The 144,179-nt window shown below is 43.8% G+C and overlaps 7 protein-coding genes across 7 annotated transcripts; 5 read left to right on the forward strand and 2 right to left on the reverse strand.

The window, feature by feature from the left end:
* Positions 1-9,448: 9,448 nt before the first annotated feature.
* LOC136652553 (olfactory receptor 6N1-like) lies at positions 9,449-10,408 on the reverse strand. The gene has a single exon (XM_066629491.1). The coding sequence runs from the start codon at positions 10,406-10,408 to the stop codon at positions 9,449-9,451; it is 960 nt and encodes a 319-aa protein (XP_066485588.1).
* Positions 10,409-11,384: 976 nt separating this feature from the next.
* On the reverse strand, positions 11,385-12,368 carry LOC136652554 (olfactory receptor 6F1-like). The gene has a single exon (XM_066629492.1). It carries the CDS (start codon positions 12,366-12,368, stop codon positions 11,385-11,387), a length of 984 nt encoding a protein of 327 aa, XP_066485589.1.
* Positions 12,369-14,049: 1,681 nt separating this feature from the next.
* LOC136652555 (olfactory receptor 11A1-like) lies at positions 14,050-18,453 on the forward strand. The gene is made up of 3 exons (XM_066629493.1): positions 14,050-14,092; positions 15,936-16,015; positions 17,464-18,453. Exons 1-3 carry the CDS (start codon positions 14,050-14,052, stop codon positions 18,451-18,453), a joined length of 1,113 nt encoding a protein of 370 aa, XP_066485590.1.
* Positions 18,454-38,976: 20,523 nt separating this feature from the next.
* Positions 38,977-51,876, forward strand: LOC136652556 (vomeronasal type-2 receptor 26-like). The gene is made up of 7 exons (XM_066629494.1): positions 38,977-38,987; positions 41,928-42,219; positions 43,516-44,346; positions 45,079-45,291; positions 46,081-46,131; positions 47,622-47,748; positions 50,972-51,876. The coding sequence occupies exons 1-7, from the start codon at positions 38,977-38,979 to the stop codon at positions 51,874-51,876; spliced, it is 2,430 nt and encodes an 809-aa protein (XP_066485591.1).
* A 5,005-nt stretch (positions 51,877-56,881) lies between these two features.
* LOC136652557 (vomeronasal type-2 receptor 26-like) lies at positions 56,882-67,118 on the forward strand. The gene is made up of 3 exons (XM_066629495.1): positions 56,882-57,067; positions 63,746-63,872; positions 66,214-67,118. The coding sequence occupies exons 1-3, from the start codon at positions 56,882-56,884 to the stop codon at positions 67,116-67,118; spliced, it is 1,218 nt and encodes a 405-aa protein (XP_066485592.1).
* A 4,653-nt stretch (positions 67,119-71,771) lies between these two features.
* On the forward strand, positions 71,772-80,393 carry LOC136652558 (vomeronasal type-2 receptor 26-like). The gene is made up of 3 exons (XM_066629496.1): positions 71,772-71,807; positions 78,997-79,123; positions 79,489-80,393. Exons 1-3 carry the CDS (start codon positions 71,772-71,774, stop codon positions 80,391-80,393), a joined length of 1,068 nt encoding a protein of 355 aa, XP_066485593.1.
* Positions 80,394-95,165: 14,772 nt separating this feature from the next.
* On the forward strand, positions 95,166-102,897 carry LOC136652560 (vomeronasal type-2 receptor 26-like). The gene is made up of 6 exons (XM_066629497.1): positions 95,166-95,369; positions 97,246-97,268; positions 98,649-98,874; positions 99,617-99,829; positions 101,506-101,632; positions 101,993-102,897. Exons 1-6 carry the CDS (start codon positions 95,166-95,168, stop codon positions 102,895-102,897), a joined length of 1,698 nt encoding a protein of 565 aa, XP_066485594.1.
* Positions 102,898-144,179: the final 41,282 nt, after the last annotated feature.

Here is a 144,179-nt window from a genome sequence, read left to right on the forward strand (position 1 = left end):
AATGTGCAACGGCAGTGAAGAAGGCCAATTCTATGCTTGGGATCATTAGGAAGGGTATTGAGAACAAAACGGCTAATATTATAATGCCGTTGTACAAATCGATGGTAAGGTCACACCTGGAGTAATGTGTCCAGTTCTGGTCGCCACATCTCAAAAAAGACATAGCGGAAATGGAAAAGGTGCAAAAGAGAGTGACTAAGATGATTACGGGGCTGGGGCACATTCCTTATGAGGAAAGGCTACGGCGTTTGGGCCTCTTCAGCCTAGAAAAGAGACGCCTGAGGGGGGACATGATTGAGACATACAAAATTATGCAGGGGATGGACAGAGTGGGTAGGGAGATGCTCTTTACACTCTCACATAATACCAGAACCAGGGGACATCCACTAAAATTGAGTGTTGGGCGGGTTAGGACAGACAAAAGAAAATATTTCTTTACTCAGCGTGTGGTCAGTCTGTGGAACTCCTTGCCACAGGATGTGGTGCTGGCGTCTAGCCTAGATGCCTTTAAAAGGGGATTGGACAAGTTTCTGGAGGAAAAATCCATTACGGGGTACAAGCCATGATGTGTATGCACAACCTCCTGATTTTAGAAATGGGTTATGTCAGAATGCCAGATGCAAGGGAGGGCACCAGGATGAGGTCTCTTGTTATCTGGTGTGCTCCCTGGGACATTTGGTGGGCTGCTGTGAGATACAGGAAGCTGGACTAGATGGACCTATGGCCTGATCCAGTGGGGCTGTTCTTATGTTCTGGGATTTTGGGAGACAGCGATTAAAGACATTGGTATCTGGACCCAATTAGACATGACTTGGATCATTTTATTGGTCTTTATATATTGGTATCTTGCTCATCTATAAATACCACATGGTCTGAAGATGACTGAGATAAGGGTTGCAGTGAAAGTGAAGGAAGGTTTGAAGCCTAAATTCTATTGCAGTTTCAATCAGGGCCTCCCTGTGCATGTTCCATGTCCGGGGCGGGAAGTTTCTGTTGACTTCACTGGGTAAATGGCATGCATAGAGCCCCCTGGTTTGGATCTGGATAACAGTGGGAAGTAAAGGCTAAAGGTGGTCGGCCCCCTCTGCAATCCCAGACAGGAGCAGAAGACTAGAAGTGGAGGGTGAATCTTTCTGTTTGATAATCTTAATAACCTGTGTGCAGAGTCTTGCAATCTTCAGCTGTCTTTCTCTGTTCAAGCAGTTCTTCATGGACCTGGAGATTGAGATTACAGTCACTCAACAGTAGAAGGCAAGAGATGTGGCATGATGGTGTTCCTGCATCTTTAATTTACCTGCCAAGACAAAGTATATGATTCTGCTGATGACATGCAGAAAGGCAGTGTTCCCTGGGGAAGCTTTCTGCATCACTGCTAGAAAGGGGAGGCACATTGGCCACAGGTTCTCCTCTATGAGCTTACCTTGTCAGTTCCCAGGAGGTGTTCTGTCATGGGGTCCTGTTCCAACCAGCCCTGCAGCAGGATGCTGAATGTTCCAAAGAGGAGGCCATCCTACGGCTGCTTTCCGTAGCCTCTTCCTTCTCTGTCTGGGGCGCAAATGCCACATGGCCAGCAGGAGTATTTGTTGTAGTGCCGATGACAATTGTCCTGACTAACGTCAACCTCATGCCTTGAGGGGACAGGAAGGAGCATCTTTAGAGTGGGTCAGAGGATTGCAAGCTCTGTTTCCATTCAAGGGAAGTCTGGGTGGAAAGAAAAAGAGGACATTGTGTGAAGAGGGACTGCAATCCAGGCACTTGTGCATCTGGCAGTGAGCAGGGGATTGTGAAACCTCACCTGCTGGAAGGCTGCTCCTTGGCTGAGAACTTTGGGCTCCAACACCAACAAGTGGTTAGATCAGCAGTGGAGCTTCTTCCACAGCTGAGGATTCCCTGGTGCAGATGAAAAGGGAGGAAAGTTAAATGCTCAGGGGTGGGGGAATTAAATGGTCCTCTCTTGCCCCTCACAAAATCAACATTTCCAAACTCTTTTCACTATTGCTACTGCTATTTGTTGAACTGCCTGTGTAGAAACCAGGGCAATGAGACATCCCTTCCTTTCATACAGAATACCAACTTCCTCTGTGTCTTTTCCCATGGCTTGAACTGTTCTGTTTCCTTGCCTGCAGAACAAAGAATTCCTACCCTGGTTCATCATTCACTCCATTAGGAGAATGTCTATTTGCTGTGAAGAGATGTTCACTAGGGACTAAGGGCCCCTGAGAAGCTGCACTTGGTCTCCCCAGGATGAATATCATGGTACAAGCCAGGTCAGCTGCCCCACAACCATTGCCTGAGAATGTTGCAACTGCAGGCAACTCACACACACCCCACCGCCTGAAAAGAACTCTGCCCTAACTTCCAGTTGCCCAGTGACTGGTAAGGGGGATGCAACAGAGCAACAAGCTCTGGCCTCTGTCATTGGTCAGAGGACTCAAAGTTCTTGGCTTGCTTTGTTCTATTATAAGCTGCCAGGGGGATCATTTTGGTTGAAAGGCCAGGTATAAAGCTGAAAATAATGAGGTACTCCCCAGTCTCTATAGAAGAGATATTTCACCTTCGTTCATATGTGATGATCCTCTCAGCCAGGAGGGTGAGTACAGACTCGGATTCGAGCAGGGCACCTTTCATCACTGCCTGAGAGACACCAAGGGGCAAGACAGAGAAGATAGAGGTGGCACCCAGTGGAGTCCAATAGGGTCGCTCAGCCTCCCCACCCCCTGCACTTTTCTTTCCTCCAAATGTCACCATTCCCTGGCTTTTTGTCAGTCACATCTCCTCCAAATTGAATTACTGCTCCACAGTTAATGTTCCTGAAATCGCATTCAGCAGTTTTGTTACAAATGGAGCATGAGACCAAAAAAGGAGTGTGAAAGGCACTTGGTGAGGCTTTGTCCAATCTTGACCTCATGGTTAGTGTACGATTCCTTGTGGTCCTGGCAGTGGCAGGCCCAGCAGCTGCCAACCTATCATTGGGGCCTCTCTTCCTGGACTGAAAGAACTGGAAGCACTTGCAAATTTGAGACAGCCCCCCTCCCAATTTTGATGGTAAACTACTGGGGGGAAAAACCCTCATCTTCCTTGCAGATACTTACAGGATTTGTGACTTTTGTGCCACAAAATCTCCTGCGCTCTCTCCTCCAAAATAAACTGAGTGAGCGCAGATTTGCCATCAAATCTTCTCACTACTCAAGAAAATGGGGAGCCCATCATAGCAAAGAAGTCTCTTTTGCCTCTGCCCTGCCTCATCTGGTGGGATTCTGAAGACGCACACAAAGTAAAAGATTGGCTGCCTTTAAGCATTCAATCTGGTCCTGAGTATCAGGTAACTCCTCAGGTAACTCTCCCCTGGCTGGCCAGAGACAACTTCCTAGGATTGCCTGAAGTAGCAGAGACTCTCAGGACACAGAAACCATTAATAAATCCTTCTTAGATCTTTCAATATGTTATCACCTTTCAATCAGTATAGATAGGAGGAAGAGAATAATAAAAATGCACCCTCTCCTGATCATCAGAACCAACATTATTACTAATACCTTTACACAATAACCAATAAGATCACTAATTCGTCATCCCTCCCTCTTCCTCTCACTAACTCTCTTTAGAATAGTAAAGATGAAAAATGTAAAAATTCAGGTAACTAAAAAGCACTTACTAATCTGGTCTGGTCTGATCTGGTTTTTCTGGTCTGGTGAGGGCAATGTTCTGACAGTTGAAACAAGAGACTATGAAGTCATAGTGTGATGACCCTCTTGTGACATCACACTGCCAGGAAACCCCTGCATAATCAGAGTGCATAATCATTAGTCTAGCACATTGGTTCCCAAACTGGTGGGTTAAGACCCTTCAGGGAAACCAGAATGGCTCAGAAATCAGCAGCAGCACAGTAGGGGAGTGGAGGGTTTTTCAAGTTACTTGGGGATCGCTATGGCTCTCTGGAGGGTCCGGGGAACCTGTGACCCTCTCTGCAGCCCCCCCTAAGGCTTCAGACTCCTGAAAAAACAGGAAAAATGCACCTGGTTTCGCAATCAAAACAGGAAGTGGTGTTTTTTCTTTTCCTTTTTACAGATCTTTGAAGCCCCAGGGAGGTTGCAGAGGGGGTCGCTGGCTCTCCAGACCCTTCAGAGAGCCATAGCAACCCCCAGGTAAGTTGGAAATCCTTCCCTCATCCTGATTGTGCTGCTGCCTCCTGCCTCTCCCCCTCTCTTCTCCAGCAAATACTTACAGGGTTCCCAAAGTCCCGGCAGGACTTTGGGAACCACTGATCCTGCACTCCATTTTGCACAGTGACCAGTCAAAGGCATCTGGGAATCCCGGAAACAAGGTGTCAAGGCAACAGCAAGTGTATTCAGTGGCCTCGGAACTGAGACGTTCTACTTGGCTGTCATGATTAGTGGCCATTGCTAGGCCTTCTCCATGAAATTGTCCCCTTTTAAAGCCATCAAACTGGTACCCATCACCATTTTCTGTAGCAGCAAATGCCAGAAGATAATTTTATTCCTTGTCTGTTGTATTGGCAACCTTCAGTCTTGAAAGACTATGGTATCGCGCTCTGAAAGGTGGTTCTGGCACAGCGTCTAGTGTGGCTGAAAAGGCCAATCCGGGAGTGACAATCCCTTCCACACCGGGAGCAAGTGCAGTCTGTCCCTGGTTTGTCTCCCTGGTTATGGGCCTTCCTTCTTTGCCACTTTGCCTCAGACTGTTGGCAAAGTGTCTCTTCAAACTGGGAAAGGCCATGCTGCACAGCCTGCCTCCAAGCGGGCCGCTCAGAGGTCAGGGTTTCCCACTTGTTGAGGTCCATCCCTAAGGCCTTCAGATCCCTCTTGCAGATGTCCTTGTATCGCAGCTGTGGTCTACCTGTAGGGCGCTTTCCTTGCACGAGTTCTCCATAGAGGAGATCCTTTGGGATTCGGCCATCATCCATTCTCACGACATGACCGAGCCAACACAGGCGTCTCTGTTTCAGCAGTGAATACGTGCTAGGGATTCCAGCACGTTCCAGGACTGTGTTGTTTGGAACTTTGTCCTGCCAGGTGTCTGTCTGTTATTAATTTTATAACCTCTCTGAATTCCCTGTTTACAACTAACTACAGTTAGTTTGTTGCCTGTAACCTATCTTGTTAGTTGATTATATCTTCTTGGTTGCTTCTCTTCTATCTAATTAACCTCCTTGTTAGTTTTAGTTTCCAATACTGTAGTACAGGCTGTATAACAAAGTCTGAAACTTTCTTGTATTAAAGTCCTCACCAACTCAACTTAGCTTTGTGTGGAACTGATCAATTGAGTCAGCTCTAACAGTTTCATCATCCTGAATAGCTTGCAATAATCTCTCTGAATTCCCTGTTAACAACTAACATTCTCTAGTATTCTCTAGGAGGGGGTATTGGCCAGAAAGTCCCCCTCTTCCTTGTCTGATAGTCTGGGCTGGTGACATCAGGCATATTCTACCAAGGCTTTTCCCCATTTAGCTGTGAGTCCAAAAAGGGAAAAGGTAGGAAGTGAGCATGCTAACCACTAGGCACAGCGTCCCTGGGTCAGCCTGCAGTACCTTGGGGAGCCCCTTCTTCTCCTGAAGCCCCTTGGGGAGTCCCCTTTTCTTCCCTGACAGTCAGCGTAATTAAAAAACCCCAGGCATGTTCCCTGTCCATGCAGGTTCTCTTTTTTTCCCCTAAATTAAGAGACTTTAGTTTAGTCCTTAGTTTCCTCAAAGGCAGGGTGCTGCAGCCCCTTGATGATTTTATTTGCCTTTTTCTGCATCATCTCCAAGTCTACAATTTTCCTTTCTGAGATGTGGAGACCAGAACAGTACACAGCATTCTGAGTATGGTTGTACCATATCTAAGGGTATTGTAATAGTGGCAGTTTAATTTTTGAATATTTTCCTAATAAATCTCTAGCATGGAACATGCCTTCTTCACAGCAACCCTTGCACATGATCAATTTGCTCATTGAGATATCCACTTTGACCCCCAATTATTTTTCTACCATCGTCAGCACCAGTTTGGACCCCATCAGTGCACTTAAAGAATATGAATTTTTTACCCCAATGTGAATCACTATATTTACTCACAATGAATCTCCTTTGCCATTTTGTTGACCAGTCACCCAGATTGGAGAGATTCGTTTGAGCTCTTTGCAGTCATCTTGAGATTTCTATGGGAGAAGTAACAGCAGGTGAGTAGAGATACACCAGAGTATAGTTGCAAAGGGTAGAGTTTGTTCCCTGTAACCTTTCTTGTTATTTGCTTACAGTTTGTTGGTTGCTTCTCTTCTTATATCTAATTAACCTCCTTATTAGCTTTTGGTTTCCTGTACTGTAGAACAAGCTGTGTTACAAAGCCTGAAGCTTTCTTGTTTTATTAAAATAATCACCAACTCAACTTTGCTTTGTGTGGAACTGATCAACTGAGTCAGCTGTAACAATGTCATCATCCTGAATAATCTGAAGGGTCACTTGCAGTAACCTTCTGAATTCCCTGTTAACAACTAACATAACGTTCACTCACATTCTTAGCAGTAAATCACAAGGTCTGGTCTTTGTGGTCTGGTGAAGGCAATGTTTTGACCAACTGACAGTTGGTCTGTGTCAGTTAGAAACTGACATAGGAACAATGGGATTATGATGTCAGAGTGTGATGTCACAAGCGGGCCATCGCACTACCAAGGAAACCCCTGCATAATCAGAGTGTCCATTAGTCTAGAATTAGTCCATTAGTCTAGCATCCTGTATTGCACCAGTCAAAGGCTTCTGGAGATCCCAGAAGCAAGATGTCAAGGCAACAGCAAGTGGTATTCAGTGGCCTCTGAACTGAGAGGTTCCACTTGACAATCATGATAGGTAGCCATTGCTAGGCCTTCTCCATGAAATTGTCGCCTCCCCCTTTAAAGCCATCAAACTGGTAGCCATCACCATTCTCTGTAGCAGTAAACGCCAGAAGATAATTTTATTTCTTGCCTTTTATTTATTTTATCTGTTTCTCTCATTACCTTGCATACTGACCATTGGCACAAATCGTTAGGACAGTTGGCAACACTGATACTGTACATTAAACACTTTTCCAAACAATAATTCTGGGAGCATTATGAAGTCTTTAGCTGGTGCCAAAAAAAAAAAAAAATGACATGTTGTGTGATTGTCTCCTCTCTTCTGAATCAATGTCCATCAAATTCATTGTGTCACTCAGAATTACAGGAGATGGAGGAAAACTTGAGCCACTTTCTCCACAGCATGTGAGACGAATCCCTGTTTTTCCTGGGGTCCCCACTTCTTTTCTGTGCCTTTTTGTCATTTCCCCATATTTGGGGCAAATTTAACTCACCAGCAGCTTCTGTGCATTCAGCGGCTGGAAGCATCATGGGTAGCTTTTGCTCCTTTGTTTTGCAAGCACCAGGAATGTCTTCTCTTCTGTTTGGGTCGAAGTTCTTACCAGGGACAGGGAAGTGCCTGCTCACTGGCTCACATTCCCATTGTCCTACTCTGAGGGGGGGCACCCAGGTGGGCTGCATGTTTTCCTCTATCCAGATAATCCCTTTCCACTAATCAGGTAAATTGGTGATGTCATGATAGCCAAATCTTAAATCTTGCAAGCCCACCAGGAAGTGAGTGATTTTCATTTCAGTTGCCTGAGCGCCCACTATGTGGGTCTCAGAGAGAAGCACCGACTCACAGGGCAGCAAGAGAAAGTGGGCTGGGAGTTCCATCATTAAGGTAATTAGGACAGGGACAGAGTCTAGCAGAGATCCCTCAGGCTCCAATTCATTTCAGTTCAGTTTTCCACTGGTTTACAAAATGTTCCTGAATTAGGCAAGCAGATTAGTAGCTGGAGCGCCTTCTGCTGGCCAGTAGCAGTAACTTGTATTCTCTAGTATTCTCTAGGAGGGGGGTATTGGCCAGAAAGTCCCCTTCTTCTTTATCTGATAGTCTGGGCTGTGGCATCAGATATATTCTACCAAGGCTTCTCCCCATATAGCTTTGAGTCCAAAAAGGAAAGAAGGGAACAGGTCGGGAGTGAGCATGCTAACCACTAGGCACAGCTTCCCTGGGTCAGCCTGCAGTACCTTGAGGAGCCCCTTCTTCTCCTGCAGCCCCTTGGGGAGTCCCCTCTTCTTCCTTGACAGTCAGCATAATTTAAAAACCCCAGGCATGTTCCCCTCCATGCAGGGTCTCTTTTCTTCTAAATCAAGAGACTTTAGTTTAGTCTTTAGTTTCCTCAGAGGCGGGGTGCTCCAGCCCCTTGATGATTTTATTTGCCTTTTTCTGCATCCTCTCCAAGTCTACAATTATCCTTTCTGAGATGTGGAGACCAGAACAGTATACAGCATTCTGAGTATGGCTATACCATACCTAAGGGTATTGCAATACTGGCAGTATAGTTTTGAAACCTTTTCCTAATGAATCTCTAGCATGGAATGTGCTTTCTTCACAGCATCCCTTGCACACGATCAATTTTGTCATTGAGATATCCACTTTGACCCCCAATTATTTTTCTTCCATAGTCAGCGCCTGTTTGGACCCCATCAGTGTACATATAGAATTTTGATTTCCCCCCCCCCCCAATGTGAATGACTTACCCAGTTTGGAGAGGTTCGTTTGAGCTCTTTGCAGTCATCTTGAGATTTCTTGGGAGAAGTAACAGCAGGTGAATAGAGACACACCAGGGTATAGCTGCAAAGGGTACAGTTTGCTGCCTGTAACTATCTTGTTAGTTGGTGATAACTTGTTGGTAGCTTCTCTTCTTCTATCTAACTCACCTCCTTATTAGCTTTTGGTTTCCTGAACTGTAGTACAAGCTGTGTTACAAAGCCTGAAGCTTTCTTGTTGTATTAAAGTCCTCACCAACTCAACATTGCTTTGTGTGGGACTGATTGATTGAGTCAGCTCTAACAATGTCATTATCCTGAATGATCTTGAAGGATCACTTGCAATACTTGTTGGCATCCTTCAGTCTCGGAAGACTATGGTGTCACGCTCTGCATGGTGGTTCTGGAACAGAGTGGCCTCTCCAGTGTGCGAAGCCTGGGTAAAGTAGGTATGGAGGATAGGCTGTTATCCATGCAGCAAATCCCCCCTCTCCACATCACTGAAATGATCCAATGGAAAGGCAGAAGCCAATACGGTTGGTTCCAGCGGCGTCGCAGGAGTTGCCAGAACGTGACTGTGTTCAGCCATGAACTGCCTGAGGGACTCCGGCTCTGGATTTTGCCTTGAGGTTGACTCCTGAAGCCTTTTCCATAACTGGATGTAGCCACAAGGCAGTGGAGGTTTGGGATCAGAGTTTTCCTTCTCTCAGATGAGCTGCCTTCCCAGGCTGACTAGTCCCATCTACCCGGTGGCTGTTTAGTCGCCTCTTATGACAAGTACAGCCAATCTGAGGGCCTATTCTTATCCCCAGCCCCCAGGGGAAAAGCTGATAAAGCATGCTCATGTAAATATGAGTTATTTTTATCCTTATCACCAAGAAATTTTTGAGACCCAATTGTGCTTGCTAAGACATTTCCGAAGGGCTTCTTTCACTTCTCTGTTTCTCAGACTGTATATGAGGGGATTGACTAATGGCGTCAGGACAGTGTAAAAGAGAGAAAAGACTTTGTTTAATTCTTTCATTGTCTCACTCCATGGCATGACATAAACAGTTATCAAACTCCCATAAAATATTGTGACCACAATAAGATGAGATGAACAGGTGGAGAAGGCCTTTTGCCTCTGGGTGGCAGATGGAATTCTTAGGATAGTGGAAATGATAAAAATATACGATGTCACAGTTAATAAAAAGGGGATCAGCGTGAACATGGATGAAAAAATTGTCTCTAGAAGTTCTAGAGTGTGATTTTCACTACAGGCAAGCTCAATGACTGGGGTAAAATCACAGAAGAAATGGTCAATTTCATTGGAACCACAAAATGTTAATCTTGACATTAAATGCAACAGAACTGCCATTGCCACAAATCCATTAACCCAAGATCCACCCACCAAAGAGATACAAACTCTACTGTTCATAAGGGTTGAATAGTGTAGTGGTTTGCATATTGCTAAGTACCGATCATAAGACATCATGGCTAAGAGACCACATTCTGTGACTACGAGGGAAGCAAAGAAATAAAATTGAACTATGCAACCTGAAATCGAAATGGATCTGTTTCCAGTCAAGATACTGGACAATATCTTGGACAGGATGGTGGTAGTGTAGCAGGTCTCTAAATAGGACAGATTCCCAAGGAAAAAGTACATAGGTGTATGAAGGCGATGATCTGAAACAACCAATCCTAAAATGATTAGGTTTCCTACCATGGTGAATGTATAGAACAATAAAAATAAGGGGAAGAGGAAAATGTTCAAGCCTTGGAGATCTCTAAAGCCGAGAAGGATGAATTCTGCCATCTCTGTTTGACTTTTCCATTCTGTGATGTCCATCACTTGCATCTAGACAAAGAAAATAAATGTGTGAAGTGATACATTGTGTGATAAACCATCTTTTTTAATGTTAAGACTTCACTTACGGCCTTCACTTAATCAACTCAAGTCAAGCTGCACTGGATTTACTGATCTCTGTCTTGAACTTCCTAACAAGGCGGATGTCCTCATCCTCATTCAATTTCGTGTCCTCTCTGCTTGTGTGTACTTAACTTGAGTACAGGTTTAAACATCTTCCCCCTTTGGGGGAAAGAGAGTTCAAAAAGGGAGCAGAATTTTCATTGCAATAAACCTAGTCCTTCCCTTCTTTCCTATAAATAAATATAAGAATAAATATAAGGATATAAGAATAAATATAAGGTATAAATAAGAAGCCTATAAATACTAGACATCAACTCTTACTACCAGCAGCAGCAAACGCAGCACAACAACAACAACAACAACTTGAGAATAGAACATGGGTATCTCTAGGAGAAGAAGGTCAATATTGAGCCAATTGTCATTGGAGCTTTTGAAGCAGTGCCCAAAAGTCTGAAGAAACACCTCAACATTCTTGGCCTGGAGCAAATCACACCAGCTCAACTCCAGAAAACTTCATTGCTTGGAAATGCATGAATCCTACAACAATATGAGATCTCCGTGATTCCCAGAATTTTGGCTAGATCCTGAATTGCAGACTATAATCAGTCTAGCAGAGGCTGTGATGAATAAATTCTTCCAACCCACAATCTACTATATAGGAGAGGCACAGGCATATATTTACATATTTAAAATACTTTTTAATTTTTGCATTTCAACAAAGAAATTCATCATGTGGTTTACATAGCAAAATAAATTGTGGGACGAAATAGGTTCCTGTCTCAAAGGGGCTCACACTGAAAAATATATACAGATGCAAAAAAAAAAAAAAAAAAAGAATGCTTCGCTGGGATAAACAGCATAAATAAGTTTAAGTAGGTTTAGGACTCAGCTCACACTACCTTATTCTTGAAACAATAACTCGGTTTTCCTTTGGTCTTATAACCTGAATCACTTTGCCAATGGATGTTCTAATGGCCTCTTTCACTTCTCGGTTCCTCAGACTGTAAACCAGGGGGTTGACCAGGGGTGTCAGGATAGTGTAAAAGACAGAGAACACTTTGTTCAGCTTTCTCATTTTTTCTGGATTTGGGAGAACATAGACAATGATTAGGGTACTGTAATAGACGGTAACGACAATGAGATGCGATGAACATGTGGAAAAGGCCTTCTGCCTTCCAGTGGCAGACGGGATTCGTAGGATGGTGGTGATGATAAACATGTATGACGTCAGAGTCAATAAAAAAGGAGGCAGGGTGAAAATAGTCGAGAACACAAATCCCATCAATTCAAATCTGTGGTCTTCACTGCAGGCAATTTGTGCTACAGGAGCCAGATCACAGAAGAAATGGTTGATTTCATTGGGACCACAGAATGTCAATCTGGTCATCAGATACATCATTACTGACATGGCCAGGAACCCATTCATCCAAGATCCAACAGCCATGATAAGGCAGAGTCTGTCACTCATAACAGAGGCATAATGTAGGGGCCTACATATTGCTATGTACCTGTCATAAGACATTATAGCTAGGAGGCCCAATTCGGTGAGCACCAAAGCAGCAAAGAAATAAAACTGGACAATGCAGCCAGGAATGGAAATAGCTTTCTCCCCAGTCAAACCAGCAAGGACCTTGGGCAGGATGGTTGAAGAGTAGAAGGTCTCCAGGCAAGAGAGATTTGCAAGGAAAAAGTACATGGGAGTGTGAAGGTTATTTTTTGCCACAACTAATACAACAATGAGGATGTTCCCAGGCATGGTGAGGATGTAAATCACTAGAAATAAGAGGAAGAGGACAACATTGAGATCCTGAAAATCTCCAAAACCCTGAAGAATTAATTCTGTGTTGATGGTTTGATTTCCCTCTTCTCTGATTGCCATCATCTGCAACTAGGGGGAGAAAAACAATACCGCAGTTCAGTGCAGTTTTAACCAAGAGCACCTATTACCTTCACTAAAATTTCTATTGAGAATGATTCTGAGCAGGCATCCATGACTGCCTCTCCCATTGCAGGATATGGTGCACATCCCACTGTCACAACTGTATCAGCAGTGGAAAGTTGGAAAGGATTGTGCCCTTAATTAAACTGAGTATATATGAACATTTTTGACAGTTAAACCTTGCACCAGTTCCCACCCACTGCATTTCTACCATCTTACATTTTTTCAGTGAATGTCTGTTGGACGTATATTCATTCAGAAATAACATCTCTCTCTCGCTTTCTCTTTGTGGAAACTAAACAGTGCATTCATTTCAATCTCATGTTAATGGATTTTTTAAAATTGTTAAACAATGTTTGCATCCCTTTCTCTCCTTTTAATTCACACTGATTCAAAAAGACCTGGTAACTAACACCAAAACAAGAGAAACTAGTTATCTGAATGGTGTGATGACAATTTCAAATACTGGAAATCCACTCCAATGGGACCATTAAAAGCTGCACCAGAGGGGAAGCAGGTCAAGCGATAAAGCCAAATAAACAGCATGGAACAGTCAGTTTAGAAATCATAGCAACTCTGAACTGTAATTATTATCTCTTGAGTGCTATCAGTATGATAATGCATAGAGAAGGAAAATTTATTTGCCACGTACTAGTTAAAACTTTGTTTACCTGTACTGCTGGAGTGAGGCTCTGCTCTTATTTATTTTTCAGTGAAAAATTAGCAAAAAACCTATGATAGAACATAAAAAGCTACCTCTTTAACACATTTGAACAAAAATAAAATTAAAATAAACATAAGAATACCAGCAAACATTGTATATGATTGGGTAAAATTGGACAAAAGTGGAAAAGCATGTGGACCAATTTTGAAATGTGGTTATAATCAAAAATGCTGAAAGAACAATGAGCTGAAGGTCAAGTGGATGAAAGTCAGGGCACTGCTGTAAAAATCTCTCTGGGGTAATCGGTTAACCCCCAGTCTTGGAAGATGTTCTTCCCTTCACTTCCAGAGAAAGGTTATATGACCAAATTAAAAGACAACCAATATGACCGCAGATACATTAGGCTGCAATCTTATACACACTTCCCTGGAAGTAAGCCCTATTGAACACAATAGGGCTTATATCTGAGTAGACATGCAAACAATTGTGTTATAAGTTTTATGTAGCAACTACCAGCCCCATGGGAAAAATATATATATACAATCAGTTTACAGTTCTATTCTCCTTCCATTCCTCCCTTCCATCTTTCTACTGGCTTTACAAGAACATTACATAGTTGCCCAGAGATTCTCAAACTAGTGCATTGCAATGCTGCAGCCAGAGAAGCTCTGTCTGTGTCCCTTTAAGGGGTGGGGAGGGGGAATGCAGCAACACAATCGGGGCAATCACACCGCAGTCAGGGCTTTTAGGGGCATTGTTACACTTAACTGAGCTCGCACTGGCCTCTGGGGTGGGTGTGGGGAACCCTGTGAATACCCCTGCAGAGCTCCCCAAGCCTCGTAAAATCTAAAAATAGAGCTTGTGACCCTCTTCTGGTTTCGTGATCGAAAACTGGAAGTGGGTCGCAATTTTTACTTTTAGATTTTATGAGACTTGGAGAGCCCTGTGGGGGTTTCCATGGGGCTCCCCACACCCACCCCAGAGGCCAGTGCGAGCTCAGGTAAGTGTAAAAATGCCCTGAAAGCCCTGGCAGTGGCGCAATCATCCCAATCACGCTTCTGCATCTCTCCTTCCCCCACAAAGACTGACAGATGCTTCCAAACTCCTGGAGAGTGTCCTGGAGAGTTTGGGAATTGATGCAGTAGCCTATAGAAACATCCAGAGGGTACCTTGGGTCCATCTTATAGTAAGGCAAGAGTGTCGTTACTTTCCAGAGAGCAGCATGTTCTAACTCCTTGGTGGCCTTTCTTCAGAAAACCAACATGAGCTTGATGAGAAAGAAGAAGGCCATCAATTCACATCTTTTTGCTGATAGAACATCTTTAGAATTCATGACTGGGAATGGAAACCACAGGCATGGCCTATGCATCAGATCTTCCTGTAATGACTATCTTTTGTTCTGTGGAGCTTTTATTTACGTAATTCCCTCTCCCTGTTTCTGTCTTGGGAGTTGGTTGTCTCTTTTGATTCATTCAAATGTGTTGAATCTTAAACTCTCCCTTAGGACTTTTGCTAATATGAACTTACAGTTATTGAAATAATATTTATGTCTATGCCCCTGATAATCTTGTTAACTTTAACAACAAACATTAATTAAGCCTTAAAGAGGCAGTGTACTATTCTCACATTTATTGAAAACAGTGACATCTTCAGGTTGTGTCCAGTATTGCAGCCTTAAAAGACTGTTTCTTTTGGATTAATGGTTAACTATATGATTCCTTTTCTTTTCCATCTCAATCAATCCCTGAATGAGTTTTACATTTTTTATTCTCTTTTTGTGTGACCTCTTTCAAATATTTGTTTCAATTTTTGGTGGGTGTGCACCTGGTTTTTGATGGTTTCCATTGGTTTCATGTTCCAGGAAAAACAAGTTTTAGCGCACGTATGAAGTGCACCAAACATGTCCTAAGGCATCCCTTGCAACCTTTGCCTAAAGAGTTTTCCTTGGTAAATCATAAAGTAAGAATGTATGTCTATGCAGACTATCTCTCCTGCTTAGCAAAGGACCCCTGTGTGTGTATGGGGGGATATGTGTCTAGTAACACCCACCAAGACAGGCTCTCCCCAGCCTTCAGAAATTGCAAACTGGGCTCCCCCACCTCAGTGACTCAACAGGGCTGCCCAATACACCTGCAGAACATTGGCTGCCTGCATATATGTTCCATGTAGGTACAGACCACATCTCAGCAATCTGATTATGCAGGGGTTTCCTATAATGTAATGGCCCTTTTGTGACATCACACGCTGACATCATAGTCCCTTAGGTCAACTGTCAGTTGATCAGAACATTGCCCTCACCAGACCAGAAAGACCAGACCAGATCAGGCTAGTAAGTCCTTCTTGGTTACCCTCATTTCACATTTTTCATCTTTAATATGACAAAGAGATTAAATTGGTGAGAGGAAGAGGGAGGGATGAAGAGACTATTAGTGATCTTGTTAGTTATTGTAGCATATTAGTAATGATGTTGGATCTGATGATCAGGAGAGAGATCAGGGGTGCATTTTGGCAGGAATTTCATTCTTTCCTGTCTATACTGATTGAGAAACGAAAGATCTAAGAAGGATTTCTTAATGGCTTTTGAATTCTGAATGTCCCTGATTCTTCCAGCAATCTTAGGAAGTTGTCTCTTGCCAGCCAGGGGAGAGTTATCTGAAAAGTGATGCTTAAAGATTAAAATGCTTCAAGGCATCTGACCTTCTCCTTCATGGGCATCTTCAGAATCGTACCAGGTTAGGCATGGGGGTGGTGAAAGATTTCTCTTCTGCACTCTGATGGACTCCACACTTCCTTGAGCAGCAAGAAGATTTGATGGCAAATCTGCTCTCACTCATTTTGCTTAGGAGGAGAGGGCACAGGAGATTTTGTGGCATTACAGTTCTATGTGCTTTATCCACAAATCCTGTATGTACCTGAAAAGAAGGTGAGGGTTCTTTCCCCCCTAGTTTACCATCAAAATATGAGGGGTGTGTGCAGTCTCAAACTTGCAAGTGCTACAAGTTTTGCAGCCGTCTCCAGGAAGACAGGCCCTAATGATAGGATGGTAGCTGCTGGGCCTGCCACGGCCAGGAACACAGGAATAATTTCATTTATTTATTAAAACTTAATTGGCACATATATACAATAATGCTACAGTTTCAAATATAGATCATAATTATAATAATAAGCCACCCCCCTAAAAACTCAAAACTAAAAGTTTTGAGTGGGCCTTCGAATGAGATGGGCAATGTAAAATCGTGTGAGCCAGTGATTTAACATCTCCCAGGTCACATGCACAACGCCTATTGTTATAAGGAGTTGTACATGTCCGTCTTCCATCTGTCACAGCTGAGGGCAGGACATTTCATCTTGCCAAAAACAAGGCCCTTTGTTTCTGCAGAGATTCTAGCAGGTATAGATACCTTGTGGGCTGACTGACCATGTAATGTAGGTGTTACTGAATCTTTGTATCACATGTTATTCCAGTATGATTGGTATCAAGATCTTCATTTACAATATCTTGATCTGATCCTTTCTAATTCTTTGGGCTGAACGGAGAAGGCTACAATCTATTATTTGCTGAGGGGACTGAGTAAGGAGTTAACCAAAAAAGTTGCTAAATGTATTAATTTAATGATTCAGAGATGATGTAGATTGAGCATATCTAACTCAGATGCTCCCAGCATGTACTGCCCAGTAAGGATTTGATCCTTGATGCTCCTTTATTTGTCTTATATTTTTCATTATTTATGCCAATAAAAATTTTGAATTTCAGTTTTGAATTGGGCGGGAATTTCAGTTTTGAATTGGCTCTTTGGGCGGGAGCTGCTCCTGCACCCTCCTCTTTGTCCCGCCCGCGCCCCCGACCCACCGGGAGAGCTGAGCCCAAGGAACCTCCAGGCGCAGGAACAGTCTACTCGCCAGTTGGCCAGCTTGGCCGGGGAGGGGAGGCGTGGGGCGGGCAGCTGGGCTGCTTCTCTCGCCCTTGTCAGCAGGCTGCATCTGTGGGCCATTCGCGCCCTTTCACAGGAGCTGCGAAAGCGAACTCGCAAGGGCTGGTGAGCGGCAGCCGCATCGCGGGAGACTCCAGTTGGCCGCGTCCGGCTCGCCCCTTCAGCCCTAGCAGCCTCGGCACCCGCTGGGAGCAACCCCCTTTCCTCCCGGGACAGGATGGCCCCACACGGCTGCTGCCCCCAGGAGGGTTAGCCCTGACATTTCAAGGCGCAAGCTCCCTGGCCAGCAAACGGTTCTTAAAACCAACAGCTGGATTAGGTAGGGGTTCTATAGAATAGGTGAGAACCTGCTGAATCCCACCACTGATTATAAGACCTAAAATGCAGTGGCGGACATGTCATAAGTTCCTAGGATGTTATATGTTAAACTTGCCTCTAGGAGGAAGAAAAGAACCATCAGGGAAATCAAACACTCCTCACAGAATTCATTCTCCTGGGGTTCGGAGATCTTCAAGAACTCAAGAGCCTGCTGTTTCTGCTGTTTTTCCTGATCTACGTATTAACAATGGCAGGGAACATCCTCATCATAGCCCTCGTTGTGACTGATGGTCATCTTCACACCCCCATGTACTTCTTATTGGGAAACTTGTCATTCTTGGAGATCTGCTACGCCTCCAACATCCTGCCCAAAGTCCTTGCTAGATTTGCAAGTGGAGACAGAACCATTTCTGTTTGGGGATGTTTGGTTCAGTTTTATGTATTTGCTTCCTTGGTGGTTACAGAATGTTGTCTCCTAGCAGTGATGTCCTTAGATCGGTATCTAGCCATCTGCAGACCGCTACACTATGCGATGATCATGAAAGACAAGGTATGCCTTAGCCTGGCAGCTGGATCATGGGTTAGCAGGTTCTCATCCATGTACATCATGTTGTACCTCGTGTCAACATTAACCTTTTGTGGCCCCAATGAAATTGACCACTTCTTCTGTGATCTTTCACCTCTCCTGGAAATTACCTGCAGTGAGACGTACATAATAGAAAGGACAACTTTAGTATTCTCCTCATTGTCCACTTTCCCACCATTCTTGTTAACACGGACCTCTTATGTTTTTGTGATATCCACCATCCTGCGTATTCCATCCACTGCTGGGAGGAAGAAAGCATTCTCGACCTGCTCTTCCCACCTCATTGTTGTTACCATGTTCTATGGGACCCTAATCATAGTGTATGTGTTGCCAAAACACAAGATGCCACGTGCTTTACACAAAATCCTCTCCGTCCTATATACTGCATGTACTCCTCTTGCCAATCCCTTGATCTACAGCCTGAGAAACAAGGAGGTCAAAGAAGCTCTGAAGAAATCTGTTCAAAGGGTTCTTTATTTCATAAGACTTCAGCGAGCCCAGTGTCGTGCCTCCCGAGTAGAATAAATTGGTGTGCATTAAAACCTCTGCTTTCATTTCAGAATTTGTGGCTATTTTTGGCCAACTCATATTTAAGTTACCAAGTGTCCCCGTCCCGTCCCCCCATAATGAGGTCTCCTCTCAGATTTCTGGTACCAGTGCTGTGTATTGTGGCTTTTACATGTTGAAGGAGTTTTGCATGTGCGGAGGGGGCACAATCACCCTGTTTCTGCCAAACCTTCACTCTTCTGATGAAGAAATGACCAGAGGTTCTCGCATCACTCATGAATGTTTGTGGGGTACCTTTTCTGCTGCCTGGCTGCCCCTGCAATGGTGCTATCCAGCTGTGATTGCAAGAAGTGAAAAGAAAACCTTTTCGCCATCCTTTTGGGTTTTAGAAAGGAAAATCTGCCTCAAGGTATTGGTGTCTAAGCAGGGGGATGTTGCTGCCAGGTAATAATGAATGAGGGAAAGATCATCTGCATGTGTTCAGAAGCAAATGTCCTCTACAAAGTGTGGTGCATGGAGAATTCTGAATTTGGAAAGGTCTGTAAAAATGGATAAACCTAATTTTAAATACTTGCATTGCAATTCTATGCATATTTATTCAGAACTTAGCCTTTATAAGCTCAAGGACATTTGCTGTCTGGTAACCTGGTATAGAATTGCATTTGTTCTTTGTTGGTTTTTGTTCAGATTTGAGAGTATGACAACATAATCCTATACATCAGTGTTTCCCAAAGTTTTGGGTTGAGACCCACCAGGAGAACTAGAAGCAGGGCATTTTCCCTCAAGGGGAGTGGCCCTGCTCTGGTGGCAGTGACAGTGCTGCAGAAATTGCAGTGCTGCTGCCAAGCAGTGGTGTAGCTAAGAAGGTGCAGGGGGTAGCAGTTGCACCAGGCATCAAGCTTTAGGGGGGCAACAAGCTGAGCTTGAGTGACCAAAATCATGAAAATTTTGATATGTATGAATAATACCATCATGTTATATATCATTGGAAAGGTAATTTAATGTAGAATGAAATACAACAGACTGCACTGGAATATCTATATTCTATCAAAAGTTATGGGCAATTAACCAGAAAATGAAAACACAACTGCCTTGTGGAACAAAAAGTGAATTTGCTTAACTTCAAACTGACCTATGAGACTGATTGTTCTGAGTGCCAATGAGATGTTATTATGATACAGCATGGAACCAATAGCTTTTTATTTATTTAATTAAATTTGATTTTTGTCATGCAGAAGGGGGGGGGGGGCTACAAAATCTTCTTTGACTCCAGGTAGCAGATATATGCTTTAGCTATGCCACTGACTGGGGGGAGACAGCAGAGCAAGTGGGTGGTGAGCTGCTGTGGGGAGGAGGTGGGTTCCTCCCAATTTTCACTTTTTTAAAAGCCCGGGTGTGATGTCACTTCCGGTTGTGACATCACTTCCGGGGCAAGACTTTGAACTTGGCCGTGGGCTACATGATCATTAGCTACGCCACTGCTGCCAAGGGGCTTTTTTACTTACCTGGGGGGGCAGAGCTGGCCTCCTGCAGGGGCTCGGAGGCTTGCAGCTCCCTCTGATCTCCTCTGCAGCTTGTTTACAAAGTCCTTATCTTCAATCTAAAGCAGTGTTTCTCAATGTTTGTCCTCTGCCATACCACTTCACATGGTCCACCTATTCAAAGTACCACTGGAAATAACTGACAATGATGTCGTCAGTTCTGGGTTGGAAGGCCAGATGGGACACGAGAAACAGCTGTAAGAGGCTCAGGGTGGATGGACAGGAGGGCTTTTTTGAGCACAGAAAGCAACCTTTGGAGCTCTGCCCACTGAGCTGAGCCTCCCACCACTGTTTGTTTTGTCCTGTTCTTGGTCTCTCCAGCAGCAGGCGTCCTGAGGTCCTGTGAATACCACCAGACACCAACTCAAGTACCGCTGGTGTTACCTGTACCACTGGTTGAGAAACTCTGATCTAAAGTTACTTCTAGTTTGGGGGGAATAGGGGCTTTGAAAACAAGCTTCAGAGGAGATCAGAGGGGGCTGCGAGCCTCCAATCCCCTGCAGGATGCCAGCGCTGCCCCTCAGGTTTGCAAAAAGTCCCTTGGTAGTGGCAGTGCTGCAATTTCTGCAGAACTGTCGCTCTCCACCTCCCTCCCCACTCACACAAGCCCCTGGTTCCCAACTCCCCTGTAGTTGGGAGTTTGGGAACCACTGCTATATATATTAACTAAGAAGTGATGACTAAACTGTTTTGTTTACAATGAGTACATAAGATTGCACCCACATTTTCCATTTTCTAAGACAGAACTAAGACTATCGGTTCCCCTTTGTAAGGAAGGAGAACTGTCTTGCGTATGAGAAAGTGTTGCCATTGGACAACAGCTGTCCATAGAATTGGCCTTCTTCAGCTGTCCCTGAAGCTGTCCCTCTCCAGTTGTCATCCTGGAGAGGAGGGAAACAATTCCCTGGGGGGGACCCCTTCTCCAGGGGACGGGCCCGTATTCGAACGCACTCAGGATACTCCTCGGCGGGAGAGGGGTCGGGGGCTTCTTGTAGTGGGGGATTCGATTATTAGAGAGGGGGGTTTGCGACGGATGTGAGGACCGCATGGCGACTTGCTTGTCTGGTGTGAAGGTTGCGGACATCACCTCTCGTCTAGACAGGCTGGTAGACAGTGCTGGGGGAGAGGTAGCAGTTGTGGTGCATGTCAGCACCAATGACATGGGCAAGTGTAGCTGGGAGGTCCTGGAGGCCAAATTTAGGCTTTTAGGCAGGAAGCTGAAAGCCAGGACTTCAAAGGTAGCGTTCTCTGAAGTGCTACCTGTTCCACGCGCAGGGCCAGCTAGGCAGGCAGAGATCAGGGGTCTCAATGCGTGGATGAGACAGTGGTGTAGGGAGGAGGGGTTTAGATTTGTTAGGCACTGGGGAACATTTTGGGACAAGCGGGGCCTATACAAGAGGGACAGGCTCCACTTGAACCAGAATGGAACCAGACTGCTGGCGCATAACATTAAAAAGGTGGCAGAGCAGCTTTTAAACTGATCCCTGGGGGAAGGCCGACAGGAGCCGAGGGGCATCCGGTTCGGGACTCCTCATCCCTATGGGATGAGGATGGGAAGGTTAGAGAACAACAAGACAAAGGCAGAGCAGGAGAAGAAATTGGGAAAGGTAGCGTGATGGGATGTGATAGACGGTTTGGCACAATGAGAGGATGCGGGGACAAAGGAGCAAATAAGCAGCCCATCCTGGGGCATTCTGTGTACAAATGCTTTTATGCGAATGCCCAAAGTCTACGAGCAAAGGTGGGAGAACTGGAATGTCTGGTGACAAGGGAAAATATTGACATAGTGGGCATAACGGAAACCTGGTGGAATGCGGAGAATCAGTGGGATAACACAATCCCAGGCTATAAACTCTACAGGAGGGACAGGCAGGGGCGTGTTGGAGGTGGGGTGGCCGTTTATGTTAAGGAAGGGATAGAATCCAGCAAAGTAGAGATTGAAGGTGGGTCCGACTCCACCGTAGAATCTCTGTGGGTTAAATTACCAGGCTTGTGCAGCAATGTAATACTGGGGGCGTGCTATTGTCCTCCAGACCAGAAATTGGATGGGGACCTTGAAATGAGGAAACAGATCAGGGAGGTGACAAGGAGGGACAGGGTTGCAATCATGGGGGACTTCAACTATCCTCATATAGACTGGGTCAATTTGTGTTCTGGTCAGGATAAGGAGACCAGATTTCTTGACGTGCTAAATGACTGTGCCTTAGAGCAGCTAGTCACAGAGCCCACCAGAGTACAGGTGACTCTGGATTTAATATTGTGTGGTACGCAGGACCTGGTTAGAGATGTAAACATTACTGAGCCATTGGGGAACAGTGATCATGCTGCGATCCGTTTTGACTTGCATGTTGGGGAAAGAATACCAGGCAAATCTCTAACAAAAACCCTTGACTTCCGACGGGCGGACTTCCCTCAAATGAGGAGGCTGGTTAGAAGGAGGTTAAAAGGGAGGGTAAATAGAGTCCAATCTTTCCAGAGTGCATGGAGGCTGCTTAAAACAACAGTAATAGAGGCCCAGCAGAGGTGTATACCGCAAAGAAAGAAGGGTTCCACTAAATCCAGGAGGGTGCCCGCATGGCTAACCAACCAAGTTAGAGAAGCTGTGAAGGGCAAGGAAGCTTCCTTCCATAAATGGAAGTCTTGCCCTAATGAGGAGAATAAAAAGGAACATAAATTGTGGCAAAAGAAATGTAAGAAGGTGATATGGGAGGCCAAGCGAGACTATGAGGAACGCATGGCCGGCAACATTAAGGGGAATAATAAAAGCTTCTTCAAATATGTTAGAAGCAGGAGACCCACCAGAGAAGCGGTTGGCCCTCTGCATGGTGAGGGAGGGAAAGGGGAGATAAAAGGAGACTTAGAGATGGCAGAGAAATTAAATGAGTTCTTTGCATCTGTCTTCACGGCAGAAGACCTCGGGCAGATACCGCTGCCCGAACGGCCCCTCTTAACCGAGGAGTTAAGTCAGATAGAGATTAAAAGAGAAGATGTTTCAGACCTCATTGATAAATTAAAGATCAATAAGTCACCGGGCCCTGATGGCATCCACCCAAGAGTTATTAAGGAATTGAAGAATGAAGTTGCAGACCTCTTGACTAAGGTATGCAACTTGCCCCTCAAAACGGCCATGGTGCCAGAAGATTGGAGGATAGCAAATGTCATGCCTATCTTTAAAAAGGGAAAGAGGGGGGACCCGGGAAAATTTAGGCCGGTCAGCCTAACATCCATACCGGGTAAGATGGTGGAATGCCTCATCAAAGATAGGATCTCAAAACACATAGACAAACAGGTCTTGCTGAGAGAGAATCAGCATGGCTTCTGTAAGGGTAAGTCTTGCCTCACAAACCTTATAGAATTCTTTGAAAAGGTCAACAGGCATGTGGATGCGGGAGAACCCATGGACATTATATATCTGGACTTTCAGAAGGCGTTTGACACGGTCCCTCACCAAAGGCTACTGAAAAAACTCCACAGTCAGGGAATTAGAGGACAGGTCCTCTCATGGATTGAGAACTGGTTGGAGGCCAGGAAGCAGAGAGTGGGTGTCAATGGGCAATTTTCACAATGGAGAGAGGTGAAAAGCGTTGTGCCCCAAGGATCTGTCCTGGGACCGGTGCTTTTCAACCTCTTCATAAATGACCTGGAGACAGGGTTGAGCAGTGAGGTGGCTAAGTTTGCAGACGACACCAAACTTTTCTGAATGGTGAAGACCAGAAGTGGTTGTGAGGAGCTCCAGAAGGATCTCTCCAGACTGGCAGAATGGGCAGCAAAATGGCAGATGTGCTTCAGTGTCAGTAAGTGTAAAGTCATGCACATTGGGGCAAAAAATCAAAACTTTAGATATAGGCTGATGGGTTCTGAGCTGTGTGTGACAGATCAGGAGAGAGATCTGGGGGTGGTGGTGGACAGGTCGTTGAAAGTGTTGACCCAATGTGCGGCGGCAGTGAAGAAGGCCAATTCTATGCTTGGGATCATTAGGAAGGGTATTGAGAACAAAACGGCTAGTATTATAATGCCGTTGTACAAATCTATGGTAAGGCCACACCTGGAGTATTGTGTCCAGTTCTGGTCGCTGCATCTCAAAAAAGACATAGTGGAAATGGAAAAGGTGCAAAAGAGAGCGACTAAGATGATTACGGGGCTGGGGCACCTTCCTTATGAGGAAAGGCTACGGCGTTTGGGCCTCTTCAGCCTAGAAAAGAGATGCCTGAGGGGGGACATGATTGAGACATACAAAATTATGTAGGGGATGGACAGAGTGGATAGGGAGATGCTCTTTACACTCTCACATAACACCAGAACCAGGGAACATCCACTAAAATTGAGTGTTGGGAGAGTTAGAACAGACAAAAGAAAATATTTCTTTACTCAGCGTGTGGTCGGTCTGTGGAACTCCTTGCCACAGGATGTGGTGATGGCGTCTAGCCTGGATGCCTTTAAAAGGGGATTGGACAAGTTTCTGGAGGAAAAATCCATTACGGGGTACAAGCCATGATGTGTATGCGCAACCTCCTGATTTTTGAAATGGGTTATGTCAGAATGCCAGATGCAAGGGAGGGCACCAGGATGAGGTCCCTTGTTATCTGGTGTGCTCCCTGGGGCATTTGGTGGGCCGCTGTGAGATACAGGAAGCTGGACTAGATGGGCCTATGGCCTGATCCAGTGGGGCTGTTCTTATGTACTTCATGTGGATTAAGAAGATGAATTGTTCCTTAGAACAAATCCAATCTGTTTTACTGAGGAAAGTCTTGGATCTACCCAAATGTGTTAGCTTTGTTTCGAGATGGGACAATAATCGGGTTTGGTTGAGGACTTTTAAATTTTGGCTAAGAATTTATTACAAGTCTAGTCAGAATAGCCTTTTATTTGAGCTCTTAAAGGATTTGCTTACGCCGCTGGGATCTACGGGGTTTCTTCATAAGATCTGGACAATTGGCATTGATGTAGAGGTGCTGTATGCACTGCCCTTTACGTTGGCAAATCACTTAATTAAAAGGAGATTTTAGGACATCCATGCCCAACTTCTTTATAGCGCAGTGAGTCAAGTTTGTTCCCCTCAGAATTTTAAGATTTTAACAAAAGCAGGTATTATGCCATCATATTTAACTTTGTTACTGTGTCCTTATGAGCATAGAGCGTTCACATTGGTTAGATGCAATTCATTTCCATCAGCTGTGCTGTATGGAAGATACAACAGTATTCCCTATAGTGAACATATCTGTAATTGTGGGTTGGGCGCAGTTGAGTCTCTTACGCATATGGTCCTACATTGTCCGTTATATCAGACCTTGCATAACCAATATCTCTTCTTCTTTGGGAACAAATGGGCTGTATACTCTGATATCATCCAGTTGAGAAACTTATCATCTGTAGACCCCACTATAACAGAGGTCATGGGGGTCTTCTTAAAGCTTATAATGAGATGCTATAGTTTTACTTGTAGTAATGGGGAGTGTAACCCCTCCTGATTAATTGCCTGATCTGTTTCTGGATTGTACATTGTATATGGTTGTATTTTATTTTATTTTAATATGCCAATAAAGGTTTCTGTACTCTATTGGAAATTTCCGTGCTATATTTTCTTTTTTCTTTTTTCCCATTCAGAGATATTTCTGGTTGTGCTCGAATAACACAGCTTCTTCTGAGCATTATGAAGCACTGCTTCTCAGTCATGTTACTTATAACTGGCCCTTTTCTTTCAATGTTCATCATCTAGGTCTCAGCCACATAGTCACAATGAGCTCTGGGCTGATGCATCAGATCAGAATATGCCCCCAACTCTGCTGCACTGGTGGGGTTGCTGGGTCAGAAAGAGAAAGATCTCGATATACCTTCAGTAGCATCACCGGGGGGGGGGCATGGAAAGTGTGTACTGGACCAGATGACACCCTCAGGGGGATGGCACTACTTGTGGCTGCGATTTTGGAAAGCGTTGCGTGGGAAAATCTGTATTTATGAATAATAGCATAATGTTGTATATCATTGGAATAGTAATTTCATGCAGAACATAATGAAACAAACCATGTTGAATTATCTGCATTCTATCATACGTTAAGGCCAATTAACCTGAAAAAAGAAAACACAACAACCTTATGTAACAAAAAGTGGATTTTCTAAACTCAGAACTGACCAATGAGACTGATAGATCCAGGAACCAATAAGGTTAGTGTGACACAGCAGGCAACCAATAAGGTGTTCATATGCAGAGATGGGCAAATCCAACGCATCTTGACTTGAGTCAAGTCATGAGTCTCTGCCCCCTTTAACTTGATTTTGAAAACAAGCCGTATCAAGCGGACTTTCCGAGTTGTCCAGAGCATTGTGGGGACTCTAAAAGACTCAAGTGCTGAGTTTTTAGGTAAAGAAGGCAACTGCAGCTCTGTGCACAAAACTGGAGGTGCTGCCAGGGTGTGTGTTTATGTGTATGTTGGAGTTCTCATTTAATACTCCCTGATGTCCCCATCATATCTGTAAAGAAAGTGGGAGGAGGTGGAACAAACTGTGAGTGCGCAGACAGAAGTGGCATGAGGGAGGAGGGTCACATGCAGCAGCGGGCAGGCTTACCAGTATGACCCACTCCTCTGCAGCTCTACTCATATGTAGTTTCATTGTGACCAGTCATTCACTGAGCCTGCTGAAACCATGCCATTACTCCTGGATGGCTGTGAATTACCACAACTGTTGCAAGGTATTGCAAAGTTCAAAAGCAAGACTCAGTAGTCAGGGTGATCATCTGCAAGTTTTTATTATGTTGCCAGCAACAGGCGTCTCAAGGTACTCCTGTCCAAAGCATTAAGAGCCTGTGTCAATCTTAACCAGACCCCTTTATAACATTTTGGGTCCTTTGTTTGAAGATTTTGAACTTCCCATTGGCTGAAATTTGACATCATAGATGGGGCTAACTCTTCATAGGCTGTAGATAGCCTTAGAGACATTTGATTGGTGAGCTTCAAGTTACAGGTTCCAAATAAGGCAAAATTATACATTTAAACATATGGAATACAGAGTTTTCAAGAACCAGTAGAGTGCACTGTAACCTTATTTTTATTCAGAACTGGCCTTTTGGCAAGTCCTCAGACCTTATTTCTTGGCATACATCTCTTTCCTGATTAAGATGACCTTGTTTTGAGCCACCTGCTTTATCTCTTCCCACATTCCTTCTCCTCAGCAAAACTCTGTGGGGCTCTCTGCCAACCTTTGTTAAGCAAGGTCCTTTGAACTTGCTTTTACTCTATGCCTTAATTCTATTTGTGACCTGTTACTTTGAGTACATTTAAGGGATCTGTAGTGATATACCTTTCATATATTTTAACATAAACAAGCCAAAGAATTAATTTACCATTTAAAATTTGAATACATTTACATAAATGAATATATTAGAGATGGAACTTATATGAATGAATGATGGTCTTGCAGTAGCTCAAGGCCTATAAAAAGCCTTGCACAAAGCAAGGCCAGCCTTTCCTTCACTGCCACTGCTGCATCACAGATGTGAAACAGCAAGTAGTGGAGGGAGCCCTCGTCCCACAGCTGAGGTTAGAGGTCAAACAGTCGTCCTCTTGCTGAGAACAGTTGCGTCGGACCAGCGTGGGCTCCAGCAAGTCTCTGGAGGGCCAGAGGCTCATTGGAGACTGGGGGCTCCCTGAGGGCCTGATTGGAAGCCTCCGAGGGCCGCAAGTGGCCCCCAGGCTGGGGTTTGGGCACCCCTGGTGTAAAGGATTTCTGTTAAATGAGAAATCCATTTCTCATTTACTTTTAAACACATTACATGTTCTTCATATCAATTGCAGCTCAATAGAAGCTTTCTCATGAAGGTTTCGCTTATCTAGTATAATTGTATTTTTTTCCGAACCATTTCTGCAGGTGTCTAGCTATAAAAACCCTGTTTCAGCCTGCCAACGGATAATACCAAAACCTTTCTGTACGACAATGTTGCAAATATGTGTGTTTTCGCAGCATTGTGTCATCTTGGCTTGCCCGCATATTGCTGCCAAGAAAGAACTCTATCTTTGAGATGCAACTTTCGTTGCCCAAATTCCCATGTCTGTGAACCCAGCAACACTGCTTACTAAGCTGCTTCTCTGTGAGGCTAACTATGATTTTAGCTTGAAATGGCTTTTACTTTCCTATGTGTTTCTATGTTTTAATCAAACCTTTAATGAAACCAGGCGATTAAAATTTACTCTGAGAGCTAACGTATTTCCAGATATGTGTTGGTTACACTTTAAGGGCAGAGACTAATTCAAAGGCTTGGAAGGATAACTAACAGGCAAACATGGTGATTTCTTTGGCACTTCTGTGTTCTGAAATAATTCTTCCAGTATTTTAATGTAAGGCATGTGACACTGTCCTTTGCTCTAAAAAGCATGAAAGAATAATAATTTTAAAACTGCAACCTGTTTTGCTAAGATGGGCATTCTTCTGCTCATTGTTATCTGTTTTGCCATTCAAACAGGGAACCAAAAAGGCAGAAGCCTCCCTAGCATTCTGTTTCTTCCTCTTATCTACTTGCCTCCTCCACACTTTCAAAGGGAATAGGTTTGTCTTTGTCTAAGTCTAAAATTCATTTCTTGCCAAGAAGCAACCTTGACATTTAGCAGAGCTGCCAATGTTAGCAGAGCTTCCCAGTTCAGCAGAACAGCCAGTTTGCAATTTCTAAGCCTTTTCCCTAAAGAACAGGGGTGCCCAAACCCTGGCCCTGGGGCCGCATGCGGCCCTCGAGGCCTCTCAATGCGGCCCTCAGGGAGCCCCCCGTCTCCAATGAGCCCCTGGCCCTCCAGAGATTTGTTGGAGCCCGCACTGGTCCGACACAACTGCTCTCAGCGTGAGGGCGACTGTTTGACCACTTGCGTGAGCTGTGGACTGAGGGCTTCCTCCTCTGCTTGCTGTTTCACCTCTGTGATGCTTTGTGCAAGGCCTCTTGACCTATTGCAAGACCTTCATTCATTCATATAAGTTCCATCTCCAATATATTCATTTATATAAATGTATTCAAATTTTAAATGTAAATTAATTCTTTTTTCCCCCGGCCCCTGACACAGTGTCAGAGAGATGATGTGGCCCTCCTGCCAAAAACATTGGAAACCTCTGCTAAAGAAGATGGGGTGGCTTTTAACCTATTAAGCTTTTAAGCATTTGCCCTAATGATTTGCCCTAATGGCATATTACCCTTCATTCTGTATTGCCCTCTATCACCACCACCACCCCCGCCGCCTTCTACCCTCATTTGTCCAGGGAAAAAAACCTTCTTCTAATTATCACTGGTTCCTTTAGAGGTGGACAAGAGAGCCCACCTGCCTCCCCCTCCCCCACCTCCTTCTCAATGCAAAACCAAAACATTCAGTCTTCCCTGCCTCCCGGCTGGAAATGCCCTACTGCTTGCCCGGTCTGAATGATGGCCCCACAATGTCTTTCACACTTCAAAAAAAGGAAGCAAGCACAGCCAGAGAGAGACAGACTTGAGTCTGCATGCGTGGGGACTCGTTTCCCAGTCAGTGGCCCCAGACCCGAGTCAGTGCCAGAGTAAATAATATATAACATTAAATTCAGAGCATGGGGTGGCTGCTTTGCCTTCTTTTTTTATGTCAAACAGCAGTTGGAGGATGTGGCAAATGGAGCAAAAGTTTGAGGATGTGGCCGCAGTTCCTTAGGACTTTGCTTTCTACTCCTGATCTCACCACTATACAATATTTCAGTGGTTTGCAAACTTTTTAGAGGCCCTAGAGGATGCAGCCTGATTTATAAATGCCAAGGAATGTGGTTATAATGGTGACTGGGTAGGAGTGCTATCCCTCCCATTAGCAGCTTATTTAATCCGTAAACAAGGGTGGAATTTCAACAGGTGCAGCTTGTTGGGAAGAAATGGGTAGGGATCGGGGTGTGCCACGGCTGGGAACGGAGTGGCTATTGTTGGAAGCAGCTTCATTGATATCCTATCTCCCTTCCTGGTCACAAGCTACCTAAACATATCCACTTGGACTTGCACCAGCAAAATCACTGGCACAGGTCTGAGTAGATCCATTGGGGATCTATGACTGGGGCAGCTAAGACTTGCTTTGGGGGAAAGGAGGAAGTGTTCCGTCACCTAATTATTTTGTCCTGATCAGATGAACAGCACCATTCCTGCACCCCTCTTCCTTACACCTCTTTAGTTTTGATTCCTTTTTTCATTACACTAGGGATATGTTTTTCAGTGTACAAGCATATATCCAATAGCGCAGGGGTCATTTCCCCCTATAATTGAGTGCAGTGTGAAGCAGCACTAAAAAAGACATTGCTCTTGATGAGACAAGAACCTGACACTGATTGGAAAGAATACACTGCTTGAATTGACAATAGCTGGCAGTCATGCCCAGGATGAACAACACTGTAGCAAAATAGCGCTCAAGGAAATGCCATTCTGGGTGGTTCTGCTGTATATGTATATGTGGTGCACATGACAATGTGCTAGACCTTATCTCTGCCTCAATGTCAATCTAATTGCAGAATAGAGTTCAAACATTCTCAACATGTCCTGGCCTTCCTTTTTTCCATTCATGAGATCAATAGGAATCTCAATTTCTTGCCCAACAAGACCTTGGGTTTTAAAATCTACAACAACTTTTTTGAAGGAATGGCCACATATAAATCCATCCTGGATCTACTTTTCAAGCAGCAATGAAATGTACCCAATTACAAGTGTGGTAAGAAAGGCAATATCTTATCTGTCATTGGAGGACTCACGATAGAGTACATCATCCAAATGTCCAACCTCCTTAGCCACTACAGGCATCCACAGGTATGTATATTCGTATACGTGGCTGGGTGGCATACAACTGCTGTTCACTCATCATCTGATATATTATTTGGGACTTTATCAGCAAATGCCCTTTTTCTTAGCATGAAAAGAATTGCAAAGAAGGGGCAATGCAATGCAAGGTGTGAATTGTTTATTCAGAAGAAATAGCCATATGAGGAGGTCTCTCTCTGTTGTATAGGATGACATATAATGACTGATCAACAATCCAGATGTCAGCAGAGAGCTGTTTTGACAACTTCTGGCTCTAAATATGTCATTCAGAATACAAAGCTCAGGTTTGTATCCCAAAAAATTATGTCATGAATGTGACCCATTATGTAAATGTCCTTAAGCTTAAGCTTAAGTGCACCAATCTTGTTACGCTGATTTCAATGCTGCTTAATCACGACTGTTATTCTGGGGTACAAACCATTGAGTGAGGTGATTTCATTTTTCTAAAACAAAATGGATATTTGAAGTTCAGTGCTGAGTAAAACAACAGCTTGGTTGGAATAAAATATATTACCCACTCCAAGACATTCAGTGATGGATGATGAACATTTTGAAAGAAAATGTGTTGCAACTCATTTAGAGCACAATTTATGCATGTCTACTTAGAAGTAAGTCTCACTCTATTCACTGGGGCTTAGTTCCAGGAAAGAGTGTACAGGATTGCAACCTTACTATCATTTATAGACATGTATGTCTAAAAAGACACATTGTTCAGTGCACTTAGAATTTCATACATTAGCAAAAGTTTGAATTGTAATATCGGAGAGAAGCACTATGGTTTGGAAAATGATGGTTAATTTTCAAAGCTGTTATGAGCCATGTTTTCCCCCATTAGATTACTTATGGTACGTATGAGAAACCAGTCCCAAAAAATAATTTCCCTTCTCTATACTGGATGGCAATAAGGGAAGGTACTCTGCACACCGGCATAGTCCAGCTACTGCTGCATTTCCAATGGACATGGATTGGTCTCATTGTTTCAGACGATGATAGTGGAGAAGGCTTCCTGCAGAGGCTGACCCCATTGCTGGCCCGGAACAGCATTTGTGTTGCCTTCTTAGAAAGGACAGGTGTTCTCAAGGATCTTAATTTCGATCCCACTCAAAATACGTTCTTGCAAAATATATTCAGGATATGCTCCACACTTTTATCCACTACAGTCAACGTTGTTATTGTTCACGGGATCTCTCAGACTCTGTTGCCATTCGCAGTCATTTTATATGCCCTGCTAATTGGGTAAGAGGCACTTTTTCAAGTGGGTGCTCCTTTATTTAGCAAGGGGAGAGTAACTGGCCCATCTCACCCCAGCAGTGTCTGTTCTAGTGGCTGTCTGCTGGTATTCTTTTGCATCTTTTTAGATTGTGAGCCCTTTTGGACAGGGAGCCATTTAGTTATTTGATTTTCCTCTGTAAACCGCTTTGTGAACTTTTAGTTGAAAAGCGGTATATAAATCCTGTTAATAATAATAATAATAATAATAATAATAATAATAATAATAATAATAATAATAATAATATGTAGCTGAATTTATACATACACGTCTTATAGGGAAGGTTTGGATCACGTCACCTCAGTGGGATTTCGTCATCACTGATGACACTGAGGGCTTCTGTGCTAAAACATTCCATGGGACTTTGTCTTTCACAACCTCCACAAGGCCTGTGCCAGGATTCCAGGAATTCCTTCAGACTCTAAAGCCTAAAAAGTCACTTGCACGTTTTCTCTGCATTTTCTACAAATCTGCATTCGGATGTTACCATGATGGGAAAATTAAAACTTGTAAACACTGTACCGGAGAGGAGAAACTGGAGAGCCTGCCTCAGACTCTATTTGAGATGGAGATGAGTGATGTGAGCTACCGTATTTACAATGGTCTCTATGCTGTAGCACATGCTTTAAATGCCATATATACGTCCAGGCCAAAAACAATGCTGAACACAGGCAAACCTTTGAACATTGAACCCTGGCAGGTATATTCCTCACTGTATTGAAAAGGTTATGTATATTGCAATCCCAAGCACACTTACTAGGAAGATAATTGGAACACAGTGGAAATCACTTCTATGTAAACTTGCTGTGGATTGAATGGGTGGTGTGGGTGAAAACATGTTCCCAGACACATGCGGGGGGGGGGGGGGATATTGCTAAAGCTAAGCAGATCAGAACCTTGCAGGACTTTGATGACAGACCTCTTGGATATCCCATGCACATTGCTTTATAGCCCAAGCCTATGCATGTCTACTCATATGTAAGTCCATTGTGTTCAATGGGGTTGACTCCTAGGGAACCACATAGGGTTGAAGCCTTGAGTTCCAAAATGTAAGAATAGCGGAATATAACAGGAACGTACGATTCAGGTCGCGGGTGAGACAGAACTGCCCCTTTGTAGCCAATGGAAAAGTGCCACAGCTGTCCCGCCTGCTTCCACCTGAGGAGGCTCTCTTTACACCTGAGAAAGCAGGGGCAAGGAGAGCCTCCAAGGGTGTAATCAGGGCAACTGAGGTGCTTTTCCAAGGACAACGACAGGGCAGTTCTGCCACACCTGCTGCCCTGAACCACACATCCCTGAAATATTAATTTTCATTGTGAAAGCATCCACAAAGCTTCCTGGAAACCTTTGAGTAGGGGAACAAATTGAATATTCAATAGGGCCCAATCCTATCCAAGTTTCCAGCACCAATGAGCTGCACCATAGCCCCAAGTAAAGGAACAATTCTTCCCTGACCTTGACAAGGTCTCTGTGACTACCCCCACACTGCAGGATGCAGAGCAGGCCCCATTGGCAGAGTTGCATCAGTGCTGCAAAGTTTGGATTGGGCCCATAGATGTGGAAATGTTGGATTTGATGGTGAGCTGAGAGGAGAGGAAGATGAGGAAGATCTGCCAAGCGTGTTCTAATAGTTTTTAATAAATGAAAAATGTTCTTTTAACTTGTACATCTCAGGATTACAGGTGCCTTTTCTGACCAGGGGTTTGGTAATACAGTGCGCAATATACATTTAAGCTATCAGCTGTTTTCTGTTTTTGTCCAATCTAGATGCACTCTTTTTTGAAGAATGTCCACTTTAACAATGGTGCTGGCCATGAAGTCTGGTTTGCCAAAGAGGAACTGTCTTCTGGACTTGATGTCATCAACTGGGTCACTTTCCCCAATCAATCCTTCCTTAAGATCCAAGCTGGAAAGATTTCTCCAAGTCAAGACTTTACCATCCATGATGAGGCCATTGTGTGGAATAGCAGATTTCAGCAGGTAGGGCTAAAATCCTTCAGCAAGGTCACCTCTTCATTTGCTTGGGAACATTCCTGAACATGAGAGCATTCCTGGAGGCATGCATTGCATGCTATGGTGGGGGCAGGATTGAGAGGCCTTTGAGATATAAATGAGCATACTTTCCCCTTACCTCTGTATAGACCCCCTGACAGCCTAGGCATCTCCTTGTACCTATGCCAGCTCTATAACTGGTATAAGCCCGAGGAGGGCCAGAGGGTGGGGAAGCTTGAAAACTAGGGGATAGGTTTCGACATGCATTCCCCCTCCCAGATCAACCCCTCCCCTCCCTGACCGACCCCGGTTCCTCCCCTGAAGTGCCCTATTACTCCTCCTCTCTGCCCAAAACCCAACCCTGCCAACAACTTACTTGAGTCTCCTTTTGTGGCAGCCAGAAAATGCCCTACAATGCCAGAATGTGAGTCCTAGCAGTGCAGGGTGACCAAAGGATTTAACCCCTGCAGTGCAATCGTATACCTGACTACTCAGAAATAAGTCTCACTATGTTGAAATGTGTTTACTGCCAGGAAAGTGTATATAGGACTGCAGCCTTGCAGTCACAGCTGGTATTGTACAAGTCTTGTAGGAATGCTGAAACAAACCATTAGTACATATACCTAAAGTTAATATCCAAATGAATTTTAACTGATCTAACCCCAAATGTAGCAGCGCAAGATGCTGTTCTGGGGAGCACCCAAGGCTTTTGAGGGCCTTGGTGCTTGGTGGGAGACACACAAGACTATATATTGTGGCCTGATGGAGAGTTTTAAAAGCAGAAGCAATCTGAGGGTTTGAAAGTTAGATCTTGAGGCAGCAAAGCGTTAGAGCAATGAATACAACAGACAGGTATAGAAGCGAGATGCAGAAAGAAGACCAGATGCAGAAGGAAAGCTGCTGAGATTCAACCTTTTCTGCCTTTTATTCCTTCTCCAAACATTACACAACAGGCTGGGGTTTTCCATTCTCTCATCTTGTTTACAATACTACACCATGAATCAATAGTCTGCATAATAGGGACTTTTCCAAAAGGATGATGAGACTCACACTGGCTGTAACCAGTTGGCTTTCTAGCTAAACCACACTCACATTCCTAGATATGATTCTTTATAACATCGCCTTGTTGACAGGCTACAAAGCCTCAGACTGAGCATGTCGCCAAGGCCGCGCACGTTTGCTCTGTGCATGTGCAAAATGTGCTTTGCTTCATTGCCAACATACAAGGCTAAGGCTAGTGCCTGTGCAGATAACCACTACACCCAAACATCCAAGAAGCTGTAAATCTATCCACACTTACCTCGAGTTAGACCCATTAACTATCACTGTTAAAAGCATATACATAGAAGCCTGTTAACAGTACAGATCTGAAAGATTTCCCCAACATACATACCATGGTAGCATAAAGTCTCATATATTAAAAATTAAATGCACATTGAAATGAACGGGGACCAATCCAAAATTGGTTCACGACTCACCCAATGGGTCCTGACCAACAGTTTGAGAAACACTGAATAAGACTGCAGCCTTAGATTCACAGATCAGTATTATCCAGGTTTTGTAGGATTGCTACAACTACACCATTAGTACACATGCCTCAAGTAAATATCCTCATCCACTTTGACCTAAACCTGTACTGGGTCATTCCTGTCCTCTACAGACACAGAATAAAATCATTTTAAACATATTTGCAAGGAACGTAGCCTATCAAGTTGATTAATCAAATATCTATATTGAGGAAAAAATGGTAAATAAATATACCTATATTGAGAAAAATATCAAAGAGATAGCTGGGGTCTGATTTGGGCCCCACTCCAAGGTGGGCCCCACCTTTTAACAAGTGGAAACACACAGAAAAAAGGAGGACGTCCATAGTGTTGAGTATTGAAAGACAGCTTCCTCTTATGTCCCATTCTTTTTATTCTTAGATGCTACCCCATTCAGAATCTAATTGCTATTGGGCACTTGCGTACCATGGAGGGTAAAGGGGGAAAGACATCCCAGGGTTCCACCCCTCTGCCCCCCTGCCAGCATCCATGCCTCCCAGCCACCACTTTCACCACTTTCAGCTGCCCTTCAGAGACCTTCTGGGGGCCGGGGAAGTTGCATGTGGCCTCCTCCTGCCCTCCGGAGGCCTTCTAATATTTCTGAAAGGCTTTTAAAAGCCCTTATGTTTAAAAGCCCTTATAAGACCTCCAGAGGGCCAGAGGAGGCCATGTGTGGCCTGGATGCGATGGTAAGGGATGGCAGCCATGGGGGGGGGGCAGTATTCTGTGATCCTTGCCCCGGGCAGCACAGGGGCCAGGATTGCCAGTGCAATTGCCAATTCCCTGATGAAATATAAGCACACTGAGTTTTCTACTAGCAGAAAGGCACTTTGGGATTAAAACCAAATCCTGGTGTATTTCCTACTTCTTTTGGACTGTGCTCTGAACTGCTTTGAGTCACAGTAGGAAAAACAAATCTCTCTACCGACTCTCCCTGAAGTCAAATACCACAGGAGTCCACAGCAGGTCGCTGGCAACAGGGGAGTTCTCTGTTGCTGGTCAGGATCAAGTTGATCTCCTGTTCTTTGTTTTCACACCATCCAATGAACACTCGAGACAACAGGTATGGGAGAAAGGGCCACTTTATTTAGCAGTTACAACAGAAGAGGAGGCTGAGACCTGCAGTGTCCGAGGCAGCAAAGCCCCCTGTAGTGCGGAGGTGGGACCTCTGGGCAGTACCAGAACACATCTGCCCCCAGGCGGGCATGCACCCGACTCCAAGTCACGCCCCATTGTTGGGCAGCGCAGCTCATCCATGTCTGTCCCTTAAGGGGAAGGCAGCCGGACCGTGGGCTGTGCCACCTCGAGCCGCTGAGCCTCTGAGGTGGACCCCGCGGTCCCAGCCAGGGCCCCATCTACGTCCTCGTGCCGCCGAGCCCCTGAGGACTGAAACTGGGTTCTGCCCTGCCTATGCCACCTGAAGGTGCATGCCCGAAGTCCACTTCACACCTCCTAACCCACACCACCTGTCACCAGGAGGAGTCAGCCTAGCGCTTGACCCCCCCCCCCGCTCCCAACCAGGGGGAGAAGCGCCTCAAGGTCATCCTGCAGGTCTCTCAGAGAGATGTCCTCCCCTTGCTCAGACAAGTGCTCCCATCTCCTCTGTAGACAGCAGGCCTCGAGAAGGCAATGGCTGGATGCACAATGACCCGTCCACCGGTCCATGCCACACTGGCCAATCTCTTTGGCAACCTTCCTCATCATCCTCTCCACCTTAGCACAGCGACTGGCACCACGCCACACCTGCTGCTGTACAAAGTCCAACCAGACCATCGTGATGCCGGGCAGCCAAACCTGAAGGGTGGCGAACTCCTTGCTTTCTCTGGGCCTGAGCGGCAGCCTGGACATCCAACACAGATCATTTTCACACAGGTGGATCACCAATATGTCAGACGACAAGTTCTCCTTCAATTACTCTGCATTGTGGGTAGCAGCTGGCCCCACTGCATCCCCTGCTTGACCAGCCAGCCAACTTGCATGGCGGGGCCGAGCCCGAGCTGCGTTCCAAAATGCCCCGCGGCTGCCCACTTACAGGCCCAAACTACCATGGAATGGCCACAGACAGTTCACAAACCAGCTTCTCACCGCCTCCTGCAGAAGAAGAAAGATAAGTTATTGCCCCAACCCCTGCCCATTGCAGCGCCCCCCATAAAAGAGGGTGGTGCCAATGAAGGAGCCTGCCTCTAAAAGATCCGAACGTAGCACCTGTAAGCTGTAGAACGCCAACGTCCTATCTGTTGCATGTCGCCCCTGGACAGGCACAACACCGCGGCTGCAGAAGCCACTCCGATGCATAGGGAATGAAGGCTATACTCCTTTGGCTGCAACTCCAGGGCTATGAGGGCACGTGAAAAGACCACCCTAGACTGGAATAAAGTCAGTGGGGAGCTGTCCGTGTGCTGGAACAGGGCTCCTACTCGTGCCACTGAATGTGCTACGTACTCCTGCAGTGCCTCAACCGGGCACAGTGGCAACCCGCCTGTCAAGCAGGTTGGAAAACATCACCCCTCTCTTAAAGTAGGGAGTAGGGGTAGCTAAGCAGGTTGTCATCCGAACCGCACCCCTCCCTCACCAGAACAGGGACCGTTCACCTGTTAAGTGAGTTGGCGGCATCGCCCCTCTCTATAACGGAATAAGGGCTGCGTACCTGTTAGCAGGTTGTTGACAGCGCATCCCACCTTTCCCACTAGAGCAGGGACAGCACGTCCATTAAAGCGGTTGGTAACACTGCCTGTTAAGCAGGCTGGTAGCAGCTTTGCTGACATAACCTCACCCCTCCCCCACCGGAGGAGGGGCCACTCATCATTAAGTGGGTTGGTAACCCCACCCCTCTCTCAAGGAACAGGGGCAGCATACCTGCCAGTGGGTTGTCAATCCTGTCAAGCGGGCTGATAACTGAACATCACCCCTTTCCCAGGGCAGGGACAGAGCACCCATTAAACAGTTGCTAATACATAGAACGCCCCCCTCTCGAAGAAGGGGCCACAAATCCATTGCCCCTCCCCTAGGAGCTAGGACAGTGCACCCAGTAAGTGGGCTGGTAACAAAACATCACCCCTCTCTAAGGAGAAACCGCTGCATGGGTTGTTAACAGAAACCTTCTCCCCTCTTCCAAAGGCCTAGGGGCATTATGCCCACTAAGTGGTTCTGCACCAGAACACCACCCCCCCTCTAGAAGGAGCAGGGGCAGAACTCCTGGTAAGCGTGTTGCAGACATAATACCACCACACCCCCAGAAAACGGGTAAGCACACCCATTAGGCAGGCTGGTAACAGATCGCCATCCTCCCCTAAGGAGAAGGGGTAGCATGCCTGTTAAGCAGGTTGGTAATGGAATGCCACTCTTCTCTTAAAGGCATAGGGGGTGGCACACATATCTCCTCTCTCAAGGAGCAGGGGCAGCATGCCCACCAGGTAAGTTGCTAAATGCCCTGCCGATGCCCAGGGAAAACATAGTATTAAATGCCCCATCAACTCTGCTCAGTTCCTTGGGAGCTGAAGTCTGGCCAGGCAGCTTTCAAAGCAGCTCCCACATAGATGGAGTGCATGCGGTAAGCAATCCGAGATGGCCAGGGGCTCCCCATATGGAGGGGGTTGAATTGGGCTGGGGGTAGTGCCCTCCTACAGGCTGGTGCAAGATGGGAAACCCCAGTTCCTTGTATTCCCATGTGCCCTTTTAGGAGCTACCGGATCTGTACTGGCTTGCAGTCATTGGAGCTCATCTTATGCCTGTATACTCATCAGTAAGTTCCATTAAAATCAATGGAACACACTCCCAGGAAAGTGTGGACAGGATTGTAGCCTTAAGTCCAGCTATTCCTTGGAAGTTGGAGCCAGGATTTGAGCCCTATGTTCCAAGCCTCAGCATTCGGACTCAGAAGCAAGCTCCATTACAGCTCCACGGGGCTTACCCCTGACAAGTGGGGCAAGGAGTGCAGCCCTATGTACCAAGCCTCTGCATGCCCCATCAGAAGCAAGCCCCCATTATCACCCAAGTGGCTTACTCCCTGTAAAGTGGGCGAGGACTGCAACCCTATGATCACGTCTCTGTGTGCCTCTCCAGAATCAAGCCCCATTATAGCCCAAGGGCCCTTATAGTCCATGGAGCTTACTCCCAGGAAAGCGTGGCCAGGATTGCAGACAAAGTCCAAGGTTCTGCATGCCTGCTCCAAAGCACGGCCCCTTATAGACTATGGGGCTTAAACTCAGGAAAGTGTGTGTAGGATTGCGGCCAGAGTCCAAGGCTCTGCCTGCCTCCTCAGAAGCAAGGCCCATTATAGACTATGGGGCTTACTCTCAGGAAAGTGTGTCTAGGATTGTGGCCAGAGTCCAAGGATCTGCCTGCCTCCTCAGAAGCAAGGCCCATTATAGATTATGGGGCTTACTCTCAGGAAAGTGTGTCTAGGATTGTGGCCAGAGTCCAAGGATCTGCCTGCCTCCTCAGAAGCAAGGCCCATTATAGACTATGGGGCTTCCTCCCTGGAAATTGTGGTTGGGGTTGCAGCCCCAGCGTTTAAGCCTCTGCCTGGCTCCTCAGATGCAAGCCCCATTATGGTCCCTGGGGCTTACTCGCATGAAAGTGGGTGACGTGGAGGCACTGAGCTGGCGCCCGACTCCCATGGCGACTCCCCATGTGCGTGATCCTGCATGCAGCAGGGATCCGGGCTCGGCGGGACACCTCCTGGAGCCTTTTATATTGATAAATATGATAGCCTTTGTATTGATGATTATTGTGTTGTTTTTTTTAAGGTATGTTGAAATCTAGGGGCCAATACCCTTATGTATAACCTGTGTTGTACCTACCCTAAGTATAACCTATTTCCTTTCCTGTATCTGTAATAAATAAACAAATAAAATATTTTTTTTTAAAAAAAGAGTATGAAATATACAATACTAAGGGCAGAATCCTAATCAGGTCTACTCAGAAGCTGATCTGTAATGAGGGGTGAAATCTGAACTGCTGCAATCACAGCAAAGGCAACACACATCTCACATCTCACCACGATCCCAGTTCAGACTGCCCTTCCCCAAATTACATAGTGTTTGATCTTCATAAACATGTATGTTATTCATTTCACAAGGACGATCAGGGAGGTGTTTAGGTACTCTGTAATTATCCAGTACTGTAATTTTCTTCCTTGGGTAATCAGTAAGAAATACATCCATATTTCAAAAGGAGATGGATTTATTCTGAACTGTGTCGGTGCTCAATGGTGGAACAGAGATTGATCAGGCATCTCTTCTTTAGCTCGCCTCACTGGCCAAACATTTCAGGAGGAAACTCTGTGACCACACATGCTGCTTACATGTGGCTCCAGAGTGAGGCTCTAGCGAGGTGCCTGCCATAGAGATATCATTGTAGCTGGAACTGTAGTTCAGGATGCAGACGTTCAGATGCAACTGGGTTAGACATGCATTTGCAGCCCTGTGGTTGTTTTTGCTCTTCTTGCTGCTGCTTCTCCCTTCTCTTGACTGTTGGGAGGATGTGCCCCGTGACTGTGAATTGGAAGGAAGCTATGGGGATACTAGGCTAGGAGATGCAGTCATTGGTGGGGTCCTCTCTCTTATACGTCCTGTACGCACTGCAATTGATTTTCAGAGCCTACCAGCAGTGGAGGTTGGCAATTTCTCGTAAGTTATTATGTGTTCGTTAGCCATCACTCTATTAGAAACACGAAGACTAGGGAACAAATGACTGCACTGTGGTGGAATTTCAACAGGTGCAGCTTGTTGGAAAGAACAGGGTGGGGATAGGGGTGTGCCATGGCCGGAAAGGGAATGGCTATTATTGGAACCAGCTTCATTGATATTCTATCTCCCTTCCTGGCCACCAACTACTCACACATATCCGCTGGGACTTGCACAAGCAAAATCATTGCTGCAGGTCTGAGTAGATCCATTGCAGATCTATGATTGGGGCAGCTAAGACTTGCTTCATGGCAAAAGAAGAAGTGTTATCTTACCTAATCATTTTTGTCCTGGTCAACTTCATTCCAGCTCCCCTCTTCCTTAACCCTCTTTCATTCAGCTTCCTTTTCTCATTGTACTAGCGATGAGTTTTTTGGTGTAGAATACTGCAGGGGTCATTGTCCCTCAAGTGATTGAGTGCCGTGTGAGTGCCATGTGAACCAGCACTAAAAAAAACAACAACTTTGATCTTGATGGGGCAAGAACCTGACACTGATTGATCGCTTACATTCACAATAGCTGTCAGTCATGCCCAGGATGAACAATGCTGTAGCAAAACAGTGCTCATGGAAATGCCACTGTGGGTGGTACTGCTTTATATGTATTTGTGGTGCATGTGACAATGTGATAGACGTTATCTCTGCCTCAATGTCAATCTAATTGCAGAATAGAGTACAAACATTATCAGCATGTCCTGGCCTTCATTTTTGCCATTCATGAGATCAACAGGAATCCCAACCTCTTGCCCAACATGACCCTCGGTTTTAAAATCTACGACAACTTTTTTGAAGGAATGGACACATATAAGTCCATCCTGTGTCTACTCTTCAAACAACAAAGGAATGTACCCAATTACAAGTGTGATAAGAAAGGTGATGTCTTGTCTGTCATTGGGGGATTCATGGTAGATCATGTCATCCAAATGGCCAACATTCTTAGCCACTACAAGTTTCCACAGGTATGTACATTCAGATGCATGAATGTGTGGCATAAAACTGCTCCTCACTCATTATCTATTATTTGGGACTTTATCAGTGAATGCCCTTTTTTTAGACTGAAAAGAATTGCAAAGGGGCAATGCAATGCAAAAAGTAAATTGCTTATTTTAAAAAAGTAACCATTTGAGGAGGTCCTTGAGATCTCAGTTGTATAGGAGGACATAAAATGACTGACCAGCAACCCAGATGTGGGCAGAGAGACCTTCAGCTCTTAATAATAATGGTATTTATATGCCACCTTTCTTGGTCATCAGATTTCTCCTCAGACTTTAAATCAAGGCAGTTTACATACCAAGGTTTTCTAAACCGCCATAGAGGTTTTTTTCAATAGAATTGCCTCCCAGTCTGGCCTTCCTCTGGCTGCTTCATCTCCCATGCAACTTGACAGCAACTCTTCTCTGTCACCGATGGTCAACTCGTTATCAGCGTGTCAATAACTCTCGGATACTTCTGGTTGTTTTGAACTGGTGTCCCAAGATCTATAGGCAGACATGGCAGTAGCTGAGCTAAACCTCCTGCACAAAATATGTCTTTCAGTGTATAAAACTCAGGTTTGTATCAAGAAAATGTCTCACAAATACAGCCCATTATATAAACGGTTCTTAAGTTTAAGCGCACCAATCTTGTCGCACTGATTTAATACTATTTAGTCATGTCTCATATTCTGGGGATACAAACCATAGAGGTGATTTTAATCTTTCAAAAAATTGAAACTTGGAGCTCGGCAAAACAATAGCTTGGTCTGAATCAAATACATTATCCATTTCAGGACTTTAAGTGATGGCTTGTGGACATGGTGAAAGGAAATGTGTTGTAACTCATTGAGAGCACAACCCTAAGCATGTCTCACTACAAGTCTCACTGTGTTCAATGGGGCTTACTCCCAGGAAAGCATCTATAGTGTTGCAGACTTACTATAAATTCTAGGTGGGAATGTCTAAAGACACATTGTTCATTATGCTTAAAGTATCATTGATAAGCAAAAATTTGGAGTGTAATATTGGAGAGAAGCACTTTGGTTTGCATGTCTACTCAGAAGTAAATCTCATTGTGTTCAATGGGGCTTACTCCCAGGAAAGTGTGCATAGGATTGCAAACTTACTATAATTTATTGATGGGAATGTCTACAAAGATACATTGTTCAGTATACTCAGAGTATCATTGATAAGCAAAAATCTGGATTGTAGTAAACACTTTGGTTTGGAAAACAGTGGTTAATTCTCAAACCTGATATGAACCATGTTTCCCCCTGTTAGCTTACCTATGGAACATATGAGATGCCAGTCACAAGAAATAATTTTCCTTTTATATACTGGATGGCAATAAGGGAAGGTACTCTACACACCGGAATAGTCCAGCTACTGATGCATTTTCAATGGACATGGATTGGCCTCATTGTTTCAGAGGATGATAGTGGAGAAGGCTTCGTGCAAATGTTGACACCATTGCTTGCCCAGAATAGCATTTGTGTTGCCTTCTTAAAAAGGACTGACGTTCCCAAGGATTTTAATGTGGATTCCACTCAAAGTACATACTTAAAAAATATATTAAGTATACGCCCTACACTTTTATCAACGACAGCCAATGTTGTTATTGTCAGTGGGGACTCTCAGTCTCTGGTAACACTAGCCATCATTTTAAATATTGCTGAATTTATCTATAAATCCCATATAGGGAAGATTTGGATCACACTACCTCAATGGGATATCACCAGAGCTACACAAAATGAGGGCTTCTGTGCAAAAACATTCCATGGGACTTTGTCTTTCACAACCTCCACAAGGCCCGTGCCAGGATTCCAGGACTTCCTTCAGACTCTAAAGCCTGATAAGTCACTCACACGTTTTCTCTGCGTTTTCTACAAACTTGCATTCAGGTGTTTCCATGATGGGGAACACTGTACAGGAGAGGAGAAACTGGAGAGCCTGTCTCAGTCTCTGTTTGAGATGGAGATGAGTGATCAGAGCTACCGCATTTACAATGCTCTCTATGCTGTAGCGCATGCTTTAAATGCCATGTTTTTGCCCAGACCAAAAACAGTGCTGAACAGAGACACATCCAAACTGTTGAACATTGAACCGTGGCAGGTATATTCCTCACTGCATTGATATGGTTATGTATGATGTAATTCCAAACACAGTTAGTAGGAAGAAACTTGCTACTGAGCAGAATGAAAAGTTCTTCTAAATGAAATTGCTGTGGATGGAATGGCTGGTGTGGGTGAAATCATGTCCCTGGGCACATGGGGTGGACACACTGCTGAAGCTAAGCAGATCTGGATCTTGCAGGACTTTGAAGACAGTCAAACTGGGCATCCCAGATGCAATGCTTTAAGTTGCAAAAGGAAAGAAAGATGGAATATAAATATTTAATTGTGAAAACCAGCCACTAGTATTGTTAACACAAAGCTCCCTGTAAACCACTGAGTAGAGGAACAAATGAAATACTTCAATAGAGCTCAACTTTTCCAGCTTTCTATCACCAAGGCAGCTGCAGTGTAGCCCCTAGGCCTCTGTGACTAGCCCCATACTGCAGGATGTAGTGCATGCCCCATTGGCATCAGTACTAGAAAGTTGAATAGCATTGGGCCCAAAGATATGGAAATGTTGGATGGATATAATGGTGAGCTGAGAGGAGAGAAAGATGAGGAAGATCTGCCAAGCCTATTCTGTTTTTAATGAATGAATAAAATGTTCTTGTATCTTGTAATTGGTACATCTCAGGTTTACAGGTACCTTTTTTTGACTGGGTGTTTGATAATACAGTGTACAATATTAAGGTATCAACTGTTTTCTACTTTCCGTTTTTGTCCAATCTAGATGCACTCTTTTCTGAAAAATGTCCACTTTAACAATGGTGCTGGCCATGAAGTCTGGTTTGCCGATGAGGAATTGTCATCTGGACTTGATGTTATTAATTGGGTCACTTTCCCTAATCAATCCTTCCTTAAGATTCAAGTTGGAAAGATGTCTCCAAGTCAAGAGTTTACCATCCACGATGATGCCATTGTGTGGAATAGCAGATTTAAGGAGGTAGGGCTAAAATTCTTCAGCAAGGTGACCTCCTCATTTGCCTGGGAACATGATTTTACCCACACCACCCAAGCATTCCTGAGCATCTGAACGTTCCTGGAGACATGCACTGCATTCTATGGTGAAGGCATTAATGAGAGGCCTTTGAGATGTAAGGGAACATACTTTCCCCTTACCTCTGCATAGGCCCCTGACAGTTTATGGGTCTCCTTCTACCTATGCCAGCCAGTTAATTGGTATGAGCCCAAGGAGATCCAGAGGGTGGAGCAGCTTGAAAAATAGGGGATCGAATCCAAAATGCATGACTGCCAGCAGATCAACCCTTTCCTTCCCTGACACACCCCAGTTCCTCCCCTGAAGTGCCCCATTACTCTTCCTCTCTGCTTATGGCCCACCCCTGACGACAACTTGCTTGGGATGGTAGAGACTCCTGAAGCCACGGCTGTGCACTCTGTGGTGCTCACCATTTGTGGCATTGGCCTGACAGCACGCAACAGAGGCCCGGCTCTTGTGCTGCCACAAAGTGTCCTGCAATGCTGGAATGTGAGTTCTGGCAGTGCAGGGTGACCATAGGATTGTACCCTTACAGAGCAATCCTATGCCTCCCTACTCAGAAATAAGTCTCACTGAGTTCAATTGAATTCTCAAACTGTGGGTCAGGACCCACGAGGTGTGTCACGAGCCATTTTCAGGTGGGCCTCCATTCATTTCAAGGTGTATTTTATTTTTAATATATTAGATGCGTGTGACTGCATTTGTGGAAATGTTACCGATCTGCACTTTTAACAGGCTACTATGGGTATTCCTTTAACGATGATAGTCAATGGGGATAACACTCAGGTAAGTGTGAATAGGATTGCAGTCTGTGTGGTGTTTGGGGCATTTTTTAAAAACAGATTGGCAACAGCTTGGGAGGGTTGTTCTTTATTTTAAGTCAATCTGTAAACTTTTAATGTACTTATTTACTCTAATTTTGTTGTATGGGGGAGTGAAAACCGTTCCTGCTTGATGATGTCACTAGAAGCCATAAGATCACTTCCAGGTTAATGACATCACTTCTTTTGGGTCCCAATAGATTGTCATTCTAAAAAGTGGGTCTCGGGGCTAAAATAAATAAAAGACAGAATGAAACTATTTTAGACATATTTGCAAGGCACATAGCATGTCATGTTGATTAAACAAATACCTATATTGAGATAAACGTTGAGATAAATATCAAATAGATAGCTGGGTTTTGAGGTGGGACTCAAAGTTTGTGTCCCATGTACAAGTTTTAACAAGTTGAAGCCTACTGGAGAAAGAAGGATGGCCATAGTGGGGGACATTAAAAGAGCTTCTACTTATGTTCCTATTTTTTATTCTTAGACGTTACCCCATCAGAATCTAATTACTATTGGGCACTGGCAGACCTGGGGAGGAGGTAAAATGCCATGGGGCGCCACCCCTCATAGCTGACCAGCCCCCATGCCTCCGTCCACACCCCTGCTGCCAGACATGCCCCCTAACCACTGCTTTTGGCTGACCTCCGGAGGCATTCTGGGGGCTGTGGAGGTTGCACATGTCAGATCTGCCACATTTCCCATCATGCATACCATGGTAGCATCAGGTTTAATATGCTTAAAATGAAGTGAAGTGAATGGGGACACACCTGACCGACCTAATCAATCCTGAACCACAGTTAGCTGCCATCCACACCCCCACCGCCATCCACATCTCCCAATCGCCATTTTCGGCTGCCCTCTGAAGTCCTTCTGGGAACTGAGATGGCAGCACAAGGCCTTCTTCAAAACCCTGCAAACTGTCACTTCTGGTTTTCCGACAAAAACTGGAAGTGATGTTTAAAAGCACTTGAAGGCCTCCGGAAGGCCAGAGGAGGCCACGTGCCTCCTGGATGTGATGGTAAGAGGTAGCAACCACTGGGGCAGGCAGCATTCTGTAGTCCTGGCCTGGGGCAGCACAGGGGCCAGGAATGCCAGTGCGATGGGCCAGTTCCCTGATGAAATAAAAGCATGCTAAGTCTTCTGCTAGCAAAGGGCCCTTTGGGAATAAAACCAAATGCTGACGTATTTCCTGTTTCATTTGGCTCTGCCCTGAGCTCTTTTGAGCCTCGGTAGGAAAAAGAAACCTCTCTACCAAAATGTGAGAATAGAACTCTCCCTGAAATCCAATAGAACGGGAGTCTTCAAGAGGTCACTCGCAGCAGGGGAGTAATCTGTTGCTGGTCAGGTGAGCTGCTCTCGATAAGGTGAAGTGCACTGAAAGGGAAGGATGGTCATAGTGGTGGGCATCCAACGTTGGCTTCAGCGTTTCTCCTCATTCTTTGCTCTTAGAATCTGCCTCGATCAACTTGTGTTGAGAGCTGCCATGTTGGACACAGCAAGACGGTTCGAGAGGGGGAAGCAATCTGTTGCTATGATTGTACTCCATGTCCCGATGATATGATGTCTAACCAGACAGGTAAGTGGCAGTGCACAGATTTTCCAGGAAATATTTGCAAATATTAGTCCACCCTAAAACCATAACATATACCTTTGTACTGGCCTGCTCTGCTGCAAACAATTTATGATGCACTGCTTCTTAAAGGGAACACTGATTGCAACTGCAACAAGGGCGGCACCATGAAAGACTTCATAAGAACATAAGAACATAATAACATAAGAATAGCCCCACTGGATCAGGCCTTAGGCCCATCTAGTCCAGCTTCCTGTATCTCACAGCGGCCCACCAAATGCCCCAGGGAGCACACCAGATAACCTCATCATGGTGCCCTCCCTTGCATCTGGCATTCTGACATAGCCCATTTCTAAAATCAGAAGGTTGCACATACACATCATGGCTTGTAACCTGTAATGGATTTTTCCTTCAGAAATTTGTCCAATCCCCTTTTAAAGGCGTCCCAGGCCAGATGCCATCACCACATCCTGTGGCAAGGAGTTCCACAGACTAACCACACGCTGAGTAAAGAAATATTTTTCTTTTGTCTGTTCTAACTCTCCCAACACTCAATTTTAGTGGATGTCCCCTGGTTCTGGTGTTTTGTGAGAGTGTAAAGAGCATCTCTCTATCCACTCTGTCCATCCCCTGCATAATTTTGTATGTCTCAATTATGTCCCCCCTCAGGCGTCTCTTTTCTAGGCTGAAGAGGCCCAAATGCCATAGCCTTTCCTCATAAGGAAGTGCCCCAGCCCCGTAATCATCTTAGCTACCCTCTTTTGCACCTTTTCCATTTCCACTATATCCTTTTTGAGATGCGGCGACCAGAACTGGACAAAACACTACAGGTGTGGCCTTACCATAGATTTGTACAACGGCATTATAATATTAGCCGTTTTGTTCTCAATACATTTTCTAATGATCCCAAGCACAGAATTGGCCGTCTTTACTGCCACCGCACATTGGGTCAACACTTTCATCAACCTGTCCACCACCACCCCAAGATCTCTCTCCTGATCTGTCACACACAGCTCAGAACCCATCAGCCTATATGTGAAGATTTGATTTTTTGCCCCAATGTGCATGACTTTACACTTACTGACATTGAAGCATATCTGCCATTTTGCTGCCCATTCTGCCAGTTTAGAGAGATCCTTCTGGAGCTCCTCACAATCACTTCTGGTCTTCACCACTGGCAAAAGTTTGGTGTCGCCTGCAAACTTAGCTACCTCACTGCTCAAACCTGTCCCCAGGTCATTTATGAAGAGGTTGAAAAGCACTGGCCCCAAGACAGATCCTTGGGGCACACCGCTTTTCACCTCTCTCCATTGTGAAAATTGCCCACTGTCACCCACTCTCTGTTTCCTGGTCTTCAACCAGGTCTCAGTCCAGGAGAGGACCTGTCCTCTCATTCCCTGACTGTGGAGGTTTTCAGTAGCCTTCGGTGAGGGACCGTGTCAAATGCCTTCTGGAAGTCCAGATATATAATGTCCACGGGTTCTCCCGCATCCACATGCTTGTTGACCTTTTCAAAGAATTCTAAAAGGTTCGTGAGGCAAGACTTACCCTTACAGAAGCCATGCTGATTCTCCCTCAGCAAGGCTTGTTCGTCTATGTGTTTTGAGATTCTATCTTTGATGAGGCTTTCCACCATCTTACCCGGTATGGATGTTATTCTTAGATGTTATCGCATCAGAATCTAATTGCTATTGGGCACTGGCATACCGGGGGGAGGTAAAATGCCCTGGGGTGCCACCCCTCAGAGCCGGCTGGTCCCCCTGCCATCATACACACCCCTGCTGCCATCCTTGCTGCCTCACCACTGCTTTTGGCTGCCCTCTGGAGGCATTCTGGGGACTATGGACGGTGCACATGTCAAAACTGAAAGTAGTGACTAAAAGCACTTGAAGGCCTCTGGAGGGCGAGAGGAGGCCATGTGCAGCCTGGTGGCAACCAGTGGGGGAGGGGCAGCATTCTGTGGTCCTGGCCTCGGGCGGCACAGGGGCCAGGAATGCCAGTGATACTGGGCCAATTCCCTGATAAAATAAAAGCATACTAAGTCTTCTGCTAGCAAAAGAGCACTTCTGGAATAAAACCAAATTCCGATGCATTTCCTGTTTCATTTGGGCTCTGCTCCGAACTGTTTTGAATCCCAGTAGGAAGACTAAATCTCTCTACAGCAGCGGTTCTCACACATTTAACATTGGGACCCAGTTCTTGGAATGAGAATCTGTCAGGACTCACCAGAAGTGATGTCATGACCGGAAATGACATCATCAAGTAGGAAAATTTTTTACAATCCTAGGCTGCAATCCTACCCACATTTACGCAGGAGTAAGTCCCATTTACTATCATTGTGAAAAGAATATACATAGTAGCTTGTTAAAAGTACAGGTCTGAAACATTTTCCCAAATGCATTCACATACCACAGTAGCATCAAATCTAATATACTAAAAATAAAATATTGAAATGAATGGAGACACACCTGAAATTGGCTCACGACCCACCAAGTGGGTCCCGACCCACAATTTGAGAAAAACCGCTCTACAGAAATGTGAGTATAGAACCCCCGCTGAAGTCAAATACAACAGGAGTCCTTAACAGGTCGCTGGCAGCAGGGGAGTTCTCTGTTGCTGGTCAGAATTGAGTTGAGCTCCTGCTCTTGATAAGCTGAAGTGCACTGAAAGGGAAGGATGGTTCTTGTGGTGGGCATCAAATGTTTGCTTCACATTTTTGTTCTTCGAATGTGCCTCGTTCAACCTGCGTTCAGAGCTGCCACGTTGGACACAGCAAGACGGTTCGAGAGGGAGAAGCAATCTGTTGCTATGATTGCACTCCCTGTCCCGATGGCATGATGTCTAACCAGACAGGTAAGTGGCAGTGCACAGATTTTCCAGGAAATATTTGCAAATATTTGTTCACCCTAACACCATAGCACATGCATTTGTATGGTCTGCTCTTCTCCAAATACTTAAATCATGATCCACTGATTCTTAACGGGAACACTGGTTACAAATGCAACAAGGGAGGCACCTTGAAAGACTTCAGAGGCAGTCCATCATACAGTTAAGTGCACTTAATCCCGCTGGTGCCTATCCCTTGCTGCATTTGGTCATTCACTCCCCCAACCCTAAGCACTGAAGTGATTACAAAGAAAATGGGGAATTCCTGTCCAACATTTTCTCTCAACCTCCCATCATTCTTCTGGATTCATACAGCTACTGACACTCTCTTTGTCCTTTTCAGATGCAGCTCATTGTGATGAATGCCCAGAAGATCAGTACCCAAACAAGAATCAAGATCAATGTATCCCCAAAGAGAGAGCCTTCCTAAACTATGAGGAACCCTTAGGAATCAGTTTGGTTTCTATTGCTGTTTCCTTTACAGCAATAACAGTTATGGTGATACTGATCTTTTTAAAGAACTGGAACACTCCCATTGTCAAAGCCAACAATCAAAACCTCACCTGCATTCTTCTCACCTCCATCCTGCTTTGCTACCTTTCCTCCCTGCTCTTCATTGGCAAACCTGGAAAGGTCTCCTGCCTTCTCCGACAATTGGCTTTTGGCATCATTTTCTCTGTGGCTGTTTCTTCTGTTTTGGCAAAAACCATCACTGTGGTCCTGGCCTTCATGGCCACCCAGCCAGGGAACAGGATGAGGAAATGGCTGGGGAAAAAAGTGGCCCACTCCATTGTCCTTTCCTGTTCCCTCATTCAAGTGGGGATCTGCACTGTATGGCTGTCCACCTCTCCTCCATTTCCAGATGTTGACATGCACTCCCAGACTGAGCACATCATAGTGGAGTGTAATGAAGGGTCGATCATCATGCTCTATTCTGTCCTGGGCTACGTTGGTTTTCTGGCCCTCACCAGCTTCACAGTCGCTTTCCTTGCCCGAAAACTGCCAGATACTTTCAATGAAGCCAAATTCATCACCTTCAGCATGCTGGTCTTCTGCAGTGTGTGGATCTCCTTCATTCCTGCTTACCTGAGCACCAAGGGGAAAGACGTGGTGGCCGTGGAGGTCTTTGCCATCTTGGCTTCCAACACTGGCCTTCTGATTTGCATTTTTCTGCCTAAATGCTATGTTATTGTGCTAAAACCAGCTCTCAACTCCAAGCAGCTGCTAACAGAGAAAAGAAGTAATTAAATCCGATTTCAAGATGATAGTTGTTTTGCATGTTTCTCTCTTTCTCTCTGTTTCCATACAGCAAGAACACTAGAGCACAGCATATCACATTTTTAACTCAGATCAGATTCTTTGGTATGGAATGTACACGGAGGAATGAGAAATCATTTCAGCATCAATAGTTGCATCTCCTTGGCAGCTATCCAAGGATAATGTTAATAATGCAGGATAAAGACACAACCCAGAAGTCAAAATGATGAAACAAGGAAATAGAAACTTCATATAAATGCATGATACTGAGGTAGCACAGGGTCACCAAAACAACTCAAAGGTTTCCATCCTTTAAGACAGGGGTGTAAAACTTTTTGGCAAAATGGCCACATCATCTCTCTCACACTGTGTCATGGGCTGGGGAAAAAGGAATGAATTCAGGTTAAAAGTTGAATAAATATACATAAGTTTACATAAATTAATATACTAGAGGTGGAACTTATATGAATGAATGAAGGTCTTGCAATAGCTCAAGGCCTATAAAAGGCCTTACAAAAGGCAAGGCCGGCCTTTTCTTTGCTGCTGCTACTGCATCACAGATGTGAATCAGCAAGCAGTGGAGGGAGCCCTCATCCCACAGCTAATGTGAGAGGTCAAACAGTCGCCAAACAGTCACCCTCATGCTGAGAGCAGTTGCATCCGGCCAGTGCAGGCTCCAGCAAGTTTCTGGGGGGCCAGAGGCTCATTGGAGACTGGGGTGGGTTGCAATGGGATTCCTCAAGGGCCGCAGGTGACCCCTAGGCAGGGGTTTGGGTACCCCTGTTCTAAGAGTAGTATCTTCCTCCAAGAAGTCCTTCTTTCACAGTAAGAACACTTTATCTGAGTAGAGGAAGGGAATCTCTGTAGTCCAAACTATTGGAAATTTTCTATAGTTCTGAGTTTTTTTTTCTAATCATGGATATTTCTGGTCATGATCCAATAACCTAATTTCTTCTCAGCATTATAAAGTGCTGCTTCTCAGTACTTTTACCACAGTACACTTATAACGGGCCCTTTTCTTTCAAAGTTTATCATCTAGATCTCAGCCACACAGTGATAATGAACTCCAGGTTGATGCATTAGACCAGAATAAGCACCCAACACTGCTGCACTGGTGCGGTCACTGAGTCGGAAAGAGAAAAATTGCGATATGCCTTCTGTGGTATCATGAAGGGGTGTGGAAGGTGCGTACTGCATCGGCTGACACCCTCAGGGAGATGGAACCACTAGTGGTCGACATTTTGGAAACCTTTTAGACTATTTGAATTTATGAATAATACCATCATGTTATATGGGACTTGAATGTTATATATGGGAATAGTAATTGCATGAAGAACATAAATGAAACAAACCATGTTGAATTATCTGCATTCCATCACACATTGGGCCATTTAACCCCCAGAAAGAAAACACAACTGCCTCCTTATGTAACAAAAAGTGAATTTGCTGAACTCAAAACTCACCAGTAACACTGATTGTTCCAAGTACCAATGATGTGTTATTGTGACACAGCAGGCAACCAATACGGTGTTCGTATGCAAGGATCAGCAAATTAAGCGCAGCTTGACTTGACTCAAGTTATGAGTCTCCACCCCCTTTAACTTGACTAGAAAAGGAGCCCGAACAAGCGGACTTTCCTACTTGCCTAGAGCATTCTGGGGACTCTAAAAGACTTAAGTCCTGAGTTTTTAGGTAAAAAAGGCAACTGCATCTCTGTGGACAAAAATGGAGCTGCAACCAGGGTGTGTGTTTTTGTGTATGTTGGAGTTCTCATTTAATACTCCCCTGATGTCCCCATCATATCTGAAAACAAGGTGGGAGGGGGTGGAACAAACTGTGAGTGCACAGACAGAAGTGGCAAGAGGGGGGAGGGTCACATGCAGCAGCAGGCAGGCTTACCAGTATGACCCACTCCTTTGCAGCTCTACTCATAAGTAGTTTCATTGTGACCAGTCATTCAAGGAGCCTGCTGAAACCATGCCATGACTCCTGGATGGCTATGAATTACCACCACCACCACTCCCGCCGCCTTCTTCCCTCACTCGTCCAGGGAAAAAATCTTCTTCCAATTATCACTAGTTCCTTTAGAGATGGACAAGGGAGCCCACCCGCCTGCTTCTCAATGCAAATCCAAAACATTAAGTCTTCCCTGCCTCCCAGCTGGAAATGCCCAGCTGCAAATGCCGGTCTGAATGATGGCCCCACAATGTCTTTCACACCTCCAAAAAAGTAAGCAAGCACACCCAGACAGAGACAGAATTGATTCTGCATGTGTGGGGACTCCTTTCCGAGTGACCTCAGACCCGAGTCAGTGCCAGAGTAAATAATATATAGCACTAAATTCATAGCATGGGATGGCTGCTTTGCCTTCTTTTTTATTTTTTTATAAGTCAAATAGCAGTTGGAGGACCTGCCATATGGAGCAAAAGTTTCAGGATGTGGCCGCAGTTCTTTTGGACTTTGCTTTGGTTCCACTCCTGATCTCACCACTATACAATATTCCAGCAGTTTGCAAACTTTGTAGAGGCCCCACAGGCTGCAGCCTGATTTCTAAATGCCAAGGAATGTGGCTATAATGGTGATTGGGCAGGAGTGCTCTCCCCCCTCCCGATTAGCAGCTTGTTGCACCCTTGATGCACAGTCTGCCCTGTCAGTTTCACACCCAAACAAATATGGGGTCAAGTCCCACTAGTGGGTTTCAGACTCACAGTTTGGAAACTGCTACACGATTTGAAACAGAACAATGTTTGCCTTGACAAACCATTTGGTGCTTCTTTCTGTTTAAATTTTCACACAGGAGCATGACTGGAAATGTAACCATATGTCCAAAAGTCCTAAACCCCCCTACCATCCACCATTGTTTTGTTAAATTAAATACTATCCCCACAGTTTTAAAAAAAATTCCAACAGACCATTTTTCATATGTAGTATAATAAAATTTGGCCCATCTGCCTAGCACTCCTTTATCAGATTTATCTAACATATAGCAACTCATCTATGGAAAGGGGTGAAATCTGAATGGGGATCACAAGGAAGGCAACCCACATCTCACCATGATCCCAGTTCAGACTCCCTTCCACAAAATTGCATACCGTTTGATCTTTGTAAACATTTATGTTTTTCATTTCACAAAGACGATCAGGGAGATGTTTAGATACTCTGTAATTATCCAAACTACTGTTATTTCCTTCCTTGCGCAGGTGGTAAGAAATGCATCCATATTTCAAAAGGAGGTGGATCTATTCTGAACTGTATCAGTGCCCCATGGAGGAACAGAGATCACCAAACATTTCTTCTTCAAAACATTTTGGGAAGACATCTCTGTGACCACACATGCTGCTGAGTGAGGTTCCTCTGAGGTTCCATCAGGATGCCAGCCACAGAGATATCATTGTAGCTGGAACTGTAGTTCAGGATGCAGAAGTTCAGATGCAGCTGGGTTAGACATGCATTTGCAGCCCTGTGGCTGTTTCTGCTCTTCCTGCTGCTGCTTCTCCCTTCTCTTGCCTGTTGGGAGGATGTGCCCAGTGAATGTGAATTTGAAGAAAGCTATGGGGATACTAGGCTAGGAGATGCTGTCATTGGTGGGGTCCTCTCTCTTATACGTCCTGTACACTCTGCAATCAATTTTCAGAGACTACCAGCAATGAAGACAAACAAATTCTTGTAAGTTATTTCTTGTTTGGTACCCATCATGCTATTTGAAATATGAAGACTAGAGATCAAACAACTGCACTGGGGTGGAATTTCAACAGGTGCAGCTTGTTGGGAAGAACAGGGTGGGGTTGGGGCTGTGCCATGGTCAGGAAGGGAGCGGATATCTTTGAACGCACCTTTGTTTATATCCTATCTCCCTTCCTGGCCACAAACTACCTACACATATCCACTTGGACTTGCAGCAGCAAAATCACAGGCACAGTAGATCCATTGCAGCAAAATGTTCCCTTACGTAATCATTTTTGTTCTGGTCAGATGAACAACTCCATTCCTGCACCCCTCTTCCTTACACCTCTTTAGTTTTGTTTCCTTTTCTCATTGTACTTGGGATGAGTTTTTCACTGTACAAGCATATATCCAGTAGTGTGGGTGTCATTGTCCTCTAAAATTGAGTGCTGTGCAAATCAGCACTAAAAAAGCACACTGTTCTTGATGGGACAAGAACCTGACACTGTTTGGCCAGAATACACTGCTCTGATTGACAATAGCTGTCAGTCATACCAAGGATGAACAACACTGTAGCAAAACAGTGCTCAAGGAAATGCTATTGTGGGTGGTACTACTATAAATGTATATGTGGTGCACATGACAATGCGCTAGACCTTATCTCTGCCACAATGTCAATCTAATTTCAGAATAGAGTACAAACATTATCAGCATGTCCTGGCCTTCCTTTTTGCCATTCATGAGATCAATAGGAATCCCAATCTCTTACCTAATGTGACCTTGGGCTTTAAAATCTATGACAACTTTTTTGAAGGAATGACCACATATAAGTCCATCCTGGATCTATTCTTCAAACAGCAAAGGAATGTACCCAATTACAAGTGTGGTAAGAAAGGTGATGTCTTGTCTGTCATTGGGGGATTCACGGTAGAGTATGTCATCCAATTGGCCAACATTCTTAGCCGCTACAAGTTTCCACAGGTATGTACATTCATATGCATGAATGGGTGGCATAAAACTGCTCTTCACTTGTTATATTATTTGAGACTTTATAAGTGAATGCCTTTTTTAGCACACCAATCTTGTCGCACTGATTATAATACTGCTAAGTCATGTCTCATATTCTAGGGATACAAACCATAGAGGTGATTTTAATCTTTCAAAAAATGGAAGATTGAAGCTCGGCAAAATATAACTTGGTTTGTATCAAATACATTACACATTACAGGACATTAAGTGATGGTTTGTGGACATGGTGAAAGGAAATGTGTTGTAACTCATTGAGAGCCCAACCATATGCATGACTACTCAAAAGCACATCTCATTGTGTTCTATGGGCAGTGGTGTAGCTAATAAGTACACATATAAGTCCATCCTGGATCTACTCTTCAAACAACAAAGGTATGTGCCCAATTACAAGTGTGATAAGAAAGGTGATGCCTTGTCCGTCATTGGGGGATTTATGGTAGAGTATGTCATCCAAATGGCCAACATTCTTAGCCACTACAAGTTTCCACAGGTATGTACATTCAGATGCATGAATGGGTGGCATAAAACCACTCTTCACTTATTATATTATTTGGGACTTTATCAGTGAATGCCTTTTTTTAGCTTGAAAAGTATTGCAAAGGGGTAATGCAATGCAGCAAGTAAACTGTTTATTCAGAAGAAATAACCATTTGAGAAGGTTCCTGAGATCTCAAGTTGTATAGGAGGACATAACAGGACTGATCTGTAATCCAGATGTGGGCAGAGAGACCTTCAGTTCTATATAATAATAATAATAATAATAATAATAATAATAATAATAATAATAATAATAATAATGTTTGTCGGGGTCACTGCCTCCCTCCCACCCCGACTGACCTGGAGAGGCAGGGGGAGGGAGACCCCACTGGCAGCAAAAGCCTCGGGAGGAGGAGGAGAGGCTGCCTGGACCCTGGGACCACCCGCCCAGCTGCCTGTTCCACCAAACACGAGGGAAAGAAGGGAGGCAGGGACCAGAGCCCCAGGCCCCTGTAAGGAAGTGGGAGGAGGGTGAGGGAGGAAGGGGGGAGCAGAGAGGGCTTTATAACGGAGGCCTGTGATGAGGGTGAGGGGGGCAAGGTGTGGAGCGGTTCCTGCTGCCCCACTGGTGAACACCACCCTCAAGAGACAGTGAGGAGGAGAAGGGTGCTGTGACCCCCTCCCTCTGGTCACCCAGCTGAGGCTCCTGAGGCACTTCCCTTCCCCCTTCGTTAGGCCTCCTCTCCCTTGCTGGGAAGGCCTGGGAGGCAGGGAACCAAGCTCCACGACGACATCCGCCTCGCCCCCACACGAAGCCTGACAATACTAATGTTGGTATCTATATACCTCCTTTCTTGGTCATCAGATTTCTCCTCAGACTTTAATTCAAGGTGGTTTGCATAGCAAGGTTTTCCAAACCCCGCAGGAACCTTTATAATAGAATAGTTCTGATCTTTCATACAAAGCCTCATTACAGCTGAAATTCTTCCCAGTCTGGCCGATTCTCCTCCCATGCACCTTGACAGCAACTCCTCCCTGCCACTGATCATGCACTCATTATCAGCATGTCGAGAGCTCCCAGATACTTCTGGTTGTTCCGAACTGGTGTCCCCAGATCTTCAGGCATACAAGGCAGCAGCTCTACCACTGAGCCAGACCTCCTGCCCTAAATATGCTTTTCAGTGCATAGCACCCAGGTTTGTATCCCAAGAAAATGTGTCATAATTGCAGACAGTTATATACAGTGTTCTTCAGCTTAAGCAAGCCAATCCTATCGCACTGATTTCAATACTGCTTAGTCATCTCTCATATTCTGGGGATACAAACCATAGAAGTGATTTTAATCTTTTAAAAAATGGAAACTTGAAGCTCGGCAAAACAATAGCTTGGTCTGAATCAAAGACGTTACCCGTTTTCAGGACATGAAGTGATGGCTTGTGGACAAGGTGAAAGGAAATGTTTTGTAGCTCATTGAGAGCACAACCCTATGCATGACTACTCAGAAGTGTCATTATGTTCTATGGGCAGTGGCATACCGAATGATTGTGTAGCCCAGTGCTAAGCTCAAAATGTTGCCTCGGAAGTGATGTCACAACCGGAAGTGACGTCACACCCGGGCTTTTAAATACAGGAAAGAACACACCTCCTCCTCCCAGCAGCTCTGCTGCCTCAGTGGCATAGCTAAGGCATCTATCTGCTACCTGGGTTCAAAGAAGATTTGTAGCCCCCCCCCAGATAAAATAAATGAAAAGTGTGCCCCTGATTGGTTCAAGATACTGTGATGGGGTGAAGAGGGATGGTTTTTCTCCCCTTGCTAAATATAAGAGGGGCATCACTTGAAAAAGTGCCTTTTTACCCGGCTAGCACGGGTAACTGTATTATGATGCATGGAAATGAGAGCTGACTCATATTTACACCTTCTTGGTTTCATGCTGTATCAAGATAATATGTCATTGCAACAAGTCAGTAACACAATTACATGTCATTGGCTCTCAGAACAATGAGTCTCATAGGTCGGTTTTGAGTTAAGATAATCCACTTTTTGTTCCATAAGGCAGTTGTTTTTATTTTCTGGTTAATTGGCCATAACTTTGATAGAATACAGATATTCCAATGCCATTTTGTTTCATTGCATTCTGCATTACATTACCTGTCCAATGATATATAACATGATGGTATTATTCATAAATACCAATATTTTCATACCAATATTTTCACAATATTGGTCACTAGTGTCAAGCTCAGCTAGTTGTCCCGCTAAAGCTTGATGCCCGGTGCAACTGCTACCCCCTGTACCCCCTTAGCTAAGCCACTGTCTATGGGGCTTCCTCCCAGGAATGTGTGCAGACAATTGCAGACTTATTATAATTTATTGATGGAAATGTTTACAAAGATGCATTGTTCAGTATACTTAGCATATCATTGATAAGCAAAAGTCTGGATTGTAATAAATATTTTGGTTTGGAAAACGGTTGTTAATTTTCTAAGGTGTTCTGAGCCATGTTTTCCCCCATTAGATTACCTATGGTACCTATGAGAAACCAGCCACAAAAAATAATTTCCCTTCTCTATACTGGATGGCAATAAGGGAAGGTACTCTGCACATCGGCATAGTCCAGCTACTGCTGCATTTCCAATGGACATGGATTGGTCTCATTGTTTCAGAGGCTGATAGTGGAGAAGGCTTCCTGCAGAGGCTGACACCACTGCTAACCCAGCACAGCATTTGTGTTGCATTCTTAGAAAGGACTATCGTTGTCAAGGATCTTAATTTGGATAACACTCAAAATGCATTAATGCAAAACATATTCAAGATACGCTCCACACTTTTATCCACTACAGTCAACGTTGTTATTGTTGACGGAGACGCTCAGACTCTGGAACCATTGGTAGCCATTTTATACGTAGCTGAATTTATACATAAACGTCTTATAGGGAAGGTTTGGATCACGTCACCTCAGTGGGATTTCGTCAGCAATGTTGACACTAAGGGCTTCTGTGCAAAAACATTCCATGGGACTTTGTCTTTCACAACCTCCGTGAAGGCCGTGCCAGGATTCCAGGACTTCCTTCAGACTCTAAAACCTAAAAAGTCGCTTGCACGTTTTCTCTGCCTTTTCTACAAATCTGCATTCGGGTGTTGCCATGATGGGAAAATTAAAACTTGTAAACACTGTACCGGAGAGGAGAAACTGGAGAGCCTGCCTCAGACTCTATTTGAGATGGAGATGAGTGATGTGAGCTACCGTATTTACAATGGTCTCTATGCTGTAGCACATGCTTTAAATGCCATATATACGTCCAGGCCAAAAACAATGCTGAACACAGGCAAACCTTTGAACATTGAACCCTGGCAGGTATATTCCTCACTGTATTGAAAAGGTTATGTATATTGCAATCCCAAGCACACTTACTAGGAAGATAATTGGAGCACAGTGGAAATCACTTCTATGTAAACTTGCTGTGGATTGAGTGGGTGGTGTGGGTGAAATCATGTTCCCAGGCACATGGGGGGGCATATTGCTAAAGCTAAGCAGATCTGAAACTTGCAGGACTTTGATGACTGACCTCTTGGATTTGCCATTTTGCTTTATAGCCCAAGCCTATGCTTGTCTACTCAGATATAAGTCCATTGTGTTCAATGGGGTTTACTCCTAGGAAACCGCATAGGGCTGAAGACTTAAGTTCCAAAATGTAAGAAAAGCAGAATATAACAGGAATGTGTGATTCAGGCTGCGGGCAAGACAGAACTGCCCCTTTGTAGCCCATGGAAAAGTGCCACAGCTTTCCCGCCTGCTTACACCTGAGGAGGCTCTCTTTACATTCGAGAAAGTAGGGGCGAGGAGAGCCTCCTCGGGTGTAAGCAGGCAGGGCACCTGCGGTGCTTTTCCAAGGACAAAGACAGGGCAGTTCTGCCACACCTATTGCTCTGAACCGCACGACCCTGAAATATTAATTTTCATTGTGAAAGCATCCACAAAGCTCCCTGGAAACCTTTGAGTAGAGGAGCAAATTGAATACTTCAATAGGGCCCAATCCTACCCAATTTCCAGCACCAATGAGCTGCACCGTAGCCCCAAGTAAAGGAAAAATTATTCCCTGACCTCGACAAGGCCTCTGTGACTACCCCCACAGGGTATAGCAGAATGCAGAGCAGGCCCCATTGACACAGTTGCATCAGTGCGGCAAAGTTTGGATTGGGCCTATAGATGTGGAAATGTTGGATTTGATGGTGAGCTGAGAGGAGAGGAAGATGAGGAAGATCTGCCAAGTGTATTCTAATAGTTTTTAATAAAAGAAAAAAGTTCTTTTAACTTGAACATCCCAGGTTTACAGGTGCCTTTTCTGAACAGGGATTTGGTAATACTGTGCGCAATATACATTGAAGCTATCAGCTGTTTTCTGTTTTTGTCCAATCTAGATGCACTCTTTTTTGAAGAATGTCCACTTTAACAATGGTGCTGGCCATGAAGTCTGGTTTGCCAATCAGGAACTGTCTTCTGGACTTGATGTCATCAACTGGGTCACTTTCCCCAATCAATCCTTCCTTAAGATCCCAGCTGGAAAGATTTCTCCAAGTCAAGAGTTTACCATCCATGACGAGGCCATTGTGTGGAATAGCAGATTTCAGCAGGTAGGGCTAAAATCCTTCAGCAAGGTCACCTCTTCATTTGTTGGGAACATTCCTGAACATGAGAGCATTCCTGGAGGCATGCACTGCATGCTATGGTGGGGGCAGGATTGAGAGGCCTTTGAGATGTAAAGGAGCATACTTTCCCCTGACCTCTGTATAGGCCCCCTGACAGCCTAGGGGTCTCCTTGTACCTATACCAGCTCTATAACTGGTATAAGCTTGAGGAGAGCCAGAGGGTGGGGAAGCTTGAAAACTAGGGGATAGGATTCGACATGCATGACTCCCGCCATATCAATCCCTCCCCTCCCTGACAGACCCCTGTTCCTCCCCTGAAGTGCCCTATTACTCCTCCTCCTCTGCCCAATACCCAACCCTGCCAACAACTTACTTGAGTCTCCATTTATGGCAGCCAGAAAGTGTCCTGCAATGCTGGAATGTGAGTCCTAGCAGTGCCGGGCGACCAAAGGATTTTACCCCTGCAGCGCAATCGTATACCTGACTACTCAGAAATAAGTCTGACTAAGTTGAATTGGGCTTACTGTCGGGAAAGTGTATTTAGGATTGCAGCCTTACAGTCACAGCTAGTATTGTACAAGTATTGTAGGAATGCTGAAAAAATCCATTACTACATATACCTAAAGTTAATATCCAAATGAATATTATTCATAATATTGTTATTATGAATATTATTCTGTTCTATTTTCCCCAAACATCCAAGAAGCTGTAAATCTATCCACACTTACCTCGAGTAAGTCCCATTGACTATCACTGTTAAAAGCTTATACATATTATCTTGTTAAAAGTACGAATCTGAAACATTTCCCCAACATACATACCATGCTAATATATTAAAAATAAAATGCAGATTGAAATGAATGGGGATCCATCCAAAATTAGTTCGTGACTCACCTAATGGGTCCTGACCAACAGTTAGAGAAACAGTGAATAAGACTGCAGCCTTAGAATCACAGATCAGTATTATCCAGGTTTTGTAGGATTGCTACGACTACACCATTAGTACACACAACTAAAGTAAATATCCTCATCCACTTTATCCTAAACTTCTACTGGGTCATTCCTGTCCTCTACAGACACAGAATAAAATCATTTTAAACATATTTGCAAGGCAGGTAGCCTATCATGCTGATTACTCAAATATCTATATTGAAGAAAAAATTTCAAATAGATAGCTGGGTTTTGAGTTGGGCCCCACCTTTTAACAAGTTGAAACACACAGAAAAAAGGAGGATGTCCCTAGTGTTGAGTATTAAAAGACAGCTTCCTCTTATGTCCCATTTTTTTTATTCTTAGATGCTACCCCATTCAGAATCTAATTGCTACTGGGCACTCGCGTACCATGGAGGGTAAAGGGGGACAGACGTCCCAGGGTTCCACACCTCTGCCCCCCTGCCAGCATCCATGCCTCCATCCATGCCTCCCAACTACCACTTTCGCCACTTTCAGCTGCCCTTGTGAGACCTTCTGGGGGCCGGGGAAGTTGCATATGGCCTCCTCCTGCCCTCCGGAGGCCTTCTGTAACCTCTGGAAGGCTTTTGAAAGCCCTCATGTTTAAAAGCCATTATAAGAACTCCAGAGGACCAGAGGAAACCACGTGTGGCCTGGATGTGATGGTAAGGGGTGGCAACCAGTGGGGGGGGGAGCAGTATTCTGTGATCCTGGCCCCAGTCGGCACAGGGGCCAGGATTGCCAGTGCAATTGCCAATTCCCTGACGAAATAAAAGCACGCTGAGTTTTCTGCTAGCAGAAAGGCACTTTGGGATTAAAACCAAATCCTAGTGAATTTCCTACTTCTTTGGGACTGTGCTCTGAACTGTTTTGAATCCCAGTAGGAAAAACAAATCTCTCTACTGACTCTCCCTGAAGTCAAATACCACAGGAGTCTACAGCAGGTCACTGGCAACAGGAGTCCTCTGTTGCTGGTCAGGATCAAGTTGATCTCCTGTTCTTTATCTGCTGAAGTGCACTGAAAGAGAAGGATGGTCATGGTGGTGGGCATCCAATGTTTGCTTCAGTGTTTCTTCCGTTCTTTCTTCTTAGAATCCTCCTGGTTCAACCTGTGTTGAGAGCTGCCATGTCGGACACAGCAAGACGGTTCGAGAAGAGAAAGCAATCTGTTGCTATGATTGTACTCCATGTCCAGATGACATGATATCTAACCAGACAGGTGATTGACAGTTGTTGATTTTCCAGGAAATATTTGCAATTATTTGTCCACTCTAACACCATAACATATGCCTAGGTATGGTCTGTTTTTCTCCAAACACTTAAATCATGATGCAAGGATTCTTAAAGGTAAACTGGTTACAACTATAATAAGGGAGGAACCTTGGTAATGATCTTCATATCCTCTTCAGACCTGCAGTTTTTGGGGGTGGGGGGAACAGACTGTCTCTCAGGAGCCCCTGAAGACATGTCTGTTCATCCACTGTTGGCTCCTCCTCCTCTCTCCTTTATCAGAAGAGGTAAGATCTTTCCATGGTACAGGTACCACAGATTTTGAAAGCCCGACCGGGGTGTGGGGGGCCTTTCTTCTCTGAAACCTAATTGTCTGGGACAGTATTGGGGGAGGTGCAGTGTCTGCAATCTAGCTGCTAGCTACATGCTAATATACCATATGGAATAAAAAGCATGAAGCGTTAATTTTAAGTTGGAAATTTAAGATAAGTATGTGTTAATATTGTCCCTGGCTTTGATTGACTGATTTGGCTAAAAGCCCTGGATACACTGAAGGCGTTAATGAGAAATGTTTTAAGGATGTTGAATGTGCTCTTTATCTTTGTGTGGAATAAATTGGTCGTGGATTATAATTATAAATATAATTTGGTGTGTGGACTAAAGTCCAGAATTACTTGTGGACATAATTTTTATTAGACTTGAAAGAGTTTTGTCTCCTTGAGACTGTTTCTTTCATTTTGTTTTTCTCCTTTAATCACACTGTTATCTGTAAGAAAAATTTGAAAAATGCCTGACTGAAAATACATGTGGTGGAAGTAAGGAGAATAATACACTGTGGACATCTTGTGGATTAGAGAGAAATTGTAAGATGGAGCCTGTTCCAGATATTTGGACTCCAATGATCCTCAAAAATTTGGATAAATTGCTCACAATCAGAAGACAGCACTTGAGTTAGTCCTTGCAGATTCAAGCCAGTTTAAAGACTCTCTCTCAATAGATAGATGTGTGCAAGGAGCAATTGGAAGATGTAAAGAAAACAGAAGATAAACAGAAGGAGAAAGCGGAAAAGATGATGGTGAGGAATGAAATCATCGTCAGAAGAGTGGTTACAGAAATTAGAAGAGTGGAAAATCAACAGGATCTAGAGGGGACGCTAATGGAGATTGAAATAGAGAAGATGGACAGAGTAACATGGGTGCACAAAATACAAATATGTTGGAACAAGAAGAAGAAAACATATCCCAGTTAACTGGAAGAATGAACATACCTTATGCAAGAAAATGTGGGCTTATTGGATTCTGCAATGGAAATAAATTATTAAAGATATTACAAAGAAAAAAAAATGGAAAGAAACAAAGAAAAAGAAACCTGAGGGTTAACCTGAGGATTAAAGAAAATTGGAGGATTCTATTTAGTTAACAACTGGTTTAAATTTACTTAAAAAATAAATGTATACGAAATTGATATATATGAATTAAAATGAATTAGAAAAAAAATAGCTGGAAATGGTAGCGTGTTGATGAATTGATTTATAGGTAATTATTGTGTTAAAGAGAAAAAATGTATTCCGATTGGAGAATTAGATTGGAGAATGGTAATGAACATATTAGAAGAGATTGTTGCTTTTATTAAAATTTGGAAATTAGATTATTATCATTTGATTTTAATGAGTAATTGAACTAGTTGAGATGATAAAAAGTGAATATTTAGAAAAGATATTATAGGAAATTAGGAAAAATCCAATATATTTGATAAACGAAATATATAAATGAGTAGAAGAGTTAGAAGTAGATGGAAAAATTGTTTTATATGTTGTTATACTTTGATAATTAGATTATTTTGTTTTAATATTAATGAGTAATTGAAGTAAGTTTATGTTTGATAGAAAGTGAAAATTTAGAAAATATAGTACAGGGCAATAGGGAAAATTTAGTATATATTATATAAATTAATGGATAAACTAATAAGAGGCAGAAGTAGATGAGTAGTAGATTAGGAGATATAGTATGATTAATGGTATATGGTATGGAGCACTCCTAAATGTATGTTATATGTTTGTATGTCTGTGTGTGTTATAAATAAATAAATAAATAAATAAATAAATAAATAAATAAATAAATAAATAAGGGAGGAAACTTCAGAGGCAGTCCATTATACAGTTCAGTGCACTTAACTCCACTGCTGCCTGTCACTTTCTGAATTTTGTCACTCCCCTGATACTAAGCATTTTTCACCAGGAAAATGAGGAAATCTTGTCCAGCATTTGCTTTCAAACTTCCATCATTCTTCTGGATTCATGCAGCTACTGACACTCTCTTTGTCCTTTTCAGATGCAGCTCATTGTGACAAATGCCCAGAAGATCAGTACCCAAACAAGAATCAAGATCAATGTATCCCCAAAGAGACAGCCTTCCTAAACTACGAGGAACCCTTAGGAATCAGTTTGGTTTCTATTGCTGTTTCCTTTACAGCAATAACAGTTATGGTGATACTGATCTTTTTAAAGAACTGGAACACTCCCATTGTCAAAGCCAACAATCAAAACCTCACCTGCATTCTTCTCACCTCCATCCTGCTTTGCTACCTTTCCTCCCTGCTCTTCATCGGCAAACCTAGAAAGGTCTCCTGCCTTCTCCGACAATTGGCTTTTGGCATCATTTTCTCTGTGGCTGTTTCTTCTGTTTTGGCTAAAACCATCACTGTAGTCCTGGCCTTCATGGCCACCCAGCCAGGGAACAGGATGAGGAAATGGCTGGGGAAAAAAGTGGCCCACTCCATTGTTCTTTCCTGTTCCCTCATTCAAGTGGGGATCTGCACTGTATGGCTGTCCACCTCTCCTCCATTTCCAGATGTTGACATGCACTCCCAGACTGAGCACATCATAGTGGAGTGTAATGAAGGGTCGATCATCATGCTCTATTCTGTCCTGGGTTACGTTGGTTTTCTGGCCCTCACCAGCTTCACAGTCGCTTTCCTTGCCCGAAAACTGCCAGATACTTTCAATGAAGCCAAATTCATCACCTTCAGCATGCTGGTCTTCTGCAGCGTGTGGATCTCCTTCATTCCTGCTTACCTGAGCAGCAAGGGGAAAGACGTGGTGGCCGTGGAGGTCTTTGCCATCTTGGCTTCCAACACTGGCCTTCTAATTTGCATTTTTCTCCCTAAATGCTATGTTATTGTGCTAAAACCAGCTCTCAACTCCAAGCAGCTGCTAACAGAGAAAAGAAGTAATTAAATCCGATTCCAAGATGATAGTTGTTTTGCATGTTTCTCTCTCTCTATGTTTCCATACAGCAAGAATACTAGGGCACAGCATATCACATTTTTAACTCAGATCAGATTCTTTGGTATGGAATGTACACGGAGGGATGAGAAATCATTTCAGCATCAATAGTTGCATCTCCTTGGCAGCTATCCAAGGATAATGTTAATAATGCAGGATAAAGACACAACCCAGAAGTCAAAATGATGAAACAAGGAAATAGAAACTTCATATAAATGCATGATACTGAGGCAGCACAGGGTCACCAAAACAACCCAAAGGTTTCCATCCTTTAAGACAGGGGTGTAAAACCTTTTGGCAAAATGGCCACATCATCTCTCTCACACTGTGTCAGGGGCTGGGGAAAAAAAGAATGAATTCAGGTTAAAAGTTGAATAAATATACATAAGTTTACATAAATTAATATACTAGAGGTGGAACTTATATGAATGAATGAAGGTCTTGCAATAGCTCAAGGCCTATAAAAGGCCTTACAAAAGGCAAGGCCGGCCTTTTCTTTGCTGCTGCTACTGCATCACAGATGTGAATCAGCAAGCAGTGGAGGGAGCCCTCATCCCACAGCTAATGTGAGAGGTCAAACAGTCGCCAAACAGTCACCCTCATGCTGAGAGCAGTTGCATCTGGCCAGTGCAGGCTCCAGCAAGTTTCTGGAGGGCCAGAGGCTCATTGGAGACTGGGGTGTCCCTGAGGGTTGCATTGGGATTCTTCAATGGCCGCAAGTGACCCCATGGCAGGGGTTTGGGTACCCCTGTTCTAAGAGTAGTATCTTCCTCCAAGAAGTCCTTCTTTCACAGGAAGAACACTTTATCTGAGTAGAGGAAGGGAATCTCTGTAGTCCAAACTATTGGAAATTTTCTATAGTTCTGAGTTTTGTTTTTTTTCTAATCATGGATATTTCTGGTCATGATCCAATAACCTAATTTCTTCTCAGCATTATAAAGTGCTGCTTCTCAGTACTTTTACCACAGTACACTTATAACGGGCCCTTTTCTTTCAATGTTTATCATCTAGATCTCAGCCACACAGTCATAATGAACTCCAGGTTGATGCATTAGACCAGAATAAGCACCCAACACTGCTGCACTGGTGCGGTCACTGGGTCGGAAAGAGAAAAATTGCGATATGCCGTCTGTGGTATCATGAAGGGGTGTGGAAGGTGCGTACTGCATTGGCTGACACCCTCAGGGAGATGGAACCACTAGTGGTCGACATTTTGAAAACCTTTTAGACTATTTGAATTTATGAATAATAGCATCATGTTATATGGGACTTGAATGTTATATATGGGAATAGTAATTGCATGCAGAACATAAATGAAACAAACCATGTTGAATTATCTGCATTCCATCACACATTGAGCCATTTAACCCCCAAAAAGAAAACACAACTGCCTTATGTAACAAAAAGTGAATTTGCTGAACTCAAAACTCACCAGTAACACTGATTGTTCCAAGTACCAATGATGTGTTATTGTGACACAGCAGGCAACCAATACGGTGTTCATTTGCAAGGAACAGCAAATTAAGCGCAGCTTGACTTGACTCAAGTTATGAGTCTCCACCCCCTTTAACTTGACTCGAAAAGGAGCCCGAACAAGCGGACTTTCCTACTTGCCTAGAGCATTCTGGGGACTCTAAAAGACTTAAGTCCTGAGTTTTTAGGTAAAAAAGGCAACTGCAGCTCTGTGGACAAAAACGGAGCTGCTGGCAGGGTGTGTGTTTATGTGCATGTTGGAGCTCTCATTTAATACTCCCCTGATGTCCCCTTCATATCTGTAAAGAAGGTGGGAGGGGGTGGAACAAACTGTGAGTGCACAGACAGAAGTGGCAAGAGGGGGGAGGGTCACATGCAGCAGCAGGCAGGCTTACCAGTATGACCCACTCCTTTGCAGCTCTACTCATAAGTAGTTTCATTGTGACCAGTCATTCAAGGAGCCTGCTGAAACCATGCCATGACTCCTGGATGGCTATGAATTACCACCACCACCACTCCCGCCGCCTTCTTCCCTCACTCGTCCAGGGAAAAAATCTTCTTCCAATTATCACTAGTTCCTTTAGAGATGGACAAGGGAGCCCACCCGCCTGCTTCTCAATGCAAATCCAAAACATTAAGTCTTCCCTGCCTCCCAGCTGGAAATGCCCAGCTGCAAATGCCGGTCTGAATGATGGCCCCACAATGTCTTTCACACCTCCAAAAAAGTAAGCAAGCACACCCAGACAGAGACAGAATTGATTCTGCATGTGTGGGGACTCCTTTCCGAGTGACCTCAGACCCGAGTCAGTGCCAGAGTAAATAATATATAGCACTAAATTCATAGCATGGGATGGCTGCTTTGCCTTCTTTTTTATTTTTTTATAAGTCAAATAGCAGTTGGAGGACCTGCCATATGGAGCAAAAGTTTCAGGATGTGGCCGCAGTTCTTTTGGACTTTGCTTTGGTTCCACTCCTGATCTCACCACTATACAATATTCCAGCAGTTTGCAAACTTTGTAGAGGCCCCACAGGCTGCAGCCTGATTTCTAAATGCCAAGGAATGTGGCTATAATGGTGATTGGGCAGGAGTGCTCTCCCCCCTCCCGATTAGCAGCTTGTTGCACCCTTGATGCACAGTCTGCCCTGTCAGTTTCACACCCAAACAAATATGGGGTCAAGTCCCACTAGTGGGTTTCAGACTCACAGTTTGGAAACTGCTACACGATTTGAAACAGAACAATGTTTGCATTGACAAACCATTTGGTGCTTCTTTCTGTTTAAATTTTCACACAGGAGCATGACTGGAAACGTAACCATATGTCCAAAAGTCCTAAACCCCCCTACCATCCACCATTGTTTTGTTACATTAAATACTATCCCCACAGTTTTAAAAAAAAATTCCAACAGACCATTTTTCATATGTAGTGTAATAAAATTTGGCCCATCTGCCTAGCACTCCTTTATCAGATTTATCTAACATATAGCAACTCATCTATGGAAAGGGGTGAAATCTGAATGGGGATCACAAGGAAGGCAACCCACATCTCACCATGATCCCAGTTCAGACTCCCTTCCACAAAATTGCATACCGTTTGATCTTTGTAAACATTTATGTTTTTCATTTCATGAAGATGATCAGGGAGATGTTTAGATACTCTGTAATTATCCAAAGTACGGTTATTTCCTTCCTTGCGCAGTTGGTAAGAAATGCATCCGCATTTCAAAAGGAGGTGGATCTATTCTGAACTGTATCAGTGCCCCACGGAGGAACAGAGATCACCAAACATTTCTTCTGCAAAACATTTTGGGGAAACATCTCTGTGACCACACATGCTGCTGAGTGAGGTTCCTGTGAGGTTCCATCAGGATGCCAGCCACAGAGATATCATTGTAGCTGGAACTGTAGCTCAGGATGCAGACGTTCAGATGCAACTGGGTTAGACATGCATTTGCAGCCCAGTGGCTGTTTCTGCTCTTCCTGCTGCTGCTTCTCCCTTCTCTTGCCTGTTGGGAGGATGTGCCCAGTGAATGTGAATTTGAAGAAAGCTATGGGGATACTAGGCTAGGAGATGCTGTCATTGGTGGGGTCCTCTCTCTTTTACATCCTGTACACTCTGCAATCAATTTTCAGAGACTACCAGCAATGAAGACAAACAAATTGTCGTAAGTTATTTCTTGTTTGGTACCCATCATGCTATTTGAAATATGAAGACTAGAGATCAAACAACTGCACTGGGGTGGAATTTCAACAGGTGCAGCTTGTTGGGAAGAACAGGGTGGGGTTGGGGCAATGCCATGGTCAGGAAGGGAGCGGATATCATTGAAAGCACCTCTGTTTATATCCTATCTCCCTTCCTTGCCACAAACTGCCTACACATATCCACTTGGACTTGCAGCAGTAGAATCACAGGCAGAGTAGATCCATTGCAGCAGCTAAGACTTACTTCAGGACAAAGGAAGAAATGTTCCCTTACGTAATCATTTTTGTTCTGGTCAGATGAACAACTCCATTCCTGCACCCCTCTTCCTTTCACCTGTTTAGTTTTGTTTCCTTTTCTCATTGTACTTGGGATGAGTTTTTCACTGTACAAGCATATATCCAATAGTGTGGGTGTCATTGTCCCCTAAAATTGAGTGCTGTGCAAACCAGCATGAAAAAGGACATTGTTCTTGATGGGACAAGAACCTGACACTGATTGGCCAGAATACAATGTTCTGATTGACAATAGCTGTCAGTCATGCCCAGAATGAACAACACTGTTGCAAAACAGTGCTCAAGGAAATGCCATTGTGGTTGGTACTACTGTAAATGTATATGTGGTGCACATGACAATGTGCTAGATCTTATCTCTGTCTCAATGTCAATCTAATTTCAGAATAGAGTACAAACATTATCAGCATGTCCTGGCCTTCCTTTTTGCCATTCAGGAGATCAACAGGAATCCCAACCTCTTGCCCAATGTGACCTTGGGCTTTAAAATCTATGACAACTTTTTTGAAGGAATGACCACATATAAGTCCATCCTGGATCTATTCTTCAAACAGCAAAGGAATGTACCCAATTACAAGTGTGGTAAGAAAGGTGAAGTCTTGTCTGTCATTGGGGGATTCACGGTAGAGTATGTCATCCAAATGGCCAACATTCTTAGCCGCTACAAGTTTCCACAGGTATGTACATTCATATGCATGAATGGGTGGCATAAAACTGCTCTTCACTTGTTATATTATTTGAGACTTTATAAGTGAATGCCTTTTTTAGCACACCAATCTTCTCGCACTGATTATAATACTGCTAAGTCATGTCTCATATTCTAGTGATACAACCCATAGAGGTGATTTTAATCTTTCAAAAAATGGAAGATTGAAGCTCGGCAAAATATAACTTGGTTTGTATCAAATACATTACACATTACAGGACAGTAAGTGATGGTTTGTGGACATGGTGAAAGGAAATGTGTTGTAACTCATTGAGAGCCCAACCCTATGCATGACTACTCAAAAGCACGTCTCATTGTGTTCTATGGGCAGTGGTGTAGCTAATAAGTACACATATAAGTCCATCCTGGATCTACTCTTCAAACAACAAAGGAATGTGCCCAATTACAAGTGTGATAAGAAAGGTGATGCCTTGTCCGTCATTGGGGGATTCATGGTAGAGTGTGTCATCCAAATGGCCAGCATTCTTAGCCACTACAAGTTTCCACAGGTATGTACATTCAGATGCATGAATGGGTGGCATAAAACCACTCTTCACTTATATATTATTTGGGACTTTATCAGTGAATACCTTTTTTTAGCTTGAAAAGTATTGCAAAGTGGTAATGCAATGCAACAAGTAAACTGTTTATTCAGAAGAAATAACCATTTGAGAAGGTTTCTGAGATCTCAAGTTGTATAGGAGGACATAACATGACTGATCTGTAATCCAGATGTGGGCAGAGAGACCTTCAGTTCTAAATAATAATAATAATAATAATAATAATAATAATAATAATAATAATGTTTGTCGGGGTCACTGCCTCCCTCCCACCCCGACTGACCTGGAGAGGCAGGGGGAGGGAGACCCCACTGGCAGCGAAAGCCTCGGGAGGAGGAGGAGAGGCTGCCTGGACCCTGGGCGCGCCCGCCCAGCTGCCTGTTCCACCAAACTCAAGGGAAAGAAGGGAGGCAGGGACCAGAGCCCCAGGCCCCTGTAAGGAAGAGGGAGGAGGGTGAGGGAGGAAGGGGGAGCAGAGAGGGCTTCATAACGGAGGCCTGCGATGAGGGTGAGGAGGGCAAGGTGTGGAGCAGTTCCTGCTGCCCCACTGGTGAACACCACCCTCAAGAGACAGTGAGGAGGAGAAGGGTGCTGTGACCCCCTCCCTTTGGTCACCCAGCTGAGGCTCCTGAGGCACTTCCCTCCACCCTTCGTTAGGCCTCCTCTCCCTTGCTGGGAAGGCCTGGGAGACAGTGAACCAAGCTCCACGGACGACATCCGCCTCGCCCCCACACGAAGCCTGACAATACTAATGTTGGTATTTATATACCGCCTTTCTTGGGCATCAGATTTCTCCTCAGACTTTAATTCAAGGTGGTTTGCATAGCAAGGCTTTCCAAACCCCGCAGGAACCTTTATAATAGAATAGTTCTGATCTTTCATACAAAGCCTCATTACAGCTGAAATCCTTCCCAGTCTGGCCGATTCTCCTCCCATGCGCCTTGACAGCAACTCCTCCCTGCCACTGATCATGCACTCGTTATCAGCATGTCGACAGCTCCCAGATACTTCTGGTTGCTTCGAACTGGTGTCCCCAGATCTTCAGGCATACAAGGCAGCAGCTCTACCTCTGAGCCAGACCTCTTGCCCTTAATATGCTTATCAGTGTAAAGCACCCAGGTTTGTATCCCCAGAAAATTTGTCATAAATGCAGCCAGTTATATACACTATTCTTAAGCTTAAGCACACCAATCTTGTTACACTGATTTCAATACTGCTTAGTCATGTCTCATATTCTGGGGATACAAACCATAGAAGTGATTTTAATCTTTTAAAAAATGGAAACTTGAAGCTCGGCAAAACAATAGCTTGGTCTGAATCAAAGATGTTACCCGTTTCAGGACATTAAGTGATGGCTTGTGGACAAGGTGAAAGGAAATGTTTTGTAACTCATTTGGAGCACAACCCTATGCATGACTACTCAGAAGTCAGTCTCATTATGTTCTATGGGCAGTGGCATAGCTAATGATTGTGTAGCCCAGTGCTAAGCTCAAAATGTTGCCTCGGAAGTGATGTCACAACCGGGCTTTTAAATACAGGGAAGAACACACCTCCTCCTCCCAGCAGCTCTGCTACCTCAGAGGCATAGCTAAGGCATCTATCTGCTACCTGGGTTCAAAGAAGATTTGTAGCCCCCCCCCCCCCAGATAAAATAAATGAAAAGTGTACCCCTGATTGGTTCAAGATACTGTGATGGGGTGAAGAGGGATGATTTTTCTCCCCTTGCTAAATATAAGAGGGGCATCACTTGAAAAAGTGCCTTTTTACCCGGCTAGCACGGGTAACTGTATTATGATGCATGGAAATGAGAGCTGAATCATATTAACACCTTCTTGGTTTCATGCTGTATCATGATAATATGTCATTGCAACAAGTCAATAACATAATTACATGTCATTGACTCTCAGAACAATGAGTCTCATAGGTCGGTTTTGAGTTAAGATAATCCACCTTTTGTTCCATAAGGTGGTTGTTTTTATTTTCTGGTTAATTGGCCATAACTTTGATAGAATACAGATATTCCAATGCCATTTTGTTTCATTGCATTCTGCATTACATTACCTGTCCAATGATATATAACATGATGGTATTATTCATACATACCACTATTTTCACAATATTGGTCACTAGTGTCAAGCTCAGCTAGTTCTCCCACTAAAGCTTGATGCCCGGTGCAACTGCTACCCCCTATACCCCCTTAGCTAAGCCACTGTCTATGGGGCTTCCTCCCAGGAAAGTGTGCAGACGATTGCAGACTTATTATAATTTATTGATGGAAATGTTTACAAAGATGCATTGTTCAGTATACTTAGCATATCATTGATAAGCAAAAGTCTGGATTGTAATAAATATTTTGGTTTGGAAAACGGTTGTTAATTTTCAAAGCGGTTATGAGCCATGTTTTCCCCCATTAGATTACCTATGGTACCTATGAGAAACCAGCCACAAAAAATAATTTCCCTTCTCTATACTGGATGGCAATAAGGGAAGGTACTCTGCACATTGGCATAGTCCAGCTACTGCTGCATTTCCAGTGGACGTGGATTGGTCTCATTGTTTCAGAGGCTGATAGTGGAGAAGGCTTCCTGCAGAGGCTGACACCATTGCTGGCCCGGAACAGCATTTGTGTTGCATTCTTAGAAAGGACTGTCGTTGTCAAGGATGTTAATTTGTATAACACAATCAGGCAAAACATATTGAGGATACGCTCCACACTTTTTTCCACTACAGTCAACGTTGTTATTGTTGATGGAGACGCTCAGACTCTGGAACCATTGGTAGCCATTTTATACGTAGCTGAATTTTTAGATAGACGTCATATAGGGAAGGTTTGGATCATGTCACCTCAGTGGGATTTCGTCAGCACTGTTTACACTGAGGGCTTCTTTGCAAAAACATTCCATGGGACTTTGTCTTTCACAACCTCCGTGAAGGCCGTGCCAGGATTCCAGGACTTCCTTCAGACTCTAAAACCTAAAAAGTCGCTTGCATGTTTTCTCTGCCTTTTCTACAAATCTGCATTCAGGTGTTGCCATGATGGGAAAATTAAAACTTGTAAACACTGTACCGGAGAGGAGAAACTGGAGAGCCTGCCTCAGACTCTATTTGAGATGGAGATGAGTGATGTGAGCTACCGTATTTACAATGGTCTCTATGCTGTAGCACATGCTTTAAATGCCATATATACGTCCAGGCCAAAAACAATGCTGAACAGAGACACAGGCAAACCTTTGAACATTGAACCCTGGCAGGTATATTCCTCACTGTATTGAAACGGTTATGTATGATGCAATCCCAAGCACACTTACTAGGAAGATAATTGGAGCACAGTGGAAATCACTTCTATGTAAACTTGCTGTGGATTGAATGGGTGGTGTGGGTGAAATCATGTTCCCAGACACATGCGGGGGGGGCATATTGCTAAAGCTAAGCAGATCTGAACCTTGCAGGACTTTGATGACAGACCTCTTGGATTTGCCATTTTGCTTTATAGCCCAAGCCTATGCTTGTCTACTCAGATATAAGTCCATTGTGTTCAATGGGGTTTACTCCTAGGAAACCGCATAGGGCTGAAGTCTTAAGTTCCAAAATGTAAGAAAAGAAGAATATAACAGGAATGTGTGATTCAGGCTGCGAGCAAGACAGAACTACCCCTTTGTAGCCCATGGAAAAGTGCCACAGCTATCCCGCCTGCTTACACCTGAGGAGGCTCTCTTTACATTCGAGAAAGTAGGGGCGAGGAGAGCCTCCTCAGGTGTAAGCAGGCAGGGCAACTGAGGTGCTTTTCCAAGGACAAAGACAGGGCAGTTCTGCCACACCTATTGCTCTGAACTGCACGACCCTGAAATATTAATTTTCATTGTGAAAGCATCCACAAAGCTCCCTGGAAACCTTTGAGTAGAGGAGCAAATTGAATACTTCAATAGGACCCAATCCTACCCAATTTCCAGCACCAATGAGCTGCAGCGTAGCCCCAAGTAAAGGAACAATTATTCCCTGACCTCGACAAGGCCTCTGTGACTACCCCCACAGGGTATAGCAGAATGCACAGCAGGCCCCATTGGCACAGTTGCATCAGTGCGGCAAAGTTTGGATTGGGCCCATAGATGTGGAAATGTTGGATATGATGGTGAGCTGAGAGGAGAGGAAGATGAGGAAGATCTGCCAAGTGTATTCTTATAGTTTTTAATAAATGAAAAATGTTCTTTTAACCTGTACATCTAAGGTTTACAGGTGTCTTTTCTGACCAGGGGATTGGTCATACAGTGCGCAATATATATTTAAGCTATCAACTGTTTTCTGTTTGTGTCCAATCTAGATGCACTCTTTTTTGAAGAATGTCCACTTTAACAATGGTGCTGGCCACGAAGTCTGGTTTGCCAATCAGGAACTGTCTTCTGGACTTGATGTCATCAACTGGGTCACTTTCCCCAATCAATCCTTCCTTAAGATCCCAGCTGGAAAGATTTCTCCAAGTCAAGAGTTTACCATCCATGACGAGGCCATTGTGTGGAATAGCAGATTTCAGCAGGTAGGGCTAAAATCCTTCAGCAAGGTCACCTCTTCATTTGCTTGGGAACATTCCTGAACATGAGAGCATTCCTGGAGGCATGCACTGCATGCTATGGTGGGGGCAGGATTGAGAGGCCTTTGAGATGTAAAGGAGCATACTTTCCCCTGACCTCTGTATAGGCCCCCTGACAGCCTAGGGGTCTCCTTGTACCTATGCCAGCTCTATAACTGATATAAGCCTGAGGAGAGCCTGAGGGTGGGGAGGCTTGAAAACTAGGGGATAGGATTCGACATGCATGACTCCCACCAGATCAACCCCCTCCCCTCCCTGACCGACCCCTGATCCTCCCCTGAAGTGCCCTATTACTCCTTCTCTCTGCCCAATACCCAACCCTGCCAACAACTTACTTGAGTCTCCAATTGTGGCAGCCAGAAAGTGTCCTGCGATGCTGGAATGTGAGTCCTAGCAGTGCAGGGTGACCAAATGATTTTGCCCCTGCAGCGCAATCGTATACCTGACTACTCAGAAATAAGTCTCACTATGTTGAATTGGGCTTGCTGCCAGGAAAGTGTATATAGGATTGCAGCCTTACAGTCACAGTTCGTATTGTACAAGTCTTGAAGGAAAGCTGAAACAAACCATTAGTACATATACCTAAAGTTAATATCCAAATGAATTTTAACTGTTCTATTTTCCCCAGACATCCCAGAAGCTGTAAATCTATCCACACTTACCTCGAGTAAGACCCATTGACTATCACTGTTAAAAGCATATACATAGTAGCCTGTTAAAAGTGCAGATCCGAAACATTTCCCCAACATACATACCATGGTAGCATAAAGTCAAATATATTAAAAATATAATGCACATTGAAATGAATGGGGACCATCCAAAATTGGTTCGCGACTCACCTAATGGGTCCTGACCAACAGTTTCAGAAACACTGAATACGACTGCAAGAGTCACAGATCGGTATTATCCAGGTTTTGTAGGATTGCTACGACTACACCATTAGTACACTTGCCTAAAGTAAATATCCTCAAGCACTTTAACCTAAACTTATACTGGGTCATTCCTGTCCTCTACAGACACAGAATAAAATCATTTTAAACATATTTGCAAGGCAGGTAGCCTATCATGCTGATTATTCAAATATCTATATTGAGGAAAAGATGGTAAATAAATATACCTATATTGAGAAAAATATCAAATAGATAGCTGGGGTTTGATTTGGGCCCCACTCCAAGGTGGGCCCCACCTTTTCACAAGTTGAAACACACAGAAAAAAGGAGGATGTCCCTAGTGTTGAGTATTAAAAGACAGCTTTCTCTTCTGTCCCATTCTTTTTATTCTTAGATGCTACCCCATTCAGAATCTAATTGCTATTGGGCACTTGTGTACCACAGAGGGTAAAGGGGGACACACGTCCCAGGATTCCACCCCTCTGCCCCCCTGCCAGCATCCATGCCTCCATCCTCCCAACCACCACTTTCAGCTGCCCTTCAGAGACCTTCTGGGGGCCGGGGAAGTTGCATATGGCCTCCTCCTGCCTCCGAAGGCCTTCTGAATCCTCTGGAAGGCTTCTAAAAGCCCTTTTGTTTAAAGCCTTATAAGACCTCCAGAGGGCCAGAGGAGACCACGTGCGGCCTGGACGCGATGGTAAGGGGTGGCAACCGGTGAGGGGGGGCAGTATTCTGTGATCCTTGCCCTGGATGGCACAAGGGCCAGGAATGCCAGTGAAATTGCCAATTCACTGATGAAATAAAAGCACGCTGAGTTTTCTGCTAGCAGAAAGGCACTTTGGGATTAAAACCAAATCTTGGTGTATTTCCTACTTCTTTTGGACTGTGCTCTGAACTGTTTTGAATCCCAGTAGGAAAAACAGATCTCTCTGCCGACTCTCCCTGAAGTCAAATACCACAGGAATCTACAGCAGGTCACTGGCAACAGGGGAGTTCTCTGTTGCTGGTCAGGATCAAGTTGATCTCCTGTTCTTGATAAGCTGAAGTGCACTGGAAGAGAAGGATGGTCGTGGTGGTGGGCATCCAATGTTTGCTTCAGCGTTTCTTCCCCTTCTTTCTTCTTAGAATCCGCCTGCTTCAACCTGTGTTGAGAGCTGCCGTGTCGGACACAGCAAGACGGTTCGAGAGGGAGAAGCAATCTGTTGCTATGATTGTACTTCGTGTCCAGATGACATGATATCTAACCAGACAGGTGACTGACAGTTGCTGATTTTCCAGGAAATATTTGCAAATATTTGTCCACCCTAACATCGTAACATATGCCTAGGTATGGTCTGTCCTTCTCCAAACACTTAAATTATGATGCACAGATTCTTAAAAGGAAACTGGTTGCAACTATAACAAGGGAGGAACCTTGAAAGATTTCAGAAGCAGTCCATTACACAGTTCCGTGCACTTAACTCCACTGGTGCCTGTCACTTGCTGCGTTTTGTCGTTCCCCTGATACTAAGCATTGTTCTCCAGGAAAATGAGGAATTCTTGTCCAACGTTTGCTTTCAACCTTCCATCATTCCTCTGGATTCATACAGCTACTGAAATTCTCTTTGTCCTTTTCAGATGCAGCTCATTGCGTCAAATGCCCAGAAGATCAGTACCCAAACAAGAACCAAGATCAATGTATCCCCAAACAGACAGCCTTCCTAAACTACGAGGAACCCTTAGGAATCAGTTTGGTTTCTATTGCTTTTTCCTTTACAGCAATAACAGTTATGGTGATACTGATCTTTTTAAAGAACTGGAACACTCCCATTGTCAAAGCCAACAATCAAAACCTCACCTGCATTCTTCTCAGCTCCATCCTGCTTTGCTACCTTTCCTCCCTGCTCTTCATCGGCAAACCTAGCAAGGTGTCCTGCCTTCTCCGACAATCGGCTTTTGGCATGATTTTCTCTGTGGCTGTTTCTTCTGTTTTGGCAAAAACCGCCACTGTGGTCCTGGCCTTCATGGCCACCCAGCCAGGGAACAGGATGAGGAAATGGCTGGGGAAAAAAGTGGCCCACGCCATTGTCCTTTCCTGTTCCCTCATTCAAGTGGGGATCTGCACTGTATGGCTGTCCACCTCTCCTCCTTTTCCAGATGTGGACATGCACTCCCAGACTGAGCACATCATAGTGGAGTGTAATGAAGGGTCGATCATCATGCTCTATTCTGTCCTGGGCTATGTTGGTTTTCTGGCCCTCACCAGCTTCACAGTCGCTTTCCTTGCCCGAAAACTGCCAGATACTTTCAATGAAGCCAAATTCATCACCTTCAGCATGCTGGTCTTCTGCAGTGTGTGGATCTCCTTCATTCCTGCTTACCTGAGCACCAAGGGGAAAGACGTGGTGGCCGTGGAGGTCTTTGCCATCTTGGCCTCCAACTCTGGCCTCCTGACTTGCATTTTTCTCCCTAAATGCTATGTTATTGTGCTAAAACCAGCTCTCAACTCCAAGCAGCTGCTAACAGAGAAAAGAAGAAATTAAGTCAGATTCTGATTGTTATTTTGCATGTTTTTTTTCTCTATATGTTTCCATACAGTATGAATACAGGATCACAGCATTTCACATTTTTCATCGTCCTGATTCTTTAGAATCCACAATGTGGGGTGAGAAATCATTTCAGAAGCAATAATTGCACCTCCTGGGTAGCTATCCACGGATAATGTTAATAATGCAAGATACAACCCAGAAGTCAAAATGTTGAAACAAGGAAATATCAAGTTCATATTAAAGGCATGATGCTAAGGCAACACAGGTTACCAGAAGAACCCAAGGGTTTCCATCCTCTAAAACAGCGTTGCCCAAACCCCAGCCCGGAGGCCATTTGTGGCCCTTGGGGACCCCCAAACCAGCCCACAGAGCATCCTCAGTCTCCAGTGAGCCTCTGGCCCTCCAGAGACTTGTTGGAGCCTGTGCTGGCCGGACGTGACTACTCTCAGTGAAAGGGTCCACTGTTTGACCTCTTGCGTGAGTTGCAGGCCAAGAGCTTCCTCCGCTGCTTGCTGTTTTACATCTGTGAAGCTGCAGCAAAGGCCAGCCTTGCTTTGTTCAATACATTACACATAAGCAACCCCGCAGCATTAATTGTTCTATCTTTCAATTGCCTTTCGAATAGACAGGTCTCTGGCAATATTGTGTCAGTAGGTAAGTCCCAAAGTTGATGAAAGATGTCAGAATTGTGCCCCACCCTGGAATTGAAATCTCCTGAAATTAGAATCTTATAAGAGGAAAATTTACCAGTCAGGTCATTAATTATACTACTAAGATATTAATGATATCTAAGTGGTCATATTAATGACCACTAAGATAATTAATGATATATTAATTATCATTATGCTTTGGGGCAATAGCTTCACCTTGATCGCTTGAATTTTGCAAAAACTGTCAGCCATAAATAGCAATTCATGTTTGAAAGCAGGTTTCACTAATATGGCAAGGCCTCCAACTGGGCGGCCTTTTACTGCATTCTTCCGTGCGGGTAAACATATAGAAAGAAACCCATCAAACTCAATACGTCTAATTGCCCAAGTTTCCTGCAGTAAAATAATGTCTCGGTCTCTTAAAACAGTATCTAGCTCTTTTCCACGAGTCTTTGCAAACCAACCAGCGATATTCCAAGAAAGGATTTTCAGCTGGCCCTGTGGAATGCTCTGGGAGCGGGTAGGTGGAAGTCAATCTAATGAAGTTGACGTTGAGAGAATTTGAGTATCTGAATCCCTCTGATTTCTTATAAGAGAATGTCGTGTCCCTTTTTCAGGGGTAGTGTCCTCAGACAGTCTTGACTTGGCATCTAGGTTGTTCAGCAGCTTTGCCCCTTCTGAGGTTGTTTTGGTTTCTGGAAGAGGATGAGTGTAATCAGGTGTAGAAGGTATCTGCACCAATTGGCTAGATTGAATATCCTCTGATGAGAGCTGTGGTAGTTGTGCTGTAGCTTCCTCTAGATTAGCAAATACTGTCTGTTGTTTAGTTGGTGGAAGAAAATTACATGTCTCTGCCGCTGCTTTCTCCAACACTACCATTGATTGGCAAAGGCCACTGACAATGGTCTCTGTATATGGTGAGTCCAGATTATTCAGAGGCAGTTCCATAGCCTCAGAGATCTGAGCCATGTTGACAGATGATAGACCTAGAGAGGAGGACAAACTAACTCCAGCTGGAGGCTCCTGATGAATCTCTGCCTGGATGGATCACCTCTGAGGCGGGGCTGCATCTGGAACAGAAGTTGTATGGTCTCGTGAAGGAGGTAAGCTCTTAGATGATGCAGAGCCACAAGGGATCAATAGAATGTCCGTTAGTTCTTGCCATACCATCTCCAATTTCTTGACCATTCTTAGTTGTTCCCGTCGGGGAAGAAATCTAAAAGCCTCCAGGGCCTCCCTGGTCAATGTGTCCTCATCAATGTTCAGGTACAGTGATAGATCTATTGACTAGGAGCTTGCGTTGCTGCTGAGAGAGCCAGTTTTCTGAGGAGATATCATAGTTTGTGGAGGGTCGTTAGGTGGACGCTGGGGAACATCACCAGTACTTGCAATCTCCTCAGAGCTGAGCACAGAGTTCTTTGAAGGATGTTTCCTGGCGCATTCCATATCTATGTCGGGCATCTCATCCTGTGGTTCTGTAGTTGAGTTAATGACCCTCTTAGGGCACCTTATTGAAGGTGAACCCACATGGTCCATCCTGACCAGTTGGTCATTTAGTGTTGCGGGGGGTCGTTGGTTCAGACCTGAAGAGGTGGTTGAAACTCTTTTAGCAGTCAGCTCTATGGATGAAAGAGAGTCTGGAGGAACAGACCCATCTGCCAAATTCCTTGAGTTATTGGATTCTTCAGCAATTTCCATACTATCAAGCTCAGTAGCATCGAGCTGTGATAAAAGGTCTTTCCTAGGATTTCCAGGCATTGTGCCCACAATGACATCAGCTGTTTCATCAACATCCAAAGAACAGCTTACTGACTTAGGTTCAGTCTCCCTCATTTGTTCCTGCCGTGTGGCAAACGTATACATCAGATGGGACTCTGACAGAGCGGGTTGGGAAAGCTTTCCACATATGTCTTTGTCAGTTCCTGGATATCGCAGGTTGGAATTGCGATTCAGTTCAGTTAAGGCATTTTCTAGGCAGAGGGATAGGCTTTGCTAGGTAGCAGAGTCCCTTTTAGTAGTGTTCTTTATTATATTTGGACTCGGAGAGTTTGTTTGCTCATTAGAGGGGGATGTTGCTGCAGTCTTATCAGCTGTCTGAGCAGGCAAGAATCACTTTGTGCAGGATGGAGGATGATACAGTGGTCAGAGGCTTGGAGCTATGTGTGGAGGAGGGCAGCAGCTCTTGATTAGAGTCAGAGAAATCAGAGAAGACTCTCTTTGCTGTTATTTTGAATGTACTGAGAAACCTTCTCATTCGAAACAGAGTCAGGGGAATTGTAGAGGTGTCAAAGGACAGAAGGAGTCTGACTCTAGATGCAGGACTACTTAGCCATTGGGCACTTATCATGTCAATTTGATTAAGATCCATACATAAAAGTTTACTTAAGGATATTTTTACACAGAACCTGTCCCTCCATTTTCCATAATTTACTGGCACTCTGCCAACCTCCAAGAGAATTTGGTTTGCTTGGAAACAGCGTGAGTGAGAGCCAGCAGCTTTAAGCAAAGAGACAGGTTTGATCCTAGATTCTTTTGCAAAGACAGAGGCGTCCTTGGACATTATCTGCGTGTGGCTGTAAGCTCGTGTTGTTGCTGGAGAACTGCCCTTGGGTCTTGGGGCTGATTGCTCCTGCAGCTTCTTTTGTAGTTTATCAATTTGGGAGGATATAAACTTAAGTTCCCGAAAGATTGCCAAAACTGTTCTAGCCGCAACAAGGGAGTGATCTCCCAAAAGAGTTAAGATGGAAGTATTGCCTGGTTCAAGGTCCACCTGTTTCTCTTGGTCTCTGTGAGTTAGGTCCTTATCTCCCAGTGCACTCTCATGAGCATAAACATTTACTGAGATCGCTTCAGGGCAGGACCCATTCTTAGTGTTTCCCAAACATGGTATGCTGTTATGTTCTTCCCCCTCCAAATCAATTTCAGCCTCTAGACAGCTCGAGTTATTAGATGAAGCAGGGTTGGGAGGAACACTTACGGTCTCGTTCCAAGATGTTATTTGGTCCAGTCTGAGCTGTTTAGAGACCTTCAGAGGGGACCCGCTGCCAGCTAGCTGCCTTTTCTTTCTCCTGCCCATGCTCAATCCAAATCAATCCACAGAAGTAGGCACTCCAAAGCGGCAAAATAACCAGTATCAATGTTGTCAGCAGGGTCTTCAGCTAGTTAAAATAACTTGGGAGAAGAAAAAACCTCCCGCGTTGCCACTAAGGCAAAAAGATAAGAGCCCCAGCAGCTGAAATTCTGCTAGACGGCAGCCCAGTTCTAAGTAACATGACTGAGAAGCAGTGCTTCATAATGCTCAGAAGAAGCTGGGTTATTGCATCATGACCAGAAATATCCAGGACTGGGAAAAAGTAGATACTGCATGCAAATTTCCAAAAGTCAAGTGGGCTATAGAGGTCCCTACTTGGAAAAAGTGCTCCACTTGTGAAGGAAGGACTTCTTGGAGGACGATTCTTCTCTTAGAGCAGGGGTGTCCAAAATTTTTGTCAGGAGGGCTACATAATCTCTCTGACATATGTGTTGGGGGCCAGGAAAAAAAGAATTCCTTTACATTTAAAATTTGAATAATGGTTTTACATAAATGAATATATTGGAGATGGAACTTATATGAATAAATGAAGGTTTCTTTTTTTCATTTTTTTTAATATATTTTATTCATTCATTACAGATACAGGAAAGGAAATAGGCTTAACTTTGGGTAGGGTACAACACAGGTTACGCATAAGGTTTGGCCCCAGATTCCAACATACATCATTCAATTAACACAAAAAAACACACAATAATCATCAATACAAAGGATCGCATATTTATCAATATAAAAAATTAATTTTTACGAAACACTCAATTTTATCTAACTAGATTTATCTGCCCAATCATAAAAAAACTTCCAATATTTTCTTACTCTATCTAAATCTCTCTCTTTCATTCTTTCTGTTAAAACTTCCATTTCTGCTACTTCATAAATTTTATCTATTAAATCTTCTTTAGTTGGTACATCTATAGATTTCCATTTTTGTGCAAACAATATTCTTGCCGCTGTAACAATATTTACAATAAGGTGTTTCTTAGGTTGGTCTTTAATTTCTGATGTCACATTTAGGGGGAATATTTCTGGTTTGAATGGTAATACACAATGCAATATCTCTTGCAACACTTTATGTATCATTTTCCAATATTTCTTTGCTTTTTCGCATGTCCACCACATATGATAAAAAGTTCCTTCTAACTCATTACATTTCCAACACTTATTTGATAACTCAGAGTACATTTTTGCTAACTTCTCTGGTGTTAAATACCATCTATAAAACATTTTATATAAGTTCTCTTTAAAAGTCACTGCTTTAGTTATCTTAATATTTGTATTCCAAATTTGATTCCAATCCTCCATTAATATATTATATCCAAATTTTTTTGCCCAATGCACCATTGCATCTTTAACTATCTCATCTTCCATTCTCATCTCCAGGAGAAAACTGTACATTTTTCTTATATACTTCCCCTCATCAATCAAAAATATTTTATCAAAACTTATATCTTCTTCATATAGACCTATTTTTTGATCTTCTCGTAATCTTGTTCTTATTTGCATTTCATTCCACCAGTCCAACTTTATTCCTTTCTCTTCTAACTCAGACTTACTTAAAATCTCTCCTTTATTGTTCAGCAAGTCACTATATGACATGCACAATACCACAATACCACAATTTTAGACTTTTCATAGTTTAGCTGCAAAGAGTTTGTTGTAAGATATTCAATGCAGGCTTTGACCAGTCTCCATAAGCCCATTTTTGTACATGAGATCAGAGCCATGTCGTCAGCTTATAAAAGTAAAGGGACGTCCACCGATCCTAGTTTGGGGCAATGCAAGTCAAGCTTTGATAAGATGGGGGCCAAATCATTGATGAAAAAGATGAACAGAGTGGGTGCCAGCACACAACCCTGCTTGACCCCCTTGTTGATTGGGATTGGAGCTGAAAGGTCACCTTGTGGGGATAATTTCACTTGACAGGAAGTATTTAGGTGTAGGACACGAATTAGTTCTAGTAATCTTTTGTCAAGTCCCATCCCTTTTTCAGATGTCGACATGCACTCCCAGACTGAGCACATCATAGTGGAGTGTAATGAAGGGTCGATCATCATGCTCTATTCTGTCCTGGGCTATTCTGTCCTGTTGGTTTTCTGGCCCTCACCAGCTTCACAGTCGCTTTTCTAGCCCGAAAACTGCCAGATACTTTCAATGAAGCCAAATTCATCACCTTCAGTGTGCTGGTCTTCTGCAGTGTGTGGATCTCCTTCATTCCTGCTTACCTGAGCACCAAAGGGAAAGACGTGGTGGCCGTGGAGGTCTTTGCCATCTTGGCCTCCAACACTGGCCTCCTGACTTGCATTTTTCTCCCTAAATGCTATGTTATTGTTCTAAAACCAGATCTCAACTCCAAGCAGCTGCTAACAGAGAAAAGAAGTTATTAAATCCGATTCCAAGATGATAGTTGTTTTGCATGTTTCTCTCTCTCTGTGTTTCCACACAGCAAGAATACTAGAGCACAGCATATCACATTTTTAACTCAGTCCAGATTCTTTGGTATGGAATGTATACGGTGGGATGAGAAATCATTTCAGAAGCAATAGTTGCATCTCCTTGGTAGCTATCCAAGGATAATGATAATAACGCAGGACAAAGACACAACCCAGAAGTCAATGTTGAAACAAGGAAATACAAAGTTCATATAAAGACATGATACTAAGGCAGCACAGGATCACCAAAAGAACCCAAAGGTTTCCATCCTCTAAGAGCAGAATCTTCCTCCAAGAAGTCCTTCTTTCACATGAAGAACACTTTTTCTGAGTATAGGAAGGGAATTTTTGTAGTCCAAACTATTGGAAATTTTATATAGTTCTGAGGTTGTTTTTTTTTTCCAATCTTCGATATTTCTGGTCATGATCCAATAACCCAATTTCTTCTGAGCATTATAAAGTGCTGCTTCTCAGTACTTTTACTACAGTACACTTATAGTACACTTAAATTGGGCCCTTTTCTTTCAATGTTCATCATCTAGATCTCAATCATAATGATCTCTAGGTTGATGCATTAGACCAGAATAAGCACCCAACACTGCTGCACTGGTGGGGTCACTGGGTCGGAAAGAGAGAAATTGCGATATGCCTTCTGTGGTATCATGAAGAGGTGTGGAAGGTGCGTACTGCATCGGCTGACACCCTCAGGGGGATGGAACCACTAGTGGCCGATGTTTTGGAAACCTTTTAGACTCTCCGTATTTATGAATAATAGCATCAAGTTATATGGGATTTAAATGTTCTATATGGGAATAGTAATTGCATGCAGAACACAAATGAAACAAACCATGTTGAATTATCTGCATTCTATCACACATTGGGCCATTTAACCTTCCAAAAGAAAACACAACTGCCTTATGTAACAAAAAGTGAATTTGCTGAACTCAAAACTCACCAATAACACTGATAGTTCCAAGAACCAATGATGTGTTATTGTGACACAGCAGGCAACCAAAAAGGTGCACAAATGCAGAGATGGACAAAACCAGTGCAGCTTGACTTCAGTCAAGTTATGAGTCTCCACCCCCTTTAACTTGACTCGAAAACAAGCCCAAACAAGTGGACTTTCCGAGTTGCCTAGAGCATTCTGGGGACTCTAAAAGACTCAAGTCCTGACTTTTTAGGTAAAAAAGGCAACTGCAGCTCTGTGGACAAAAATGGAGCTGCTGCCAGGGTGTGTGTGTGTATGTTGGAGTTCTCATTTGCTACTCCCCTGGTATCCCCATCCCATCTGTAAACAAGGTGGGAGGGGGTGGAACAAACTGTGTGAGAGTGGGGACAGAAGCGGTGAGAGGCAGGAGGGTCACATGCAGCAGCTGGCAGGTTTACCAGTACGACCCACTCCTTTGCAGCTTGACTCAGAAGTAGTTCCACTGTGGCCAGTCATTCAATGAGTCTGCTGAAACCATGCCATTTCTTCTGGATGACTATCAACCACCACTACCCTTGGCCAACTTGGGCCAACTACCCTTCCCATACTTGTTAGGGGAAAAACCATCCAATGATTACCAGTTCCTTCAGAGATGGACAAGAAAGCCTGCTCCTACCTCCCCCGCTTCTCAGTGCAAAACCAAAACATTAACCCTTCCCTGTCTCCTGGCTGGAATTTCCCTGCAGACTCAAGGCAGACTCAATTCTGCATGCGTGGGGACTCATTTTCAAGTCAGTGGCCTGGACTCAAGTACAGAGCCAGAGTAAATAATACCTGATGTTTTCAATGATGCCAAGCTGGTCACTTTTAGTATGCTGACGTTCTGCAGTGTGTGGATCTCATTCATTCCCACCTACTTAAGCACCAAAGGGAAATACATGGTCGCTGTACCTGGGGCATTTGCCCCTTTTAGGCAGATCTGCTACTGCTAGGAGTTGAAAGTAGGTCAACACCCAAAAACATCTGTCCAAGAGTTCAAGTTTGAAGTGAAGTGAGTGAACTTTGTCATAACCAAGCATGGACCTTGCTAGAGGCTTCTATCAGTGCTTTGACTGCTGTCATGGCAGCCTAAGAAATTCGACAATGTGGTACTGTAAATGTCATGCATGCCTGGGTTTTACAGAGTCTTAGTTTATAGATTTGGAAAAGTCAACTACCTAAAACACTGTAGGATTGTGGAGCTCAACGTCTTAGCTGAATCCACCAATACAAAACCTGAGAAGGCACCAAAGTCCAGTTGCATGGATTCACTCATTAGTCTTTGAATGTACTTCTGCAAACTTCCATCTAGCATTTTTCTGTCTTCCATAATCAGTATTAAAAAAAAAAAATCCACAGAATGCTCACAGAAGGCTAAACTCCAGATCTGTGGACAAAAATGAAGCTGCTGCCAGGGTGTGTGTATATGTTGGAATTCTCATTTAATACTCCACTGATGTCCTCATCATATCTGTAAACAAGGTGGGAGGAGTAGAGCAAACTGTGAGTGCGCAGACAGAAGTGGCACGAGGGAGGAGGGTCACATGCAGCAGCGGGCAGGCTTACCAGTATGACCCACTCCTTTGCAGCTCTACTCATAAGTAGTTTCATTATGACCAGACATTCAATGAGCCTGCTGAAACCATGCCATGACTCCTGGATGGCTATGAATTACCACCACCCACGCAGCTTTCTTCCCCCTTTTCCAGGGGAAAAACCTTCTTCCAATTATCACTGGTTCCTTTAGAGATGGACAAGAGAGCTCACCCGCCTCCCCGCCCCTTCTCAATGCAAAACCAAGACATTCAGTCTTCCTTGCCTCTGGCTGGAAGGGCCCTGCTGCTTGCCCGGTCTGAATGATGGCCCCACAATGCCTTTCATGCCTCAAAAAAAGTAAGCAAGCACACCCAGACAGAGACACTTGATTCTGCCCGCGTGGGGACTCGTTTCGAAGTCAGTGGCCTGGACTCAAGTACCTTGCCAGAGTAAATCATACCTGGTGTTTTCAATGATGCCAAGCTGGTCACTTTTAGTATGCTGACGTTCTGCAGTGTGTGGATCTCATTCATTCCCACCTACTTGAGCACCAAAGGGAAATACATGGGCGCTGTACCTGGGGCATTTGCCCCGTTTAGGCAGATCTGCTACTGCTAGGAGTTGAAAGTAGGTCTTGAAAATCATGCAAAACAATGTGGAAAAAATGGGCTCAGTTGCAACTGGAAAATTTCATGCACATCAGTTGCAATTGCAATGTAAGGAGATGATTATAACAGTGACCTATCCTTATTCTGCCTTACCGCTTGAGTTAGAAAGGATTAACATGTACTAAAACACACAGATAGACCACAGATTCAATAATAATTATGCAATCACAATAATAATAATAATAATAATAATAATAATAATAATAATAATAATAATAATAATAATAATAAACTATGCAATCACAGCAACCCACATCTAGAATGTCCTTGTAATTGACCCTTCCTCTCTGCCCCAGTCATAAAGCAGAGGGCAACACCCAAAAACATCTGTCCAAGAGTTCAAGTTTGAAGTGAAGTGAGTGAACTTTGTCATAACCAAGCATGGACCTTGCTAGAGGCATCTATCAGTGCTTTGACTGCTGTCATGGCAGCCTAAGAAATTCGACAATGTGGTACTGTAAATGTCATGCATGCCTGGATTTTACAGAGTCTTAGTTTATAGATTTGGAAAAGTCAACTACCTAAAACACTGTAGGATTGTGGAGCTCAACGTCTTAGCTGAATCCACCAATACAAAACCTGAGAAGGCACCAAAGTCCAGTTGCATGGATTCACTCATTAGTCTTTGAATGTACTTCTGCAAACTTCCATCCAGCATTTTTTGGTCTTCCATAATCAATATTAAAAAAAAAAATATCCACAGAATGCTCACAGAAGGCTAAACTCCAGATCTGTGGACAAAAATGAAGCTGCTGCCAGGATGTGTGTATATGTTGGAATTCTCATTTAATACTCCCCTGATGTCCCCATCATATATGTAAACAAGGTGGGAGGAGTGGAGCAAACTGAGTGCGCAGACAGAAGTGGCACGAGGGAGGAGGGTCACATGCAGAAGCGGGCAGGCTTACCAGTATGACCCACTCCTTTGCAGCTCTACTCATAAGTATTTTCATTATGACCAGACATTCAATGAGCCTGCTGAAACCACGCCATGACTCCTGGATGGCTATGAATTACCACCCCCACCACCCCTGCCGTCTTCTTCCCTCACTCATCCAGGGAAAAAAAAAACTTCTTCCAATTATCACTGGTTCCTTTAGAGATGGACAAGAGAGCCCACCTGCCTCCCCCCAGCTCCTTCTCAATGCAAAACCAAGACATTCAGTCTTCCTTGCCTCTGGCTGGAAGGGCCCTGCTGCTTACCTGGTCTGAATGATGGCCCCACAATGCCTTTCATGCCTCAAAAAAAGTAAGCAAGCACACCCAGACAGAGACACTTGATTCTGCCCGCGTGGGGACTCGTTTCCGAGTCAGTGGCCTCAGACCCGAGTCAGTGCCAGAGTAAATAATATATACCACTAAAGTCATAGCATGGGGTGGCTGCTTTGCCTTCTTTTTTCATTTTTTTAATAAGTAAAAGAGCAGTTGGAGGACCTGGCAATTGGAGCAGAACTTTGAGGATGTGGCCACAGTTCTTTAGAACTTTGCTCTGGCTTACTCCTGATCTCACTGCTATACAATATTCCAGTGGTTGCAAACTTTTTACAGGCCCTAGAGGCTGCTGTCTGATTTATAAACACTAAGGTGTGTGGCTATAATGGTGGTTGGGCACCAGTACCCCCCCCCCCCAATTTGCAGTTTGTTTAACCCTTAATGAACAATCTGCCCTGTTAGTTTTGCAACCGAACAAAAATGGGGTCATGTCCCACTGGTGGGTTTCAGACTCACAGTTTGGGAACTGCTGCACGATTTGAAACAGAACGATGTTTGCCTTGACAAACCATTTGGTGCTTCTTTCTGTTTAAATTTTTACATAGGGGCATGATGGGAAGTGTAACCATATGTCCTAAAATCCTAAAGCCCCCACCCCACCCTCCACCATTATTCTGCTTTGTTAAATGTTGCCCCACCGCTATTGAAAAAAACACCATGTTTTATGTGTACACCATGTATAATATGATTTGGCCCACCTGTGTAACATTCCCTTAACAGTTTTATTTACCATAGAGTAGCTGATCTGTAATGTGGGGTGAAATCTGAACTGGAATCACAGCAAAGGCAATACACATCTCACATCTCACCATGATCTAAGTACAGACTGCGCTCCGTAAAATTGCATACCGTTTGATCTTCATAAACATGTATGTTTTTCATTTCACAAAGACAATCAGGGAGATGTTTAGGTACTCTGTAATTATCCAGAATACTGTCATTTCCTTCCTTGTGCAGTTGGTAAGAAATACATCCATATTTCAAAAGGAGTTGGATATATCCTGAACTGTATGAGTGCCCCAGGGTGGAACAGAGATCACCAAGCATCTCTTCTTTGGAGAAATATTTTAGGAGGAATCGCTGTGAGCACATATGCTGCTTCCATGTGGCTCCTGAGTGAGGCTCTTTCAAAGTGCCTGCCATAGAGATATCATTGTAGCTGGAACTGTAGTTCAGGATGCAGACATTCAGATGCAACTGGGTTAGACATGCATTTGCAGCCCTGTGGCTGTTTCTGTTCTTCCTGCTGCTGCTTCTCCCTTCTCTTGTCTGTTGGGAGAATGTGCCCAGTGAATGTGAATTTGAAGGAAGCTATGGGGATACTAGGCTAGGAGATGTTGTCATTCTTGGGGTTCTATCTCTTATATGTCCTGTACACACTGCAATCAATTTTCAGAGACTACCAACAATGAAAAAAGGCAATTTCACGTAAGTTATTTCTTGTTTGGTACCCATCATGCTATTTGAAATGTGAAGACTACGGATCAAACAACTGCACTGGGATGGAATTTCAACAGGTGCAGCTTATTGGGAAGAACAGGGTGGGGTTGGGGCTGTGCCATGGCTGGGAAGAGAACGGATATCATTGAAAGCAGCTCTGTTTATATCCTACCCCTTTCCTGGTCACAAACTACCTACATATGTCCACTTTGACTTACACCAGCAAAATCACTGGCACAGGTCTAAGTAGATCCACTGCAGCAGCTAAGACTTGCTTCAGGACAATGGAAGAAATGTTCCCTTACCTAAACATTTTGTTCTGGTCAGATGAACAATGTCATTCCTGCACTCCTCTTCCTTACACCTCTTTAGTTTTGTTTCCTTTTCTATTCATACTTGGAATGAACTTTTCACTGTACCAGCGTATATCCAATAGCACGGGAGTCACTGTCCCCTAAAATCGAGTGCTGTGTGATTCAGCACTAAAAATGACATTGTTCTTGACACTGATTGGCCAGAATACACTGCTCACAATGACAACAGCTGTCAGTCATGCCCAGGATGAACTACAGTGTAGTAAAACTGCCCTCAAGGAAATGCTATTGCAGATGGAATTACTGTACATGTACATGTGATTCACATGAGATACAAGGCAGGGCACCAAGATGCAGGTCTCCTGTTGTCTTATTTATTATTATTATTTATTATTTATTGGACTTGTAATCCGCCTTTCTCCCCAAAGGGCACCCAAGGCGGGTGTGTCTTGTGTGCTCCCTGAGGCATCTGGTAGGCCACTGTGAGATACAGGAAGCTGGACTTGATGGGTCTATGGCCTGATCCAGCAGGCTCTTTGTATGCTCCTATGTTTTTATGATAGACCTTATTTCTGCCTCAATGTCAATCTAATTGCAGAATAGAGTACAAACATTATCAGCATGTCCTGGCCTTCATTTTTGCCATTCATGAGATCAACAGGAATCCCAACCTCTTGCCCAACGTGACCTTGGGTTTTAAAATCTATGACAACTTTTTTGAAGGAATGGCCACATATAAGTCCATCCTGGATCTACTTTTCAAACAGTAAAGGAATGTGCCCAATTACAAGTGTGATAAGAAAAGTGATGTCTTGTCTGTCATTGGGGGATTCATGGTAGAGTATGTCATCCAAATGGCCAACATTCTTAGCCACTACAAGTTTCCACAGGTATGAACATTCAGATGCTTGAGTGGGTGGTATAAAACTGCTCTTCACTTATATTATTTGGAACTTTATCAGTGAATGCCCTTTTTTTAGCTTGAAATGAATTGCAAAGGGGCAATGCAATGCAACAAGTAAATCGTTTATTGAGATGAAATAACCATTTGAGGAGGTCTTTGAGATCTCAGTTGTATAGGATATAAAATGACTTACCAGGAGACCAGATGTAGGCAGACAGACCTCAAGCTCTAAATAATAATAATAATAATAATAATAATAATAATAATAATAATAATAATAATAATAATATTTATATACTGCCTTTCTTAGTCAACAGATTTCCCCTCAGACTTTAATTCAAGACAGTTTGCATAGTAAGGCTTTCTAAACCCCCATAGGAATTTTTATAATAGAATAGTTCTAATCTTTCATAGAAAGCCTCATTACAGCTGAATTCCTTCCCAGTCTGGCCTCCCTCTGGCTGCTTCACTTCCCATCCAACTTGATAGCAATTCCTCTATGCCACTGATGGTCAACTCGTTATCAGCATGTCGACAGCTCTCAGATACTTCTGGTTGTTTAGAATTGGTGTACCCAGATCTTCAGGCATACAAGGCAGCAGCTCTGCCACTGAGCCAGACCTCCTGCCCTAAATATGCTTTTCAGGAAATAGCACCCAGGTTTGTATCCCAAGAAAATGCGTCATAAATACAGCCAGTTATATACACTGTTCTTAAGCACGCCAATCTGGACGCATTGATTTCAATACTGCTTAGTCATGTCTCATATTCTGGGGATATAAACCATAGAAGTGATTTTATTCTTTGAAAAAATGGAAACTTGAAGCTCGATAAAACAATAGCTTGGTCTGAATCAAATACATTACCCATTTCATGACATTAAGTGTTGGTTAAAGGAAATGTGTGCTCCCAAGGAAACTCATTTAGAGTACAACCTTATACATGTCTACTCAAAAGAAAGTTTCATTGTGTTCTATGGGGCTTCCTCCCAGGAAAGTGTGTATAGGATTGCAGACTTACTATATTTTATTGATGGGAATGTCTACAAAGATACATTGTTTAGTATACTTAGTATATCATCAAAAAGCAAAAGTCTAGATGGTAATAAACACTGTGGTTTGGAAAACGGTGGTCAATTTTCAAAGCTGTTATGAGCCATGTGTTCTCCCATTAGATTACCTATGGAACGTATGAGACACCAGTCACAAGAAATAATTTTCCTTTTATATACTGGATGACAATAAGGGAAGGTACTCTGCACACCGGCATAGTCCAGCTACTACTGCATTTTCAATGGACATGGATTGGTCTCATTGTTTCAGACGATGATAGTGGAGAAGGCTTCCTGCAGAGGCTGACACCATTGATGGCCCGGAACAGCATTTGTGTTGCCTTCTTAGAAAGGACTGGCGTTGCCAAGAATCTTAATTTGGAAGAACACACTCAAAATACATACTTACAAACTATATTAGATATACGCTCCACACTTTTATCGATGACAGCCAAGGTTGTTATTGTCAGTGGGGACTCTCAGTCTCTGGGACCACTAGCCATCGTTTCATATATTGCTGAATTTTTGTATAAATCCCATATAGGGAAGATTTGGATCACACCACCTCAGTGGGATTTCACCAGCGCTATTGACATTGAGGGCCCCCATTGCAGACATCCGCTGGATCATAAAAAAGATCCGAAAAATGTTGGCGCCACATGTGATTAGAGATCAAATTAGGCTTACCTATACCTTTATTGGAGGCTCTAGCGACAATGTCCCAGAATAACTTATGGTTATTGCTAATTGTGGCTTGAATCAATCTTCCCCAGGACTTTTTAATAAACTCATGTCGCTTGGACTGAGTCAGATCCTTTAGGAAAGCAAGGGCTGTAAAATAAGTTTTTAAATCATCCTTAGAATTGCTGGCTCTAAAGTTCCCAAAACACACCCTGGCATGGGCCTTAGCACGTTTGCAGTCCTGATCATACCATCCTGGGTTATCATTATTGGGTCTGCCTTTAGCCTCAGTCACGGCCGAAGAGTTGGCAATATTAACATGAACATAGTTCATTAAGGATTCAAAGGCAGACACAATAAGTTCAGGTTCTGTTAAAGTCAGAACATGTTCCCATAAAATCTTACCACTCGAGTTGTTCAACAATAATTGAATTTCAGAAAGAGTGGAGTCATTCCATCTAATTTTAGCCAAACGAATAGAACTATCCCTATCACACAAAGGAGGCTCAATACAAGGTAGACCTACGTTAAAAACAGTACATAGAGGCAGATGGTCACTCAATTTAAAATCATCAACTTTAAAAGTAGAAACAAAAGGCAAAAAAGAAGCTGAGATTAAAACATAATCAATGACACTGGTACCTGCTGGGGAAACATAGGTAAATTCCGAAGCCCCAGAAAAATTACATAGGCCATTAAGCCAAATCAAATTAAACTGGAGACTAAAATTTGCCAGAAAAAACCCGGCAGCATTAAAACTGGTGTCTTTAGAAAATCTCACTAAGTGTCCATGAGTAGATAAAAAAGGTTCACAGTCCTCACAAGCCATCTTAAGAAAAATCTCATTACCAACCCCAACTCTTGAGTTAAAATCTGCGCCAAGAATTACTATAGCATTGGGAAAAATACTAGTCATCGCATTACATTGTTCTGAAAGAAAATTCCAAGCTTGCTCCCTCTGTGAACTATTTTGACAAGGGGGTAAATAAACATTAAAAACAAGAAATGTCCGCAATGGGGGCCCAGAGATTTCTTTCTCTAATTTTGAGGCTTGGCCCGACGTATCGGAAGAGGAAATCCTTGATTTAATTGTAGCCTTAAAGTCGGGCAAGGCTCCGGGGCCTGATGCCATTCCTACCATCTGGCTCAAAGAAGATCCTTCGTTCTGGACATCTATTCTCGCCCCGCTTTTTTCATCCATTAATGCTTCTGGTTGTTTCCCTAAAGTTTGGCTTAAAGCCATAGTGATTCCCATTTTTAAAAAAGGCGACCCTAGTAAGCCGGATAACTACAGACCCATTAGTCTTATCTCTGTAGTTGGTAAGTTGTACGCTAAATTTCTTCTTCAGCGCCTTACCCAATGGATTACCCATTCTAATATCATGGGTATAGAACAAATAGGCTTTAGACAGGGGCAATCCACTATGGACCATGCCCTTATTCTTCAACATCTAGTACAAAAGTATTCTATTCAAATGAAATCAAAACTTTTTGTCGCATTTTTGGACCTTAAAGGGGCTTTTGACAATGTGAATAGAAATCTCTTATGGACAAAACTAGCTAGTATGGGGCTAGATTCTAAACTACTTGCTCTTATTCGGGGCCTATATTCCAACACATCTGCCCAGGTCAGATACACCCCAGGAGGCAACTATACTGATGAATTACCTACCAACAAGGGGGTGAAGCAAGGCTGTGTGCTGGCTCCCATACTGTTTAATCTTTTTTTAAATGACCTGGCTCCTTCCCTGGCTATTGTTGACGGTCACCCCCCTAGGTTGGGGGATTTGCAGGTTCCAATTTTACTTTACGCTGATGATGCGGTCATTTTATCCCGTTCTAGCCTGGGTCTCAAACGTCTGATCGGTAAGTGTATAGAATTTTTTTGTGCTGACAAGTTACAAATTAACTATACCAAATCTAAAATTATAGTTTTTGGAAGATCTTGGAGTCCAAGTGTTTGGAGATTCAATGGCCAAATTATAGAACAGGTTAAAACATTTAAATATTTGGGCATTCTTTTTGCGTACAATTTAGCATGGACGTCCCATTGTTATATGGCTCGTTCTCTTGCTAAAGCCTCTTCACAAGCCATTGTCAGCTTCTTTCACAGTAAAGGTGGCAAGTTTATTCCGGCGGCGTTGAAGGCCTTCAATGCGAAATGCTCCCCCCAATTATTATATGGGGTTCCACTTTGGATTGGGTCATTCAATAATTCACTAGAGCAGATTCAATCAACTTTCTTAAGAAGCACACTGGGTTTGCCCCGGTGTGTGTCTTATGCGGTGCTCTGTCTTGAATCAGGCCAAATCCAACTTGAAACACTTGCGTGGATTAGAGCGATTAAATTTTGGCTCAAAATATTCTATAATTCTGACCCTAACACTCTTTTATATCACCTCCTTGTTGACCCTTACTTCTCTGATAAACTTTGGAGTGCAAAAATAAAACAATTGGGAGTTGAGCCTGACTTACTTGGTCATTTGCCCCAAGCCGAGGCTTTTAGGCTCATTAAAGGGAGACTCCTGGATATTCACTCCTCCAATATTTTATCTGCAGCCAATAAAACTTGTTCACCTTTATTTTATCACTTACCAGTTAAAGTAGGCGAAATTCCCAATTATCTCTATATTTTGGAATGCCCAAAGATTAGAAGGGCCTTTTCTATGGCCCGTTGTAATTCTATTCCATCTTCTGTTCTTTGGGGTAGATTTAATGGCATTCCTTTCCAGGAAAGAATTTGTCCCTGTCCTCAGTGGGCTGTAGAAACGTTAGACCACCTTCTTCTTCATTGTCCGCTTCACAATGAGGCCAGAAGGAAATGTCTGGCCCTTCAATTTCACCTTAACACCCTTGCTGTGGATTTTGCTAGATTGCAATTTTTATTAGCCTCCACTGATTTTGACATTGTTTCTCAGATAGCTAAATTTATCTCACAAATCGTGGCGACTAATCTGAAGCGTGCCCCTACTCTCTGAAGTGTTCGGTTATAGGTGATATTTGTAGTTTGCTATGTTATGCTTGTGCACTTTTGTATGTTTTTTGTTGTTGTTGTATGCTCAATAATGCCTAATAAAGGTGTCTGAATCTATACATTGAGGGCTTCTGTGCAAAAACATTCCATGGGACTTTGTCTTTCACAACCTCCACAAGGCCCGTGCCAGGATTCCAGTACTTCCTTCAGACTCTAAAGCCTGATAAGTCACTCACACTTTTTCTCTGCATTTTCTACAAATATGCATTCAGGTGTTGCCATGATGGGAAATTTAAAACCTGTAAACACTGTACAGGAGCGGAGAAACTGGAGAGCCTGCCTCAGTCTCTGTTTGAGATGGAGATGAGTGATCAGAGCTACCACATTTACAATGCTCTCTATGCTGTAGCGCATGCTTTAAATGCCATGTTTTTGCCCAGACCAAAAACAATGCTGAACAGAGACACATCCAAACTGTTGAACTTTGAAGCGTGGCAGGTATATTCCTCACTGTAACGAAATGGTTATGTATGATGTAATTCCAACCACACTTAGTAGGAAGAAACTTGCTACTGAGCAGAATGAAAAGTTCTTCTAAATGAAATTGCTGTGGATGGAATGGGTGGTGTGGGTGAAATCATGTCCCTGGGCACATGGGGTGGACACACTGCTGAAGCTAAGCAGATCTGGATCTTGCAGGACTTTGAAGACAGACAAACTGGTTATCCTAGCCCAGATGCAATGCTTTAAGTTGCAAAATGAAAGAAAGGTGGAATATAAATATTTATTTAATTGTGAAAACCAGCCACTAGCATTGTTAACACAAAGCTCCCTGGAAACCTTTGAGTAGGGGAACAAATTATATACTTCAATAAGGCTCAACCAATTCAGCTTTCTATCACCAATGCAGCTGCAGTGTAGCTCCTAGGCCTCTGCGATTACCCCCACACTGCAGGATTTAGTGCATGCCCCATTGGCATAGCTGCATCAGTGCGAGAAAGTTGGATAGGACTGGGCCCTTAGATATGGAAATGTTGGATATGATGGTGACCTGAGAGGAGAGGAAGATGAGGAAGATCTGCCAAGCCTATTCTGTTTTTAATGAATGAATAAAATGTTCTTGTACCTTGTATATCTCAGGTTTACAGGTATCTTTTTTTTGACTGGGGGTTTGATACAATACAATTGTACAATAAGAATGTATCAATTGTTTTCTGTTTTCCATTTTTGTCCAATCTAGATGCACGCTTTTCTGAAAAATGTCCACTTTAACAATGGTGCTGGCCATGAAGTCTGGTTTGCCCAGGAGGAAATGTCATCTGAACTTGATGTTATCAACTGGGTCACTTTCCCCAATAAATCCTTCCTTAAGATTCAAGTTGGAAAGATGTCTCCAAGTCAAGAGTTTACCATCCATCATGACGTCGTTGTGTGGAATAGCAGATTTAAGCAGGTAGGGCTAAAATCCTTCAGCAAGGTGACCTCCTCATTTGCCTGGGAACATGATTTTACCCACCCCACCCAAGCATTCCTGAGCATCTGAACATACCTGGAGACATGCACTGCATAAAGTGGTGGAGGTATGAGTGAGAGACCTTTGAGATGTAAGGGATCATATTTTCCCCTTGCCTCTGCCTGACAGCTTATGGGTCTCCTCTTACCTATGCCAGCTATACAATTGGTATAAGCCCCAGACAGTGGAGCAGGTTGAAAAATAGGGGATCGCTTCCGAAATGCATGACTGCCATCAGATCAACCCCTTCCTTCCCTGACACACCCCGGTTCCTCCCCTGTAGTGCCCCATTATCTTCCTCTCTGCCCATGGCCCACCCCTGCCAATATTGTTCAGGTCTTGTAGGAATGCTATAAGTACACCATTAGTACCCATGCCTAATGTTAAATATCCTAATCCACTTTAATCTAAACCCATACTGGATCATTCCTCTATGGACACAGAATAAAACTATTTTAAACATATTTGCAAGGCACATACATGTCATGTTGATTAACCAAATATGTACATTGAGATAAACAGTGAGATAAATATCAAATAGATAGCTGGGTTTTGAGGTGGGCCCCATCTTTTAATGCACTGAATCCTACTGGAAAAAGAAGGATGGCCATATTGGGGGACATTAAAAGAGCTTCTACTTATGTTGCTATTTTTTATTCATAGACGCTAACCCATCAGAATCGAATTGCTGTTGGGCACTGGCATACCTGGGGAGGAGGTAAAATGCCATGGGCGCCACCCCTGGGAGCCAGCCAACCCCCATGCCACCATCCACACCCCTGCTGCCATACATGCCCCCTCACCACTGTTTTTGGCCGCGCTCTGGAGGCATTCTGGGGGCTGTGGAGGTTGCACATGTCAGATCTGTCACATTTCCCAACATTCCTACCATGGTAGTATCAAGTCTAATATATTTAAAATGAAGTGAAGTGAATGGGGACACACCTGAAATTGGTTTGTGAACAACCTAATCAATCCTGAACCACAGTTAGCTGCCATCCACACCCTCACTACATCCACGCCTCCCAACCGCCATTTTTGGTTGCCCTCTGGACTCTGGGAAGGCCTTCTTAAAAACCCTTCAAACTGTCACTTCTGATTTTCTGACAAAAACTGGAAGTAATGTATAAAAGCACTTGAAGGCCTCTGGAAAGCCAGAGGAGGCCACACGATGGTAAGGGGTAGCAACCACTGGGCAGGCAGTATTCTGTGGTCCTAGCCTCGGGCAGCACAGGCGCCAGGAATGCCAGTGCGATGGGCCAATTCCCTGACGAAATAAAAGCATGCTAGGATTTCTGCAAGCAGAAGGGCACACTGGGAATAAAACCTAATACTGATGTATTTCCTGTATCATTTTGGCTCTGCCCTGAGCTCTTTTGAGCCTCAGTAGGAAAAAGAAAACTCTCCACTGAAATGTGAGTGTAGAACTCTCCCTGAAATCAAACAGCACAGCAGTCTTCATCACGTTGCTGGCAACAGGGGAGTTCTCTGTTGCTGGTCAGGATCGAGTTGAGCATATGGTCTTGATAAGCTGAAGTGCACTGAAAGAGAAGGATGGTGTTGGTGGTGGACATCAAATATTTGCTTCAGCACTTCTTTCCATTATTTCTTCTTAGAATCCGCCTGGTTCAACCTGTGTTGAGAGCTGCCGTGTTGGACACAGCAAGACGGTTCGAGAGGGGGAAGCAATCTGTTGCTATGATTGTACTCTGTGTCCAGACGACATGATGTCTAACCAGACAGGTAAGTGGCAGTGCACAGATTTTGCAGGAAATATTTGCAAATATTAGTCCACCCTAAAACCATAACATATACCTTTGTATTGGCCTGCTCTTCTCCAGACACTTAATTTATGATGCACTGCTTCTTAAAGGGAACACTGATTACAGCTGCAACAAGGGAGGCAACTTGAAGGACTTCAGAGGCATTCCATCACATTAATCCCAAAGATGCCTATTCCTTGCTGCATTTGGTCATCCCCCTGTCCCTAAGCAATGAAGTGCTCAAAAGGAAAATGAGGAATTCTTGTCCAACATATGCTTCCATCATCCCATCATTCTTAAGACTTAATTGAGTTACTAACACTCTCTTTGTCCTCTTCAGATGCAGTCCATTATGTCATATGCCCAGAAGATGAGTACCCAAACAAGAACCAAGATCAATGTATCCCCAAACACATGGCCTTCTTGAACTACAATGAGCCCTTAGGAATCAGTTTGGTTTCCATCACTTTTTCCTTTACAGCAATGACCATTTTGGTGATACTGATCTTTTTAAAGAACTGGAACACTCCCATTGTCAAAGCCAACAATCAAAACCTCACCTGCATTCTTCTCACCTCCATCCTGCTTTGCTACCTTTCCTCCCTTCTCTTCCTCGGAAAACCTAGCAAAGTGTCCTGCCTTCTCCGACAATCAGCTTTTGGCATCAGTTTCTCTGTGGCAATTTCTTCTGTTTTGGCTAAAACCATCACTGTGGTCCTGGCCTTCATGGCCACCCAGCCAGGGAACAGGACGAGGAAATGGCTGGGGAAAAAAGTGGCCCACTCCATCGTCCTTTCCTGTTCCCTCATTCAAGTGGGGATTTGCACTGTATGGCTGTCCACCTCTCCTCCTTTTCCAAATGTTGACATGCACTCCCAGACAGAGCACATCATAGTGGAGTGTAATGAAGGGTCAATCTTCATGTTCCATTCTGTCCTGGGATACATTGGTTTTCAGGCCGTCTCCAGTTTCACTGTTGCTTTCTTTGCCCAAAAGCTGCCAGATACTTTCAATGAAGCCAAATTCATCACCTTCAGCATGCTGGTCTTCTGCAGTGTGTGGATCTCCTTCATTCCTGCTTACCTGAGCACCAAAGGGAAAGACGTGGTGGCCGTGGAGGTCTTTGCCATCTTGGCCTCCAACACTGGCCTCCTGATTTGCATTTTTCTCCCTAAATGCTATGTAATTGTTCTAAATCCAGCTCTCAACTCCAAGCAGCTGCTAACAGAGAAAAAGAGTAATTAAATCCAATTCCTAGATGATAGTTTTGCATGTTTCTCTCTTTCTATGTTTCCATACAGCAAGAATACTAGAGCACAGCATATCATATTTTTAACTCAGTCCAGATTCTTTGGTTTGGAATATACACGGTGGGATGAGAAATCATTTCAGAAGTAATAGTTGGATCTCCTTGGTATCTATCCAAGGAGAATGTTAATAATGCATGATAAAGACACAACATAGAAGTCAAAATGTTGAAACAAGGAAATAGAAACTTCATATAAAAGCATGATACTGAGGCAGCACAGGGTCACCAAAAGAACCTAACGTTTTCCATCTTCTAAGAGAAAAATCTTCCTCCAAGAAGTCTTTCTTGCACATGAAGAACACTTTTTCTGAGTATAGGAAGGGAATCTTTGTAGTGCAAACTATTGGAAATTTTCTGTATTTCTGAGTTTTTTTTCCAATCTTCGATATTTCTGGTCATGATCCAATAACTTAATTTCTTCAGAGCATTATAAAGTGCTGCTTCTCAGTACTTTTACCACAGAACACTTATAACAGGCCCTTTTCTTTCAATGTTCATCATCTAGATCTCAGCCATATAGTCATAATGAGCTCTAGGTTGATGCATTAGACCAGAATAAGCACACAACACTGCTGCACTGGTGCGGTCACTGGGTCAGAAAGAGAAAAACTGCAATATGCCATCTGTGGTATCATGAAGGGGTGTGGAAGGTGTGTACCGCATCGGCTGACACCCTCAGGGGGATGGAACCACTAGTGGATGACATTTTGGAAACCTTTTCGACTCTTCGTATTTATGAATAATAGCATCGTGTTATAAGGGATTTGAATGTTATATATAGGAATAGTAATTGTATGCCGAACATAAATGAAACAAGCCACCTTGAATTATCTGTATTCTATCACACATTGGGCCATTTAACCCCCAAAAAGAAAACACAACTGCCTTATGTAACAAAAGGTGGATTTGCTGAACTCAAAACTTTCCAATGAGATTGATTGTTCCAAGAACCAATGATGTGTTATTGTGACACAGCAGGTGACCAATATGGTTTTCATAGGCAAAGATGGGCAAATCGAGTGCAGCTTGACTTGACTCGAGTTATGAGTCTCCACCCCCTTTAACTTGACTCAAAAAGGAGCCCGAACAAGCAGACTTTCTGACTTGCCTAGAGCATTGTGGGGACTCCAAAAGACTCAAGTCCCAAGTTTTTAGGTAAAAAAGTCAACTGTGGCTATGTGGACAAAAATGGAGCTGCTGCCAGGATGTGTGTTTATGTGAATGTTGGAGTTCGCATTTAATACTCCCCTGATGTCTCCATCCCATCTGTAAACAAAGTGGGAGGGGGTGGAGCAAACTGTGAGTGCGCAGACAGAAGTGGCACGAGGGAGGAGGGTCACAAGCAGGAGCAGGCAGGCTTACCAGTATGACCCACTCCTCTGCAGCTCTACTCATAAGTAGTTTCATTGTGATCAGTCATTCAATGAGCCTGCTGCAGCCATGCCATTACTCCTGGATGGCTGTGAATTACCACCACCACCACCCCCGCCGCCTTCTTCCCTCACTCGTCCAGGGAAAAAACCTTCTTCCAAATATCACTGGTTCCTTTAGAGATGGACAAGAGAGCCCACCTGCCTTCCCTCCACCTCCTTCTCAATGCAAAACCAAAACATTAAGTCTTCCCTGCCTCCCAGCTGAAAGGGCCCTGCTGCTTGCCGGGTCTGAATGATGACCCCATAATGCCTTTCACGTCTCATAAAAAGTAAGCAAGCACACTGTGAAGTCCATTCCCGGGGCTGGGCCAGGGGGCGGAGCCTCTGAGGTAGCAGTAATAAATAAACCGGTTATAATAAATAAAGTACCGGTTAAGGAAGCCTGATGGGGGTGGCAAGGAAGATGAGGAGCTGCAAAAAGTGGTCTGCACGCCCGATTTAATCTGGTCACTGTCTTAACATTCATTTGGATCTGTTACAGCACAGAATCCCACTTGTACATGTTTATAATAAAGTCTTTTCCCAGAACCCAAGCAGTGTCCTTGTTTCCTTCACAAATCTCTTTGGGGGAATTAGCATGAACTATGCCAGTGCCATAGAGATCTGGTCTTTACCCCACTGAGGTTGAGGGTACCAGCGTTGGTCCAGCGTAGACAGGCTGCTGCTCCTTTGGGTATCTCTTGTTGTCACTGTTGGCATCCGGGCCCCAATCCCTATGTCTCCAGTAGGGTTGGGTGACCCCTTGTCTTTCCCCCTTCCCAAGGGGGTCAGTTGGGATGCCCTCTTGGTGTTCCAGGTGGCTGGGAGGGGATAGGCTGCCCTGCCTGTCCCTCTTCTCTCACTCTGCCAAGGGAGGGTGGGAGCATGCTTCTCCCAAGCCTCCTGCGATGGTTGGCTTCCCCGGGATGCTCCCAGCTAGATAGCACTTCCTGGTGGTCGCCAGGGGGTGGGCATCTCGTGTCTTTATTTGCGGGTGTGGGGGTAAACTAAACTATAAATAAAAATACTGCTATAATAGTATTATACTATTAAAATAAACATATAGCAACTAATCTATGGAAAGGGGTGAAATCTGAATGAGGATCACAACGAAGGCAACCCACATCTCACCATGATCCCAGTACAGACTCCCTTCCACAAAATTGCATACCGTTTTATCTTTGTAAACATTTGTGTTTTTCATTTCACAAAGATGATCAGGGAGATGTTTAGGTACTCTGTAATTATACAGAGTACTGTTATTTCCTTCCTTGAGCAGTAGGTTAGAAATACATCCGTATTTCAAAAGGAGGTGGATATATTTTGAACTGTGTCAGTGCCCCACGGAAGAACAGAGATCACCAAGCATCTCTTCTTTGGCAAAACATTTTGGGGAGACATCTCTGTGACCACACATACTGCTGAGTGAGGTTCCTGAGAGGTTCCATCAGGATGCCAGCCACAAAGATGTAATTGTAGCTGGAGCTGTAGTTCAGGATGCAGAAGTTCAGATGCAGCTGGGTTAGACATGCATCTGCAGCCCAGTAGCTGTTTCTGTTCTTCCTGCTGCTGCTTCTCCAGTCTCTTGTCTGTTGGGAGAATGTGCCCAGTAAATGTGAATTTGAAGAAAGCTATGGGGATACTAGGCTAGGAGATGCTGTCATTGGTGGGCTCCTCTCTCTTTTACATCCTGTACACACTGCAATCAATTTTCAGGCACTACCAGCAATGAAGAAAGACGAGTTCTCGTAAGTTATTTCTTGTTTGGTACCCATCATGCTATTTGAAATATGAAGACTAGAGATCAAACAACTGCACTGGGGTGGAATTTCAACAGGTGCAGCCTGTTGGGAAGAACAGGGTGGGGTTGGGGCAATGCCATGGTCAGGAAGGGAGCAGATATCATTGAAAGCACATCTGTTTATATCCTATCTCCCTTCCTGGCCACAAACTACCTAGACATATCCACTTGGACTTGCACCAGCAAAATCACAGGCAGAGTAGATCCATTGCAGTAGCTAAGACTTGCTTCAGGACAAAGGAAGAAATGTTCCCTTACCTAAACATTTTTGCCCTGGTCAGATTAACAATTCCATTCCTGCACCCCTCTTCCTTATACACTTTTAGTTTTGTTTCCTTTTTTCATTGTACTTGGGATGAGTTTTTCACTATACAAGCATATATCCAATTGTGTGGATGTTATTGTCCACTATAATTGAGTACTATGCAAACCAGCACTAAAAAGGACATTGTTCTGGATGGGACAAGAACCTGACATTGACTGGCCAGAATACACTGCTCTGATTGACAATAGCTGTCAGTCATGCCCAGGATGAACAACACTGTAGCAAAACAGTGCTCAAGGAAAGGGTGGTACTACTGTAAATCTGGAATTGAGAACAGCTCCCTCTTTAGAATCCTTCCGGTGGGGGATTAAGAACTTTCTATTTAGGGAGGCCTTTTATGCTGACACTAGGGGGCATGGCACTTTTAAAATGGATTTTAATTTGGGATCCAGATTTTTATTTTGTTTTACGGTTTTTAATGTCTTTTATATATGTATATTTTATGTTTTTAATGTGTTCTTAATTGTGAGCCGCCTTGAGTGTTCTCAATTGAATAGAAAGGCGAGATATAAATAAATAAATAAATAAATAAATAAATAAATAAATGTTTATGTGGTGCACATGACAATGTGCTAGAGCTTAGCTCTGCCTCAATGTCAATCTATTTGCAGAATACAGTACAAACATTATCAGCATGTCCTGTCCTTCATTTTTTCCATTTATGAGATCAACAGGAATCCCAACCTCTTGCCCAACATGACCCTGGGTTTTAAAATCTATGACAACTTTTTTGAAGGAATGGACACGTATAAGTCCATCCTGGATCTGCTCTTCAAAAGGCAAAGGAATGTACCCAATTACAAGTGTGATAAGAAAGGTGATGTCTTGTCTATCATTGGGGGATTCACGGTAGAGTATGTCATCCAAATGGCCAACATTCTTAGCCACTACAAGTTTCCACAGGTATGTACATTCAGATGCATGAATGGGTGGTATAAAACTGCTCTTCACTTATTATATTATTTGGAACTTTATCAGTGAATGCGCTTTACTTAACCTTAGCAACCCAACCCAGATGTGGGCAGACAGACCTACAACTCTAAATAATAATAATAATAATAATAATAATAATAATAATAATAATAATAATAATAATAATAATAATGGTATTTATATACTGCCTTTCTTCGTCAACAGATTTCCCCTCAGACTTTAATTCAAGGCAGTTCGCATAATAAGGTTTTCTAAACCCCCATAGGAATTTTTATAATAGAATAGTTCTAATCTTTCATAGAAAGCCTCATTACAGCTGAATTCCTTCCCAGTCTGGCCTCCCTCTGGCTGCTTCGCCTCCCATCCAACTTGATAGCAATTCCTCTCTGCCAATGATGGTCAACTAGTTATCACCATGTTGGCAGCTCTCGGATACTTCTGGTTGTTTCGAACTGGTATCCCCAGATCTTCAGGCATACAAGGCAGCAGCTCTACCACTGAGCCAGACCTCCTGCACAAAATATGTCTTTCAGTATATAAAACTCAGGTCTGTTTCCCAAGAACATGTGTCATAAATACAGCCCATTATATAAACTGTTCTTAAGGTGAAGCACACCAATCTTGTCATAATACTGGATGACATAATACTGGATGACAATAAGGGAAGGTACTCTGCACATTGGAATAGTCCAGCTACTGCTGCATTTCCAATGGACATGGATTGGCCTCATTGTTTCAGAGGATGATAGTGGAGAAGACTTCCTGCAAATGTTGACACCTTTGCTTGCCCGGAATAGCATTTGTGTTGCCTTCTTAGAAAGGACTGGTGTTGCCAAGATTCTTAATTTGGAAGAACACACTAAAAATACATACTTACAAACTATATTAGATATAAGCTCCACACTTTTATCGACGGCAGCCAAAGTTATTATTGTCAGTGGGGACTCTCAGTCTCTGGGATCACTAGCCATCGTTTTATATACTGCTGAATTTTTGTATAAATCCCATATAGGGAAGATTTGGATCACACCACCTCAATGGGATTTCACCAGCGCTGGTAAGTGCTGCAGCCGCTGCCGCTCTTGGTCGGGGCTGACAAGTGAGACGACCCCCCTGGCCCCCCCGCCACTGCAGGAGGAGGACCGGTGGGAGCAGAGTCTCCCCCGCCTGCCGCCTGCACGCGCAGTCCCTCTCAATGGAAATGGGGAGGCCCCCCGCCCCTTCCGAGGAGGACCTGCGATGCCTCCCTCTCCCTGCTGGTCTCGAAGCGCAGCCACAAAGAGTTTGGGGGGGCGGGGAGTGGGGAGTTCCTCCCCCCGTAGTGCAGCACAAGGCTGGGCATGTGCCTCTTGGGGGGACCTGTGGCTGCCCCCAGTATGTGGGGTGGGGAGAGAGGAGAGGTCTCCCGTGTGCTTCCTGAAGCATCTGGTGGGCCACTGTGGGGCACAGGAAGCTGGACTTGGTGGGCCTCCTCTGACCTGGTCAAGCAGGGGCTCCATACATCAAAGGGGGTGTCTATCAGATGCTTCCTTCCCCCCTGGTAGATCTCCGGGCCTTGCTGGGTTTCAAAGTAGCTCCCGACCCAAAAAAGTGTGAGCACCCCTGATCTAAGCATTCCTGGAGGCATGCACTGCATGCTGTGATGGAAGCATGATTGAGAGGCCTTTGAGATGTAAGGGAACATATTTTCCCCTTACCTCTGCATAGGCCCCCTGACAGCCCCCTGACAGCTTATGGTTCTCCTCGTACCTATGCCAGCTACATAATTGATTTAAGTCCAAGGAGATCCGAAGGGTGGAGCAGCTTGAAAAATAGGGGATTGAATATGAAATGCATGACTGCCATCAGATCAACCCTTTCCTTCCCTGACACACCCCGGTTCCTCCCCTGAAGTGCCCCATTACTCTTCCTCTCTGCCCATGGCCAACCCCCGCCGACAACTTACTTGGGTTGGTAGAGACTCCTGAAGCCACAGCAGTCTGTGCTGCTCACAAGGGCTTTTTTTTTTTTAAATTATTTTCCAAAAACAAATATAAACAAACATAAATAACACATAACACAAAAAACATAACACCACTACACACAAAAAAAACGGGTGCAGGAAACCATATATCATTATCATATATCGCTAAAACTAATAAATCATTACATATCTCCTAATCAATTTCCTCTTCTACATTTACCTCTTAATATCATTTTTCATTCATCATTCATCTATCATATCATATCAAATATAATATATATGTAGTACAATCATCTCAATGCCCTTTCATATATTTCTAAATCTTCATTTTCAACCTAGCATAAAAGAGTTTCAATTGCACATTACTCAATTTTTGTCGGTTTTTGTTGTTGATCCAAAATTTCTGAAAGTCTGTCCATTTCCATCACATTCATTATTTTCTCTATTAATTCATCTTTCATTGGTATTTTAGGTTCTTCCAATATCTAACATATATAATCCTCGCTACAGTTAAAATCATAATAACTAAGTACACATTTTTTTTTATCTGTAACATCTAAAATAATATTAAGCAAAATAATTCAGGTTTCAACAGTATAGTAAATCCAACAATCTATTGTATTAGATTTCTTGCCATCCTCCAATAAATTTGTGTTTTTTTGTACATGTCCACCACATATGATAAAACGTTCCTTCCACACTTTTACATTTCCAACAACTATTTGATATATTCTGCTTCGTTTTTACTGATTTTTTTGTGTCATGTACCATCTTTAAAACACTTTATATACATTTTCTTTAACCTTTTTTACATCTGAAGCCACAAAAGCTTCTCCTAATTTTTTATTCACCAGCAATGCCCTATTCATATTTTTAATATGTGTTTCTTGTATACAAATTATATCCATATTTAATTTTGCATTTGAATGAATTTTTTTCTTTTTGGGGGTGAATTTAAGCCATTTATGTTGATTGAATAGATACTCCCACTTTGTTTAGTCATCACATTTCTTTTTACTAGTCTTCCTCTCTTTTTGTCTTTTCCTTGTTACTATCGGTGAGCGACTCTTACTTGCTCCTCTAATCTTTTCCCTCTCTGATTCATCAGTTGTTTCTAGGTCCTCTGCTTTCTTTTCGTCAGACTCCATTTCTAAACTACATTCTTCTAATTCTTTTCTGCTCGATTTCTCTTCCTCCTTTTCTTGTCTCATCTTTCATCACTGTACTCAAGAAATTTTCTGCTTTCTTTGTTGAACTTATTTTATATCTCTGTTACTGATATTGGAAAAACATACCTTCCGGTGAAAGCCATCTGTATGGTATTGGCTTTCCTCTTAAAATTTTTGTCAAGTTTTCATATTCCTTTCTCTTCTTCCTCACTCTTCATGGCAAATGTTTCAAAATTTTGACTTTATTATCATCCACTATCCATTCCTTTTCCTGTGAGACCTTCAGTAATTTATCTCTGTAAAAGGTTCTGATGAATTTCACATGAATTTATCTTGGTAATTTGTATTTTCTCAAATAAAAAGTGTTATAGTCACTGAATCCAATTCTTTGAATATCTCCTCCATCGGTGTATCAATCCATTCTGATATTAATCTGACATTCTGTCGCAACGTATCTTCTCCGTTCACTTCTGGTATATTTTGCATCCTCACTACTCGAGCTGCACTATCCATCTGAAGTTCCATTAACATTGTCTCTGCATCATACTGATTTTCTTCTTTCTCTGATATTTTAGCTTGATCTTTGCTTATCTTTTTCCCCCAATCTCTCAATCTTTTGTTTATTTTCTTCTGATGTAATTTTCACATCCATCAGTTTTCCACTAAGTTCATCTAATCGTTTAGTTAAAGCATCCGCACTAGCTTGAGTCTGTACAGATTGGTTTGTTAGTTGCTGTACCATTGCCAACAGTTTTTCCATGTTGTCTTGCACAGTCTTTTTCCAGTCTTTCCCTTTCGGTTCCTCTTGTACTAATTTTCCGAGTCCCATCTCTGATGCTGGCAAGCCTCGGACTTTCACTGTTTTGCCCACCATCTTCGTTCTTCCTTCCTGTAAAGCTCAAATATCATCGAACAAATCATTTTCACTTTCTCTTTCAATTATCTGTACATCACAACACAACGACAATCAATCCTCTAATCCTCTAATCACTCATCAACAATAACATTATAAAGTCAAGTAAAGCCTTCTGCTCGCAACGTTCTTTAAGACCACTAGATGTCCTCAGCAGATTATTTTCTTTGCTCCACTTATAAACACAAATCCAGTTCTTGCAATGTCTTTTTTAATCCATTAGATGTCACTGGATGTCACTGGTGCACTATGGTTTTTTGTTTCTGTTTTTCTTATCTACAAGTTTATACTTGTAGCCTTGGCAATGCCATTTCTCAGTCCCCAGGAATGTCAACACATCCAGTTGCTCTTTCAGGCAATCCCAAACAATAGCACCAAACCAAGGCAATAAACGCTCCAATACACAAACTTTATCCAAGGACAGTTAATTTGTAATTCACCGAAATTCAGAGTTGTAAAGTTGTAATTATATTTTCATATATCCATAACAAGCTTGGCAAATCTCTGCGATTTCTCCTCACACCAATAAACAGCTTGGGGGTAAACCTCCCCTCCTCCTCTTTTCATGGCAGAAAAACCAAGTCAGGCAATCAAATTACTCAGTCCATGCCAGGCATACACAATGGAAACACTTACTTAAATCTTCCAAAGTCTTTCCCTGCTGGGGCTTTCAGCTTGATTCAGCATGAATTCTTCACCATTGCTGCCAAGACGGCAGAATCTCCTGGGAAAGCCCCCCTGGCCGGGTCTTATCTCTTCAGGACTCATGCCATCACATGGAGGAATTGTCTCTCCTGGCAAATAATCCTCGGGTCTACTCAGATCCTCAGTTTTTGGGGAAAAACAGAGTGCCTTTCAAAAGCTCGAGAAAGGCATGTCTGCTCAGTTGCTGACTGGCCCCTCCCCCCCAAATGCATCTGAGGATGCATCTGAGCATCCCTGGAGGCATGCACTGCATGCTATGGTGGGGGAAGAATTGAGAGGCCTTTGAGATGTAAAGAAACGTATTTTTCCCTTATCTTTGCATGGGCCTCCTGACAGCCTATGGGTCTCCTTGTAATGCCAGCTATATAACTGGTATAAGCCTAAGGAGATCCAGAGGGCAGAGCAGCTTGAAAAATAGGGGATCAGATCCAAAATGCATGACTGCCATCAGATCAACTCTTTCCTTCCCTGACACACCCCAGTTCCTCCCCTGAAGTGCCCCATTACTCTTCCTCTCTGCCCCTGGCCCACACCTAGCAACAACTTACTTGTGTTGGTAGAGACTCCTGAAACCACAGCTGTGCAGTCTGCGCTGCTCACCATTTGTGGCATTGGCCTGACAGCATGCAACAGTGGCCTGGCTTTTGTGCTGCCAGAAAGTGTCCTGTAATGCTGGAATGTGAGTTCTGGCAGTGCAGGGTGACCATAAGATTGTATCCTTACAGAGCAATCCTATGCCTGCCTACTCAGAAGTAAGTCTTACTGTGTTGAATCAAATCCTCAAACTTGAGGGGCTCATGGCCCAGTGGTGTAACGGGAACCTAATGAATGTGAAATACTTGACAAAAATAAATCCCCTTTGCCAGTACCATCAACGCTCCCAGTGGTTCTTCTCAAGACCTGGTAAGTCCTCGGCCCATCGCCCATTCTTGTGGCTGCCCTTGCCACCCCGCGGGGAGGGGAAAGGGGCAGCTATGGAGCTACAGTGGGTCTGAGAAGTTTAAAAGGTTTTGAGAACCACTGGATAGGATTGCAGAGTCACAAATGATATTGCCCGGGTCTTGTAGGAATGCTACAAGTACACCATTAGTACACATGCCTAAAGTTAAATATCCTAATCTGCTTTAATCTAAACCCATACTGGATCATTCCTGTGTTCTACAGACATAGAATAAAACTATTTTAAACGTAATTTACAAGGCACATAGCACGTCATGTTGATTAACCAAATACCTATATTGAGATAAACACTGAGATAAATATCAAATAGATAGTTGAGTTTTGAGGTGGGCCCCATCTTTTAACAAGTTGAAGCCTATTGGAAAAAGCATGGCTATAGTGGGGGGCATTAAGAGATAGCTTCTACTTATGTCCCTATTTTTTATTCTTAGACGTTACCCCATCAGAATCTAATTGCTATTGGGCACTGGCATACGGAGGGGGGAGGTAAAATGCACTGGGGTGCCACCCCTCAGAGCCGGCTGGCCCCCCTGCCATCATCCACATCCCTGCTACCATCCTTGCCCCCTCACCACTGCTTTTGGCTGCCCTCTGGAGGCATTCTGGGAAGGGTGCGCATGTCAAATCTGTAACATTTCTCAACATGCATACTGTGGTAGTATCAAGTCTAATATATTTAAAATGAAGTGAATGGGGACTCACCTGAAATTGGCTCATGACCCACCTAATGGATCCTGACCCACAGTTAGCTGCCATCCATACCCCCACCATCATCCACACCTCCCAATGGCCATTTCCGTCTGCCCTCTGGAGTCCTTCTGGGATCCGGGAAGATGGCACAAGGCCTCCTCCAGCCCTCCCAAAGTCTTCAAACAGTCACTTCTGGTTTTCTGACAAAAAATTAAAGTAATGTTTAAAAGCACTTGAAGGCCTCCACAGGGCGAGAAGAGGCCTTGCACAGCCCGGTGGCAACCAGTGGGGGAGGGGCAGCATTCTGTGGTCCTGGCCTCGGGCACTACAGGGGCCAGGAATGCCAGTGCTACTGGGCCAATTCCCTGATGAAATAAAAGCATACTAAGTCTTCTGCTAGCAGAAGAGCACTTTTGGAATAAAACCAAATTCCGATGCATTTCCTGTTTCATTTGGGCTCTGCTCTGAATCCCAGTGGGAAGAATAAACCTTCTACAGCAGCGGTTCTCACACATTTAGCACTGGGACCCACTTTTTGGAATGAGAATCTGTCAGGACTCACTGGAAGTGATGCCATGATCAGAAGTGACATCATCAAGTAGGCAAATTTTTTACAATCCTAGGCTGCAATCCTACCCACATTTACTCAGGAGTAAGTTCCATTTACTATCATTGTGAAAAGAATATACATAGTAGCTTGTTAAAAGTACAGGTCTGAAACATTTCCCAAATGCATTCACATACCACAGTAGCATCAAATCTAATATATTAAAAATAAAATATTGAAATGAATGAAGATAGATCTGAAATTGGCTCAAGACCCACCGAGTGGGTCCCGACCCACAATTTGAGAAAAACTGCTCTACAGTAATGTGAGTATAGAACCCCCACTGAAGTCCAATATAACAGGAGTCCTTAACAGGTCGCTGGCAGCAGGGGAGTTCTCTGTTGCTGGTCAGAATTGAGTTGAGCTCCTGCTCTTGATAAGCTGAAGTGCACTGAAAGGGAAGGATGGTTCTGGTGGTGGACATCAAATGTTTGCTTCACATTTTTATTCTTAGAATGTGCCTCGTTCAACCTGTGATCAGAGCTGCCACATTGGACACAGCAAGACGGTTCAAGAGGGAGAAGCAATCTGTTGCTGTGATTGTACTCCCTGTCCCGATGGCATGATGTCTAACCCGACAGGTAAGTGGCAGTGGACAGATTTTCCAGAAAATATTTTCAAATATTAGTTCACCCTAACACCATAGCATATGCATTTGTATGGTCTGCTCTTCTCCAAATACTTAAATCATGATCCACTGATTCTTAAAGGGAACACTGATTAGAACTGCAACAAGGGAGGCACTTTGAAAGACTTCAGAGGCAGTCCATCATACAGTTAAGTGCACTTAATCCCGCTGGTGCCTATCCCTTGCTGCATTTGGTCATTCACTCCCCTGACCCTAAGCACTGAAGTGCTAACAAAGAAAATGGGGAATTCTTGTCCAACATTTTCTCTCAACCTCCCATCATTCATCTGGATTCATAGAGCTACTGACTCTCTCTTTGTCGTTTCAGATGCAACTCATTGCATCAAATGCCCAGAGGATCAGTACCCAAACAAGAACCAAGATCAATGTATCCCCAAACACATGACCTTCTTAACCTACAATGAGCCCTTAGGAATCACTTTGGTTTCCATCACTTTGTCCTTTACAACAATGACAGTTTAAGTGATACTGATCATTTTAAGGAACTGGAACACTCCCATTGTCAAAGCCAACCATCAGAACCTCACCTGTATTCTTCTCACCTCCATCCTGCTTTGCTATCGTTCCTCCCTGCTCTTCATCGGCGAACCTGGAAAGGTCTCCTGCCTTCTCCGACAATTGGCTTTTGGCATCAATTTCTCTGTGGCAATTTCTTCTGTTTTGGCAAAAACCATCACTGTGGTCGTGGCCTTCATGGCCACCCAGCCAGGGAACAGGCTGAGGAAATGGCTGGGGAAAAAGGTGGCCCACTCCATTGTTCTTTTCTGCTCCCTCATTCAAGTGGGGATCTATATTGCATGGCTGTCAACCTCTCCTGGTTTTCCAGATGTTGACATGCACTCCCAGACTGAGCACATCATAGTGGAGTGTAATGAAGGGTTGATCATCATGCTCTATTCTGTCCTGGGCTATGTTGGTTTTCTGGCCCTCGTCAGCTTCACGGTTGCTTTCCTTGCCCGAAAACTGCCAGATACTTTCAATGAAGCCAAATTCATCACCTGCAGCATGCTGGTCTTCTGCAGTGTGTGGATCCATTCCTGCTTACCTGAGCACCAAGGGGAAAGATGTGGTGGCCGTGGAGGTCTTTTCCATCCTGGCCTCCAACACTGGCCTCCTGACTTGCATTTTTCTCCCTAAATGCTATGTAATTGTTCTAAAACCAGATCTCAACTCCAAGCAGCTGCTAACAGAGAAGAGAAGTAATTAAATCGGATTCTAAGACGTTAGTAGTTTTGCATGTTTTTCTCTCTATAGCAAGAATACTAGAGCATAGCTTATCACATTTTATTTATTAATGATTTATTTATTAGTAGAATTTATATCCCGCCTTTCCACTCCAGAAAGGAGCACTCAAGGTGGCACACATTTTTGACTCAGTCCAGATTCTTTGGTTTGGAATGTACACAGTGGGGTGAGAAATAATTTCAGAAGCAATATTTGCATGTCTTGGGTCATAATCTAAGGATCATGTTAATAAAGCAGGATAAAGACTATGGCTGAGAATTCAACTCAGATAGCTCCAGTCGTGAAACTGCACATTTTGTGCTGTTTCGTAGACTTGTGAGTCATGTGTGTGGAAGACTCGGAAAAACACTCAAGTCAGGAGCCCCATGCATGGTTACTCAAGTCTGTCTGTGCCTGAGTGTGCTTGCTTACTGTTTTCACTGTCTGAAAAGCCTCATGAGGCCATCATTCTGACCGGACGATCAGCAGGGAAGTTCCAGTCACAAAGCAGGGAAGGGTTAATGTTTACTTTTTCATGGGGGTGCAGGAGGTGGGACTGGACTCTCTTTACCTTCGATGATCACTGGATGAATGATGGGCAGCCTGATACTTTGGCTGAGGGAGGGCAGGAGGAGGAGCCAAGGTAGTTCTTGCCTTATGATTTGTCTGCAGAAGCCCAGGAAGGGGGAGGAGGCAGGGAAGCCCGGGGGAGGCAGTTCATAGCAATCACTCTTTTCACTGCATGTGTGCTGTGATGCACTTCATTGTTTCTTGGGTGGAGGAAGCCTCACTGAATGACCAGCTGCAGTGGGACTACTTCTGAGTAGAGCTGCCAACTATTGGGTCATCCTGGTAAGTCTTGCAACTGTTGCTTGTGACCCTCCTCTTTCTTGCTGCTTCTGTCCCCACTCTCTTGCAGTCCCTCCCACCCCCTCCCACCTTGGTCATGGATGGCAGTTTTTTCGCCTACCCCAGACCAGCAAAGAAGGGAAGATGTGTTCAGTTGTTTTTGTGCATTAAAATTGGTCACATATTTTTAATAAAGTGGCCCAAGTTAAACCCAAGTGCAGTCTGGTGTCTTTGTTAGGGGGTGTGAGAGCCACCAGGGGTGTCTTTGTTGGAGAATGTCAGATGCAGGGGAGTGGCAGCGAGATGCAAGTATCTTGTTGTCTTGTGTTCACCCTGAGGCATCTGGTGGGCCACTGTGAGATACAGGAAGCTGGACTAGAAAGGCCCTGGCCCTGATCCAGCAGGGCTCTTCTTATGTTCTTACTGTCTAATATGGTGGGGAGGAGTCAGTGGATGCTGCTACTTGGTAATAAGGAGTAAGGGAAAGATAATCAATGCTTGTTCAGAGACCTCTACAGAATGTGCAAATGGAGAGTCTTGAATATATGACAAGGTCTGTACCCTTTTGTGAAAAAGAACAGTAAATTCTATCCTGTGCATATTTTCTAGGAAGTCATTTTCTTGGAGTTCAGTGGCATTTATGATTTAATAATGCTGTTTAGGATTGAAGTTGTTATTTATTTATTTATTGCTTTAATTTGGGATTGGGTTCTGACAGTGCAAGCCTATACATACTTACCCAGGAGCAAATCCCACTACATTCAGTGGGTCTAACTCCTTGGAAACTACACATTAGATTGAATTCTCCATTTGGCAAGATCTGTCTGTATCCCTCTGTAAAGAACTAAGGTCCTGAAGTTCATAAGACTTTGTGACTCCTTGCTCACAATATTTTATAGATAAATATTTTGCACACACACTGTTTTTACACATTTAAAATGAAATCAAATACCTATGCAAATTCTAAAGTAAATTCACAAGACTCTGTGAAATTCATCCAAGCTTCATCTAGATCACACTTTAATCTTGTGCAAGGTAAATGTACTAATTGTTGAGTTTATCATGGAGTGTGTATTAAGTAAGCTGTAGTTACATGGATGTGTTCTGCCCATGGGAGTGTGGCTATGTGTACATCATGAAGAGCTCCTGCAATGCAAAATGTATCACTGCACCACTGATTTCATAATGTTACGATCAGCTGAATTTCTACCTATAAAGCATTTAGTTTGGAAATCCGATTCTCCTTGCTATATGCAGTTGTATGCTCACCAAAGCCTCCTACATATGTACCAGTTCATTCTGTATTGAAGTCAAGAGGTATGTAGCTTGAAACATCCAGCTCTTGCCAAGAAGCAGTATCAAGTCTTAACAAAAGTACCACTAAAGGATGTAATGTGTGGACAATGCACTTGCAGCTGTCAATACCTTGGACATTATCAGCATGTCCTGTCCTTCCTCTTTGCCATTCATGAAATTAATAGCAATCCCAAACTCCTACCAAACCTGACCCTGGGGGTTAAAATCTATGACAATCTCTTTGACAGAATGATATAATTATATGATCCAGGCCATCCTGAATCTACTCTTCAAGCTGCAAAGGAAAGCACCCAATTACAAGTGTGATAAGAAACAGAATGTCTTCTCTGTCATTGGAGGAATCACTGTAGAATATGCTATGCAAATGTCCACCATCTTGAGCTTCTACAAGATCCCACAGGTGTGTATATTCGTATTCATGGGTGGATGGAATATGCCTGCTGTTTATTATGATCTTGTGTATGCCTAATAATTGAATATGGGAGGCAGCTAGGTCAGGTACTGACTGAGGACCCATACCCAAGAAGGCAGATCAGCTGAGCAAAATCCTAAACTTGCAGTACCTGGTACCTGCAGTACCTTTCAGGAGGTCTGGTCTAGAGGGTAGAGCCTCTGTTCGCCTGAAGACAACATCCGAAGGTCCCCAGTTGGAGGTCACCAGCATTGTGAGCGGCGAGACCTTGAAGCAGCTGACAAGCTGAGCCAAGTTATGCTGAGTTATTACACCTGCTCTTTGGCCGCTGTCAGCCTGTGTGGGAGGAAAATGGAGACCAGAATGTGATACCAGATCATTAAAGATCCATCTGAAATGCTGTGGTTCTTGAAAGACAGAACCTTCTTCAATTGTAAAAATCCCTATTGGAATTTAGTATTGCCTGCCTATGTAAACCGCCTTGAATTAAAGTCTGAGGAGAAATCTGAGGACCAAAAAGGCGGTATATAAATACCTGTATTATTATTATTATTACTGGTGACAGCCAAATGCCAGCAGGGGCTATGAGAGGTCCAATGCAGGACTTGGTCCCATGATCTCCAGCATGTGTCTTTTTAACTTAAGGCTTTCCCACATGAACATTTTAGTTCTTCAGTTTCCACACTTCATTGCCACAATCCAAGAGATCCCTGAATATGTTGAAATAGGTAATATATTTGATCACTGTGCAATTCTAAGCAGAAACCATCCCCAGTCCATTCAATGGGGCTTACTCCCAAGTAAGTGTGTTTAGAAGTGCAGCTCCAGATTGAGGACCCAATCCTATCCAGTGCACATGGGCTCACCGCTGATGTGTACTGTTGCAAACGTGCTGTAAAGCACATTTGCGGCCCTCAGTGCTTGTGGAGCACCAGTGCTAGTCCAGCGCTGGCTGGTGCTGGGCTAATGCTAGTGGAGCACTGAAAATCCACCACTCAACAGTCACACGGACCACTGGGCAGCAGAGAGGTAGATGGGGGCATGTGGGGAGACAGGGAGAAGGCATTCTGGGGCGGGGGGGAAGTGAAAGGAGGGCGGGGAGGGGGGAGGAAGTGTGCCGGGGGAATGAGCAGGGCAGGTGGGAGGCAAGAAGCTCCACCGGATCCTGAGCCTAAGGGGCAAGCCGCCTGCCTGACATGGAGGCTGTTACTTCTATGCCAACCCCTGGGTCGCCATAGAATTGAATGGCCCCAGTGTGGGGCTACTCACCTTAACCGGGGGAAGGGAATGAAAGGCTTTCAGGATTGAGTTGCCTGCTATTATTTTACTGCTTCATATTTTCAGTTTTAAATAAAACCATTGTATTGTATGCATTTTATTAAAAATTGTTATGGCTAACTATAGCTTAGACATCAATGAGACAAGTTTAATTAAATTAAATCCCTTTCAGCTAATGAGACTTTATGACAAACTTTCTTTAGATACAGAATTGCACTTTGTACTTAATGGTGATATTTTAAACATATTTTAAATATACATTTATATTCTGTAAATTTAAAATATATTTAAATTATCACCATAAAGCAAAAGTCTGAATCTAAATATTAGGGGAAAGCACTTGTTTGGAATGTTCCCAAAACCATAATAATGAGTCGTGTTTTCCCATTAGCTCAGCTATGGTGCATATGAGAACCCAGTCAAAAGAGACCATTTCCCTTCTGTATACTGGATGGCGCCCAGGGAAGGTATTTTGCAAACGGGAATAGTCCAGCTACTGCTGCATTTCAAATGGACATGGATTGGCCTCATTGCTCCAGAAGATGATACTGGAGAAAGCTTTTTGCTGAACTTGACTCTTTGCTTGCTCAGAATAGCATTTGTGTTGCCTTCTTGGAAAGGATCAGTGTCATCAAGAGTTCAAACTTGAACCATTCCTATAAACATTGCTTAAGTATTAGTTTCAAGCTTTTACAGACTGAAGTCAATATGCTGATCGTCCATGGGAATTCTCAGTCTTTGGTTGCTTTTTCATTAGCTTTACATCTCCATGAATATAGAATAAAGTCCCATATAGGGAAGGTGTGGATCATACCACCTCAATGGGGTTTTACCAGTGTAATTGGCAGTGAGGGCTTCTGTACAGAAACATTCCATGGGACTTTGTCTTTCTCAACTGCTACAAACTCTGTGCCAGGATTCCGGGACTTCCTCCAGAACATAAAGCCTGATAAGTCACTGACACAGTTTTTTTGTGTTTTCTTGGTGAAAGCATTCATGTGTTGTCTTAATGGAAAACTAAAAGATTGTGAACACTGTCCAGGAGAGGAGAAACTGGAGAGCCTGCCTCAGTCTCGATTCGAGATGGAGATGAATGGTCAGAGCTACTGTATTTACAATGCTCTCTATGCTGTTGCATATGCTTTGCATGTTGCAGATGTATCTAGACAAAGAACAATGCTGGACAGAGGCCAATCTAAAGATCTGAACATTGAACCTTGGCGGGTATGTTCTTCGTTGTATAGAATGACATTGTATAGAATGAGTGCAATCCCAAACCTACTAGGGAAAAAGCTGCTGCTGAGATCAATGGGAATGAGTAAAGTTCCTTAGAATTCCATAGATTGTACAGCTGAAAACATGTTTGCAGGTTCTGATTTCCACATGAGGCCGACACACTGCTGAAGCTGAGCAGATCTGAATCTCTTGGTGTGTGACCTCTTACGAACCTTTTGCCTGTCACTTCAAATTTCATAATGAAAGAAAGGCGGGATATAAATATTTGGAGTGCTAAAACCAACTTTGTTACCCCAAAACTCTCTGGAAGCCTGCTGCAAGGTGTGCTTTAAAATGTGTAAAGTGTGCACATGGGGGAACATTGCCTAGATGTGCAGGGGCCAAATGCAGTGGTTCATGGCACAACTCAGTGGACGGATATGGAATGACAGTTAGGGGTGCAACATTGTCTAGCTTTTATTAATGGGGAGAATGTTACAATAATTGGGAAAGGGAATCAAAAACATAATGCAGGGCAGCACATACATCTGTTCATTTGTATAGCTACACCCGTGATTCCCAAACTGTGTGCCATGGCACCTTAGGGCTGTCAAGGATTGTGCCCAATCTCTTTGAAGGCAGTTACTGGAGGAGGACCCCGGTTTTCACACAGGAGGCCTATTCAAGGTCTGGCCCCAGCAGAGGCAGCTAAAGCCTGTTGCAAAAAACAAAGAAGGTGCTGAGTCACTCAGCAGGTGCGGATTGATTGCCTGCTGAGTGACTACAGACGCAACTGGAATTGGGTGCGGCCAATTAGCCCAAGCCTGCCCTCAAACAGGCACCCATTGGCCAGCCATGTTATAAGACCAAAGCAGCCTTGGTGAAGGACCCTGCTGTCTGTACTGTGTGTTCCTCATCGCCGATGCAAGCTTTCCGACACAGCTGCTACACACATACTCCCCAGGAACTGTGCTAGGCTGAGTGACTTTGGGCAGTGCGAGTACCTTTCTGCATCCACCAGATGCCAACAAATACTAATGTTGGTATTTATACACCGCCTTTCTTGGTCATCAGTTTTCTCCTCAGACTTTAATTCAAGGTGGTTTGCATAGCAAGGTTTTCGAAACCCCGCAAAAACCTTTATAATAGAATAGTTCTGATCTTTCATTGAAAGCCTCATTACAGCTGAAATCCTTCCCAGTCTGGCCTCCCTCTGGCTGCTTTGCCTCCAATGCAACTTGACAGCAACTCCTCCCTGCAACTGATGGTCAACTCATTATCAGCATGTCGACAGCTCTCAGATACTTCTGGTTGCTTCAAACTGGTGTCCCCAGATCTTCAGGCATACAAGGCAGCAGTTCTACCACTAAATACGGTAGACAAGCCAGACAGGCAGGAGGTCTGGTAAACAAGCCAGACCTCCTGCCCTAAATATGCTTTTCAGTGTATAGCAGCCAGGTTTGTATCCCAAGAAAATGTGTCATAAATGCAGCCAGTTATATATACTGTTCTTAAGCTTAAGCAGCCAATCCTATTGCACTGATTTCAATACTGCTTAGTCATGTCTCATATTCTGGCGATACAAACCATAGAAGTGATTTTAATCTTTTAAAGAATGGAAACTTGAAGCTCGGCAAAACAATAGCTTGGTCTGAATCAAAGACGTTACCCATTTCAGGACATTAAGTGATGGCTTGTGAACACGGTGAAAGGAAATGTGTTGTAACTCATTTGGAGCACAACCCTATGCATGACTATTCAGAAGTAAGTCTCATTGTGTTCTATGGGCAGTGGCATAGCTAATGATTGTGTAGCCCACTGCTAAGCTCAAAATGTTGCCCCGGAAGTGATGTGACAACCGGAAGTGACATCACGCCCGGGCTTTTGAAAAAGTGAAAACTGGGAAGAACACGCTTCCTCATCCCAGCAGCTCACCACCCACTTGCTCTGCTGCCTCAGTGGCATAGCTAAAGCATCTATCTGCTACCTGGGTCAAAGAAGATTTGTAGTGATAGAGATTTTAAAGGGTTAACCTATCTTGTTTGAGAAAATAACTGAAATAGGAGCCAAGAAAAGACTGGTGTTTCCCCAAAAAAGATAAGGGATCATGTTGCTTTGTTAAAGTGACCTAAAGAGATCATTAATGGCAGAACATGTAGAATTCCAAGAACTTTTGCAACCAGAGTTGTGGGCCAAGAGCATTTGATTTCAGAGCAAAATGACCTCCTAGTTAGAGCTAGAACCATGCATCAAAACAGTGTCATAATATGCCTAATAAGGAGGTGGAAGTGACATGCAGTGTCACATGGGTAACTTGTTTGTTACACCCTATTGATATGAAGTTCTGGGTGTGGTTCTCTGAGAAAACAAAATGAGAAGCAAGGAGTGAACATCTGTATCCAAACGGAACTGATTTGGCTTGTAAATATGTAAATAAAACCTCCAAAAATGATTTTTAAAGGGTCTGTGACTGTTTAGCATTGCATCTGTGACAAGAATCTGAGATCTTTACAACAGTAGCCCCCCCCCCAATAAAATAAATGAAAACTGTGCCCCTGATTGGTTCAAGATACTGTGATGGGGTGAAGAGGGATGGTTTTTCTCCCCTTGCTAAATATAAGAGTGGCACCACTTGGAAAAGTGCCTTTATACCCAGCTAGCAGGGGTAACTCTATGATGATACATGGAAATGAGAGCTGACTCATATTAACGCCTTCTTCGTTTCATGCTGTATCATAATAATATGTCATTGCAACAAGTCAATAACATAATTACATGTCATTGGCTCAGTTTCAGTTTCAGTACCTTTACTGGCATACCGTTACAATACATACACACTTACATATACAAGAAAAAACAAACAAACAAACAAAACTTGAAAGAGCTGACTAGAGAACCATAGCATACCAAACTAAAATTGACAATTATAAAACACGGACTTCAGGGAGTAGGGACACGCTTCAAGTTGGACGCCACTATTTGTGAAATAAATGTAGCTATCTGGAAAATGGTGTTAGGGTCAGTGGAGGCTAATAAAGATTGCAATATAACAGAGACCTCAAAAGAGGAGTTAAGATAGGATTGGAGAACTAAGCATTTTCCCCTAGCCACACTATGGAGCGGGCAATGAAAGAGGAGGTGATCTAACGTTTCTGCAACTCGCTGGGGGCAAGGACAGATTCTTTCCTGAAGAGGAATACCTTGAAATCTACCCCAAAGAACAGCGGATAGAATAGAGTTGCAACGGGCCATAGAAAAAGCCCTTCTAATTTTTGGGCATTCCAAAATGTAAATATAATTGGGAATTTCCCCCACTTTGACCGGTAGGTGATAATGTGCTGGTGAACAGGTTTTATTAACAGCAAGTAGGATATTAGAAGTATAGGTATCCAAAAGTCTCCCTTTAATAAGCCTAAATGCCTCATCTTGGGACAAATGGCCAAGGAGGTCAGGCTCAACTCCCAGTTGCTTTATTTTTGTGCTCCAAGGTTTATCTGAGAAATATGGGTCATCAAGGAGGTGATATAGGAGAGTGTTAGGATCAGTATTATAGAGAATTTTTAGCCAAAATTTGGTTGTTCTAATCCATGCCAGTGTTTCGAGATGAATTTGGCCTGATTCAATACAGAGCACCTCATAGGACACACACCGGGGCAGGCCTAGTATACTTCTTAAAAAGGCTGATTGCATCTGCTCCAGTGAGTTATTAAATGCCTTAATCCAAATCGGCACCCCGTATAAAACTTGGGCAGAGCACTTCGCATTAAAAGCCTTCAGCGCCGCCGGAATGTACAAACCTCCTTTACTATGAAAGAAACTAATGATGGCTTGCGAAGAGGCTTTAGCAATAGAACGAGCCATGTAGCAATGGCGCGTCCATGCTAAATTATGCGAGAATAAAATGCCCAAATATTTAAATGTTTTAACCTGTTCTATAATTTGACCATTGAATCTCCACTCACTTGGTCTCCAGGACCTACTGAAGACCATAATTTTTGATTTGACATAATTAATTTGTAGCTTGTTGGAGCAGAAAAATTCAATACACTTCCTGATTAAACGTTTTAGTCCCAGACGAGAGCGAGATAAAATAACCGCATCGTCGGCGTAGAGTAGAATTGGTACCTGCAAGTCCCTCAATCTGGGAGGATGACCATCAACAGTAGCCAGAGAAGGAGCCAAGTCATTTAAAAAAAGATTAAACAAAGTGGGAGCGAGCACACACCCTTGCTTCACCCCCTTGTTGGTAGGAAATTCATCAGTACAATTCCCTTCTGCTGTATATCTGACTTGGGCAGATGTGTTAGAATATAAGCCCCAAATAAGAGCGAGCAATTTAGGGTCTAGCAATTTAGGGTCTAAACTAAATATGAGCTAGTTTAGCCCAGAGGAGGTTTCTGTTCACATTATCAAAAGCCCCCTTGAGGTCCAGAAATGCTACAAATAGCTTAGATTTCATTTGAATGGAGTACTTATGTGCTAGATGGTAAAGAGTGAGGGCATGGTCCAAAGTGGATTGCCCCTGCCTAAAGCCAATTTGTTCTATACCCATGATGTTAAAATTGGTAATCCATTGGCTGAGGCGCTGGAGAAGGAGTTTTGCATACAACTTACCAATTACAGAAATTAAACTAATAGGTCTGTAATTGTCCGGTTTACTAGAGTCGCCTTTTTTGAAAATAGGGATCACAATGGCTTTAAGTCAAACTTTGGGAAATCGGCCAGAGGCATTAATAGATGAAAAGAGCGGGGCCAGAATAGAAGTCCAAAACGATGGGTCTTCTTTAAGCCAAGTGATAGGAATGGCATCAGGCCCCGGAGCCTTGCCTGGCTTTAGGGCTACGATTAGATCAAGAATTTCCTCTTCGGATACATCGGGCCAAGCCTCAAAGTTAGAAAAAGAAATCTCTAAGCCCCCACTACAGGCAGCTGCCGGATCATAAAACAAGTCCGAGAAGTGTTGGCGCCAAGTATAGGTGGAGATTGAATTAGGCTTACCCGTAGCTTCATTGGAGGCTCTAGAAACAATCTCCCAGAATAACTTGTGGTTGTTACTAATTGTAGCTTGGATCAATCTTCCCCAGGACTTTTTAATGAACTCATGCCGCTTATACTGGATCAATTCCTTAAGGGAGGCAGTGGCAGTGAAGTAGATTTTTAAATCTTCCTTCAAATTACTAGCTCTAAAATTCCCAAAACACTCCCTGGCATGGGTCTTGGCTCGTCTGCAGTCCTGGTCATACCATCCTAATTTGTCAATACTGGGCCTGCCTTTGACCTCGACCATTGGATGAACAATATTTACATAAATATAATTCATTAGAGATTCAAAGGCAGACACTACAGATACTGGCTCTGTTAGAGTCAAAACAAAATCCCTCAGAATCTTACCATTTGAATTATTCAATAGCATTTGGATTTCAAAAAGAGTGGAATCGTTCCATCTTATTTTTGCCAATCGGGTATAGCTTTCCCTAGCGCACGTTGGGGAAACACTGCGAGGTGAGTCTATGTTAAAAGCAGTACATAACGGGAGATGGTCGCTCAATTTAAAATCATCAACTTTAAAAGTGGAAACAAGGGGCAAAAAAGAGGCTGAAATTAAAACATAGTCAATAACACTCGTACCTACTGGGGAAATATAAGTAAATTCTGAAGCCCCAGAGAAGTTACATAAACCGTTAAGCCAAATCAAATTAAACTGGAGGCTAAAATTTGCCAGAAAATACCCGGCATCGTTAAAACAAGTGTCTTTAGAACGCCTCACTAAGTGTCCATGAGTAGAAATAAAAGGTTCACAGTCCTCACAAGCCATCTTGTGAAAAATCTCAATACCATCCCCAACTCTTGAGTTAAAATCAGCACCAAGAATTACTGTAGCGTTAGGGGAGATACTGCACGCTGCATTGCATTGTTCTGAGAGGAAGTTCCAAGCTTGCTCCCGCTGCGATCTATTTTGGCATGGGGGTAGATAGACATTGAAAACGAGAAAGGTCCGCTGTTGAACAATCAGTTTGACGATTAGTAAATTGCATAGGTTTTCCGATGCCTCCACAAGGGTCGCTGGCAGGAGCGGGTTAATTAGAATTGCCAGACCCGCTTGAGCGTGGCCCTTCTTGTTGGGTCTATGAGCTGGTAGATGGAAAGTTTGGTAATCATCAAAAAGAATTGGTTCTATTGACCACGTTTCTTGCAAGAGAATAATGTCAAAAGATGTTAAATAGGATAGAAATTCCTTATCAGAGCACTTCCGTTTCCAACCTGCAATATTTCAAGAGATCAGCTTAACCTGATTGGGTAAATGTGCAGCGACGCCAAAACTATGAGGGGAACAACAGTCAGCCGGAAGTTGCCTTAGTCACGGTTGAGAAAGATTAGAAATCAGTGAGGACGTAGCAAGGCAATTAAAAGGTCGGCCAGAATTAATTATTGCAGAATCAATGCCACTTCCAGCTGAATCTACCTTCATAGAAAACATATTAAAGTCGCCTGGCACATCCTGGTTACTAATAAAATGCGCACTGGTCGTTTCTGGTTGTAAATTCAAGCCCATAGAATTGGATAGATTGTCAGAAATTGAGTTGGACAAGGGAAGCGAAAATAATGGCCTTTCGACTACGTTAGGCGTCAGAGGTTTGGCTAAAGTCGACGAGATTAAGGCTGAGGGAGGGTTATCCCAGGGAAGCGTTCTTGGACCAACACGAAGGGAGTGGATCGGGGAGACCGTTTGGGAACAAGAAGAGGACTTCGCCTGCTGACACTTCTTAGGCATGGTGCCTGCACCTGCAAGATCCGCTACCAATGGGGTTCGGTTGACACCATGCACTGGACTGCGTGGAAGGGTTCTGGGAGAAACATTTGTTCGAGAACCAAGGGGCAGACTCTTATTTGGAGTAAACGGCTTGTGGGATTTGAATTTAAGAAGCGCTGGACTTCCAGACTGTATAAAAGTTCTCTGGATGGTTATATTAAAACGTGTTCTAGCATTAAAAATAAGATTAGGTACTGCTTCTGAATTAAAAGCCAAATAGAGCCTTTTGGTATAGTTCCTGGAGGGCAAAAAGAAAGATTCCCGCAGTGCAGACAAATCCACTTGTGCCTTCAGCAATTGGGACAGAGCCTTAACCATCCTGGGCTTGAAAGACCACAGAAAGGCATCTCCATATGGAATATTAAGAACCACAGCTGAAGGAGTTAATCTCAAGTGCGTATTGCAACCAGAGGATATTAGGCTTCCCCTCTCCAATTGTATATTGTTGTTAAGCTTTGCTCTTAAAGGGGAAAGTGGCACTGGGAGAGAGCTGGGCTGGCATAGCTGGAGGTTGCTGCCAGTTTGGATTTTATTTTCCAAATGCTGCAATGCCTGTAAAACAGTTTGCAAATGTCCTTCGAGTTCATCAAACCGTTCGTAGATTGTTCGGAGGGTCTGAGCAGAGATTAAGCAGGCATCTCCAAAGAATTTTAATTGCACCACAGAGGGAATGCTGACATCCAAGCTTGCCTGAGCTCCACCTAACAGCACAGAGCCTGTATTCTGGATAATGTCTTCCTTATCAGGGGCAGATAAACAGACTGCTGATAAATCCAAGGAGGACGAGCAGAGGGGGGTAACATCTGTAGCCTCCGGGTGTTGTTTGGAATTTGTGGGCAAGACAGGTAATTTTTTCTGTAAAAGAAAGGGCTCAATGGAAGGAGTGATCTTTACCGCATTGTTTGAATTCTTTTTTTTCCTTTTGGCACCCTTCTTATCAGTCCCACTCGGCACCGGGCTGGTTCTCCGTCTTTTCATTGTGGAGGCTGTTGGCACTGTCGGCTTTTTCTTAGAAGAAGCTATCGGCATTGTGGCCTTCAGGAACTTTACCAAGCTGTATATTAGCTCAAAGCTGCTCAATATCACACTAAACTTATAAAAACAAAGAGTATACTATAAAATAACAATAACAAAAAAGGATAAGAAAAAAAAAAAGACGGAAGTAGGAGGATAAAACAAATATTATAAGTTAAAGCCAGAGCACTCTAAAAGAGCAGCTGCACCGGCCGAGAGAGAATCCATAAGGCAGTTGTTTTTATTTTCTGGTCAATTGGCCATAACTTTTGATAGAATGCAGATATTCCAATGCCATTTTGTTTCATTGCATTCTGCATTAAATTACCTTTCCAATGATATATAACATGATGGTATTATTCATACATACCAATATATTCACAACAATGTACCGGAGAGGAGAAACTGGAGAGCCTGCCTCAGACTGCATATGAGATGGAGATGAGTGATGTGAGCTACCGTATTTAAAATGGTCTCTATGCTGCAGCACATGCCTTAAATGCTATATACACATCCAGGCCAAAATCAATGCTGAACAGAGACACATGCAATCCTTTGAACATTGAACCGTGGCAGGTATATTCCTCACTGTATTGAAACAGTTATGTATGGTGCAATCCCAAGCACACTTACTAGGAAGATAATTGGAGCACAGTGGAAATCACTTCTATGTAAACTTGCTGTGGATTGAGTGGGTGGTGTGGGTGAAATCATGTTCCCAGGCACATTGGGGGAGGGGGCATATTACTAAAGCTAAGCAGATCTGAACCTTGCTGGACTTTTTTGACAGACCTCTTGGATTCCTCATGCACATTCCTTTATAGCCCAAGCCTATGCTTGTCTACTCAGATGTAAGTCCATTGTGTTCAATGGTGTTGACTCCTAGGAAATTGCATAGGGTTGAAGCCTTAAGTTCCGAAATGTAAGAAAAGTTGAATAAAACAGGAACGTGTGATTCAGGTCGCGGGTGAGACAGAACTGCCCCTTTGTAGCCCATGGAAAAGTGCCACAGATGTCCCGCCTACTTACACCTGAGGAGGCTCTCTTTACACCTGAGAAAGCAGGGGCAAGGACAGCCTCCTCAGATGTAAGCAGGCAGAGCAACTGCGGTGCTTTTCCAAGGACAATGACAGGGCAGTTTTACCACACCTGCCGCCCCGAACCGCACATCCCTGAAATTTTAATTTTAATTGTGAAAGCATCCACAAAGCTCCCTGGAAACCTTTGAGTAGAGGAACAAATTGAATACTTCACTGGGCCCAATCCTAGCCAAGTTTCCAGCACCAATGAGCTGCACCATAGCCCTAAGAAAAGGAACAATTGTGACTACCCCCACACTGCAGGATGCAGAGCAGCCCCCATTGGCATAGTTGCATCAGTGCTGCAAAGTTTGGATTGGGCCCATAGATGTGGAAATGTTGGCTATGATGGTGAGCTGAGAGGAGAGGAAGATGAGGAAGATCTGCCAAGCATATTCTAATAGTTTTTAATAAAAGAAAAAAGTTCTTTTAACTTGTACATCTCAGGTTTACAGGTGCCATTTCTGATCAGGGGATTGATAATACAGTGCGCAATATGCATTGAAGCTATCACCTGTTTTCTATTTTTTTCCAATCTAGGTGCATTCTTTTTTGAAGAATGTCCACTTTAACAATGGTGCTGGCCATGAACTCTGGTTTGCCAATCAGGAACCGTCTTCTGGACTTGATGTCATCAACTGGGTCACTTTCCCCAATCAATCCTTCCTTAAGATCCCAGCTGGAAAGATTTCTCCAAGTCAAGAGTTTACCATCCATGACGAGGCCATTGTGTGGAATAGCAGATTTCAGCAGGTAGGGCTAAAATCCTTCAGCAAGGTGACCTCTTCATTTGCTTGGGAACATTCCTGAACATGAGAACATTCCTGGAGGCATGCACTGCTTGCTATGGTGGGGGCAGGATTGAGAGGCCTTTGAGATGTAAAGGAGCATACTTTCCCCTAACCTCTGTATAGGCCCCCTGACAGCCTATGTACCTATGACCCCTTGTACCTATGCCAGCTCTATAACTGGTATAAGCCTGAGGAGATCCAGAGGGTGAGGAAGCTTGAAAACGAGGGGATAGGATTCAACATGCATGACTCCCACCAGATCAACCCCTCCCCTCCCTGACCGACCCCAGTTCCTCCCCTGAAGTGCACTATTACTCCTCCTCTCTGCCCAATACCCAACCCTGCCAACAACTTACTTGAGTCTCCATTTGTGGCAGCCAGAAAGTGTCCTGCAATGCTGGAATGTGAGTCCTGTTAGTGCAGGGTGACCAAAGGATTTTACCCCTGCAGCGCAATCGTATACCTGACTACTCAGAAATAAGTCTCACTATGTTGAATTGGGCTTACTGCCAGCAAAGTGTACATAGAATTTCAGCCTTACAGTCACAGCTGGTACTGTACAAGTCTTGTAGGAAACAAACAATTAATACATAAACCTAAAGTTAATATCTTTCTGTTCTATTTTTCCCAAACATCCTAGAAGCTATAAATCTATCCACACTTTCCTCAAGTAAGACCAATTGACTATCACTGTTAAAAGTGTCTACATAGTAGCCTGTTAAAAGTACAGATCTGAAACATTTCCCCAACATACTTAAGACCTCCAGAGGAGACCACGTGCAACCTTGACACGATGGTAAGGGATGGAAACTGGTGCGGGCGGGGCAGCATTCTGTGGTCCTGGCCTGGGGCAGCACAGGGGCCAGGAATGCCAGTGCAATGGGCCAGTTCCCTGATGAAATAAAAGCATGCTAAGTTTTCTGATACCAAAGGGCCCTTTGGGAATAAAACCAAATACTGACGTATTTCCTGTTTCATTTAGCTCTGCCCTGAACTCTTTTGAGCCTCAGTAGGAAAAAGAAACCTCTCTACCGAAATGGGAGAATAGAACTCTCCCTGAAATCCAATAGAACAGGAGTCTTCAAGAGGTCACTCGCAGCAGGGGAGTAATCTGTTGCTGGTCAGGTGAGCTGCTCTCGATAAGGTGAAGTGCACTGAAAGGGAAGGATGGTCATGCAGGTGGGCATCCAACGTTCGCTTCAGCATTTCTCCTCATTCTTTGCTCTTAGAATCTGCCTCGTTCAACTTGTGTTGAGAGCTGCCGTGTTGGACACAGCAAGACTGTTCGAGAAGGGAAAGCAATCTGTTGCTATGATTGTACTCTGTGTCCTGATGATCTGATGTCTAACCAGACAGGTAAGTGGCAGTGAACAGATTTTCCAGGAAATATCTGCAAATATTAGTCCACCTTAAAACCATAACATATGCCTTTGTATTGGCCTGCTCTTCTCCAAACACTTAATTTAGGATGCACTGCTTCTTAAAGGGAACACTAATTGCAACTGCAACAAGGGAGGCACCTTGAAAGACTTCAGAGGCATTCCATCACATTAATGCCAAAGAAGCCTATCCCTTGCTGCATTTGGTCTTTCCCCGTCCCTAAGCAATGAAGTGATAAAAAGGGAAATGAGGAATTCTTGTCCATCATTTGCTTCCAACCTCCCATCATTCTTATGACTTAATACATTTACTGAGACTCTCTTTGTCCTCTTCAGATGCAGTTCATTGTGTCATATGCCCAGAAGATCAGTACCCAAACAAGAACCAAGATCAATGTATCCCCAAACGCATGACCTTCTTAACTTACTATGAGCCCTTAGGAATCAGTTTGGTTTCCATCACTTTTTCCTTTACAGCTATGACAGTTTTGGTGATACTGATCTTTCTAAGGAACTGGGACACACCCATTGTCAAAGCCAACAATCAAAACCTCACCTGCACTCTTGTCAGCTGCATCCTGCTTTGCTATCTATCCTCACTGCTCTTCATCGGCAAACCTGGAAAGGTGTCCTGCCTTCTCCGACAACTGGCTTTTGGCATCATTTCCTCTGTGGCTATTTCTTGTGTTTTGGCAAAAACCGTCACTGTGGTCCTGGCCTTCATGGCCACCCAGCCAGGGAACAGGATGAGGAAATGGCTGGGGAAAAAAGTGGCCCACTTCATTGTCCTTTCCTGTTCCCTAATTCAGGTGGGGATTTGCACTATATGGCTGTCCACCTCTCCTCCGTTTCCAGATGTTGACCTGCACTCCCAGACTGAGCACATCATAGTGGAGTGTAATGAAGGGTCGATCATCATGCTCTATTCTGTCCTGTGCTACGTTGGTTTTCTGGCCCTCACCAGCTTCACAGTCGCTTTCCTTGCTCGAAAACTGCCAGATACTTTCAATGAAGCCAAATTCATCACCTTCAGCATGCTGGTCTTCTGCAGTGTGTGGATCTCCTTCATTTCTGCTTACCTGAGCACCAAGGGGAATGACATTGTTGCCACGGAGGTCTTTGCCATTTTGACCTCCAACTCTGGCCTCCTGATTTGCATATTTATCCCTAAATGCTATGTTATTGTTCTCAAACCAGATCTTAACTCCAAGCAGCTGCTAACAGAGAAAAGAAGTAATTAAATCGGATTCTAAGATTATAGTTCTTTTTGGATGTTTTTCTCTCTGGATACAGTATGAATACTGGATCACAGCATATCACATTTTTAATCGTCCTGATTCTTTAGATTTCACATGGTGGGGTGAGAAATCATTTCAGAAGCAATAATTGCACCTCCTGGGTAGCTATCCATGGATAATGTTAATAATGCAAGATACAACCCATAAGTCAAAATGTGGAAACAAGGAAATACCAAGTTCATATTAAAGGCATGATGCTAAGGCAGCACAGGTGACCAAAAGAACCCAATGGTTTCCATCCTATAAAAAAGGGTTGTCCAAACCCTGGCCCGGAGGCCATTTGTGGCCCTTAGGGACCCCCAATCCAGCCCACGGATAGTCCACAGTCTCCAGTGAGCCTCTGGCCTTCCAGAGACTTGTTGGAGCCTATGCTGACCCGATGTGACTACTTTCAGTGGAAGGGCCTACTGTTTGACCTCTTGCATGAGTTGCAGGCTAAGGGCTTCCTCCGCTGCTTGCTATTTTACATCTGTGAAGCAGCAGCAAAGGCCAGCCTTGCTTTGTGCAGTGTCTTTTATAGGCCTTGAGCTATCATGAAACCTCCATTTATTCATATAAGTTCCATCTCCAATATATTCATTTACCCGTGACCCCCCAAATAAGACGCCAGGCTGAGGTTTCTTGGGTTGAACTAGGGCCACTTAGTTAACAACAACAACACAAAAGAGCAGCAGGGCTAGATGGTTGTTGTTTATTAACAACAACAACACAAAAGAGCAGCAGGGCTAGATGGGGCCAGGAGGCTAGCCCCCCGGCATGCAGGGACCTAAAATTGGGGGAAACGGACCTAGCCGTCTACCTCCCCTGGGGCTCAAGGGCAAACCAACTGACTCGGGCTGCCACCAGTCGATCGAATGGGTACAGCCTGTCTATGTTCCCCCTCAAAGGGGGCAAGGGAGCTGGCCAGCTGGCTCGCTGGGAAAACCATGCAAGCGTAGCCAGACCAGTCAGGGGGGTTTGCCAGCCTTCCTCTTTGAGCTGGCTAGGCATCATGTGGGCGGTTCTGGCTCGCTCCCTTGACCTTGCTGCCCTGGATGGACACCGAGTTGCCCAACCTACCCAGCCGCAGACGCATCACGCCACAGGGAGGGACAGCCTATTGCTTGTCCCTCCTCTCCCCATCCAAAAATAGGCTACGCAGGCCCTGCTGCCAATCTGCTAATAACAAATCATAGCCCTGAGAAGAAAGGTGAACACCGTCGCTACAAAAGAGGGCAGGGCAATCCCACCGGATAACCAGCCCAAACTCGCAACAACCCTCCCCAGGTTATCATTGATGCGCTTTCTGGTCACATCAATCCTCCTAACACTCCTAGCACCATGCCACACCCTATGGGGCAACAGGTTCGACCAAAGAATAACAACTCCTGGGAACCAACCCTGCAATGTTATAAAGTCCCTATGGGCCTGGAGCCTCAAAGCCTTAGAGGTCCTCTGGCCCAGGTCATTCTCGCCTAAATGGACCAAGATTACTTGAGGAGGAGGGTGTGAAAGGACCAACTGACAAACCATGGGCAGGAATTGTCCCCAGTGCATGCCTCTTCAGGCTGCCTAGCCGACATTGGCAAAACTGCTAAATCCCAGCTGCGAGCAATAGCTGGTGGACAAGGCGTGCTTCCTGGCACAAAAAACGATGCCCACAGATGTCCGCAGATGAGGACCTGTACTGGGGTCAGCCACTGAGGACCTGCCAAGTTAAGAGAAAAACAGATCAATAACCAGCAAAATGCCCAAACTCCCCTCAGGGCAAAAACCAGAAGACCAACTAGGAATCCCAAAACAAAACAGAGCCACACGACCCCCAGGAAGGCACAATGCCACCGAGACACCCCTTGAGGGTCAGAAGGGTCCCAAACCATGCTCACAGGACACAAAACTCTGAACAATGCCGGGCAGCCTCACCTCACGTAATACTTGAAAGCCCCAGAGCACCACCTACCAATCCTCTGAATGGCCGCAACCGGGAGGCTTAGCTGGACTGCTGCCGGGGCAGCACCAATTCGAAAGGAATGCAGACTATACTCACCCGGAGCGAGGCCCATACACCTAATGGCCCTCTGGAAAACAACTCTAAACTGCGCAACAGTTAATGGGAAAAAATCGCTGTGGCGAAAAAGTGGGCCCGGGCCAGGTGGGGTGAAAAGAGTCCCTCTCCATCATGCACTCATCTCACTGGAGGGCTCTATAATTTTGAACTTCTCTGGCCTGTGTTAAAATCTTGCTGGGACGGAAAGCCCCCCAAAAGAACACCAATGTAATGATGCGAAAAAGGCCAACCTCGTACTGGGAAGAACAGATCAGCCCAAACTCGGCACAGAGCCCATGAGGGATGGTAAGAGAAATGGGCTTGCGCTTGTCTACAGGGGTTGGGACTGCTTTTCTGATCACTTCCAGCATTTTTCTTTTTCTGAGGTTATCTGTTGGGTTGGGAAAACCAGCCGCCATCGTTTGAAAGGAAATTGCAGCCAGGTAGACTGTCATTGACCGAGCTGACAGGTTGTGTTTGCTAAGCGCCAGTAGAAATTGCATGACTGTCTTGGGTGCTATGGAGCCGGTGAAGGGCAGGCCAGAATCTAGACAGAAGTCCATAAACTCATGTATTTTAGAGTGATAACTGGCCCTCGTGTATGATGCTAATGGAGACCATATTACCCCCTGGGCCCTGGTGAGCCAAGGTTCCACAGCCAGGGGGGAATGGGCTCTGGGTCCAGGGAAGCTTCTGGGGCCAGCTGCCGAAAACGCTCCTCCTGAAAATGAGAGAGCACATCGGCAACACTGTTCTGGACCCTGGGCACATGTCTAGCAGTAAACAAGGTGTTATTACGCAGGCAGTGTAGAACAAAAACCCTCAACAAACGCATGACTTGGGGAGATTTGGAGGTCTGACTGTTCACTATTTGCACCACTGCCTGATTGTTGCACCAGCATTTCACAGCAGAATTAGCAAATTCTGGTGCCCATAAAAATACTGCAACTACGATAGGGAATAGTTCTAAAAAAGTCAAGTCCCTACAAATGCCATTGGTCTTCCAAGATGCCGGCCAGGGTGCAGCGCACCAGCGGCCCCGGAAATAAACCCCAAAGTCAAGGCCACCTGCAGCATCAGACTGGATCTGGAGCTCCGTTTCTAAAAGCCTTTGCTCCATCTGAAGGTAAACTCCATTAAAATGCTCCATAAACTCGAGCCATAAATGCATGTCCTCCCTCATTTCAGCTGTAACCCTAAGCCGATCGTAGGGGCACTTCAAACTTGCCATTGCGTCACAGAGGCGCCTCAAAAAAGCCAGGCCAGGTGAAACTACCCTACATGTAAAATTTAAGTGCCCAACCAGAGACTGCAACTCCCAGAGTGTAAGCTTATGGGATGAAATGGCAGTTCTCAATAGCTGCACAATACTTTCAAGTTGGACCATATCCAATTCCACACCAAGGAAAGTGAGATATGTGGTGGGGCCCTCAGTTTTATCGTGAGCCAAAGGGATCCCCAGATCCTCACACAGGGAAATAAAGCCAGCCAAGGTGTCGCGGCAGAGACTGGATCCAGCATGGTCCATAAAAAGAAAATCATCAAGATAGTGGGCGGTAAATCCAGACCAAACTCTGGATTGTACTGCCCACTGGAGGAAAGTACTAAAACTTTCAAAGGCTGCACATGAAACTGAACAGTCTATTGGCAGTGCTCTGTCCATGTAAAATGCACCCTCGAAATGGAAACCCAATTGGCAAAAATCAACTGGGTGGACTGGCAAGAGGCGGAAGGTGGACTGAATGTCCGCCTTCGCCATTAAAGCTGCTGGGCCACATTTGCACAAAAGGGTTATGGCTTGGTACAAAGAAGTATATCTCACAGAACACAGCTCATGGGGGATCCCATTGTTGACAAAATCACCCCTGGGGCATGAAAGGTGGTGAATGAAACGAAATTCACCAGGGGCCTTCTTGGGGACCACGCCCAAGGGAGAAACCCGCAAGTTAGGCAAGGGAAAATTAAGAAATGGGTTGGCCACTCGACCTGCCCCCACTTCCTTCTGAATTTTATTCCGAACTATCTCCTCAATACCACAGACAGAGTGAAGATTCTTCGCCCAAGTTTGGCAGAGTGGAGGCGGTGCCGGAATTCTGAAACCTTGATAAAAACCAGTGGCTAAATATTGAGTGGCCGACCTGTTGGGGTAATCAATCAATAAAGCAAGCAATGTAGAAATCATAATCAGCGTTGGCCCCCTTTCCCGAAGCAGCAGGTGCAGGGCCTCTGCCTCTCCTTCCACTGGAGAAGGTGCCCCTTGATCCAGGGCGTGACCACCCGAGCTTGGGGCAGGTGGCATGCTTTACCCTGCATTGGATGCACATGTGCAGGAAGTTGCAGTTAACCCAGCTACACCTACCGGAAGAGTTAAATTCAAAACAGGTGCGCGGGTATTGAACCCCCTGCACACCACTAGGTGCCCTAACCTGATCATACCTGTTGTGGGCAATGAGATAGCCACTGTCCAAATGGTCACCCATGGCTGACTTTGAAGGCACGACCAGCTGTGACCACAACTTCCATTGGGGAACCTTCCAATTGAGGGTGGGGTCATGAGATGCCCTCAGTCTAAAGTGCTGGTCATAAGAAAGCCAAGAGGGCCCTGAATAATTACAAAAAGCACGAAGGATTATGTCAAGATACTTGAACAAGGCTGTAACCTTAAGGGGGAACATTTGCAGCATCACTGATGCATGTATCACAAACCCATTCAGCCAGTTGGTCCAGTTCCTATCTATCTTCCTATGGCGAACTAACTCTTGGTCCCTCAGAGGTTCACCCACCTTTGGGACTGGCTCGGGTTCCATCTGCAAGAGGTCGAATACGTAGCATTCCCTTTTCAGTTTTATTTACCATAGCGTAGCTGATCTGTAATGAGGGGTGAAATCTGAACTGGAATCACAGCAAAGGCAACACACATCTCACATCTCGCCATGATCCCAGTTCAGACTGCCCTTCCCAAAATTACATACTGTTTGATCTTCGTAAACATGTATGTTATTCATTTCACAAGAATGATCAGGGAGGTGTTTAGGTACTCTGTAATTATCCAGTACTGTAATTTCCTTCTTTGGGTAGTCGGTAAGAAATACATCCATATTTCAAAAGGAGATGGATTTATTCTGAACTGTGTCAGTGCTCAAAGGTGGAACAGAGATTGATCAGGCGTCTCTTCTTTAGCTTGCCACACCAGCCAAACATTTCAGGAGGAAACTCTGTGACCACACATGCTGCTTCCATGTGGCTCCTGAGTGAGGTTCTTTCAAGGCACCTGCCATAGAGATATCATTGTAGCTGGAACTGTAGTTCAGGATGCAGAAGTTCAGATGCAGCTGGGTTAGACATGCTTTAGCAGCCATGTGGTTGTTTTTGCTGTTCTTGCTGCTGCTTCTCCCTTCTCTTGTCTGTTGGGAGAATGTGCCCAGTGAATGTGAATTTGAAGGAAGCTATGGTGATACTAGGCTAGGAGATGCTGTCATTGGCGGGGTCCTCTCTCTTATACGTCCTGCATACACTGCAGTCAATTTTCAGAGACTACCAACAATGAAGGAAGGCAATGCCATGTAAGTTATTTTGTGTTTGGTAGCCATCACTCTATTTGAAACATGAAGACCGAGGAACAAATGACTGCACTGGGATGGAATTTCAACAGGTGCAGCTTGTTGGGAAGAACAGTCTGGGGATGGAGCTGTGCCATGGCCAGGAAGGGAGCAGAGAGCATTGAAAGCAGCTGTGTTTCTATCCTAGCCCCTTTCCTGGCCACAGACTACGTAGATATATCCACTTGGACTTGCACCAGCAAAATCACAGGCACAGGTCTCAGTAGATCCATTGTGGCAGTTAAGACTTACTTCAGGACAAAGGAAGAAATGTTTCCTTACGTAATCATTTTTGTTCTGCTCGGATGAACAACTCCATTCCTGCACCCCTCTTCCTTACACCTCTTTAGTTTTGATTCCTCTTCTCATTGTCCTTGGGATGTGTTTTTCACTGTACAAGCATATATCCAATAGTGTGGGTGTCATTGTCCCCTAAAATTGAGTGCTGTGCAAACCAGCACTAAAAAAGACATTGCTCTTGATGAGACAAGTACCTGAGAATGACTGGCCAGAATACACTGCTCTGATTGACAATAGCTGTCAGTCATGCCCAGGATGAAGAACACTGTAGCAAAACAGTGCTCAAGGAAATGCCATTGTGGGTAGTACTACTGTTAAACCCCTGGAATTGAGAACAGCTCCCTCTTTAGAGTTATTGCAGTGGGGGCTTAAGACCTTTTTATTTAGGGAGGCCTTTTATGGTGACACCAGGGGGCATGGCACTTTTAAAATGGATTTTAATTTGGGATCCAGGTTTTTATTGTGTTTTATGGTTTTTTAATGTTTTTTATATATGTATATTTAATTTTTTTGATGTGATCTTTATTGAGAGCCACCTTTAGTAGTCTTCATTGCAAGTTACAAGCCATGATGCATACGTGCAACCTCCTGATTTTAAATATGCAAGTATCTTGTTGTCTTGTGTTCACCCTGAGGCATTTGTTGGGCCGCTGTGAGATACAGGAAGCTGGACTAGATGGGCCTATGGCCTGATCCAGTGGGGCTGTTCTTATGTTCTTATGTTCATTGAATAGAAAGGCGGGATAAAAATCTCTAAAATAAATAAATGTTTATGTGGTGCACATGACAAACAGCTAGACTTTATCTCTGCCTCAATCTCAATCTGATTTCAGAATAGAATATAAACATTATCAGCATGCCCTGGCCTTCCTTTTTGCTAATCATGAGATTAATCGAAATCCCACCTTCTTGCCCAACGTGACCCTGGGTTTTAAAATCTATGACAACTTTTTTAAAGGAATGGTCACATACAAGTCTATCCTGAACCTACTCTTCAAACAGCAAAGGGATATGCCCAATTACAAGTGTGATAAGAAAGGTGATGTCTTGTCCATCATTGGGGGATTCACGGTAGAGTATGTGATCCAAATGGCCAACATTCTTAGCCACTACAAGTTTCCACAGGTATGAACATTGAGATGCATGAATGAGTGGCATAAAACTGCTCTTCACTTATTCAGAAGAGATAACCATTTGAGGATGTCCTTGAGAACTCAGTTGTGCAGGAGGGCATAAAATGACTGACCAGCAACCCAGATGTGGCCAGACAGACCTCAAGCTCTTAATAATAATAATAATAATAATAATAATAATAATAATAATAATAATAATAATAATAATAATAATAATAATAATAATAATCAGCTGGTAAATCCTCATCCACACGAACATCTGCCTGACGTCTAGGTGTAGATGAGGTACTGATGAAGGATGGAGGCCTTGCCAATAATGGCGGTCTTGTGTAATTCAACTGATGTTATTGCCGGGGCATCTGGATGCGCAAAGTACTCGTTAAATTGTGTTGATATTGTTCCTAGTGCACCAATTACTATTGGCACTTTTACATGCTTCTTTCAGATACATGTCAATTCTATGCACAGGTCATGGTATTTGGATACTTTCTCCTGTTCTTTCTCCAAAATTCGCAAGTCGCCAGGAATGGCCACATCGATGATTAACACATGCCTGGCTTCTATGATGGCAATATCTGGAGTATTGGCCTCCACGTGTCTGTCAGTCTGTATCAGAAAGTCCTGCAGGATTTTGACCTCTTCATTTTCTACTACCCTTTGTACCTGGTGTTGCCAGGGCTTTTCTGACGCAGGTATGTTGTACCTTTTACATAAGACCCAGTGAACTAATTTGGCCACATTATTGTGCCGTTCTTTGTAATTGGTGTTGGCTATTTTGGGACATTCGCAAACAAGATGATTGATTGTTTCATCTCATTTTTTGCATAAATGACATTTACTATCATCACTGGTGCCTTGTATTTTTGTCTTTGTTACATTCATTTGCAGAGCCTGATCTTGTGTGGCTAGAATCAGTCCTTCAGTCTCCTTCTTGATGGTACCTGTTCTTAACCATGCCCAACTCAAGCTGTTATTGCTCTTGCCTTCTATACCTTTAATGAATTATCCGTGTAATGGCTTTTCTCTCCAGCTATTGACCCATTTTTCTTATTATTGCTTTCTGTACTCCTCTTTGCTTTCTGTAACTTTCATCAGATTTTCCAACTGAACTGCTTTTATCAACTTTTCCAAGCTTCTCAAGTTATAGTCATTCAGACCTCACTTTACTTCTTCTACTGTTTGTTGTACTTGCAAAAGCCCCCGGCCTCCGATCTTCCTCGGTAGGTACAGTCGGTCAACAAAACTTCTAGGATGGTAAACGTTCATCAGTTTACCGGATTTTTGGTCAAGACTCTCAAGTTCATTTTGGGTCCATTCAACTATGCCAGTTGAATACCTAATCACTGGAATGACCCAGGTGTTTATTGCCTTTGTGATGTTCCCAGTGTTCAGTTTTGATTTAAGCACGTTTTGTACTCTCATTAAGTACTGTTGCTGGGTCACATTTTTTACTCTTAAGTGCAGTATATTGTTGCATTCAAGTATGCCAAAATATTTGTTCTGGCCATCATGTGCAAGCACTTTCATTATGTCACCGTTGGTGAGTTCGATACCTTCCAGCTGTTGTACTTTCCCACGCTGCAATGACAATATTGCATATTTATCAAGTCCAAAATTCATCTGTATGTCTGTACTGAAGATCTGCAGTGTAGTCAACAAGGACTTGAGTTCAACAGGGCTTCTGGCATATAATTTCAAGTCGTCCATATACAGAAAGTGACTTATTTTGCCTGCCTGCACTGATATGTTATGGCCCAGTCCTGCTGAGCTCAAAATATCCAAAAGAGAAATAAGAGCAATGTTAAACAACAGGGGTGACAATGAATCACCCTGAAAAATTCCTCTCTTGATGTTGACTTGGCCTATTTCTTCTCCATTAACCAATAAAATAGTAGTCCACTTTTTCATACTCTGTTTTATGAATTTTTGGATGTTTTCACTGATTCCGTAATTTTCCAGGCAGGTGTTGATCCTGCTGTGAGGCAAGGAGTCAAAGGCCTTCTTGTAATCAATTCAGGCCATTCTGGGTTTCGTTTGTCGTCGTTTACAGTTTTTCACGATCACTTTATCAGTCAGCAGTTGGTCTTTTGTGCCTCTGAACTTCTTAAAGTTGCCTTTTTGCTCGGTTGGGTAGAGAGAATGTAGCATCAGGTGGTTGTATCTCAAAGTTGCCACGATTTTTGTGAGAAGCCTGAAGGTAGTTGGAAGGCAGGTAATAGGGCGATAGTTGCTGGGCACATTGCCTTTTTCCACATCTTTCAGGATCAAAAAGGTTTGCCCTTTTCTCATCCAGTCTTCAGTAGCTGCATTTTGGAGCACGTTATTGAATTGCACTGCAATGCGGTGATGGAGACTACTCAAGTATTCCAGCCAGAACCCATGTCCTTCATCTGGTCCAGGTGCGCTCCAGTTTTTAACAGTCTTTGCATGTTGTTTTACCATTTGCTCTGTAATTACATTATCCATTTGTTTCTCGCTGTTGTTCTTGTTAACATCCTTAATCCAGGAAGCATCTTTCTTTTGTTCAACTGGGTTCTCCCAGATGTATTTCCAGAATTTTAAAGTCTCTTCATTATTTGGACCCTCATTGTTCTGCACTACACTTCCTTTTTGGAGCGATTTGTCGGTACCTCATCTACACCTAGATGTCAGGCAGATGTCCATGTGGATGAGGATTTACCAGCTGATAAATGTTGTGGTTTCTTTGTGTATATGATCATTATCAGCTGTGTTGTCATTTTGAAGTGAATATAATAATAATAATAATAATAATAATAATAATAATAATAATAATAATAATAATAATAATAATAATAATAGTGTTTATATACCGCCTTTCTTGGACATCAGATTTCTCCTCAGACTTTAATTCAAGGTGGTTTGCATAGCAAGGTTTTCCAAACCCTGTAGGAACCTTTATAATAGAATAGTTCTGATCTTTCATAGAAAGCCTCATTACAGCTGAATTCCTTCCCAGTCTGGCCTCCCTCTGGCTGCTTCGCCTCCAATGCAACTTGACAGCAACTCCTCCCTGCCACTGATGGTCAATTCGTTATCAACATGTCGAGAGCTCCCAGAAACTTCTGGTTGTTTTGAACTGGTGTCCCCAGATCTTCAGGCATACAAAGCAGCAGCTCTACCTCTGAGCCAGACCTCCTGCCCTAAATATGCTTTTCAATGTATAGCACACAGGTTTGTATCCCCAGAAAATGTGTCATAAATGCAGTCCATTATAGACACTGTCCTTAAGCTTAAGCACATCAATCTTGTCACACTGATTTCGATATTGCTTAGTCATGTCTCATATTCTGGGGATACAAACCATAGAGGTGATTTTAATCTTTTAAAAAATGGAAACTTGAAGCT

Source organism: Tiliqua scincoides, chromosome 5 (assembly GCF_035046505.1).
Source record: "Tiliqua scincoides isolate rTilSci1 chromosome 5, rTilSci1.hap2, whole genome shotgun sequence".
Classification (NCBI taxonomy): Eukaryota; Metazoa; Chordata; class Lepidosauria; order Squamata; family Scincidae; genus Tiliqua; species Tiliqua scincoides.

Excerpts from the sequence above, each read along its gene's own strand:
- LOC136652557 (XM_066629495.1), top strand. The coding sequence starts at position 56,882 with ATGGGCAGTGGTGTAGCTAATAAGTACACATATAAGTCCATCCTGGAT. Across the intron at positions 57,068-63,745 it reads GCCACTACAAGTTTCCACAG|AATCCTCCTGGTTCAACCTG; the intron begins GTATGTACATTC and ends CTTTCTTCTTAG. Across the intron at positions 63,873-66,213 it reads CATGATATCTAACCAGACAG|ATGCAGCTCATTGTGACAAA; the intron begins GTGATTGACAGT and ends TGTCCTTTTCAG.
- LOC136652554 (XM_066629492.1), bottom strand. The coding sequence starts at position 12,368 with ATGGCAATCAGAGAAGAGGGAAATCAAACCATCAACACAGAATTAATT.
- LOC136652555 (XM_066629493.1), top strand. The coding sequence starts at position 14,050 with ATGGGGCTCCCCACACCCACCCCAGAGGCCAGTGCGAGCTCAG. Across the intron at positions 14,093-15,935 it reads AGAGGCCAGTGCGAGCTCAG|GAGGAGAGGGCACAGGAGAT; the intron begins GTAAGTGTAAAA and ends CATTTTGCTTAG. Across the intron at positions 16,016-17,463 it reads TGTATGTACCTGAAAAGAAG|GAGGAAGAAAAGAACCATCA; the intron begins GTGAGGGTTCTT and ends ACTTGCCTCTAG.
- LOC136652560 (XM_066629497.1), top strand. The coding sequence starts at position 95,166 with ATGACAGCCAAGGTTGTTATTGTCAGTGGGGACTCTCAGTCTCTGGGA. Across the intron at positions 95,370-97,245 it reads ATAAAAAAGATCCGAAAAAT|CCTGGGTCTCAAACGTCTGA; the intron begins GTTGGCGCCACA and ends ATCCCGTTCTAG. Across the intron at positions 98,875-99,616 it reads TGAACTTTGAAGCGTGGCAG|ATGCACGCTTTTCTGAAAAA; the intron begins GTATATTCCTCA and ends TGTCCAATCTAG.
- LOC136652558 (XM_066629496.1), top strand. The coding sequence starts at position 71,772 with ATGGCCAACATTCTTAGCCGCTACAAGTTTCCACAG. Across the intron at positions 71,808-78,996 it reads GCCGCTACAAGTTTCCACAG|AATCCGCCTGCTTCAACCTG; the intron begins GTATGTACATTC and ends CTTTCTTCTTAG. Across the intron at positions 79,124-79,488 it reads CATGATATCTAACCAGACAG|ATGCAGCTCATTGCGTCAAA; the intron begins GTGACTGACAGT and ends TGTCCTTTTCAG.
- LOC136652553 (XM_066629491.1), bottom strand. The coding sequence starts at position 10,408 with ATGGACATCACAGAATGGAAAAGTCAAACAGAGATGGCAGAATTCATC.
- LOC136652556 (XM_066629494.1), top strand. Across the intron at positions 44,347-45,078 it reads TGAACATTGAACCGTGGCAG|ATGCACTCTTTTCTGAAAAA; the intron begins GTATATTCCTCA and ends TGTCCAATCTAG. Across the intron at positions 45,292-46,080 it reads GGAATAGCAGATTTAAGGAG|GCTACTATGGGTATTCCTTT; the intron begins GTAGGGCTAAAA and ends CACTTTTAACAG.